At 58.9% G+C, this 104592-nt stretch overlaps 2 protein-coding genes and 1 long non-coding RNA gene across 9 annotated transcripts; 1 reads left to right on the top strand and 2 right to left on the bottom strand.

Moving 5' to 3' along the window:
• The first annotated feature begins 4870 nt into the window (after window positions 1-4870).
• LOC133354112 (uncharacterized) lies at window positions 4871-19118 on the top strand. Its single transcript, XR_009756540.1, has 4 exons — window positions 4871-5101; window positions 5415-5518; window positions 5935-6011; window positions 18345-19118. It is a non-coding gene; the product is annotated as an uncharacterized LOC133354112 (long non-coding RNA).
• A 3752-nt stretch (window positions 19119-22870) lies between these two features.
• Window positions 22871-66474, bottom strand: LOC133354086 (CDC42 small effector protein 2-like). Of its 5 annotated transcripts, none has more exons than XM_061570653.1 (5): window positions 65705-66474; window positions 34167-34610; window positions 31618-31722; window positions 29822-30023; window positions 22871-26170 (listed from the first exon to the last, which is right to left on the bottom strand). In XM_061570653.1, exons 2-4 carry the CDS (start codon window positions 34218-34220, stop codon window positions 29916-29918), a joined length of 267 nt encoding a protein of 88 aa, XP_061426637.1. In that variant the 5' UTR covers window positions 34221-34610; window positions 65705-66474; the 3' UTR covers window positions 22871-26170; window positions 29822-29915. The 5 variants fall into 5 exon arrangements, with proteins under 5 accessions (XP_061426637.1, XP_061426641.1, XP_061426640.1 ...); XM_061570657.1 differs by lacking the exon at window positions 65705-66474 and adding an exon at window positions 45035-45125; XM_061570656.1 differs by lacking the exon at window positions 65705-66474 and adding an exon at window positions 44822-45002.
• Window positions 66475-67865: 1391 nt separating this feature from the next.
• On the bottom strand, window positions 67866-88886 carry LOC133354081 (aldehyde dehydrogenase 1A1-like). 3 transcript variants are annotated; one of them, XR_009756538.1, is made up of 15 exons: window positions 88744-88886; window positions 83041-83189; window positions 78927-79031; window positions 78511-78651; window positions 77733-77862; window positions 77190-77251; window positions 75892-76020; window positions 74472-74585; window positions 73782-73884; window positions 72882-73066; window positions 71605-71772; window positions 71182-71339; window positions 70755-70829; window positions 68908-69795; window positions 67866-68005 (listed from the first exon to the last, which is right to left on the bottom strand). XR_009756538.1 is itself a non-coding variant. In XM_061570642.1 (14 exons), exons 1-14 carry the CDS (start codon window positions 88814-88816, stop codon window positions 69723-69725), a joined length of 1665 nt encoding a protein of 554 aa, XP_061426626.1. In that variant the 5' UTR covers window positions 88817-88886; the 3' UTR covers window positions 68836-69722. The 3 variants fall into 3 exon arrangements, 2 of the variants coding, with proteins under 2 accessions (XP_061426626.1, XP_061426627.1); XM_061570642.1 differs by lacking the exon at window positions 67866-68005 and having other exon boundaries at window positions 68836-69795; XM_061570643.1 differs by lacking the exons at window positions 67866-68005; window positions 88744-88886 and adding an exon at window positions 83972-84242 and having other exon boundaries at window positions 68837-69795.
• Window positions 88887-104592: the final 15706 nt, after the last annotated feature.

Raw genomic sequence — 104592 nt, 5'->3', positions numbered from 1 at the left:
GCCTGCTCGGTGATGGCCCAGCAGAAACGGCTCTGCCGATACCTGGGCACTGATGGACGGCACGGGGAGCACGGGGGGGGGGAGTGGGTGGGGGGTGTCGGCCGTGGGCTGCTGTGTGCGGCACCGCGGTGGGAGGAGGGTCGCCTGGGTGGGTGGGGGGGTCGCGCTTTGTCGTGTCGCTGCTCGCAGTTACACCCACGGGGCCGGCCTACGCTGTTCTGTATAATTATTATCGTCCTGTGGAGTCCTGTGGAGTCCCGTAGAGCCACGTAGAGCTTGTAACGCGCTGCTTTTGGTGAGAGAGAGAGATATCGAGAATGATTCAGAGGGCGCGGCCAGAATCGGCGCTTAGCAAATTGCCCAAGCCCTGCGATCCTACATTTGGATGTTTGGCCAAACAATTCGTATGGTGCATTTGAAGGTAATTATCTCAAACGTTTTTTGGAAAATATAGGTTCTGTACGGACCAACGTGATGGACTGACGGGTAAACGCAGAACCGATAACGCCACCGTCGGATCTCGGATGATCAAGTCAGTTCGTCCGAGTTGGTCCGAACCATTTCTCCCTTGTATCCAGAAAGGTGGCCAAGCTGTCACGATCTGAATCGCGGTTCTAACTGGATGACACATGATGCCCATGTCAACGTGCCACTTTGTGATGACGCAAATGATTACACACACGTGATTCACGATAGATTTGTTTGTGTTTGGGTCAAATTTGCCACGTAATGTTGTGTGTCGTACACCCTCCTCCACCCGACACAGCCAAACCAATAACGTGGACAACTAATTACCGTTTCAGTAGCAACACCATCGCTTGTTCTGGAAAGCGATGCACACAACAATACATTGAACAAGTGGGTACGTGACAACTTCCTTTATCTGGCTGCGTCGGGTGGTGGAGGGTGCATCACACAACACTGGAGTTGTACCTGCGCGACCTGGACCCAACAGTGACTTGCGACTCGCGACACCGCGCTGGCCGCGATAGCCGAAAGCGTGTTCAACACCAGCCACGTCTGCCACGTGCCAGCCACGTCTGCCACGTGCCAGCCACGTCTGCCACGTGCCAGCCACGTCTGCCACGTGCCAGCCACGTCTGCCACGTGCCAGCCACGTCTGCCACGTGCCAGCCACGTCTGCCACGTGCCAGCCCCGTCTGCCACGTGGCAGCCACGTCTGCCACGTGGCCGAACGGCGCGACTGAATTTGTGGGACTGCCCCCGGACGGTGATGTCGAGGATGGAGCGATGACGCACAGATCCGGCGATCGACATCGACTCATCCGCGCATCGACCAATCGGTGATGCTCCTCGAGTCGCTCGGGGCTGTGCGGAGCGGGTTCCTGCGAGCCATGTGGCCAACACCGCAGGCACCAACCACTCACCGCCTCGGTTGGAACGTAACCGGTCGCGATTCGTGGATCGAATCCCGACTAGGAATCGTTTCAGTGTTCCATCCTCGTTACACACATCGCTTGGTGATGCTGCTGCTGCTGTTGTTTGTTGCTCATTGCACAATTCGTCAATAACACTGTGTGGCCTTAAAATACAAAAGTGAATAATAGGCGACGTTTCAGGCAATGGACCTTCTGCATTGCAACATAAATCCAAACTGTTGTTCCATCCGCACTGCGACTGCGCGATTTCCTCTCTCTCACCTCTCAATATCCGCATGGCAAATTGTTCTCACTTTATATTGGGTAGAATATAATTGTGGTTAAGTTGTATAATTAGAGTTGGTATAATAATAACAACAATAATGCAAACTTCAGCAGAATTCCGGATTGAACTAAATTTGGTCAAATAACGACGCCCACTCCATGGATCGATGAAGGCGCTTGTCCATAAACACGCATTGAGCCAGCCCACGTGACATGTCCAACTGCCGTTCCAACGTTGGCATGTGATTGGTTGCTACGGTTGGGACCAACGTTCCATATTTACCGGGTTGGCCTCGAATCGACCTTTTGGGAGACTCACGAGTTCCAACAAGAACGCAGGCCGCATTTATCAACGTTGCCCTGTCGTCATCTGCAACCTTGTGTTCGCGAACCCGCGTGGATCAATAAATGGATCTGGATGAGCCGGTGTCAGTCGCCAGTGAACACATCGGTCGACGTTGCACCAGCGCTGGCGTGGTGACATCACCTGGGCCATCAAGTCCCGGCGATGACATTTCAGATCCAACATTTTGATTAAACCATCTCCAGCAAATGTCGTCACTATCTTTGCCATCAGTGTGGCGCTTTTCTTGCCAAAAGTCCGTGTTTGTTGGGTGGCGTCCCTGTCGTCAGCACAGACACCGTTGTGTGTGTGCACACAATCACCCCTTGCACCCGTGGCACAGCAACAACAACCGCCATTCGACACTAAGTGGCGGTGACGTCACCACGACGCTCGTGCCAGGCCATGTGCACCTTGAGGCCATGTGAAGTGTCGAACGCCCGCTGGGAGGTCACGGGGCAGACCCAGGTGCCACGGGTCGACTGACTGAGATGACTAGCTGATGCACCACCTGTGCCCCCTACTGTACCAACTTGCTGTGCTTTATCCACCCGGCGCTCCGCTCATTATTGTGAGCGTCGCTCCTCCGCCCCCCGTTGTTGAGGGCGACTGCCTCCAACTGTCCAGTAGCGTCCTTCACGAGCCTCCTCCACAGAGGTCGATCTTGACACCGCTGGTACCAGTCATCGGCAAGTCCACTCAGCTCCACGTCCTCCTGTACCACATCACTCCATCTCTTCTCTAGCCCGTGTCGCGCCCGTTTAGCCCCCTCGATCCGGCCGAACAAAAGCTGTTTAGGCATGCGGTGGCTGGGCATGCGGGCTTCATGACCCAGCCAACGCAACCTTGCCTGCCGGAGGAGCTCACCGATGGGACTTTGCCCAGATCGTTCAGGGATTTGTGAGCTCCTCACACAATCCAGCCTGGTTAAACCCAGGATGGATCGTAGGCAGGCCAGCCTAAATGTTTCTAACCGGCGAACATGCTCCATTAGGGGGGTCCACGTTTCGCAAGCGTAGAGAAGGGAGGGAATGACTGTGGCCGAGAAGACCTGAAGCTTCGTGCGGAGCGACAGACCAGGTAGCTTCCACACAGCGTTACGCAACCGATGCAAAGATAATGCCGCTCGACTGATTCGGAGTGGCACAGCACAACCTCACACACACAGCTATGGGCTACGCCCGCATTGACACACAGCTCAACATCGTCAGATTGCACACTCTTCACCCTGGCTGTTGTTATCATGTTGCATGTTCTATTCGTATGTTGAACTTCTTTCGCGCCGTACGTAGCCAACCGTGCTCATCCGTCGTGGGGGGGGGGGGGGACAACACGTGTTGCCACCGTCGGCCAATGATGATGAGTATAGAGTATGATGCGATGCTGCTGCTGCGTGATACCCAGTTCGGTAACTTCCTAGCGGTGATGTTTTCATCATTGCGATACCACTTACAAACTAAACACTTGGACAATTTGGGCGGAGAGACGACTAAGGTTAGTACGTCAATTTTCTTTGCAAGCGAAAAAAATATTTGTTGAATTCCTCAGTTTGTATTTTATGTATAGCACAGTAAGACTCAAGGCAGTGGGAGGAATTCAATTCCTAGAAAATTCACTTCCTAGAGAATTCACTTAGAGAATTCACTTCCTAGAGAATTCACTTCCTAGAGAATTCACTTCATAGAGAGTTCACTTCTTAGATAATTCACTTCCTAGAGAATTCACTTCTTAGAGAATTCACTTCAGTTTAACACGTAGGCTTTCGCGACCAATGTTATTCATAATCAACGTTTTTGGGTTTAGATCGCGTTATTTATAAATGTGTCGTAACCCTCCACCACCCGACATGGCCAATCAGTAAAAAAGTGTCACGTTGACAAAAGACAATTAGTTCACTGATTGGCCGTGTCGGGTGGTGGAGGGTTACGACACATTTATAAAAACGCGATCTAAATCCAAAAACGTTGATTATGAAGAATTCACTTCCTAGAAAGTTCACTTCTTAGAGGAAAAAAAAATGACAGAAAATGTGGCTAATTGTCAAAAAACGACACAAGTTACGTCGATTTATTTTCGCACGCAATTTTTTGTTTGTTAAATCTCACAGTGTTTTTATGTTATATATAGCATAGTACCACTAAAGACAACGGTGGAATTCACTTCTCAATGGAATAGGGCACTTTGAATATTTGCCCACGAGCAGAGGGAACCCGCGGGCACCCCCTCGCCCTCACGGCTCGTGGAAGCGAGGGGGGGGGGTCGACCTTGGAGAAGGTCCGTGAGAGGCGCTCACACGCGACCACTCCACTGCCCTCGTGTGAATCCGTGAGCCGGAGTCGAACCCACGCGTCTGGGATCGTCGTCTCACCGAGAGAGACAAAGACAGAGATCCCCCGCAGAGCCTCAGCAAGTGCTGCTAGCGAACACACACCGCACCAGGTACTCATTTGAGGCTGAGTCGACCTAGGGGAGGATCAGGACCGGTTTAGATAATCGTCACCGGTGTTGGCCGTGAGCGAGAATCGAACTCGGGTCGTCAGGTTCGTAGCGCAGCGTAGCGCTGACCGCTACACTACCGCTCCCCACCACCGAGAGAGAGACACAAACTTTTTTTTGTTGAAGACCACGTGGTACACGCGAACCCCGGCTGACGTCATGACGGCGCACGTGTCAGGCCGGGTGCACGCGACACACACGACGGACCCCCCCCCCCTCTTCCCTACCGGTACCTGTCGGCTGCCTCCAGCATTGGCCGCTATTTGAGAGACGGTGACTCGACGGGGAGACGCGGCGAGAGAGGCCGCCCTGACTTTAAAATGACTTTCAAGGTCCCCCCACCCCCGCATCTCCTCACTGGTGGGGAGCGGGTGGCGTCTGTGATTGGCTACTGGGGACGGCAAAGGTGAGCGGGCGGCGCCCAGGTGGCTTGACTCAAGCGGTGTCTCGGCTGCGGTGTCTCACAAGGAGGCGTGGGTCTCGGGTGAGCTGTCTCGGGTGAGTTTGGTGTCTCGGGTGAGTTGCTCACCAGTTTCGGCCGACCAGGAGGAGCGGGTGAAGGTGCCGCCATGAGGGTGAAGGTGCACGTGGAGTATTGGTGAGTGTACACCTGCACGGGCACGACGCACATACTGCACCACGTGCGCGCTCACCTGGCTATTCACATGGCCACTCATCCGATCATTGACCTCGCAGTTCACCTGCTTTCTTATCCGTTCACTCACCTGGTTAATGGCCTGTCTCTTTACCTAGCCACTCACCCGCTCATTTAGCCGGCTACTCACCTAGCCACGAATCTAGTCACTCTCTGGTCCCATCACCAAGTCACTCACCTCGTCACTTGCCTAGTCACCTGGCTACTCACCTGAGTACCCCCCCCCCCCCCCGCCGCTGACCTTCCCTGTGCACAGCGGGGGATGAGGTAACGGCCACCAGAGCCGCTTCTGGGGGCTCGAGTCCCGGGTCCAAGCGGAGCTCCCGGGGGTGGAGATCGTCGGCGTTACGGGGAGGAAAAGTAAGTGGGGCAAACAGGGCCTTGGACTCACCTGTACCTACCCTGGCCCGATGCAGACTCACACAGACTCGCACAGACTCACACATACTCACACAGACTCACAAGAAACCCGAGATCACCAGGACAGAATTTGTATCCACCTGGGCCCACCGGGTCCCAATGTGGAAGCAACCCAAAACATGACCACACTTACTTAGGGGGACTCGCAGAGACACCTGGACCCACCGCGTAAGAACACAGCGGACTCAGATTACAACGTCCTCAACCACATACACACACCTGTGCCCCTCACATGTACACCCCTCACCTGTAAAGCTCACCTGTACACCCCTCACCTGTACAGCCTTCACCTGTACACCCATCACCTGTACACCCACCACTATCACACACCTCACCTGTACACCCCTCACCTGCAGACAGCTTCGAGGTGAAGGTGAACGGCAAGCTGGTCTACTCCAAGCTGGAGCTGGGAGGGCTCCCCGAGCTGGACGACGTGAGTTCGCTCCCCGGCACCGACTCGACCCCCGTCACCGACTCGACCCCCACCACCACGCCGCCACTGCTGCTGAGCCCACCCTCACTCGCCACCGGTGGTGGTTACACGCGTGGCTGCCTGTGACCCAGCACTGTGGAGGCAGCAGCAGCAGTAGCAGCGAGGATTGGTGGATCACACACAGATGTTGGGAACGCCCTTCCCCCGTGGGCGTCGATGCGTAGCCGTACCCTGGCTCGCCAGGAGACGGCGGTACGGCAAACGAGAACTCCACCTGTACACGTCTGTACGGGGATAGCGTCTTGCCCCATCGCATGCGTGGGTATCTCGGGGTGCTCCGGTTCCCTGCCACGTACAGACACCTCGTGAATTCGGTCGATAACGCCTTCACGCGCAGAGGACCACAGAGCTTGGAGGAGTGGAATTTGGCGTTGGCTCAACGCGTCGCTACTGCTGCTGCTACTGCCGCTGCTGCTCCTGCTGCTGCTATTGCTGCTGCTACTGTTGCTACTGCTGCTACTGCTTCTGCTACTGCTGCTACTGCTCCTACTGCTGCTGCTACTGCTCCTGCTACTGCTGCTGCTACTGTTGCTACTGCTGCTCCTACTGCTCCTACTGCTGCTACTGCTGCCGCCTCGACCGCTCGCCTGCAGCTCCTCTCTCTGAGAACGACGGAGCGGATATCCTGTGGCGACTGCGCCTTACAGAAATAATAATTAAAATTAAGTAATGATTCCAAATAATAACTAATTATAATAATACATTATAATAACTAATGATAAGCAAGCACCGGCAAACACATTTTTTGAAAAAAATCTAACTAAATCAGAGTTATTAAACATTATCATTATTAATTATTTTTTATAATTTAATCGACGCCCCTCCACCCCCGCTAGCAATAACGCTGCTCAGCTGCACGCAGCCAGGGCAAGGCGAGGTCCGCACGCAGCACGACGAGCCCCCCCCCCCCCCCCAGGGCTGGGGGAGGCGGGGGGGGGGGGGCTCACGGCGTCGGCCGCGAGGTGGCAGAGCGGACGCGCCGTGGGCTGCTTGCTGCAAGCCCCCTGGTGGGGGGGCCAGTCAGTCTCCCCCTGGTGGGGGGGCCAGTCAGTCTCCCCCTGGTGGGGGGGCCAGTCAGTCTCCCCCTGGTGGGGGGGCCAGTCAGTCTCCCCCTGGTGGGGGGGCCAGTCAGTCTCCCCCTGGTGGGGGCCAGTCAGTCTCCCCCTGGTGGGGGCCAGTCAGTCTCCCCCTGGTGGGGGCCAGTCAGTCTCCCCCTGGTGGGGGCCAGTCAGTCTCCCCCTGGTGGGGGCCAGTCAGTCTCCCCCTGGTGGGGGCCAGTCAGTCTCCCCCTGGTGGGGGCCAGTCAGTCTCCCCCTGGTGGGGGCCAGTCAGTCTCCCCCTGGTGGGGGGCCAGTCAGTCTCCCCCTGGTGAGGGCCAGTCAGTCTCCCCCTGGTGAGGGCCAGTCAGTCTCCCCCTGGTGAGGGCCAGTCAGTCTCCCCCTGGTGAGGGCCAGTCAGTCTCCCCCTGGTGAGGGCCAGTCAGTCTCCCCCTGGTGAGGGCCAGTCAGTCTCCCCCTGGTGGGGGCCAGTCAGTCTCCCCCTGGTGGGGGCCAGTCAGTCTCCCCCTGGTGGGGGGCCAGTCAGTCTCCCCCTGGTGGGGGCCAGTCAGTCTCCCCCTGGTGGGGGCCAGTCAGTCTCCCCCTGGTGGGGGGGCCAGTCAGTCTCCCCCTGGTGGGGGCCAGTCAGTCTCCCCCTGGTGGGGGCCAGTCAGTCTCCCCCTGGTGGGGGGGCCAGTCAGTCTCCCCCTGGTGGGGGCCAGTCAGTCCTCCCCCTGGTGGGGGGCCAGTCAGTCTCCCCTGGTGGGGGCCAGTCCAGTCTCCCCTGGTGGGGGCCAGTCAGTCTCCCCCTGGTGGGGGCCAGTCAGTCTCCCCCTGGTGGGGGCCAGTCAGTCTCCCCTGGTGGGGGCCAGTCAGTCTCCCCTGGTGGGGGCCAGTCAGTCTCCCCCTGGTGGGGGCCAGTCAGTCTCCCCCTGGTGGGGGCCAGTCAGTCTCCCCCTGGTGGGGGCCAGTCAGTCTCCCCCTGGTGGGGGCCAGTCAGTCTCCCCCTGGTGGGGGCCAGTCAGTCTCCCCCTGGTGGGGGCCAGTCAGTCTCCCCCTGGTGGGGGCCAGTCAGTCTCCCCTGGTGGGGCCAGTCAGTCTCCCCCTGGTGGGGGCCAGTCAGTCTCCCCCTGGTGAGGGCCAGTCAGTCTCCCCCTGGTGGGGGCCAGTCAGTCTCCCCCTGGTGAGGGCCAGTCAGTCTCCCCCTGGTGGAGGGCCAGTCAGTCTCCCCCTGGTGAGGGCCAGTCAGTCTCCCCCTGGTGAGGGCCAGTCAGTCTCCCCTGGTGGGGGCCAGTCAGTCTCCCCCTGGTGGGGGGCCAGTCAGTCTCCCCCTGGTGGGGCCAGTCAGTCTCCCCCTGGTGAGGGCCAGTCAGTCTCCCCCTGGTGAGGGGCCAGTCAGTCTCCCCCTGGTGGGGGCCAGTCAGTCTCCCCCTGGTGGGCCATCCCCCTGGTGGGGGCCAGTCAGTCTCCCCCTGGTGGGGGCCAGTCAGTCTCCCCCTGGTGGGGGCCAGTCAGTCTCCCCCTGGTGGGGGCCAGTCAGTCTCCCCTGGTGGGGGCCAGTCAGTCTCCCCCTGGTGGGGGCCAGTCAGTCTCCCCCTGGTGGGGGGCCAGTCATCTCCCCCTGGTGGGGGCCAGTCAGTCTCCCCCTGGTGGGGGCCAGTCAGTCTCCCCCTGGTGGGGGCCCAGTCAGTCTCCCCCTGGTGGGGGCCAGTCAGTCTCCCCCTGGTGGGGGCCAGTCAGTCTCCCCCTGGGTGGGGGCCAGTCAGTCTCCCCCCTGGTGGGGGCCAGTCAGTCTCCCCCTGTGGGGGCCAGTCAGTCCTCCCCTGGTGGGTCCAGTCAGTCTCCCCCTGGTGGGGCCAGTCAGTCTCCCCCTGGTGGGGGCCAGTCAGTCTCCCCCTGGTGGGGGCCAGTCAGTCTCCCCCTGGTGGGGGCCAGTCATTCTCCCCCCTGGTGGGGCCAGTCAGTCCTCCCCCTGGTGGGGGCCAGTCAGTCCTCCCCCCTGGTGGGGGCCAGTCAGTCTCCCCCTGGTGTGGGCCAGTCAGTCTCCCCCTGGTGGGGGCCAGTCAGTCTCCCCCTGGTGGGGGCCAGTCAGTCTCCCCTGGTGGGGGCCAGTCAGCTCCCCCTGGTGGGGGCCAGTCAGTCTCCCCTGGTGGGGGCCAGTCTCTCCCCCTGGTGGGGGCCAGTCAGTCTCCCCTGGTGGGGGCCAGTCAGTCTCCCCCTGGTGGGGGCCAGTCAGTCTCCCCCTGGTGGGGGCCAGTCAGTCTCCCCTGGTGGGGGCCAGTCAGTCTCCCCCTGGTGGGGGCCAGTCAGTCTCCCCCTGGTGGGGGCCAGTCAGTCTCCCCCTGGTGGGGGCCAGTCAGTCTCCCCCTGGTGGGGGCCAGTCAGTCTCCCCCTGGTGGGGGCCAGTCAGTCTCCCCCTGGTGGGGGCCAGTCAGTCTCCCCCTGGTGGGGGCCAGTCAGTCTCCCCCTGGTGGGGGCCAGTCAGTCTCCCCCTGGTGGGGGCCAGTCAGTCTCCCCCTGGTGGGGGCCAGTCAGTCTCCCCCTGGTGGGGGGCCAGTCAGTCTCCCCCTGGTGGGGGCCAGTCAGTCTCCCCCTGGTGGGGGCCAGTCAGTCTCCCCCTGGTGGGGGCCAGTCAGTCCTCCCCCTGGTGGGGGCCAGTCAGTCTCCCCCTGGTGGGGGCCAGTCAGTCTCCCCCTGGTGGGCCAGTCAGTCTCCCCCTGGTGGGGCCAGTCAGTCTCCCCCTGTGGGGGCCAGTCAGTCTCCCCCTGGGGGGCCAGTCAGTCTCCCCCTGGGGGGGCCAGTCAGTCTCCCCTGGTGGGGGCCAGTCAGTCTCCCCTGGTGGGGGCCAGTCAGTCTCCCCCTGGTGGGGGCCAGTCAGTCTCCCCCTGGTGGGGGCCAGTCAGTCCCCCTGGTGGGGGCCAGTCAGTCTCCCTGGTGGGGGCCAGTCAGTCTCCCCTGGTGGGGCCAGTCAGTCTCCCCCTGGTGGGGGCCAGTCAGTCCCCCTGGTGGGGCCAGTCAGTCCCCCTGGTGGGGGCCAGTCAGTCTCCCCCTGGGGGGGCCAGTCAGTCTCCCCTGGTGGGGGCCAGTCAGTAGTCCCCCTGGTGGGGGCCAGTCAGTCTCCCCCTGGTGGGGGCCAGTCAGTCTCCCCCTGGTGGGGGCCAGTCAGTCTCCCCTGGTGGGGCCAGTCAGCTCCCCCTGGGGCCAGTCAGTCTCCCCCTGGTGGGGCCAGTCCAGTCTCCCCCTGGTGGGGGCCAGTCAGTCTCCCCCTGTTGGGGGCCAGTCAGTCCTCCCCCTGGTGGGGGCCATCATCTCCCCCTGGTGGGGGCCAGTCAGTCTCCCCCTGGTGGGGGCCAGTCAGTCTCCCCCTGGTGGGGGCCAGTCAGTCTCCCCTGGTGGGGGCCAGTCAGTCTCCCCCTGGTGGGGGCCAGTCAGTCTCCCCCTGGTGGGGCCAGTCAGTCTCCCCCTGGTGGGGGCCAGTCAGTCTCCCCCTGGTGGGGGCCAGTCAGTCTCCCCCTGGTGGGGGCCAGTCAGTCTCCCCCTGGTGGGGGCCAGTCAGTCCCTCCCCCCTGGTGGGGGCCATCAGTCTCCCCTGGTGGGGGCCAGTCAGTCTCCCCCTGTTGGGGGCCAGTCATCTCCCCCTGGTGGGGGCCAGTCAGTCTCCCCCTGTTGGGGGCCATCAGTCTCCCCCTGGTGGGGGCCAGTCAGTCTCCCCCTGGTGGGGCCAGTCAGTCCTCCCCTGGTGGGGGCCAGTCATTCTCCCCCTGGTGGGGGCCAGTCAGTCCCCCCTGGTGGGGGGCCAGTCATTCTCCCCCTGGTGGGGGCCAGTCAGTCTCCTCCCTGGTGGGGCCAGTCAGTCTCCCCCTGGTGGGGGCCAGTCTCCCCCTGGTGGGGGCCAGTCAGTCCTCCCCCTGGTGGGGGCCAGTCAGTCTCCCCCTGGTGGGGGCCAGTCAGTCTCCCCCTGGTGGGGGCCAGTCAGTCTCCCCCTGTGGGGGCCAGTCAGTCTCCCCCTGGTGGGGGCCAGTCAGTCTCCCCCTGGTGGGGGCCAGTCAGTCTCCCCCTGGTGGGGGCCAGTCAGTCTCCCCCTGGTGGGGGCCAGTCAGTCTTCCCCCTGGTGGGGGCCAGTCAGTCTCCCCCTGGTGGGGCCAGTCAGTCTCCCCCTGGTGGGGGCCAGTCAGTCCTCCCCCTGTGGGGGGCCAGTCAGTCTCCCCCTGGTGGTGGCCAGTCAGTCTCCCCCTGGTGGGGGCCAGTCAGTCTCCCCCTGGTGGGGCCAGTCAGTCTCCCCCTGGTGGGGAGCCAGTCCATTCTCCCCTGGTGGGGAGGCCAGTCAGTCTCCCCCTGGTGGGGGCCAGTCAGTCTCCCCTGGGGTGGGCCAGTCAGTCTCCCCCTGGTGGGGGCCAGTCAGTCTCCCCCCTGTGGGGGCCATTCAGTCTCCCCTGGTGGGGGGCCAGTCAGTCTCCCCTGGTGGGGGGGCCAGTCAGTCTCCCCCTGGTGGGGGCCAGTCAGTCTCCCCCTGGTGGGGGCCAGTCAGTCTCCCCCTGGTGGGGCCAGTCAGTCTCCCCCTGGTGGGGGCCAGTCAGTCTCCCCCTGGTGGGGGCCAGTCAGTCTCCCCTGGTGGGGCCAGTCAGTCTCCCCCTGGTGGGGGCCAGTCAGTCTCCCCTGGTGGGGGCCAGTCAGTCTCCCCCTGGTGGGGAGGCCAGTCAGTCTCCCCCTGGTGGGGGGCCAGTCAGTCTCCCCCTGGTGGGGGCCAGTCAGTCCTCCCCTGGTGGGGGGCCAGTCAGTCTCCCCCTGGTGGGGGCCAGTCAGTCTCCCCCTGGTGGGGGCCAGTCAGTCTCCCCCTGGTGGGGGCCAGTCAGTCTCCCCCTGGTGGGAGGCCAGTCATCTCCCCCTGGGTGGGGGCCAGTCAGTCTCCCCCTGGTGGGGGCCAGTCAGTCTCCCCCTGGTGGGGGCCAGTCAGTCTCCCCCTGGTGGGGGCCAGTCAGTCTCCCCTGGTGGGGGCCAGTCAGTCTCCCCCTGGTGGGGGACACGTCAGTCTCCCCCCTGGTGGGGGCCAGTCAGTCTCCCCCTGGTGGGGGCCAGTCAGTCTCCCCCTGGTGGGGAGGCCAGTCAGTCTCCCCCTGGTGGGGGCCAGTCAGTCTCCCCCTGGTGGGGGGCCAGTCAGTCTCCCCCTGGTGGGGGCCAGTCAGTCTCCCCCTGGTGGGGGCCAGTCAGTCTCCCCCTGGTGGGGGCCAGTCAGTCTCCCCCCTGGTGGGGGCCAGTCAGTCTCCCCCTGGTGGGGGCCAGTCAGTCCTCCCCCTGGTGGGGCCAGTCAGTCTCCCCCTGGTGGGGGCCAGTCAGTCTCCCCCTGGTGGGGGCCAGTCAGTCTCCCCCTGGTGGGGGCAGTCAGTCTCCCCCTGTGGGGGCCAGTCAGTCTCCCCCTGGGTGGGGCAGTCAGTCTCCCCCTGGTGGGGGCCAGTCAGTCTCCCCCTGGGGGGGCCAGTCAGTCTCCCCCTGGTGGGGGCCAGTCAGTCTCCCTCCCCTGGTGGGGGCCAGTCAGTCTCCCATGGTGGGGGCCAGTCAGTCTCCCCCTGGTGGGGGCCAGTCAGTCCCCCCTGGTGGGGAGGCCAGTCAGTCTCCCCCTGGGGGGGCCAGTCAGTCTCCCCCTGGTGGGGGGCCAGTCAGTCCTCCCCTGGTGGGGGCAGTCAGTCTTCCCCCTGGTGGGGGCCAGTCAGTCTCCCCCTGGTGGGGGCCAGTCAGTCTCCACCTGGTGGGGGCCAGTCAGTCTCCCCTGGTGGGGGGCCAGTCAGTCTCCCCCTGTGGGGGGCCAGTCAGTCTCCCCCTGGTGGGGGGCCAGTCAGTCTCCCCCTGGTGGGGGCCAGTCAGTCTCCCCCTGGTGGGGGCCAGTCAGTCTCCCCCTGGTGGGGGCCAGTCAGTCTCCCCTGGTGGGGGCCAGTTCAGTCTCCCCTGGTGGGGGCCAGTCAGTCTCCCCCTGGTGGGGAGGCCAGTCAGTCTCCCCCTGGTGGGGAGGCCAGTCAGTCTCCCCCTGGTGGGGGCCAGTCAGTCTCCCCCTGGTGGGGGCCAGTCAGTCTCCCCCTGGTGGGGGCCAGTCAGTCTCCCCCTGGTGGGGGCCAGTCAGTCCTCCCCCTGGTGGGGGCCAGTCAGTCTCCCCCTGGTGGGGGCCAGTCAGTCTCCCCCTGGTGGGGGCCAGTCAGTCTCCCCCTGGTGGGGGCCAGTCAGTCTCCCCCTGGTGGGGGCCAGTCAGTCTCCCCCTGGTGGGGGCCAGTCAGTCTCCCCCTGGTGGGGGCCAGTCAGTCTCCCCCTGGTGGGGAGGCCAGTCAGTCTCCCCCTGGTGGGGGCCAGTCAGTCTCCCCCTGGTGGGGGCCAGTCAGTCTCCCCCTGGTGGGGGCCATTCAGTCTCCCCCTGGTGGGGGCCAGTCAGTCTCCCCCTGGTGGGGGCCAGTCAGTCTCCCCCTGGTGGGGGCCAGTCAGTCTCCCCCTGGTGGGGGGCCAGTCAGTCTCCCCCTGGTGGGGAGGCCAGTCAGTCTCCCCCTGGTGGGGGCCAGTCAGTCTCCCCCTGGTGGGGGCCAGTCAGTCTCCCCCTGGTGGGGGCCAGTCAGTCTCCCCCTGGGGGGGCCAGTCAGTCTCCCCCTGGTGGGGGCCAGTCAGTCTCCCCTGGTGGGGGCCAGTCAGTCTCCCCCTGGTGGGGGCCAGTCAGTCTCCCCTGGTGGGGGCCAGTCAGTCTCCCCCTGGTGGGGGCCAGTCAGTCTCCCCCTGGTGGGGGCCAGTCAGTCTCCCCCTGGTGGGGAGGCCAGTCAGTCTCCCCCTGGTGGGGAGGCCAGTCAGTCTCCCCCTGGTGGGGGCCAGTCAGTCTCCCCTGGGGGGCCAGTCAGTCTCCCCTGGTGGGGGCCAGTCAGTCTCCCCCTGGTGGGGGCCAGTCAGTCTCCCCCTGGTGGGGGCCAGTCAGTCTCCCCCTGGTGGGGGCCAGTCAGTCTCCCCCGGTGGGGGCCAGTCAGTCCCCCTGGTGGGGGCCAGTCAGTCCCCCTGGTGGGGGCCAGTCAGTCTCCCCCTGGTGGGGGCCAGTCAGTCTCCCCCTGGTGGGGGCCAGTCAGTCTCCCCCTGGTGGGGGCCAGTCAGTCTCCCCCTGGTGGGGGCCAGTCAGTCTCCCCTGGTGGGGGCCAGTCAGTCTCCCCCTGGTGGGGGCCAGTCAGTCTCCCCTGGTGGGGAGGCCAGTCAGTCTCCCCCTGGTGGGGAGGCCAGTCAGTCTCCCCTGGTGGGGGCCAGTCAGTCTCCCCCTGGTGGGGGCCAGTCAGTCCCCCCTGGTGGGGGCCAGTCAGTCTCCCCCTGGTGGGGGCCAGTCAGTCTCCCCCTGGTGGGGGCCAGTCAGTCTCCCCCTGGTGGGGGCCAGTCAGTCTCCCCCTGGTGGGGAGGCCAGTCAGTCTCCCCCTGGTGGGGAGGCCAGTCAGTCTCCCCCTGGTGGGGGCCAGTCAGTCTCCCCCTGGTGGGGGCCAGTCAGTCTCCCCCTGGTGGGGGCCAGTCAGTCTCCCCCTGGTGGGGGCCAGTCAGTCTCCCCCTGGTGGGGGCCAGTCAGTCTCCCCCTGGTGGGGGCCAGTCAGTCTCCCCCTGGTGGGGGCCAGTCAGTCTCCCCCTGGTGGGGGCCAGTCAGTCTCCCCCTGGTGGGGGCCAGTCAGTCTCCCCCTGGTGGGGGCCAGTCAGTCTCCCCCTGGTGGGGGGCCAGTCAGTCTCCCCCTGGTGGGGGCCAGTCAGTCTCCCCCTGGTGGGGGGCCAGTCAGTCTCCCCCTGGTGGGGGCCAGTCAGTCTCCCCCTGGTGGGGGCCAGTCAGTCTCCCCCTGGTGGGGGCCAGTCAGTCTCCCCCTGGTGGGGGCCAGTCAGTCTCCCCCTGGTGGGGGCCAGTCAGTCTCCCCCTGGTGGGGGCCAGTCAGTCTCCCCCTGGTGGGGGCCAGTCAGTCTCCCCCTGGTGGGGGCCAGTCAGTCTCCCCCTGGTGGGGGCCAGTCAGTCTCCCCCTGGTGGGAGGCCAGTCAGTCTCCCCCTGGTGGGGAGGCCAGTCAGTCTCCCCCTGGTGGGGGCCAGTCAGTCTCCCCCTGGTGGGGGCCAGTCAGTCTCCCCCTGGTGGGGGCCAGTCAGTCTCCCCCTGGTGGGGGCCAGTCAGTCTCCCCCTGGTGGGGGCCAGTCAGTCTCCCCTGGTGGGGAGGCAGTCAGTCTCCCCCTGGTGGGGAGGCCAGTCAGTCTCCCCCTGGTGGGGGCCAGTCAGTCTCCCCCTGGTGGGGGCCAGTCAGTCTCCCCCTGGTGGGGGCCAGCCAGTCTCCCCTGGTGGGGGGCCAGTCAGTCTCCCCCTGGTGGGGGCCAGTCAGTCTCCCCCTGGTGGGGGCCAGTCAGTCTCCCCCTGGTGGGGGCAGTCAGTCTCCCCCTGGTGGGGGCCAGGTCAGTCTCCCCCTGGTGGGGGCCAGTCAGTCTCCCCCTGGTAGGGGCCAGTCAGTCTCCCCCTGGTGGGGGCCAGTCAGTCTCCCCCTGGTGGGGGCCAGTCAGTCTCCCCCTGGTGGGGGCCAGTCAGTCTCCCCCTGGTGGGGGCCAGTCAGTCTCCCCCTGGTGGGGGCCAGTCAGTCTCCCCCTGGTGGGGGCCAGTCAGTCTCCCCCTGGTGGGGGCCAGTCAGTCTCCCCCTGGTGGGGGCCAGTCAGTCTCCCCCTGGTGGGGGCCAGTCAGTCTCCCCCTGGTGGGGGCCAGTCAGTCTCCCCCTGGTGGGGGCCAGTCAGTCTCCCCCTGGTGGGGAGGCCAGTCAGTCTCCCCCTGGTGGGGGCCAGTCAGTCTCCCCTGGTGGGGGCCAGTCAGTCTCCCCCTGGTGGGGGCCAGTCAGTCTCCCCCTGGTGGGGGCCAGTCAGTCTCCCCCTGGTGGGGGCCAGTCAGTCTCCCCCTGGTGGGGGCCAGTCAGTCTCCCCCTGGTGGGGGCCAGTCAGTCTCCCCCTGGTGGGGGCCAGTCAGTCTCCCCCTGGTGGGGGCCAGTCAGTCTCCCCCTGGTGGGGGCCAGTCAGTCTCCCCCTGGTGGGGGCCAGTCAGTCTCCCCCTGGTGGGGGCCAGTCAGTCTCCCCCTGGTGGGGGCCAGTCAGTCTCCCCCTGGTGGGGGCCAGTCAGTCTCCCCCTGGTGGGGGCCAGTCAGTCTCCCCCTGGTGGGGGCCAGTCAGTCTCCCCCTGGTGGGGGCCAGTCAGTCTCCCCCTGGTGGGGGCCAGTCAGTCTCCCCCTGGTGGGGGCCAGTCAGTCTCCCCCTGGTGGGGGCCAGTCAGTCTCCCCCTGGTGGGGGCCAGTCAGTCTCCCCCTGGTGGGGGCCAGTCAGTCTCCCCCTGGTGGGGGCCAGTCAGTCTCCCCCTGGTGGGGGCCAGTCAGTCTCCCCCTGGTGGGGGCCAGTCAGTCTCCCCCTGGTGGGGGCCAGTCAGTCTCCCCCTGGTGGGGGCCAGTCAGTCTCCCCCTGGTGGGGGCCAGTCAGTCTCCCCCTGGTGGGGGCCAGTCAGTCTCCCCCTGGTGGGGGCCAGTCAGTCTCCCCCTGGTGGGGGCCAGTCAGTCTCCCCCTGGTGGGGGCCAGTCAGTCTCCCCCTGGTGGGGGCCAGTCAGTCTCCCCCTGGTGGGGGCCAGTCAGTCTCCCCCTGGTGGGGGCCAGTCAGTCTCCCCCTGGTGGGGGCCAGTCAGTCTCCCCCTGGTGGGGGCCAGTCAGTCTCCCCCTGGTGGGGGCCAGTCAGTCTCCCCCTGGTGGGGGCCAGTCAGTCTCCCCCTGGTGGGGGCCAGTCAGTCTCGGAGACAAGGGCATGTATTAATCAGCGCATGTGAGTTTGCATGTTCACCACAAAGTAGCGCGTGTGGTGAATGCAGAACTTGATTCCTTGCAAAAAGGTTTCCATTTGGTGTTTGAACATCTTAACACCACTCTTGTATTGGCAGAAAGGGTAAAACCTATTCTTTAAAAAAAAGTTCTGTTTAACACGTAGGAGGTTTTTTGCCTAATGATGCTCGTTGTGATTACTGGCGAAACGTCGTACTCGGATTTGTCCATGTTGCAGTGGGTTTACTCTCTCACACACGACCGGTGCTGCTGCTGCACTCGTCTTGTGTCACGTGATACAACACTCGTAATCGTCTGTGTCGAGGGGTGGCGGGTTTAACGACCAAAACAACCGATATTATGGACTACACACAAATATACACTGTACATGTTGATGACATAGGTGTCACATACACAGAGAGAGAGGAGTGGTAAGGATTGAAAGACGAAGTGAATCTCCGCACACAAACTCCAGGAACTGCATGGCGAGACGGTGTCTCTCTCTCATTCACGTGCACTTTGTGTTTGAATTTTCAAGCCAAGTCGAAAGAAAAAAGCAAATGTCTCTGCTTCTTACTTATTGTTGGGGTTGGCGACCGCTGCACCTAGAGGGCTGTAGCCGTGGTCGTGACGACGTCTCCAGAGAGAAAAGTCACACGCAGCACAGATGGAAGTGGGAGCGATTCAGAGTGCGGGGGGGGGGGGTGTCCACACGTGATTTAGGGGTGTCCACACGTGATTTAGGGGGAGCCTTGGAGCTGACGCAGCTTGACAGATGGACGCGCCGTGTGTGAACCGAACGCAATTGCGCGAGCACCACTGTGGATGTACGCACGTTGAGCCTTCCTTCGCACCGTACGTAGCCAACCGTGCCCATGGGAGGTGCGGGCGGAGGGGTGGACGGAACAGCAAACTGAGCGCACCCAAAGCAGTTCTTGGAGCAATGAGTCTGGGAGCCATGAGTCTTGGAGCCATGAGTCTTGCAGCAATGAGTCTTGGAGCAATGAGTCTTGCAGCAATGAGTCTTGGAGCCATGAGTCTTGGAGCCATGAGTCTTGGAGCCATGAGTCTTGGAGCCATGAGTCTTGCAGCAATGAGTCTTGGAGCAATGAGTCTTGCAGCAATGAGTCTTGGAGCCATGAGTCTTGCAGCAATGAGTCTTGGAGCCATGAGTCTTGGAGCCATGAGTCTTGCAGCAATGAGTCTTGGAGCCATGAGTCTTGGAGCCATGAGTCTTGGAGCAATGAGTCTTGGAGCAATGAGTTTTCACTCCGTCAGCGGTTGCGTCTCTCGCGAGCAGCCGGCTCTGAAGGGCACCCCCCCCCCCCCACACACACACAGCGGATGAACGCAGATGCCTCTGTTCGGAGCGCGCGCTCTCTCACGACACCGCGCGCGCGAACTGACCCAGCACGCGCGCCGTGACCTCCGCAGGTGATAGCCGTGATCCGCTGCGCCGTGCAGGGAGAAGACGTGCAGAAGATCAGCCGCACCCAGCGCCAGTGCAGCATCGTGTAGCGGCGTGCAGGCGGCGAGGCTCAACCCTCCGCCACCATCATCATCACCACCATCACCACGACCCTCACCATCATCACCATCACCTGCTCGGTGACGGCTCAGCGCAAAGGGGCACGGCCCACAAGCTGGGCGCTGATGGACGCAGCGTGGATGGACGGGTGACGTGGTGGTGGTGGTGGTGGAGTTGGAGTCGATGGTGTAGGAGGAGGTGTGGTGGTGGTGGTTAACATAGTGGTGATGGTGGTCGTGGTGGTGGTGAAGGTGGTGGAAATGTTTGAAGAGGTGGTTGTTGGTTGTGGAATTGGGAGTCGATAATGATGTTGGTGGTGATGACGGTGGTGGTTGAAGTTGTGCGGCAGGAGGAGAAAGCGATGGTGGTCAAGGTGGTGGTGGTGATGGAAGTTGGTGGTGGAGGATTTCTGTGCGTGCGGGCGGTGAACGACACCATCATTATCCGCGACGAGTCCACTGATGGATCCCGCGATGCGGCGATCCATCAGAGGCCCCCGACACTCGGCTGGGCTCGCCGGCTCCATCTCCGCGGTGGCGACCGTCCCTACGGGAGGGTGGCGGTGCCATCCCCTTCGCGAGAAGTTTGACACGAGCGACGTCCATTCGTGACGGAAGTTGTCCCACTAACTTGGCATGGTGTTCAATAAATGCGGAGAAAAAACTGATGAAAAAATACAACACGTGTGTGTATGTGTAATTGTCTGAGGTACTCGCTAACAGCACTTGCCCCTACAGTATGTCACAGGCTACACGGGGGATCTTTGTCTTTTGTAATTGTCTGACAAAACAACCCCCTACCTCCTCGTTGGTGCCGGACGGCACCGCTGTGGTGAGCAGTGCCATGGGGGGAGGACAAACTTAGATTGTCCATTCCCCTCATGGTGTTTGTAGCCACCACCGCGGCCAAAGGGGGCTCTGGACGGGTGTGAGGGGCTGGTGACCCCTCCCCACCTTCAATGCAAGTACCACGAAACCACGGAATAAACATCGAATGAAGCTTGTGCCGGAGGCCCCGGGGGGGACAGGCGTCCATGACGTCTCCTGGCCAAACCCCATTTGGGATTGGAAGGCACGGGCCATATCAGCTCAATAACAACAGTAGGAGGCTGCTACATGTTTGTGCAGCCCATGGGCTTGTAATTACGAACACGCTGTTCCGGCATCGGCACATCCACACAAAATCATGGATGCATGCTGGGTCCAAGCAAGAACAGCTGCTGGACTACATAGTTACAGACCAGCGGATGCGGCCCATGTCCTTGACACCAGGACCTTCCGTGGAGCTGATCTGCCCACTGACCATCGACTTGTCATCTGTAAGATGCGCCTGCCATTCTTCCACTCCGGTGGTAGGTGTTCACCCAGGACCCAATTCAAACCCATAGTGATATGGTCTCAGCGAGCTGATGAAAGTAACAAGCGAGAATTTCATCATCACTTCCAGCTGGGGTTGGCATCGTCCCCTACTCCTCCTGATATCGAGGGGAAATGGGCGAGGTTTAGGATTGTGGGTCATGTAGCTGCAACGGGCTGCCTTGGGTACACGGTCCAGACCTCCCCAGAGACCCTGGCTGACAGAGGAGGTGTTCAGGCTGGCTGAGAAAAAGCGACAGGCCCACTCTCATCGTCTACATCATCCCGTCAGAGAATGAGGAGGCTTACTGCAGCCTTCTCTCGGAGGTTTGGAGAGCTGAGGTGCTGCAAAGATGGGTGGTGGTCGCGGGTTGCTGAGAAGATGGAATCTGCCTCAGTGGCCCGCGATCACAAATCGCCCTTTAATTCCATCAAATAAGTAACCTACAGTGTCACACCTTTCACCAACAACGAGCGGAGCGCCGGATGGCTAAAGCACAGCAAGTTGGCACAGTAGGGGGCACAGGTGGTGCATCAGCCAGTCATCTCGGTCATCTCAGTCAGCTGACCCGTGGCACCTGGGTCTACCCCGTAACCTGCCAGCGGGCGTTCGACACTTCACGTGGCCTCAACGTGCACATAGCCTGGCACAAGCGCCGTGGTGATGTCACTGCCACTTCGTGGCGAAAGACGGTTGTTGTGTGTAATTGGTGAGAACACTTTATAGGTGCTACTCGCTAACATTACTTGCCCCAACAGTATGTTAAGGCTATATGGGGGATCTTTATCTTTTTTGAAAAGCGGTGACGTAGCGGTTAGCGCACTGCGCTACGAATCCGGTGGCTCGAGTTCGATTCCCGCTCACGTCCAACACCAGTGACAATTATCTATCCGGTCCTGGGCCCCCCCCCCCTAGGTCGACTCAGCCTCAAATGAGTACCTGGCGCGATGTGTAAAAAATTGCCACTTGGGAGGCAAAGACGACCGGGCGTGGTACTGGCCACCCACCCCCTCGTGTGCCACAGTGCCGGCCTTCATAGGTGCTGCTCGCTAACAGCACTTACCCAAAAGTCTGTTAAGGCGACACGGGGGATCTTAGTTTTGTGTGTGTGCTGAACGTCTTCTGCACCGTACGTAGCCAACCGCGTGAGGACAACGCCGCGTCGTGCCGTTGTCCACGCCGCCGGGTTCGCTCCCCGGCCTGCGACCGTCACGATGCAGCCGCCGCGTAGACTGGGGGGGGGGGGGGGGCAGATGTCGCCGGAGGGGCCAGGGCGTCTCAGACGGGTCGCTTCGCGATGTGTCCGCTTGTGGTGGGGGGCCGCGCTCTGCCGAGGGTTCCCACAGGACTCTCCCCGACTCTCTCCCGAGAGCGGCACGACCTGGGGGGGGGTGGTGGGGGGGACTCGACTCAACGATTGGTGAGAAAAAAAAATTTGACAACAAAAACTTCAAGTCACCGACACTGGGAGACGGCGTTTAATGGATTTAATTTGGTATTCATTAAACAACAAAGAAGATGTCTCACCATCACACCTCCACGGCAGACAAGTCAACGACTTCCCCCTTTCACTCCGTAGCTCCGGGCTAGGTGTCTCAGCTCATCCGTTGTCCCAAACTCTTTGGTTGTTTCGGTAAAGCCACGTAGGTAGAAAATAAAATAAATCACGACGTTTCGATTGCAACACAAGCAATCATCATCAGGTGGGAAAACCACAGCAAGAACATTTCTTTGCTTGTGTTGCAATCGAAACGTTGTGATCTATTAATTTTCTAACCTACGCGACTTCACCGAGAGAAGCAAAGAGTTTGGATTCCTGCAGTCACGAAAGCTTCAAATCGAGATTCATCCCTCGTCAAGCCGCACGTGGCCGCAGTCACCTTCAAGCGCGTCTCCGCGCAATTCCTACGCCGCGGTCCGAGGGTGAAAACGACGTCGGGGACGTTTTTGAAATGTCGCTCTTTGCTCGTCGTATAAATAAAATAAAAAGTGTGGGGGGGGGGGGGGGTGCCGCCAAAGATTCTGCTACCTTGGGTCCGGTACTGATCTCGGCCCCGAGGTCGGTACTGGGGTGGGTCCCAAGGCCGGTTCGATTCCAGTGCCAAGTTCGCTCCACGGCCCAATTGCGGCGACGGCGACGGCGACACTTTTGCCCAAATCGTTGCAACGATCGAAGCCCCCCCCCCCCCCCCCCACTTTCCACGCGTAATGAATAATTTTTTTCTTCCGTTGCTTAAAAAAAATACAAATCGGTAAAATAGAAATCTATGAACGGGGTAAGAACAATGATAACCAATGGAATTGCTTCGTTGGCGGTGGGGGAGGGAGGGAGGGTTGGGGGGGAACACGTTCAAGAGAATCGACACCGACGGGTCGTTCCCACACCTCCTGGAATTGTTTCTTTCCACGCGCTTTGTTAGCGAGCACCTCTTAGGGAGCTTGGCACGGCTCCCAAGAGGGGGCGGTGTGGCCAGCGGCCCCCACCGTGGGGTTGGGGGGGGGGGCGGCCTTTGAGGCAGAGCGGGACCCGGCGGGAGGGTCCCAGGGCCCGGGGCGAGAGGATCGGGACCCCGACACGCGCACAGACCCCCCGTGTCCCCCGTGTCGCCTCGAGGGGCTGTTGGGGCTGACACGAGGGTGTGGGTGGCCATCACCCCCGTGTCCCCCTGTTGGGGCTGACGCGAGGGTGTGGGTGGCCATCACCCCCGTGTCCCCCTGTTGGGGCACACGAGGGTGTGGGTGGCCATCACCCCGTGTCCCCCTGTTGGGGCTGACACGAGGGTGTGGGTGGCCATCACCCCCGTGTCCCATCACCCTCGTGTCCTCCTGTTGGGGCTGACACGAGGGTGTGGGTGGCCATCACCGCGCACGGCCGCATTTGCCTCCGCAGTGGCGACGTTCGCACGCCCGGGACTGGTCCAGACAATCGTCACACGGGTGTTGCCCCGTGAGCGGAAATCGAACTTGGGTAGCCAGGTTCGTAGCGCAGCGTAGCGCTAACCGCGACACTGCCACTCCCCACACACACACACGCACTCACGTACGCACGCACAGACACACGGAGTTTCATGCGACATCAGTGCAAAATAATCATTTTGAGAGCGCATACACCACTCAAATAATCTTACGACAGCAACAATAATAAACAAACAACAATAATAATACTTGATTCGTCATCATTAAGACAACGTTTCCCCAGACCACGAGAATTAAGACGCGTGAGTGGCGCTGGGTTGTGATCGCACCGGCGTGGCGTCCAGCCACTCACCTGGGTGGGGGTGGTGGTTGTGATGGGGTGAGGGTCGAGGGTGGGGGTGATGGTGGTGGAGATGGGGTGAGGGTCGGGGGTGAGGGTGGTGGTGGAGATGGGGTGAGGGTCGGGGGTGGGAATTGGTTGTTCCCCGAGCCATCGCGTGGCTCAACGAGCCCTCGCGACGGCCACCGGGGTGCATTGAAGTCACCGCGTGCGTCGCGCGGCGCGAGTACTCCCCGGGCGAGCGTGCGACATGGGGAGACCGAGCGACGATGGGGCCCCGCACACGTGGTCCACGCGCGGGCGACGTGGACGAAACGCACCGCAACTGGCCCGCTGCCGATAAAGTGTACACAGTGCGTCGACTTGAATTGCCTTTTATGGGCCATTACCGGAATGTGTCCGCCCGACCTGGTAAATATCTATCGTAAACTGAGGAGGGCTTTTTTTGAGAGCCCAGGTTAGTCACTTGTATGGGTGGACTGCCTGCACCGAGGAGGCTTGCGAGGTGTCGTAGGCGTGCAGCGGCGAGCGTCTCCCGCTCGCGGTGTTCGTTCCGGGGTCTCCTCCCGGCACGATGCCAAGCGCTCATCATCAATGGGATTCATGGCCAAGCATCTCAATGAAGAAGCCCCGCTGAAGGGACGGTGAGGATTGCCCTCTGGGTAAATGAGCGGTGATGCTCTGCACCGCCGAGCGTCGATCGTACATGGCTGGAATGGCCGCGGTTGAGCCCCCAGGGGGCTCTCTCTCCATGTCTGAGGTCACGAGTTAAAATCCCAGCCGAGGTTACAATCATTACCATCACCGTCGTCGTCGTCCAGGGTCGGTAAAACGAGCACCGCTGACCAGCGGCTGCACCACTGAAGAGCGACGTCAACGGCCGTTGTCCTACGGGGAGACGGGTCCCTGCCACGGCACCGTGGAATTTACACCAGTCTCGGCACACACCAAATCTTGTACCGACCGCTGTCCACCACTCGTCCCCAGCGAGCGGGGCCACCCAGAGGGGCCGCCTGCGCCAGAGTGGCAGTGACGCACACACACACACGCGTCGTTGTGTGTATGTGTCCGCGTGTCTTTGTCACAGTACCCCGTGACGTGCGATGATGAAGACGCACACGCGAGCATGTGGCAGGCGCAAATACGCTATGGGGGCAGTAGGGGATGGTGACTTTTCAGTGAATGAGCTATATAATGAATGAATACGTTCCAACATCGGTGGAGAAATCGGTTTGCAAAAACAAGACGGAGAAAATTCCAAGTGACTGCCGTGCCGCGGGGTTAAACCGACCGCCTCGGGGTTAAACCGACCGCAGCGCGGCCCAGAAACGGACCAGACGCGGCCTGCCGCTTCATCTCACACGGTAGCCCACGGCCACACGAGGCCTCCCACCGCCACCGTCGCTCGGGAGGCCCACAAACGATGTTTGTCCACCCCTGCCAGGGAGCCTCTGAGCCACGCTGATCGTGGACTAGAGGGGAGGATATTTTTTTACGTGGCGACAACGCGCCGAGTCGCGGATGAAACCCGACTGTACTCTGGACGGTTTGTGAAAGTAATTCGGGCCGTGCCAATTTTCGTGACTGGAAAATGTATTTATAATGCGATGTTCATCGTGTTCGCGTGACTGTTTGTTGATTTCGTCTGTAGCGCAGTTGCTTGTGCTCCGATTTATATTTTGTTTGTTTTTGCTCCGAAGCCTATTTGCTTCATTGTTCTGCCAAGTTTTTGAATGTTATTGCTTTTGTGATTTCAGAGACCCGGCTCAGTCACTCACTCTTGCTAATTGAGACATGTACCCTGGTCCCTTGAGTTCTCAACCCGGTTCAACAAAATCAACTTGATTCTTGAAACTTCTGTCTCCGCAGGGGCCTCCCGCAGCGATAGAAGTGGCCAGAGTGTTAAACGTGTGGCCCACCAATTGTAATTTGTCCTATTCGGCCCTCAGCGAGTATGAGGTTCCCCACCTCCTGGTCTACAGACACGCGCACGGATGAATGGATGGACACGCACGTCCACAAGCGCACAGCAGGACACGGTCACCGCCCGCCGACGAGAGCGCGACCCCGTCAGTCCAATCTCTGTCTGCGGCGTCCGAATCTCCGGGCGAGGGCCGGCGGCGACGTCACGACCGGGCGTCCAGGGGCGGCGCAGAGCCGAGCTCGATCGTCCGTCCATCCCATCGCCCCGTCGATTTTGTTCGTTGGCGCGCTCGCCAGTCCTTGAACGGCCGGGCGGAGCGCGCGGCGCGGCACCGCTCGCCCGCCGCTTGTGCGTCCCCACTTTGTGTGCGTCTCGTCGCCGCCATCGCCGAGGTTTTGTTTTGATCGATGTCGGCCGACTCGTGGGGGCCGCCCTCGTGGCGGCGCGCACGCGGCAGGAGACGACGCGGACAGAAAGCGCCGTGCGGTGGCAGCAGCGTGCGCCGAGTTGATCGCCGCGAGCGGGCAGGCGGGCGAGCAGATCCGGAGAGAGCAGCTGCCCCCGAGCGCGTGTCACAGCCAAGGCCCCCAAAATCCTGGCTTCGACTCCACGGCCTCTCACTGCCTCCCTCCGCGGAACAACCTCAAAGCAATAACTTTAATTTACAAAGTAAGAAAAATAAGCTTTTATTCTTGGTTCGGACTTTTGTTCTCGCTTCGTGCGCCGTCGGTTGAATGAGCGACGGCGCCCGCTAGTCGTTGTGCTCTTCCCCGGCACCGTTCTACCGGCCACCTCCGGCAGAACGGTGCCGGCTTCAATTCGGTGGCATCGGCGCTGTGTGGCGAGCCGCCCGGCCTGCGCCGCCCGCAGGATCGTGGTGCCGTGTCAGTGGCGGTGGGGGGTGGCGCTGGCTCGTCCGTCGCGTGTTGCCGATCGTAACCGTCGGGCGGGCGCTCGCTCTCGTCTTCGTCCGTTCCCTCTCTCCGTCCTCTGCCTCTTCGTCCCGAGACAGCCAAGGGGAGAGCGGCGCCGGCGCTCACTCCGCACCGCCACTGCTGACGATCCCTCCGAGTGCGATCTCGTCCATTGCCCATTGCCGGCGAGTCCGGAGGGGCCCGAGTCGGCGCAGCGCAGGGAAGGGCGCGTGCACGGACAAGCGGACACGCGGACACGTCCACACGAGCTAAACGGGGAACCTGCGAGAGAGATGTAGCAAGAGAAGTGCGTTCAACCACCAGACAACAACTTACCCACTCACTCACCCACTCACCCACTCACTCACCTACCCACCCACGCACCCACTCACCCACTCACCCACCCACCCACTCACCCACCCACCCACTCACCCACCCACTCACCCACCCACCCACCTAACCACCACACTGCAGGTCACCTCACTTCTCCCACCACGACCCCAAAGCTCTCTTAACGGCAAAAACCTTGCTCGCTTCAACTCACGCGTCCATCCACTCCTATCTATTAGAACGGCGGTGCTGCTCGTTGCTGGCCACTTGACGTTTTCGGTCTTTGGGGCCTGCGCCCACCAACTGCGCTGAACAAATGCGCAAATCTCTATGTGACCACCGCCACCAGGGCTTGCCAGGTGTTGTAGTCGGTGTGGGGCTTGCCAGGTGTTGTAGTCGAGTGTCCCCCCTGAGCCCCGCCCCCCCCCGCACCCCCCCCCCCCCTTGCTTGCACGTTGGGTTTCGTCTGGAGTCTCCGATATTGGGGGGTACAACGGTGGCTGGGAGATGTTAACTTCCTCGCCTGGTATACGAGAGGTCGTGGGATCGATCCCGAACCTGATGCCTGCTGTATATCCGGAGTTTGCGTGTCCTCCCCGTGGTTACATGGATTTCTGTCGGGGTTCTCCGGTTTTTACCTCCACATTTAGAATCAACATCATGGCGTTCAGAGTATTTGGCTGCATTAAATGTCCACTTGATGATGATGATGCTAATCCACTTCGTTGAGCTCTCATTTGTGATAGACAGGTCGCTTCTGAAGAAGAGCTACACAGCTCAGTGGGGCATTTACTGGCAAAATAATGAAAAAAATCGTGTAAATAGTTCAGTTTCAATTTCGATTTAAAGCTTCCGTGACTGCAGGGATTCATATGTTTGGTTCTTTCGTTAAAGTCAGGTAGAAGGGAAATAATAAAAATAAAACAATAAAATTCTCGCGACGTTTCGATTGCAACACAAGCAATCATCATCACGACCCTTCGTGCAGGAGGACGGCCCCGCGGAAGTGGACATCACAGAGCTGCCTCCGAGGTCCCTTCTCCGTGCTGAAACTTCGCTCCGCACACAGTAGGGGACAGCACCGGCCCCCGCGATGAGAGGAATGTTCGTCGCGTGGCACCCGCGTCTCTTTCATTCTCCGAGCTGGCATTTAGACAAATGTCACTGGCGACCGGGCTGGGACCATGAACTCGCTTGAGGACCGCCGTTTAACCAAGGGCAGTGGCTGGATCCTGGATTTGAACTCAGGCTCTCGGTGGTGCCGGCTCCGTGCTCGGGCTCGCCGCCACGAGCTGCTCAGGATGCTGCGCATCTCTGTCTCTGTGTGTCTCTGCATCTCTGTGTGTCTCTGTGCGTCTCTGTGTGTCTCTGTGCATCTGTGTGTCTCTGTGCGTCTCTGTGGGTCTCTGTGCATCTCTGTATCTCTGTGTGTCTCTGTGCGTCTCTGTGTCTCCCTGTGTGTCTCTGCACATCTCTGCATCTATCTGTGGGTCTCTGTGCGTCTCTACACATCTCTGCATCTCTGCACATCTCTGCGCGTCTCTGCATCTCGCTGTGCATCTCTGTGTGTCTCTGCATCTCTGTGCGTCTCTGCACATCTCTGCACGTCTCTGTACGTCTCTGCACGTCTCTGCGCAACTCTACGCGTAATCCTGGTGGCTGGGCGCAGTGTTGGCCCCACTTCTGTTTTCCCTTTCGGGGGGGGGGGGCTGCCTGGGCTGTTTTGCCGTCACGCTGCGGTTACATTCTCCGCATGACGATTCCACGCGCGAAGCTAAACGGGGTCCCCCTCCCCAAACGGCAGAAAATTTAAATTATTAAAGCGATTATTATTAAGAGCGTCACGAGTGGTTGTTTGTGTCGAGATTGTTCAGGCACAGCAAGAGCGCTTCAGCAATATAGCAACCCTCGCTCACTCGCCCTCTCACTTGCTCTGTCACTCGCCCTCTCACTTGCTCTGTCACTCGCACGGTCTCTCTTTCTCTCTCTTGCGTCTCTCTCTCTGTGAGCCACTCTCTCTCTCTCTCTCCCTAGTCTCTCTCTCTGAGTCGGGCCTGACTGGGGTGAGAGGGGAGTAGTTGTTGTTGTGGTGGGGGGGCTGGTGTGTTTCGGGGGGGGGGACTAGGGGGGGTTGGTTTATTAGTTGTTGTGGTGGTGGCGGCGCGGGGGGGTCACGGGGGCGGCAGGCCGTGGCGTTGTTGTGTAACGACGGCACGGCTCGCGGCGATCGCGACGCCGCATGGCTGCTGCGACTGCGATCTAATCCGAACGCGTGGCAGCGCAGGCAAGCGTATGGAGCAAGTCAATAAATAAGCAACATTGTTCCAGCCTGGTTTTTTTTTTTGGGGGGGGGGGGGGGGGGTTTGGTTCAAAATAAAAAAAATATATCTCCCATAAATACAATTAATTAATTAACTACATTATGGCACTCCCAGAAGGCCGTGGGGGCACCGATGCGTTGCGCGAGAAATACTTTTGCACTTTAGCCGCGAGGACGGACGGCGCAGCGAGAGGGAGACGAATCATCCGGCTTATTTACTTTGTGGTCGGTAGCGCCGCACCCCCCCGCTCCCCCCCCCCCCCGATTCATGCGCGCCCGTCTCGACCAACTCTGAAAGGGGCGCCCCTGGCGGCAGCTGCCCCCCCCCCCCCGCGCCGTAAGGTGACTCGGGCACCTGGCCTGCAATCGGGCGTCAAGTCTGCGAGCAGGGGGCAATGACCGCTGGCCACGTGTAACTCTCACGAAATAATCGTGGGGGGGGGGGGGCAAGGGGGGTAATGTTTCGGCATCGCACGGTTGGCTACACACCTCCGATTAGTGCCGGGTGGCTACGTACGGCGCGACATAAGTTCACCGTATATACGTACATACAATGGGGGACGTTTGGCCAATACCCGTTGCATGATATGGGGTCTCTTTTAGCTACGGGAAGAAACCGGAGAAGGCCGAGAAAATCCATGCAGAATTGCGGGGGAGAGAGAGAACACACAGACTCCACGGAGAAAGGGGCCCGAGTCAGGAATGGGGCCCAGGCACAAGCGCTAGGACGGCGCTGCCACCCCGGCCTCGCCTGCAGGGCCATGGGCGACGGCTCTGCCACGTCGGAGCGCCGAGCCTGGGCCACCGGCACGAGCCAGGGGACCGTGCAGAGTGAGTCAGGGGACGTGCGGAGCGAGTCAGGGGACCGTGCGGAGTGAGTCAGGGGACCGTGCGGAGCGAGTCAGGGGACCGTGCGGAGCGAGCCACTGGCGACGTCACGGCGCCACTCGCCAGCTCGCCCACACCGACCTCGCCGAGCTCACCGAGGAGGAACGTGACGATGATGACAACGACGATGATAGCGATGATAAGAGGTGATAATCATGATTATGGTGACAATAATGACAATGATGGCAATACACTTATGATAACGATGAAAATGATGATAATGATAACAATGATAGGGACGATGATGATGGTGATAACAATGAACATTATGATGATCATAGCATTAGCAACGATGATGATGCCGATGGTATTGATGACGATACTAATGACGACGACGATGGTCAACGGGGACAGCGATGACGACGCCGCAGGTGGCGGTTGCGTGCGATACTCACTCCGCGGGGGGACGCGGCTCGCGGAGACCCAGCGGGTGGGGGGGGGGGGCTGCCGCTGGGTCCAGTGGGGGGGGGGGGGGGGCGGTGGCGACCGCTATCCCGCCTTGGTGTCGACGAGCGGGGGCCCTGAGGGGGGGTCACTCGCCGGCCGCCCGTTCCCGTAGCCGCCCTTGGACTGCATCTGCTGCTGGATCATCCCGCCCTGAGGGGGGCCACGCGAGGGGGGGCAAAGGTCAACATCCTCAGTGAGGCATTGTGGGAGAGTACCAATGATGCAGTGAAGCATTATGGGAGAGTACCCACGATGCAGTGAAGCATTATGGGAGAGTACCCACGATGCAGTGAAGCATTATGGGAGAGTACCAATGATGCAATGAAGCATTATGGGAGAGTACCCACGATGCAGTGAAGCATTATGGGAGAGTACCCACGATGCAGTGAAGCATTATGGGAGAGTACCCACGATGCAGTGGAGCATTATGGGAGAGTACCCATGATGCAGTGCTGCTTGAAACGGGTTCGAGTCCCTATAGTCCGCCCCGCATATCGGACTGAGAGTATCGTACAAGGCGCAGTCCTGCGAGAGCTTGCTAATAATGCCACTGCTGGCAGAACGGACTCCACTGAGCGGGAGGAGTGGATGCGGTTGTTGAGAGAGAGTGGGTTGTGGACTTTGCTCCTCTGGGTGAGGGCGCAGTCGAACTTTGCATTCATTAACACTTTGCCAAACGACTGCAGGGTGGAGTTTGTAATTTTGAGAAATGTGGTTACGCGCGCGTTAAACATTCCAACAGTCACAGTCAAGGTTTGCAGCGTGTGTGTGTGTGTACAGATGTGTGTCCACGCGTGTGTAGGTATGTATCTAGGGGGAGTGGTAGTGCGGCGGCGGTTAGTGCCATGCGCTATAAACCCGACGGGCTGAAGTTCTATTCCCGCTCGTGACCAAATCACCGAGACAAAGGCGGCCGGGCGTGGTGGCGGCCACGCCATCGCCCCGCGTGCCGTGCCGGCCTAAATGAGTGCTACTCGCTAACAGCGCTTGTCCCAACCACCTGTGTAGGCTATATGGGCGGGGGGGGGGGGGGGACTTGATCTTTGTGTGTGTTTGAGAATGATTAAATGCTGGTGTGTGGACAAGTCCATGCAGGTGCATGCTTGCGTGGCAGTGCGACATCTGGGACTTCCCGAGCTCGCATCAGCCGTAAATGTAGCGCCTGTCGTGGGGTGTTAAACACCCCACGCCACTGGGGAGACAAAGGCGGCCGGGCGTGGTGCTGGCCGGCCACCCCCTCGTGTGCCATGCCAGCCTCCACAGGTACTCAGTAACAGCCCTGTCCAAACGTGCACAGCTACCGGCGACCCGAGTTCGATTCCCGCTCACAGCCAACATCAGCGACGATTATATCTGAACTGGTCATGGGCCTCCCCTAGGTCGACTCAGCGTCAAATGAGTACCTGGTGTAGTGTGTAAACATCGCCACTGGGGAGACAAAGGCGGCCGGGCGTGGTGCTGGCCACCCACCCCCTCGTGTGCAGTGCCGGCCTTAATAGGTACTCGCAAACAGCATTTGCCCCAACAGTCTGTTAAGGCTATACGGGGGTTCTTTGTCTTTTGTGCATTTGCATACGTGCATGTCCATATGTGTGTGCGTGTGGGTACGTGCGTGCGTGTGGGTGCCCGTGTGGGTGCGTGTGTGTGCGTGTGTGTGCGTGCGTGTGTGTGCGTGTGTGTGGGTGCGTGTGTGTGCCCGTGTACGTGCGTGTGTGCGTGTGCGTGCGTGTGTGTGCGTGCGTACCGAGGTGTTGCCCCCGTTGTACATGTCCCCCGAGCCCACGTGCGCCGTGTGCACGAAGTTGGTCGGCTCGCCGATCATGGAGCGGTCGATTCGCCGCCGCCGCTTCTGCGCGCCGCCGAATGAAAACACAAAGCGACGGCGAGCGTCACGACGCGGAGACAAAGAACGCGAGAGCGGCACCGCCGGTGGAACCACCGGCCACGGCTCGTAGCTCACCTGCCAACTAACCCACTCAATCACCCACTCATACGCTCACCCACTCGTCCACCCTCCCGGTCACTCACTCACCCGCCTGCTCGCTCACCCACTCAGCCATTCACATCGTCGGCCTGTCCCTCGGAACGTCCTGCGAGTGCCACCAAGGTGCGAGAGCTCAGAACGTGCCTTGGCCGAGCACATCCCACCTACGCGAGATGTCCTAAACTCATCATCATTATCATCACTACTCAACGGGTGTTCAATCTCCAATTTCCACTGCCACGCTCGTGTAGTTTCTCGTTTATTCTGTCCCCGTGCGCCCTGCTGCCGCGCACGCTCGACCACCGCGCACGTCACGGGGATGTACGGATCGCAGATATCGCCAGCCGTCGGTCGTCGCGCAAACTCTTCCGACGCGAGAATCGCGATCGTGGGAATCGCAGGAATCGCGATCGATGGACCGGCGGTGACGCGGCCCGGCAGGTAACAGCATTTCCACCGCGTGTTACGGCACACAGCGTACGAGGTTCGCGGTTCGATTCCGGTCGGCCGCCCTGGTTAATACGGCGGTGCAGACTCGCTACAGATACGCGACTGGCCACTTCGCAGTGGACGCTAAAGGGTACCCTTCAAATGCTTGAGAAGAAATGGGATGGACGGCGCTTAAGAGTTGCCGAGGCATTTTAGCAAGTGTTGCCGTGTGAATGCAAATATTATTACGATGGGATTATTCTATAATCATTATTATTATTTCGAATTTGCAAGCTCCAATACCGGCGCAAAACCTCGCTGGAGCTCTACAGCCCTGCGGGTTCGCGACACAACGGACGGACACGGAATCCCTCGCGGGGAGGAGCGGTCAACACGGAGCGCCGCAGGGAAGGCTCGGCGCTGGGCCTCGCCCGGCGCAGCGTCCCAGCGACCAGGGAACGGGGAGAGAGAGTGGGGGGGGGTCTACAACGAAGAAACCACGTTCACGGCGTTCGTGGGCGTTGCGGAATTCACGCCCGGGAGGATCTATCGTCGTTACGTTGGCAGGCAGAACGAAAAAAAACACAAAGAATTCAAAATTCTCGCCGGAGGACACGGCAGACGCAACGCAGGGCCGGGCGGGTTGGCTGCGGCCGCTCGTGCCGGGGCGGTGACGCGGCCGGGGGTCCGCGGTTGGCGCCCCCGCGGCCGCCCTGGTTAACACTTCGGTGGCGGCGCTCTCATCTTAGACTGTTTTCCGTCCCGGTCCGCGGCGTTCGTCGGAAGCTCTGGTGGCGTTATTGCGCGCCGGTGTCGCGGTTCGAATTTGGCACGAAATTGGAGGTCAAACCACGTGGCAACGTCGCTCCCCCCCCCCCACCGCGATAGCGGGGCGGGCGAAAGGCGCGCGGTGAGAATCCATCGCGCACAACCCTCGTTACCGCTCGGACGGCTCTCGACGCCATCGAGCAAGCGCCGCGAGCGAGCAGATGATCCCTGCCGCCCCGGGGGGCACGGGGCAGGCTAACACACAAATCGCTTCTGGTCGCGTGCATCGGACTCTGAGTCGGGTCCAAAGGTTTGTAATCGAATATCCCGACCGCTGCGCCACCACTCCCACCAACGCCAACACACGCACAAGACAAAGATCGCCCGTATAGCCTTAGAGCCAGCCACAGAGTTGGGGAAAGTTCCTGCGCACCTATTAACGCCGGGTTGACTCACGAAGGGGTCATGTTACCAACGGCACGGTGAGCCGATGTTTTTAAACAAGGCACCGGGTAATCATTTGAGGCCGAGTCGACCTAGGGGGAGGCACAGGACCGGTTCAAGTGTTCGTCACCGATGTTGGTCGCGGCTCGGTGCCGGGTCCATAGAGCAGTGCGCTAACCGCTGCGCCACCGCTCCCCCACACACACAGTGCGCTAACCACTGCGCCACCGCTCCCCACACACACACAGTGCGCTAACCACTGCGCCACCACTCCCCACACTACACACAAATACAACAAATCCCCCGTATAGCTTGACCAGACTGTTGGGGAAAGCGCTGCTAGTGAACACTTACACTCGCACACACGGAGTGCTAACCACTACAACACCACTCCTCCACACCGTACACACCACACAGACACACACACAGGCACACACACACACACCACATAGATACACACAAACACACAGAGAAGCACACAGACACACACAGACACAGAGACACACAAAGACACAAACAAACACACAGACACACACACACAAAAACAAAGACACACACAGCCACACAAAGACGCACAGACACACACACAGACACACACACACACATACACACGCAGACACTCGCTCGCATCAACGATCCACGCGGTGTACTCGTGACGAGTAACTCACCGGCTGCGGCTGCTCCGCCACGCAGCAGTTGAAGCAGAGCCAGAACTCACTCATCGTCGTGCCGGGCTGGGGGGCACGCAGGCAGGGGAGGGGGGGCAGGGGAGGGCGGGCGGGCGATGTTGCGGAGGCCGAACGCGGCAGGGGAGACGCTGGCGGCAGGCGCTGCCCCAAGCCGCCCGCGCAGGTTAAAGAGAGGGCCGGGTCAAAGGGCAGCGCTGGGAGGCCGCCGGCGTGCGTGGCCACCGGCCGGGTCTCTCTCGGTCCGTCCTTGAGAGCCGCCGATCACCGAACCGCCGCCACCGCCGCCACCGCCGCCACCGCCGTTACTGCCGCCGCTACCGCCGCACCCTCGTGCGGTGACGGATGCTTCAGGCGGCACCGAGGAGGTTTTTTGAGTTCCAGGCCGGTGACGGCCGCACCCACCGCGGTGTGAAAGAGATGGCCCTGGGGAGAGAGCAGAGCAAATACAAATCAGAGGAGAAGAAGCAAATATTTATATATATACACACGTTGTGTGTGTGTGTCTTCTAAAATCACAGTTGCTGAACACAGGCACCAAGGGAGCGACACTTCAAACGGCCAGCCACAAACAGCACCATCATTGTTGTAATAGACAGGGACGATAGAGGCGGTGATGATGATGGGAGCAGGCAGTTCCACAGTGGAGCAGTGGCCGGCAGTGTGGCGATTCAGCGAGTGAGCGTATGAGCGAGTGTGTGAGTAGGTGAGTGTGTGAGTGTGTGAGTAGGTGAGTGTGTGAGTCGGTGAGTGTGTGAGTGTGTGAGTCGGTGAGTGTGTGAGTGTGTGAGTCGGTGAGTGTGTGAGTGTGTGAGTAGGTGAGTGTGCGAGTGTGTGAGTCGGTGAGTGAGCGAGTGTGTGAGTGTGTGAGTAGGTGAGTGTGTGAGTAGGTGAGTGACCGAGTGTGTGAGTAGGTGAGTGAGCGAGTGTGTGAGTAGGTGAGTGTGTGAGTGTGTGAGTAGGTGAGTGTGTGAGTCGGTGAGTGTGTGAGTGTGTGAGTCGGTGAGTGTGTGAGTGTGTGAGTCGGTGAGTGTGTGAGTGTGTGAGTAGGTGAGTGTGCGAGTGTGTGAGTCGTTGAGTGAGCGAGTGTGTGAGTAGGTGAGTGAGCGAGTGTGTGAGTTGGTGAGTGAGCGAGCGAGCGAGTTGTTGTGACTTGCAGTGTCGACTGAACGCGGTGCGGTGGACGCAGCGTGGATGTGACAGTCAGTGGCTGGAGTCCTCAACATGGGCGGAGGACTGAGCGCGTGAGGCTCACACAAGCACACACACACACACGGAGGGCGTGTTTGTGGTGAGAGACAAATATAGCCGCGTCTAGCCTTACACACTACAGGGACGAGTGCTGTTAGTGAGCACCTATTAAGGCTGCCGCGGGTGGCCAGAGCCATACCCGGCCCTCTTTGTCTCCCCAGCGGTGTTGTCTGCGTACTGTACAAGCTACGCATTTAATGTTGAGTCGACCTAGGGGAGGCCCGTGACAGGTTTAGATATTATATTCCGCTCATGCTGTAAACAAACTACAACGTACAGCCACTCGCTGACTCACAGACACATCCGTGATGACATTTGTCGCGAAAGCCTTCGTGTTAAACTCGCAGACGCATGCTTACAGAACGAAGACAAAGATCCCCCAAACAGCCTTAACAGGCTGTAGGGGCAAGTGCTGTTGGCGAGCACCGATGATGGTCGGCGCGCACATGAGGGAGGGGGGGGGGCAAAATTACACCGAGCCGCCTTTGTCTTCCCAGCGCTGTTATTTACACAATGCACCGAATATATTCATTTAACGCCGAGTCGACCTAGGGGAGGCCCACTACCGGTCCAGATAATCGTCACCGGTGTTGACCGTGAGCGGGAATCGAACTCGGCTCGTCGGGTTGGTAGCGGGGCGCAGCGCTAACCGCTCCCCCACCGCTCCCCCACAAACGCAGTGTCCCACACACCACAGACTCGTCACTACCAAGCCCGTCAATTTTACACGACGGGACGGAACTATAAAAGCGACCATTTGTCTGGCCAGTTAAGCCGTTTATGGAGATCTTATCTTCAACTTCAGTTGATATAGCGCATGCAATAAGGCTCTGAACAGAGAATTAACTATTTTTAGAGCAAGTATAGTGCGGTGGGATGAGACGAGCTGATGAGGATTGCAGCGTGTGATGAATACGTTGATGATACGTGAAATAAACGATGACGAACGTGACAGTGAGCTGTTAATGATGGGCAAGCGTGATGATGAATGGGCCGGGTAGTCGGGAAGAGTTCGTGACGGGGAAGGGAGGGGGGGCGAGAAGGGGATTTGGAGTCATCGAGGGATAATAATCGGGGAGTTGTTTTGGGCGAGGTGGCCGCGAGTCGTTGCCCCGTGCCCCGACTGGACATCTGTGAAAAAGAGATTTGTAGCTCACTCTGATTCTGTTACTAAACACGGGGGGGGGGGGGGGGGGGGGGGAGAGTGGCGTGTCGTCTCGGAGGGTCTGTGGAGCGAGTACCGCTCGGAGCTGCGGGCGCTCGAAGCGCTCAGTCTCACCACGCGGCCCGGGGGCGACAATAAATACACAAAGTGCACGGGCAGCAAGGGCCACGCATTGCTTAACAACCTGAAGGCTCGAGGTAGAAACCGCAGGCAGCGATGAAATGCGAACGCATTGCCAAGATCCTGATGCGGGGGGGGGGGGAGCGATGGCCCCGTGAGACAGCGTTGGGTGAGCGCCGATAGCGCAGAGGGACGCGCGGGAGAGGGGGGCCGAGGCCGATCGACCGTCACCAAACACAGAGACAGAATGTCCCGCAAAAGGCACGTTTCACTGCCACAGTGGCGCCAAACACGCAGGTGGGTGGGTGTCGGTGAGTGTGGGTGGGTATTGTTGGGTATGGGTAGTTATGGTGGTAGGTGGGTATGGGTGTGAGTATGGGTGGGTGGGTATGGGTGGATGTGGGTGGGTGGGTGTGAGTATGGGTGGGTGTGTGGGTATGGGTGGGTGGGTATGGGTGGGTGTGTGGGTATGGGTGGGTGGGTATGGGTGGGTGTGTGGGTATGGGTGGGTGTGTGGGTATGGGTGGGTGGGTATGGGTGGGTGTGTGGGTGTGTGGGTATGGGTGTGTGGGTGGGTGTGTGGGTATGGGTGGGTGTGTGGGTATGGGTGGGTGGGTATGGGTGGGTGGGTGGGTGTGTGGGTGTGTGGGTATGGGTGGGTGTGTGGGTGGGTATGGGTGGGTGTGTGGGTATGGGTGGGTGTGTGGGTATGGGTGGGTGGGTATGGGTGGGTGTGTGGGTGTGTGGGTATGGGTGTGTGGGTGGGTGTGTGGGTGGATGCAATTCAAATCCCTTCTGCGGTCTGTCCGGTAAATCAGCATCAGCCATGATCAATCCACTGCTGGATGAAGCATCCACCCCCCCCCCCACCTCCAGAAGGAGCCGCTGTTGGTGGGCGGTGCGGCGGAGTTCGCGCCGGATGAGACGAACACCGAAATCTCGCAGTGACCCCGGTGACCCTGTGGGACGGGGCCGCGGATCGGCGGCGGCGGCGATACGGCCGCGGCGTGCCGTGACCCACGCCCCTCGTCTAGCGAGCTGCTGGCCACTGCCGCCGCAGTTCAGAGGTCAGGCCGCCCGAGCCGCCACCGCCGAGGTCCCGGTTGCGACTCCGGGTTTCGGCCAGCGGGCGCCAACGAGTTCGAACGAGCGGCGGGCGGGTCGATCGTCCCGGGCCCGGCCACCAATTTGGTTTTGCCACGTAAGTCGGTGAAACATGAATGGTGATGATGATGACGTCAAATTGTAACGCTGCCACCGCCGCAGTACTCGACTCGCTCCTGGCTCTCCACGGGGTTCAGAGGCGCGACGAGGAACCGCAGGTGAGCGAGAAGGCGGCAACTCCAAGGGTGAATCGGCGCTACCGACGATTGTCCAAGTTCTGCGATCCTCTACATACGAAGGTGTTATCGGCCAAATCAATGAGCGCTTACATTGTGGGAGGAGAACGGAGCGGCCAGAGAAAACCCCACGCGTGCGAGGGGGCAACACTCGATCTCGTCCAGACGGAACAGGTGGAGGAGCTCACAGCTGTGCTGTGCCGCCTTCTCCTGGCGAGCCAGGGAACGGCTCCACCTCGACGCCCACGGTGAAGGGATTTCACAACATCGTTGCGGTGATCCACCGACCCCTCGCTGCTGCTGCTGCTGCCTCCACGGTGCTGGGTTACAGGGAGCCACGTGCAGAGCAGCCGAGCCACCGCCACCACAACCCCCCAGCTAAACAAAACCCCTATAAACCACCAGCGCTATGAATTACAAATCTTTGGTGCGAGTGCCATGCGGTGTGGACCTGTCTGCCTAGCAGAGCGCGTGCGAGAGCGCTGCTCCTGGCTCACAGAGTCGCAGAGTCACAGAGTCAAAGTCACAGGGTCACGGGGTCACGTGGTCACGGGGTCACAGAGTCACGGGGTCACAAAGTGACAGAGTTACGGAGTCACGGGGTCACAGAGGGAGGTTTCAGAAGTAGTTTTGCGACGCCGTTCCCCGCGGGCCCGTCTCTAAGACGCGCCTCGTGACACGACTGCCGACAGCACGGTCGGGAGTGAAGTTGAGAAATGAGAAAAAGAATGTATCTTTAAAAAAATAAAAATATGACAAAGCAAATTGCAGTCGCTCGAGGCAGGGTTACATTTAGACGCCATACAAATCCAAATTATGACGCAAATTCTGCTGCCGATTGTTTGGCCGATAAGCGACACGCGAACGCAACGGCGACCTTTAAGTCTCGGCAGTCACCAAAGAGGAGGCCCTGCCCCGTCGACACTTTACCCTGACCCCGAACCCTCAACCCTGGACACGGTCCGTCTCAGTAGCTGCTGCTGCTGCTGCAAAACCTCTTGACTGCTTGCTCAGCAGTGCGGCTACACCAGCGTCGGCACGCCGCGAAATCACACAGACTCGCGGGCAGCCGACGCATTCATCAATAATAATCATAATGATGATACTACTACTACTATGGTAATAACAATGCTCTTTAATTACACGCGCAAGCCTTTCCGAGTCTCGACACTCTTTCTCAGGAGGGTCCCGCTACACCTCCCATTTGCACGGTTGGCTACGTACGGTGTGAAAGAAGTTCAATGTACTGTACATACGTTTTGGCCGTGAATTCCATCGGTTTGGTTCCGTTTAGAGAGGAGACGCGGAGAAAACCCGGCGCTGTACACGAGGCGGTGACACTCCAAAGCTCGGCACAGATGGACACAAGAATCCACGGCTGCGCTGCAAAATCGTGGACACGTTTCAAACCAGCGGTCGCCGCACGGCGTCTGCGTCGCAGCGGACGGAGGTCACCGCTCAACGCGCGACGCCGGAGCGAGCGATAGCGGGTTCCGAGCACTGCTCCCGCGTCCGTGTCGCTCGCGAGTCACGAGGCACCGGGAGTGGCGAGCGGCTCACTGACCGTCCTCATGAAGCATCCAACTCGCTGCCCGAGCGACTCACTCGCTTACCGATCCACCGCCCGATTTGACCGACTCACGCAACGAGCGAGCGACTCTTTGACCGACCGACTCGATGATCGATCGACTGACAGACGGCAGCAACAATGAGACTCCCCCCGCCCCCACCCGGGCACAGACGGGGAGGGGGGGAGGCGAGGGGGGAGCTGCGAGGAGAGGCGGAGGAGCGCTGCGTGACGAGGTCTAACCAGAGGGGGTCGAGCGACGCACAGCGAGCGATTAGGGGCTGGAGCTGCGACAGGCCCATGCGAGACGCGGCCCGCGTGGGCCTGTCCCCCGCGAGCGAGCGGGCGAGCGGGCGGGCGAACAATGCCCCCGACACCGCGGGGACAATGGGGCATTGTTCCTCACCACCCACCCGCTGCCCCCTCCGTGAACCCCCCTCGGCATTTTCAAATGTGACCGACGGCAGCCACAGCCACCTTTCTCCGCCCCACCCCACCCCCTCCCACCCCTGTTTTTATTTGCCGCGTACCGCCCAATACGTCCATACGCAATGGTCTTGTTACCCAGGGAGGACGGCCAAGGGGGGTCCTAGCGCTGCTTGTCACAAGGGGTCACGAGGGGTCACGCGCCCGGGTGTTTGCCCGATTCCACTCGACGGCGTCTCGGCACTTGCAAGGTGATCCGAGCAGCTGGACAACAAAAACCCAGCACACATGAGACGACAGGTAACAGCCACACCTCCGCACTGATGGATTACACGAATCCAGTGTTGAATTTCCGTCAGGTGGATAAACTTGATGGAAGGAACTGAAAGTGGATTGTAAGATGTTTAAATCGCGTGACCGCAAGCAGCCGATCGCTGGTCTGCTCCCGACATCGCCATCATCACCACCACCACCACGGGCGAAGGTCTACCCCCTGCAGGATCAAGTCCTCTCCACCCGCCGCCATCCATCACGGCGCTGCGATGTGACGATCCGTCTCGACGCGACTCCGTTGCCCGTTTCCAAACGTTTGGCTTCCTGCAGTGCTGTAATTTTTAAAAGGTCAAAGTAATTTCCTTGCCCGCACTCGCCTTGCCTGGCACTGTTCACCGCCCCCGCCACCGAGCCAACTTTGGAACTTCCACGTTTCTATGGCGAGAACGTGCAGCTGACGGCAACCCACCGATGACTCCCACGAAGCGGAACTTAATAATTTATCGGCCATGGAGGAGACGATTGCTCAAACCAAACAACCAACCGAGTTCACACGCTTCCCACTGTACGGCGAAAGCGCCGCACGGATAGAATTGACAAACGCGAAGAAAAAATTCGCAAGAGTTTAAGAGTCCTTCAGTCAATCCACCCGTGGATGCAGGCCTTCCCGCACCGAGACGGTCATCGGGGTTGTTTGACCATACTTCACCACGCTGGCGAGTGTGGGACGGTTCAGAAACCACTCGCCACCCGATGCGAAACGTGGCCGGGAATTTAACTCGGGGGAGGCAGGCTTCCCGTGCGGCACGCCGACTGTTGCGCCACCACTCGCTGCGTCCTCTCTGTAACACGTGTCGTTGGCAGGACACGGTATTTACCAAACAACTCTCTCAGCAGAGCCGTGCGGAGCTGGTTCCGTAAATCCACACACGAGACTGGAGGAGACATCTCAAGCCCCATTCCAGGGGGTTACGGTGAGGCCACGGACGATTACTTTGCGTTCCGCGTTCGAGAATGCCGCACTTAACGAGCGCCCATATCTTTAAAACAAGAAACGAGGCGCGTCCTTCCCCGTGTACCATCTGGCAGTGTACCAGAATCAATTCAAGCGCCGCCTGACCCCACCGATGTTGAGACACTGCGTGTCGAAACCCGTGGGGAGGTTTCGCTTGCGTTGAACCAACGCCGATGAAATGGTGCACTCCCAGAAAGCCGTTGGGCTGATGTGGTTGCGCAAGAAGAAGTTGTATTCGTCGCGGCGGAGGGAGGGCTCCGTGAAGGTGACTTTGCTGACGCAGCACAGCGGGGCCACCCCCCCACCCAGCGCCCTCTCCCTCCTCACCCTCTGCCCACCACCTCACCCTCCCCCCGCCCCCTGGGGACAATGCCACAACTTTGTCGAGATTCCACATCGCGGTTCCATTCTAGAATCGCTTCCTTGCATTGCCGCCGGCCCGGTGGCCGAAGGGGTCGGTGCAGGGGAGCGGTGGTGCAGCGGTGGACGCACCGCGCTACGAAACCGGCGGCCCGCGTTTAATTCCCGCACGGCGGCAGCCAAGATTTGGCACCGGGCGGGGGGGGGGGGCACGTCGGGGGGGGGGCCACGTCGGGGGGGGGGGCACGTCGGGGAGGGCACGTCGGGGCCGCCCCGCGTCTCCGCTGCCGCGTCCCGCACCGTTTGGCCGCCGCGTGGTCACCGCAGACCACGCGGCGACCGCGGCGAGGGGGGAGGAGGGACGGGGGGAGGAAGGGGGAGGGTTATCGACGACCCTGAGGATTATCGGCACAGCCAGCTGCGTTCAGGCGAGACGACGGGGGGGTGGGGGTGGAGGAGGTGGGGGGGGGTTCGACGGCCTTTGCCCAGAGGAGGGGCAACCGCTCCGCAGTGGCCGCCGCGGCCCCCCAAGCCGCGGCCCCCGGAGCCGGCGGCCCCCCGAGCCGGCGGCCCCCGGAGCCGGCGGCCCTCCGAGCCGGCGGCCCCCGGAGCCGGCACGCTCAAGGAGCATCGCCGCGGCCGCGCCAGGACTGCAGAACGTCGCTGGCAAACGTGGGCGCAGCGGGACACAGCGGGACCGAGTGTTTCCCTCTGGCAGTTTGGCCCTGGTGGGTATTATCCATCGCTCGGCAGAAGCCTTCTTAATAACAGCATAGCGGAACATGTCTTAATTACCCAGAAAGCCTCTTGTGACCATTTTTCTCAAGAGGGTCCTGCTACGTTGGGACGTTTGGCCAATTCGATGAATGACTAATAACCAACAACAAACCTCAACACGCTCCCTGTCAATACCACTGGGTTGTGGACTTCAAATGAACGCGTGACGTTTCGGGCAACGGCCCTGTGGGAGGAAACCGGAGAACGCGGGGGGGGGGGGACCCGGCCACATATGGCAACAGCTCTCCATAGTACAGCACAGGCGGGGTTCGAGAAAGCGCGTGTGTGCTGCCACCATCATCACCGCTCCTTCCGTTACAACCCGAACCTACAAACAACTCCCAGGCAGTGTCCCTTCCCACGGGGGTATTGACCAGAATCTAACACCGCCGGCCTCTAACACCGCAAGGCTCTAACACCGCCGGCCTCTAACGCCGAGTCCTGGGCAGTGGCAAGGAGACCGCGACTCGAACTCGCGACCCCTTCGCGTTGGGAGATCGTGAGAAGGGGTCAAAGGGCAGCTTCCTCGAGCCGCAGGGCAATGCGGCAGTGAGGTCGCTGTGCTGAACCAATGCTGCTGATGAGACAGCGAATGTCGAAACCGATCCCGAGGTAAGCTCGTGTAGAAGAACCAAGAACCAGCACTGCCGAAGCGATGTGCAACTCCCAGTGCGGCTCGCGGGAAGAAGTCAGAGGCGAGGCAGGAGATTGACGCGGGCGTGAGTGTCCGCCAGTGATGTGTCGCGGCTGCTGTGCGTCTCTGCTCACGATGCCGCTGCTGATGATATTGACGACGACGGTGGTGGTAATGGTGGTGGTGATGATGGTGATGATGGTGGTGATGGTGGTGGTGGTGATGATCGTGGTGGTGATGATGGTGATGATGGTGGTGATGGTGGTGGTGATGGTGATGATCGTGGTGGTGATGATGGTGATGGTGGTGGTGATGTTGGTGGTGATGTTGGTGATAGTGGTGGTTATGGTGGTGATGTTGGTGATGGTGGTGGTGGTGGTGATGATGGTGATGATGGTGGTGGTGATGATGATGGTGGTGGTGATGATGATGGTGGTGGTGATGGTGGTGGTGATGTTGGTGGTGGTGATGTTGGTGGTGGTGATGTTGGTGGTGGTGATGGTGATGTTGGTGATGGTGGTGGTGATGGTGGTGGTGATGGTGGTGGTTATGGTGGTGGTGGTGATGTTAGTGATGGTGGTGGTGATGTTGGTGATGGTGGTGATGTTGGTGGTGGTGATGGTGGTGATGGTGGTGATGTTGGTGATGGTGGTGATGTTGATGATGTTGGTGGTGATGGTGGTGGTGATGGTGGTGATGTTGGTGGTGGTGGTGATGTTGGTGATGGTGGTGGTGATGTTGGTGATGGTTATGGTGGTGATGTTGGTGATTGTGGTGATGGTGGTGGTGATGAGGATGGTGGTGGTGGTGGTGATGGTGGTGATGTTGGTGATGGTGATGTTGGTGATGATGGTGGTGATGGTGGTGGTGATGGTGGTGGTGATGTTGGTGGTGATGGTGATGATGATGGTGGTGGTGATGTTGGTGGTGATGGTGGTGATGGTGGTAATGGTGGTGGTGATGGTAATGGTGATGGTGGTGATGGTGGTGGTGATGATGGTGGTGATGGTGGTGATGGGTGGTGATGGTGGTGATGATGGTGGTGATGCTGATGGTGGTGATGGTGGTGATGGTGATGATGATGGTGGTGATGATGATGGTGGTGGTGGTGATGGTGTTGGTGGTGATGGTGGTGATGCTGATGGTGATAGTGGTGATGGTGGTGATGATAGTGGTGATGGTGGTGATGGTGGTGATGATGGTGGTGATGATGGTGGTGATGGTGGTGGTAATGGTGGTGGTAATGGTGATGGTGGTGATGGTGGTGATGGTGGTGATGGTGGTGATGGTGGTGGTGATGGTGGTGATGCTGATGGTGGTGATGATGGTGGTGATGATGGTGGTGATGGTGATGATGTTGGTGATGGTGGTGGTGATGGTGGTGATGATGGTGGCCGTCTCGGAGTCTCCTCGACCCCCCCCTACCCCAGGCATCTCAACCAGCACCACGATCCGAGCCCTCGCACACGACGACTGTGCCACCTCGCACTGTACTCACGGGACTGGAGAAGGAAGCTCGCGAGCTTGCAGTCTGCGAGGAATGGCGAGGAGGGAGGAGGGAGTGTGGTGGTGGTGATGGTGGTGATGGTGGTGGTGGCGATGGTGGTGGTGGCGATGGTGGTGATGGTGATGATGTGGAGGACGGTGGCGCCAAAGATGCTGATCGTTGTCGCGGTAACTCAAACGAGAACATAAAAACACAAAACTACCTCTATCCCTCCGGTTGGTCTTGAGTCCAGCCACAGTCCCACACACACACACAGCCACACACACAGCCACACACACAGCCACACACACACAGCCACACACACACAGCCACACACACACACAGCCACACACACACAGCCACACACACACAGCCACACACAGTCCCGCACACAGCGCCGTACACACACGCGGCGTGGCACAGCGAGTTATTGAACCTGTGAAGGCGTGTTGCTGCTGTTGTTGCTGCTGTTGTTGCTGTTGTTGCCCAAGACACGACGGGTCTGTGTTGACACTTCCGTGCGAGTGTGGATTGGGGCGACTCCCTCTCCTCCCTCACCCACCACCCCTCGCTCTCGCTCCCCCCTCTCACCCCTCCCCCTCTCACCCCCTCCCTCCTCCCCTCCCACGGCTTACAAAACCCAGCAGCAGAATCATCCAAAAAGGGCCCCCCTCCTCCCTCTCTCTCTACCCACCCACCCACTCGCCTCCCCCTCCTCGTGTCTCCGGCAAACTCCACTTTCCTTTCCGCTCACCCACACACACACACGTTCAAACGTGCACTCACCCACACACATACTCAAACATGCGCTCACCCACACACACACACGTTCAAACGTGCACTCACCCACCCACACACGCTCAAACATGCACTCACCCATACACACACTCAAACATGCACTCACCCACACACACACTCAAACATGCACTCACCACAGCCGTGTCACCCACCCACTACCACTGATCCAGAATGGAACTTCCCAAACGCGAATCGACGGCGAAGCCGGTGGTGCCGCTGAGCGCGTGCCGGGGCCGGGGCCGCCGGCAAGCGGCGCAGGCCACGGGGTGGGGGGTGTCAAAGGCGGACGAGGGAGGAGGAGGGAGGGAGGAGGAGGGAGGGAGGGAGGAGGAGGGAGGGAGGAGGGAGGAGGGAGGAGGGAGGGAGGAGGGAGGAGGAGGAGGGAGGAGGAGGGGGGAGAGAGGGAGGAGGAGGGAGGGAGGAGGAGGGGGGAGAGAGGGAGAAGGTAGGAGGAGGAGGGAGGGAGGAGGGAGGGAGGAGGAGGAGGGAGGAGGAGGGGGGAGAGAGGGAGGAGGAGGGAGGGAGGAGGAGGGAGGGAGGAGGGAGGGAGGAGGAGGGAGGAGGGGGGAGAGAGGGAGGAGGAGGGAGGGAGGAGGGAGGGAGGAGGAGGAGGAGGGGGTAGAGAGGGAGGAGGAGGGGGGAGAGAGGGAGGAGGAGGGAGGGAGGAGGAGGGAGGGAGGAGGGAGGGAGGAGGAGGGAGGGAGGAGGGAGGAGGAGGGAGGGAGGAGGGAGGAGGAGGAGGGAGGAGGAGGGGGAAGGGGGGAGAGAGGGAGGAGGAGGGAGGGAGGAGGGAGGAGGGAGGAGGAGGAGGGAGGGAGGAGGGGGGAGAGAGGGAGGAGGAGGGAGGGAGGAGGGAGGGAGGAGGGAGGGAGGGAGGAGGGAGGGAGGAGGAGGGGGGGAGAGAGGGAAAGGTAGGAGGAGGAGGGAGGGAGGGAGGAGGAGGAGGGAGGAGGAGGGGGGGAGAGAGGGAGGAGGAGGGAGGGAGGAGGAGGGAGGGAGGAGGGAGGGAGGAGGAGGGGGAAGAGAGGGAGGAGGAGGGAGGGAGGAGGGAGGGAGGAGGAGGGAGGGAGGAGGGAGGGAGGAGGAGGGAGGAGGGAGGAGGAGGAGGGAGGGAGGACGGAGGAGGAGGAGGGAGGGAGGAGGGAGGAGGAGGAGGGAGGAGGAGGGGGGAGAGAGGGAGAAGGTAGGAGGAGGAGGGAGGGAGGAGGGAGGGAGGAGGAGGGAGGGAGGAGGAGGAGGGAGGGAGGAGGAGGGAGGGAGGAGGAGGGAGGGAGGAGGAGGGAGGGAGGAGGGAGGAGGGAGGAGGAGGAGGGAGGGAGGAGGGAGGAGGAGGGGGGAGAGAGGGAGGAGGAGGGAGGGAGGAGGAGGGGGGAGAGAGGGAGAAGGTAGGAGGAGGAGGGAGGGAGGAGGGAGGGAGGAGGAGGAGGGAGGAGGAGGGGGGAGAGAGGGAGGAGGAGGGAGGGAGGAGGAGGGAGGGAGGAGGGAGGGAGGAGGAGGGAGGGAGGAGGAGGGGGGAGGAGGGAGGGAGGAGCAGCTAAAACATAGCCCGGCGTGCGGTGTGTGTGGTGTGTGAGTGTGTGTGGTGTGTGTGGGTTAGCGGGTGTGTGAGTGGGTGTGGGTTAGTGTGTGGTGTGTGTGTAGGTTAGTGGGTGTGTAAGTGTGCGGGGCGTGTGTGGGTTAGTGTGTGTGTGGTGTATGTGTGGTGTGTGTGGGTTAGCGGGTGTGTGAGTGGGTGTGGGTTAGTGGGTGTGTAAGTGTGCGTGGGTTAGTGGGCGTGTGAGTGCGTATACTGTGTGGGTTAGTGTGTGTGAGTGTGTGTGGGTTAGTGGGTGTGTGAGTGTGGTGTGTGTGGGTTAGTGGGTGTGTGGTGTGTGTGGGTTAGTGTGTGTGTGTGTGGGTTAGTGTATGTGTCACTACTTTGGGCTCGCCTTCCCATCAACCGGAGGCGAGGAGTGGTGATCGTGGTTACTTATGCCCCCACCGAAGATGAACATCCGTGGAGGGATGCAGGCAAAGCCGATGAGTCAGATGCCTTCTATGACCTCCTGTCACAGGTGCATTGGAAGCCATGGGCCAGATCAGCTCAATAACAATGATAGGAAGTTGCTAGACTTGTGTGCAGCCTATGGGCTTGTAATTACCAACATGCTGTTCCGGCATCGGCGCATCCACACATCATGGATGCATGCTGGGTCCAAGCAAGAACATCTGCTGGACTATATAGTGACGGAACAGCAGATGCGGGACCATGTCCTTGACACCAGGACCTACCGTGGAGCTGATCTGTCCACCGACCATCGACTTGTCATCTGTAAGATACGCCTGCCATTCTTCCACTCCGGTGGTGGATGTACACCCAGGACCCGGATGTACTCTGGCTCCCACATTATTTAACTATTTCGACCACGTAGTTTGTGAAGCCTTTGATGGTTGTACCGGAGGAATTGCCATCTGGTACAGATACAATGGGAGGCTGATCGATACCCGGGTGTGGTCAAGGGATGGCTCCCTATTGGTTAACCATGTTATGTATGCCGATGATCTGGTAATTGCTGCTCACTCAGAGGAGGAACCTGGAGCGTGCCACTAAGAGGTGGGGCCTTACCATCAGCCTCACCATAACTAAGCACCTGCCTGGGTATTTTGTACCATCAGACACACCACCCTACAATTCCCAGTTGGTGATAGGGAAGTTGTGGAGAGAGTGTAGAGTTTCCCATACGTGGGCAGTGTGCTCATGACCGGCTCCGGTTTGACAGCAGAGGTCTCACCCCGAATCAGTCGAGCGGCATTATCTTTTCATCGGTTGCGTAACGCTGTGTGGAAGCTACCTGGCCTGTCACTCCACACGAAGCTTCAGGTCTTCTCGACCACAGTCATACCTTCCCTTCTCTATGCTTGCGAAACGTGGACCCTCCTCATGGAACATCTTCGCCAGCTAGAAACATTTAAGTTGGCCTGCCTACAATCCATCCTGGGTTTAACCAGGCTGGATTGTGTGAGCTCACAAATCCTTGAAAGATCTGGACAAAGTCCCATCGGTGAGCTCCTCCAGCAGGCAAGGCTGTGTTCGCTAGGTCATGAAGCCCACATGTCCAGCCACCGAATGCCTAAACAGCTTTTGTTCGGCCGGATAGAGGGGGCTAAACTGATACGAGCGGTGTCGAGATCGGCCTCTGTGAAGGAGGCTCGTGAAGGACGCTACTGGGCAGTTGGAGGCAGTCACCCTCCAACAACAATGGAGAGCGGAGGAACAACGTTCGTTGTTGTGAGCGGAGCGCCGGGTGGCTAAAGCAAGTTGGCACAGTAGGGGGCAAAGGTGGTGCATCGGCCACTCATCTCATTCAGTCGACCCATGACACCTGGATCTGCTCCGTGACCTCCTGCCAGCGGGCATTCGACACTTCACATGGCCTCAACATGCACCTAGCCTGGCACAAGCGTCGTGGTGACGTCACCGCCACTTAATGGCGGATGTTGTTGTGTGTTAGTGTGGGGAGCGGTAGTGTAGCGGTTAGCACGCTGCGCTATAAACCCGGCGACCCGGGTTCGATTCCTGCTCACGGCCAACACCGGTGACGATTATCTGAACTGGTCCTGGGCCTCCCCCTAGGTTGACTCAGCCTCAAATTAGTCCGTACCTGGTGCAGTGTGTAGTGCAATGGTGAGACGAAGGCAGCCGGGCAGGCGCGCTGTTGGCCACACCACCCCCTGCGTGTGCCCCAGTGCCGGCCTTCATGGGGTATCTCGCTAACAGCACTTGCCCCAGCAGCCTGTGAAGGCCACTATGTGGCGGTGACGTCACCACGACGCTTGTGCCAGGCTAAGTGCATGTGGTGGTGGTGGTGGTGGGGAGCAGGCGGAGTTCTGTGGGTTGGCTCGGCGTGTGGAGCGAGAGAGAGAGATTTGCGTGTGCGGAGAGCGAGGGAGTGATCGGGGAGGATGGATGGAGCGAGGGAGGGGGCCGGTGTGACGTGGGATTTGGGAAGAGCCGTGAAGAGAGCATGGACGCGTGACATACGCGCGCACGCGGGGCGCACGCGGAATGCGACCCAATTCCTCAACCAGCCACCCCCCTATTGTCAACCCGTTGCCGGTCGTGGAGGCAGTGTGACCATACCTCACTGTGCTGCTGCTGCTCTGTCAGTGTGGGGGGCATGGGGGGGGGGTGGAGGCGATCGTTCTCCGCATGAGCCCCCGAAAATCGGTTTTTGATTGATATTCACCGGAGAAAGACATTGGATGATTTTGTTATTATTAATGTTGGGGGGGCAGGGGGGGGGTACCGAGACTGGTTCAGAGACCACTCGCCACTGACGTTAGCCGGGTGGCCTGGAATCCGGGATCATGGCGCGATGTGCTAACCACTGCGCCACCGCTCCGACGTCGTTACGTAATAGCACTGGGCATGTGTATATGGGCGTGTGTATATGGGTGTGTGTATATGGGCATGTGTATATGGGTGTGTGTATATGGGCATGTGTATATGGTCATGTGTATATGGGTGTGTGTATATGGGCGTGTGCATATGGGCATGTGTATATGGGCGTGTGTATATGGGCATGTGTATATGGGCGTGTGTATATGGGTGTGTGTATATGGGCATGTGTATATGGGTGTGTGTATATGGGTGTGTGTATATGGGCATGTGTATATGGGTGTGTGTATATGGGCGTGTGTATATGGGCACGTGTATATGGGCATGTGTATATGGGCACGTGTATATGGGTTTGTGTATATGGGTTTGTGTATATGTGCATGCGTATACGGGCATGTGTATATGGGTTTGTGTATATCGGAACGTGTATATGGGTTTGAAGGTGTTTGTTGTGGTGTTTAGAGAGCAGTCGTGGTAACTTACGGGGAGGGGTGCGAGATGCCTTTTCTGGGGGGGGGGGGGGGGGGTAGCGAGATTTTGTTTCGAAGGTAAAATTCAGCACGGGGCACACGTCAGTACAGCTGCTTTGTGACGTCAACAGCCCACGTGTCTATGGACATTCTCCATCTTTGTGACGTCACCAACCCACGTGTGTATGGACATTCTACATCTTTGTGATGTCACCAACCCACGTGTCTATGGACATTCTCCATCTTTGTGACGTCACCAACCCACGTGTGTATGGACATTCTACATCTTTGTGACGTCACCAACCCACGTGTCTATGGACATTCTCCATCTTTGTGATGTCACCAACCCACGTGTCTATGGACATTCTCCATCTTTGTGACGTCACCAACCCACGTGTGTATGGACATTCTACATCTTTGTGACGTCACCAACCCACGTGTCTATGGACATTCTCCATCTTTGTGATGTCACCAACCCACGTGTCTATGGACATTCTACATCTTTGTTACGTCACCAACCCATGTGTCTATGGACATTCTCCATCTTTGTGATGTCACAAACCCACGTGTCTATGGACATTCTCCATCTTTGTGACGTCACCAACCCACGTGTGTATGGACATTCTACATCTTTGTGACGTCAGCAACCGATGTGTTTATGAACATTCTACATATTTGTAACGGCGGAGAGCCAAAGGGGTGCAAGGCTGCAGTGAAGGGGAGGAAGTGCTGAGTCCCGAGTCGAGAGAGGCACAGGCGCAGTCTGTTTGCGAGTGCATGTTCAGGCCGGCATTGACGCACGTTGTGGCCGGGTGTAGCCGATACTTATTTAAGGCCGAGTCGACCTAGAGGAGGTTCAACGCAGGTTCATATACCACCCGGGTTGCCAGTGCCTTTGCTCAGTGTGCTAACCACTGCGCCACCGCTCTATAAATACACACTTATACAAACACATGTATTGATGTGGCGCTACTTGCATAACTATGCACAACCATACGTAGACATTTATATGAATACACACGACTACACTTAAAATACATACATATACATATATGAGAAGATGTTACATACGGCGTATACAGACACACGCTACGTACACTGAAAAGCTACGAACCAATGTGCATAGGGGTGAGGCATTCACGTCGCCTGCTGTGACATCTATTACCGTAGATCTAAATCAGCTCAAGCCTTCTTCAGTACACCACGTGGCTTCTGCGTGGCCACCCCCACTCTGAACCCCCCTCTCCCTGCCGCTGCCCACTGTGAAAACAGACGCTGCTCCTCCAGCGTCGACGGCCTCACGCAGCCTCCTCCTCCTCCATCTCCTCGTCCCCCCACCACCACCACATCCGATGAGCACGGTTGGCTACGTACGGTGCCACAGAAGTACGGACGAAGCCCATCGCTCCTGACCCTCTGCGTGGCCAGACGTTTTGTTTAGTCAATAAACAGCGAGATGCCGGCATCTCGCGCCTCCACCCGCCCGTGTTGTGCCAACTCGGCGGTCCCTGTGGTGCGTCACCGACACCCGCCGGGTTTCGGCCGCGACCGGCCTGGGCCACGGCACGCGCCTCCTCAGGGGGCTCCTCAGGGAGCTCCGCCCCGCGAGGTCACGCGCTCGCCCAGGTGCTCAGGGCGTCCCTGCAGCTCGCGGTCCGATCGTCCTGTACGACGTAGCAACAGCTGCAGCTGCAGCAGCTGATGATGATGAGTCAGCTGTAGGCGACGTACCGGCACTTGTTTGCGTCACATCCCAAGTCGACTACCGCCTCCGTGGAGTTTCCAAGTTCCTCGTCTCGAACAATCCACAATACCGCCATACCACGTGTCTCCACCCCCCTTGCCGTGTCTCCCTCCCCCTCCACGTGTCTCCCCCTTCCCCGTGTCTTCACCCCCCCCCCCCGTGTCTCCCTCCTCCCCGTGTCTCCCTCCTCCTCCCGGATCCCTCCATCGGCTTCCAATTCTGGCAATTACAAGATCGTACTCACTGTCTCCAAGACCTCCCATAGAGCTCACCCCCTCTTAGTCTGTCTCTGTGTCCGTGGCTTCTCTCTCTGCGTTCTCTGCCAGTCTCCCTGTCTCTCTTTCTCAACGCCATCGTTGTAGATTTCACAACAGGAACATTTGCGCTGCTCAAAAACGATAGGCAGGCAGGACTCCCATCCATACGCCTTGTAATGCGACCACCGCATCGCTTGTAAGATGCTCTCAGCCTTGTCTAGACCTCCAGTTCGGAAGAACTGAACGTGTGGACGAATTATTATTTGTCCACATCCTCAATGGACTCGCCTGAGACCTTCCCCCCCCCACTCCGCTACAGCACCCGAGGCATGTTGTCAAAGTCCCACAGTCATTCTCCACCCGGGCAGAATTTATGAACGATCTCTCTTTCTCTGCAACTTCCAATGTCTGGAATCCCCTCCCTCGGGCCCCACAGTGCACGCATGCCTCTGTCTCCCATCCTGTCTATGCAGCGTCTTCGTTCGCACCGCAAGTTTCGAGGCATCTCATGGGTGCCTCTCTGCCGTCGAGTAATTCCAGCGCGGCATTCCTCGCCCCCTAAGCACAAAAAGAGAAAAAAAATACATCCTAAAAACTAATCCCTCTCATTTAGAAGTATCTCCCTCTCTCTCTCCGTATCGGTGTCTACCCCCCCCCCCCCTTTTCCCCCCAGTGCGCGCGACGTCTTGAGATGAGCCCCCCCCCCCCTGCGGGCTGCTCTGTGCCCCCCCCCCCACTCTCTGTGCCACCGCCACCCAGGCGCTGTATGTTGTTTGAGGGCGCTGCGAGCGAGCGAGCGGCTGGCGGCACTCGCCCCCCACGCTCTGGGAGGAGTCGCAGCCTGAGAGACGGCGAGAGGAGCACGCGCGTCGTGGTTGGAGAAAATCTTCGGGTGGTTGGAGACGAGTAACGCCAACTCGCACGCGTGCGTCAATATCGCTGCACGTGTGTGTGTGTATGTGCGTGTGTGTGCGTGCGTGTGTGTATGTGCGTGTGTATGTGTGTGTGGCTACACGGGTGATCTTTGTCTTTGCCTCTCCACTGGATGCCAACACAGCCAGGAGGAGTCTCAGCAGCCAGCGGGCTCCAAGGGGCTCGCGACATTGGCAGGGGCGAGTCGAGTCATGCGGGCAGCACGAGGGGGTGAGAGTGGTGGTGGTGGTGGGTGGGGGGGGCAGCTATGCATGCGATGGCTCGGGTCTGCCACAGAGACGCACACTGTTCTGATTAAAGCCGGCGCTCCTGTGTGTGCGTAGGGCATTCGTTCTCTCTCTCTCTGTGAGTGGAAAAATAAATGACATTAAATTGGTCAGCGACGAGAAGGGCGAGCTGACGTGGCGTGGATGTGTGTCCCGTGATGGGAAGGGGTGGTGGGTGAGTCCCTCCGGCGTGCTGATGATCTCGAACGCAAGACGCTGGGTCAAGAAGCCCCCTCCACCCCCATCGGTTTGGGGTCTTCACCGCTCACCTGGCGGTGGCCGACAAAAGCAACGGAGAGATTTGGAGCCGAGTGCAGTAGAGGCAGATTGAGTCGCAGGACTCGCTGCCAGGAGGGTCCTGACGCCGCTACACTCGGGGGGTCAGGGGGGGGGTTGTTTATTTGTAAGATGTTTTTTTTTGTCCAGCCCCAATTAGTGGCGAGTCGTGTTTATTATTCACGTGGGAGGAGGGAAGCTGGAGCGCCGAGCAAAAACCCACTAGGCCTCGCGCGAGGGGACAACACTCTATCCCCCCTCTCCCCCGTACAGATGGAAACCGATGGGGATTAGACCACTTGCTGTACCAGGGTACGGCACCTCCTTGACGCCCACCCAACGGGAAGGGATTCTCACACCCCAACCGTGCGGTGATCCACCAACCCTAGCTGTTGCCTTCACAGCGCTGGATCACCGGCATCAGCCGATCGGCCTTGGAGACAGCAGTATTTGATGAAGGCGAGCACATTCTGTAACCGGTTTCGATCCACGGAGTCTCATCAGCAGGCTCGGGCTACAAATACTGCTGGCTTCTTAGATGCGATGAGGGACAGCCCTCCTTCTAAACAATTGGCCCCCTGTCAGTACATACTAAAACTATCTAAAAGCCAGCTCAAGCCTCCCGTACATCACGTGACTCCTGCTGTGGCCACCGCCCACTCTGAACCCCTCCCCTCTCCCCGTCCACTCCGCCCACTGTGAAAACAGACGCCGCTCCGACAGCGTCGACGGCCTCACACAGCCTCCCCCCTCCCTCTCCTCATCTCTCGTGACTGACACCTCCCCCGTGCTCGCGTTTCTCTGCTGCTTCTCCTTCCCTCCCCATCCTCCGATGCCCCGATTCTTTATCTTCTCTCTACCCTTTGATCTTCCTGGTTATTTTCCCATTCGTCACATCGTCGTGTGACACAGGTAAAACAGTTGCTCGTTTCGTAGAAATAAAAAATAAATATTATTTCGTTTATGTTTTTTTTACAAGCTGGGAGGATACATAGGTGGGAGGGGGGCTTATGACACTAAATCTAAATGTTTGACCCAAACCCCAACATTTGTAAATGATCGGGAAACGAGTCAAGCAACGTTGTACAAATGACAACGATCGCTCCCTGCGTGGCCACAGTGGCCGAGATAGGAGCCCACGTGGAACCGCACTGAACCCACGTGAACCGTAATCGGCCGAAGAATCAATTTTACATTTCTCACGGGAACCTCCGCAGCAAATTGTCCCGCAGCCCTTTCGCCGGAGAGATCTCCATCTCAACCGCCAGTCATCCCGAACCGCGAGTCATCTCAGCCGCGAGCCGCCGCCGCTGCCTCCTCCCCATCCATCATCAGCCCATGCCATCTCATGTTGGAGATGGTATCGCCGGATGATGTCAGCCGTGCCACTTTGCATTCATCCAGGGTGTCAAACTAGTTCACCTCGCGTGTGCTGTCCCCTCGGCCACAGCTCCTCCACGCGGCCAATGCTGACCTCGTGTTCTTATCTCGCTCAATATTTGCGGTGTCGCCACAGTTCCTTGTGGCCCCCACCACCACCACCCCCACGAACCCCACCAACCCTTCCCTCCTCCGTCTTTACATCACTCGGCTCCCGTCTCCCGCTTGCGAAATGCGGGTAACGCCCTTGAGAGTGTGAATGGAACTGTGAGGAGAAGGGAGGAAAGGGAGGGGGGAGAGTCGGGGGTGGTGGAAGTGAGGGGGTCCCTGAAGACTCCTGTACTCTTCGCCACACATCCCCCCCAACACTCCCGCTCCGCCGAGAGCCCCTGGGTGTGGTCGACCACTGGAAACTTGGAATGTGTCAGCGCGTTCCGTGCAGCAGAGTGCATACTTCCCCGCACACACAGACACACACGCAGACAAAGATCCCCGTGTCGCCCGTTGGGAACGAGTGCTGTTGGCGAGCGCCTATGGCGGCCGACACGGCACACGAGACTGGGGGGGGGGGGGTGGCCAGCACCACGCCCGGCCACCTTCGTCTCACCGAGTGCCCTTGCTTTATTAGCCGCCGCCGGCGACGTGTACTCGTTTTAAGGCTGAGTCGACTTAGGGGAGGCTCAGGAGCCACGCCGTCCTTCGGGACCTGCAGCGAATGAGCCGCCGATAGAGCGAGGGAGGATGAGAGTGATGAGTCGACATGCGGGGCAATGACGATCACAGCAATGCGGATCTCGCCTGGGCTCGGGTGAGGGTCACGTACCCCGGCCATCAGCTACGGTCGCTGGGCTCCAGCCTAGGTTACTGACGAAGGTATACTTATGTAATATCATCATTATTATAATTATTTATTTAAAACAAAAACTCAACACATTACTAAATAACAGTGTGACCTTTAAAGTACGAAATACATAATAGGCGACGTTTCGGGGAAATTGTACTTTTTCATAGCACATTCATCACAGGATACAAGAAAGGCCATTGCCCGAAACGTCGCCTACTATTTCCGTGTTTTTCTTTGAAAGCCACATGCGCAGTGTCAGTGACTAACGTGTTGAGTTGTTGTCGCTGTTATTGTTATTGTCTGTGCACCACGACCAAACGGAGCAGCAGCAGCATCACGAAATGACAATATTTATTCTATCGTTAGTACGGTAGGACAAATAAGAATAGGTTTGAACCTTTTCCGGCATAACAACACGAGGTGGTGAGATGTTCAAACCCCAAATAGAAACCTTTTGCATTGAATCAAGTTGCTGCATTCACCACACGCACTTGTGGCGAACATGCATACAAGCATGCTCTGATAACAAACATTCTCTGATTTATTATTTCGAAAGCCTCATTGAGTCTCAAGACTCTTGTTCAAGAGGGTCCTGCCAAGTCTTTGCAGTAGGTGAGGGGGGGGCGATGTTGCTCTATCGGGGACCCTTCCTGCCGTGTGCCACGCCTGGTGACACCGCCGTCGCCAAGCTGCACTCGCTGGAAGAACGCTGTGCGGCAGATGAGACGTGTACAAACTAAAGACGTCATTATTATTATTACGACGTGGACAGACAGATATGGGAAGAAGACGTATTGGCTGTCTCTTTGTTGTTGTCCATTATTGTGACTCGTCTCCAGCCATAGCAACGTGGAATTTCCACCACCGGCTCAGGACTCCAGCAGTGGAGTTGAGTTTCGTACCTCCCGTTCGCACGGATGGCGACGTGCGGTGCGCAAGAGGCCCAACGTCCACACTGGAGTTGAGTCGCGAGGTGTTGGGACGTCCAGCACCACGCTCGCTCGCTGCTGACTCATGGGCGGAAGTGTCGGGCGAGATTTGGGGGGGGAGGACGGTGGCATGGGGGGGGGGGGGGCAATTCCTGATGCAGGGGTCCCCGTGTGGAGGCGATGAGAAGTCGGGTGAGAGAGCCGTGGTGCTGACGTCAGGCAGGCGATGACGAGCGGCAGTTCTATTTGTGAACTCGCAAGCGGCACTTGAAACGGAACGGAGAGGCGCGCGCGTCTCTGCGGTTAATTAATTATGGGAGGAGCGGTGGCGCAGCGGTTAGCGCGCCGAGGCTACGAATCCGGCGATAGCGGCGGCGGATATTTGAACCGGTCCTGGACACTTCGCTAGGTCGACTCGGCCTTAAATGGGTACCCGGTGCGGTGTGTAAACATCAGCACTGGGGAGACAGACGCGGCATGGTGGCGGCCGTGCTCCGTGCACGCCTTAATAGGCGCTCGCTAACAACCCCCTAGAGTCTTATTCTTAGGTTTTTTCGGATCTCGCCCTCAGCGCGGGACGAACGGGGCGCCGTGCGGCACAAGGGGGCCACCCGGCCTGCGGATGGTCATCGGTCTGCCAGCAGAGGCGCCATCATCGCTGCTGCTGGTGCTGCTGCTGGTGCTGCTGCTGTGCAATCCCAATTTAGTCATTCGTGGGTGTCATTTGTACACCGTGAGTTGAGATGATGATACTATTATCCACGTTATTGCTGCTGCTGCTGTTGTTGTGCATGCAGCAGCTCTTAAGGCTGCTCTCTCTCTCTGTGTCACAGGCTGCTCTCAATGCGTGTTGGTGTGCGTGTGTGGGGAGCGGTGGCGCAGCGGTTAGCGCTACGAACCCGGCTATGACCCGAGTTGGATTCCCGCTCACGGCCACCAACACCGGTGACGATTCTCTGAACCGGTCCGGGGCCTCCCTTCGGCCGAGTCAGCCTCAAATGAGCACCCGGTGCGGTGTGTAAGCATCAGCACTTTGGGAGACAAAGGCGGCCGGCCGTGGCGACGGCCACCCACGCCCTCTCGCGTGGCGTGCCGACCTTTATAGGTGCAGCTCGCTATCAGCACTCGCCCCAACAGCCTGCTAGAGGCTACACGGGCGTTCTTTGTGTGTGTGTGTGCGCGTGGTTTTGTGTGTGCGTGACTGATTGTGTGAGGTCGCCCGAGGCTTTATCTGCGAGCCACAGGCAGCTGCCCTGGCACCACTTCCCCTCGCCGTGACCTCCACCCACCCCCCACCCTTGCCAGACCATTTATTTTGAACGCGCCATACAAATGAGCAAGCACACGACTGACACGTGTGTGTGTGTGAGAGAGAATGAGAGAGAGAGACAACAATTAATTCATAATTAGCGACCGCAGTGGCAAGCCACCGGCCTGGGCACACAAAAGCACCGGCACGTAACGATCCGGATGGACACGTGACAATCCGGATGGACACGTGACGATCCGCAGATATATCGCATTAATAACGCAATTACAAGATGGTCACTCCTTTCAAATCGCAATGCGACACCGCCACGCAGACGCAGAGAGAGAGAGAGGGGACGACTCAGGCGCCAGGAGGAGGAACCACAGACAAACAGCAGCAGCAGCAGCCAATCGGTGAGGATCCAGCGCGACCAACAGTTCCTCGAGCTCTGCAGACCTCTATATATCGCTAATGTAATGAGTATTTAGAGGTGTGGGAGGAAACCGCAGCACCTGGAGAAAAAAACCACTCGAGCGAGCGGGGGGAGGTGGGGGGGAGACACTCTATCCCACAGAGACGGCACACGGGAGGAGTCAACAATTCTGCTGTAGCGCCCTCTCCTGGCGAGCCAGGGAAGGGGAGTGTCACATCATTGTGCGCAGTGACCCACTGACCCCCCTCGCTGCTGCTGCTGCCTCCGCGGAGTTGCTGGAGTCGAGGCAGCAGCCACGTGCAGTGTAGCCGCCAACGCCCGGAGAGGAAAGAGTCACAGAGTCCCATGGCATTTCTTTTCAGGAGGGTCCTGCCAAGTTTCCGAAGTAGGGGTGGCGACAATTGCCTTGTATTGTATGCAGTCAGACTCTCGATTATCTGCGGCAAACGGCGGGGAGGACGGCCGCGGACAATAAAAAATCGCAGATAATCCCCAAAGATATTCACGTTCGAAGATCTCTATGCCAAAAACTAACGATCGACAGATCGATGGATGCGCGTGCTCAGTGATGACACTTTCCTGCTCCCGCACAGAAGAGTCCGCCCACTAAGTGGAACAGCTGCAGAGCCACGCCAATCAAAATGAAACTCCGCCCACTGTTGTAAATATATTCCAACTACTGTACTGTAGAGGCAATCGCGTGGATTTCCGATTAACCAGAGCAACATATTTGTCCGGTTAAGCACGTGTGACTTGTAACAAACATTTACACGAATAACAATGTGTATAACTGTTTTAGATGATTAATTTGGGCGTGACGGAAATGCACACGTTATTGTTTACAGCATTAGAGTAATTTGTAGTGTTTGGATGTGTAATTTTAGCAAAGTGTAATATGAGTAATGTGGCCGGTTTGGACCACGAGAAATGGCAAATGTGGATCGTGAATTTGCCCCCCCGCCCCCCCCGCCTCGCGTGGATATCACGAGCAGCGGATCTCTGCGGATGTGCGCGGACAATCGGATGGACGCGTTGTGCCGATGGAGTTGCCATACGCGAGCACGCGGTGGGAATCAGAGATGAGCGTCACTGGCAGGTTTGAAACAAACGCAGACAATAGCGGAGGGGGCGGGGGTGGGGGTGGTGGTGTCGGGGGGGGGGGGGACAACCCGGGGTCACGCGCCGCAGTGGTCAGACGGGAAGAGGGCATGACACAAAGATAAAGACCCCCCCTTTTGTAGCCTTTAACAGACTGTTGGGGCAAGTGCTGTTAGCGAGTAGCGATGGAAGCACACTGGGGGCTGGGTGGCCAGCACCACCGCCACCCGGTCGCTCAGTGCTGATGGGGGTTTCTTTTTACACATCGCACCAGGTACTCATTTAAGGCTGAGTCGACCTAGGGGATGGCCCGGGACCGGTTCAGATAATCGTTACTGGTGTTGGCCGAGAGCGGGAATCGAACTCGGTTCGTCGGCTTCATGTAACACTAACCACCGCCGATATAGCCTCGACAGATTGTTGGGGCAAGTGCGGTTAGCCAGCACCAACAACAGCCGCCATTCGCCACTAAGTGGCGGTGACGTCACCATTTGTGCCAGGCCATGTGCACCTATTACACACACATTGGCCTTTACCCCATAGTTCTGGCCGTGTTGCCCTGGTTCTGTGTACAGTATTTCCTGCTTTGCATTCACGGCACGCATGGGGATCTACGGATGAAATGTGCCTCACAAATTCGAAGTTATCATGATAACGCCTCTCCTCTCCATATGTATCTCTCCGCATTGAAAACAAAACGAGTATATTTGACACAGGTCACCCGTTGCATGGCCTCCTGGGAGTTGCGTCTCACCAGCAGCGTTGCTTCAGCACAGCCACCTCACTGCTGGATTGCCCTGCGGTTTGTGGAAAATGTGGACGCGTGAATAAATACTTTAACGTTTCATGTCGAGTGACGACGGGTGTGTGTGTGGTGAGTGAACTTGCGACTGTCCTCTCTGTGTGTTTCACTGTGGGGAACGGTGGCGCAGTGGTTAGCGCCGCACTGCCTCACGAACCCGGGCGAGCCGAGTTCGATTCCCACTCGCAACCAATAACAGTGGCAGCGAATATTTGAACCGAGGTGCTGGGCCCTCCCCTAGGTCGACGAGGCCTCGATTGAGTGCCGTGTGTGTGCTAAACATCGCCACTGCAGACGAGCAAACTGTGGGCCGCTTTCCGCACCACTTCCGCGTTATTTAATGTTGAACGCGGCGTTTGAAGGTCGCGAGCAACGAGATTCCTACTGCCCGTGGCTCCTCGCTTGGGGGTTACGTAACGAGGGCAGGGCGTTTAGCGATTCGCGGATGTCAACCGCGAACCCGTCACACTCACACACGCGCACACATCACGCAGATGAGCGCTGGAGTTTCTAGCAAGCCGCCGAAACCGGCCCAATAACGGAGGCTCGGGTCAAAGTCACGCAAACACAAAGACCCCCCCCGCACCCCCCCCCCCCGTGTCGCCTCAACAGACTGTTGGGGCACAAGTGCTGGTTAGCGAGCACTGAGGGTGACCAGCACCACGCGCGACCGCCTCCGTCTCCCCCAGTGGCGATGTTTGCACAGCACGCGTCAGCACAACATCGAAGGGTGCATTTACCCCCCCCCCCCGCCCCCTTTTCCACACGGAGCTACACCCGGGCAGGTGTCTGAGTGGGCTCGAGGTCTCCTACCAGAGAGCCGTGCTGCAGTGTCCCTTGGGATGGAGTTCAACGCAATAGCGGCACCAGACCTCGGCGAGGTTGAACCCTTGACGCCCGAGCACAGAGGCCCGTCCCTGGACCCTTCGCGAGAGTTGGCAACCAAGGGTGGATAGATGGACGAGTGGGTGAGTGAGTGGGTGAGTGAGTGGTTGAATTAATGAGTGACTTGGTAAAGGGCTGAGTGAATTAATTAACGAGTGGGTGGTTGGTTGAGTGTTTGGGTGAGTGGGTGAGTGGGTGAGTAGATGAGTGGGTGAGTAGATGAGTGAGTGGTTGAGTGGGTGAGTAGATGAGTGAGTGGTTGAGTGGGTGAGAAGATGAGTGAGTGGGTGAGGGGTTGCCACCTTTTCGTCCCTTGCGCGTACAAAACAAAATAAACACCCCACTTATTCACCGGGAGTGAGAGAGAGAGTGCGAGTGAGAGAGAGTGAGAGAGGAAAGGAATACGAATCGATACCCGGGGTCGGCAGTGGGATGGCGACGTGGGTGGGATGTGTGCGTGTGTTCTTTGTTGTTATTCGCTGTTATTGTTGTTGTTGTGTGCATGTAGCTGGTGCATCTGTCAGTCATCTCCATCAGTCAACCCATTGCACCGAGCTGGGTCTGTGACCTCCTGCCGGCAACGAGCCCTCGACACTTCACGCGTTGGCCTCAAAGCGCACCTAGCCTGGCACAAGCGCCGCCGTGACGTCGTCGTTGTTGTTGTTGTGCGTGTCGTGTGGGCGAGCGGTGGTGCAGCGGTTAGCCGCTACGCTACACACCCGGCGACCCGGTACGGTTCCCGCTCACGGCCAACACTAATGACGATTACCCGAACCGGTCCTGAGTCTCCCCTAGGTTGACTCAGCCTTAAATGAGTACATGGTGTGGTGTGTAAAAACATCGCCACTGGGAAGACAAAGACGCCCAACCCGGCATGGTGTCGGCCACCCACCTACAGCACTTGCCCCGACAGTCTGTTAACGGATACACGGGGGATCTTTGCCTTTGTGTGTGTGCGCGCGATCGCTCTTACATAAGCGCACTGCACGCGGAGCGTGTGATTAGCATGCAGCGGTCGTGCCCACACTGATTCCACCCCGCACGTGCCGGCTGCTGCCGCTGCTGCTGCTGCTGCTCCGCTAGGTGGGTGCTACTGCTGCTGGTGGTCGTGGTGGTCGTGGTGGTGGTCGGTCAGAGGAGCGACGCTCACAACAACGACGCGGAGCGCCGGGCGGATAAAGCGCACCAAGTGGGCACAGTGGGGAGCACGGCTGGTGCATCTGCCAGTCGTCTCGGTCAGCCCAACCCACTTCACCTGGGTCTGTCACGTGACCTCTTGTCAGCCAGCGACATTTCACGTGGTATACGAGTGCACCTAGCCTGGCACAAGCGCCGTGGCGAGGTCACCGCCACCTAGTGGCGTTTGGTGGCTGTTGTTGTCGTTGATTTGCGGGTCCGCGCTCAGCTGCTGCCTTTGTCTCTCTGCTGGCGAGCGTGCTCACCGAGCTGCACTCAGCTGCGGCGTCCCCACGACCACCGCGCGGCAGAGCCGTGCCGGGCCGTGCCGAGCCGTGCTGGGCCGTGCCGAGCCCTGCCAAGCCGTGCTGGGCCGTGCTGGGCCATGCCGAGCCGTGCCGAGCCGTGTTGGGCCGTGCCAGCTGCCAGCACGCTCCTTGGCCCAGTGGCTCTGCAAAGCTTCGCTCTTGGCCCAGGACCGCAGCTGCTATCGAGTGCGCAGGCGGTGCAACTGCACCGGGGCCCACGGGCAGGAGAGTCTTCATTCCCCGCACCGGGGTCCAGTTCCACCCACACTCCCGCAGCCGGCTCACCCCCCACCTATCACCCCGCACCCCCACCTCCACCATCTCTCCCTTCCTCCATGGCAGAAGGGAATGAATTGTATTGTCGGTGCTCATGACGATTTAGGCTCGCTTGGGTTCAGTGACTCCGTTTCAGTTCCACGCTATCCCAGCTGAAGGCCCCCCCCCCACTCGCACGCGAAGCACGTGGCTCACGGCGTTGGCCACAGCAATTGGCACCAAGCGGCGGGGGTCGTCTCTCGTCCACGCCGGCCCCCCGCGCGGCCTGCGGTGACCGCGGCTCCCGCAGCGGCCTGCGGTGACCGCGCGGCAAGCCGAGCACTGGGAGCGACTGCGAGGCTCGCGCTGCGGCCCGGACCCTGTGCTTGGAGCGCCGTCCCCTCGCAGCGCCTGGGGGTTCTCCGGGCGCTCCGGTTTCCTCCCACGTGTATAATAAACACCCGTCAATTGGCCGATAAACACCTTAACGTATAGAGGACCGCAGAGCTTGGAGCATTTGGTAGCCCCGGCTCCCGCTCGCCTGTGGTTCCTCCTCCTCCTGTCGCCTCTGAGTCGTTCTCGATCTTTTTTTTTGAGAGCGAGCGAATACCGTGCACACTAGAAGTTGAACATATTATAACTGTGAAGAAGCTACAGCCGGCAAACTACCATGAGCCATGAAGCTAGTCAGCTGTGAAGACACAAGCGATGAAGAATCTGGAAACCTGCCGGTGCATCGGCCGAGCAGCACACAGCGGCATCCAGTCCCTGGTGGCTACGCTGCTGCACGTGGCTGCCTGTAATTCAGCACTGTGGAGGCATCAGCGGAGGTTGGCGGATCACACAGAGATGATGTGAAACTCCCATCCCATAGTTATCGAGAAGGTGCCGTACCCTGGCTCGCCCAGAGAACGCTGTACAGCAACAACAAAAACTACACAAACTCCACCTGTTCCGTCTGTATGGGCTAGAGCGTTTCCCCCTTGCTCGCAAGTGCAAAGTTTCCTCCCACGTGTATAATAAAGACTCACGAATTGGCCAATAACACCTTGCTATGTCAAAAGCCGCAATTGTTGGTAGCGCCGGGCGAGGGGGAACACTGCGTGGCGGCGGTGCGTTACAAGTTGACGTCAATATCATATCGCTGCTGCGTGTACCGCCCAGTACGGTGTCGGTTCCTTCGTGTGCAATGTTTCCAAAAAGATCCCCGTGCACACGCTGAGCGCGAGCTGCCTCCAGGGTGACCGCCTGCTCCACACACAGAACAGAACCGGGACGGATTGCTGGGTCCAAATCAATTCCTGCCACCCGACTACGGATGCCAATTTCCCCCAATTGTCCCGGTGGGTACCCGGAACAGTTGGCAACCCCGAGGGAGAGGATGTGTGATCGCGTGAGTGGATGAGTTACCGAGTGACGAACGAGTGAATGCGATTAATGGGTGAGGGTGTGAGTCGTTGAGTGAGCGAATATTCATATCTACTCATTTATTGGGGAAGGCCACGCTGAGTCACAAATATCTCGGTACAAATTAATTCCTGCCACACAAATAACCACAGATGCCAATTCCCAGGCAGGTGGCGACGCTAGCGTGGGTGGGTGAGTGATTGAGTGGGTGAGTGGCTGAGTTACTGAGTGACTTGGCAAACGAACGATTGAATTAATGAACGGGTGAGTGGGTGAGTGATTGAGTGGTACGGGGGAGGGTTGGCACCTTCTTCACACAGCACAAATCCGGACACTTCTCGTAGTCAGCCCAGGTTGATGCAAACTGTGCAGTCTGTGCAGCAGTACATTTTAACACAACGCCGTCACCAGATCTCGGTGCAAAGCAATTCCTGCCACCCAAACACAAACACCGATTTCTCCAACCTGTCCCGGGTCATCCCGGGACAGGTGGTAACCTGACTGCTGCAACCACCACACGTCCGATACAAACACAATGCAAGCAACGCTCCCGTGCAATAATACAAAGCAACGCATACGACACAATAATACAAAACTCCAGTGCAACACGACGATTTGTATGGAGGGTAAACGCGACCGCATCAACAGACATTGCACAGAATACTGCTCTGTGGCTTACATGCGTGTTGTAACATGCGTGTTGTAACATGTGACGCACACACACAAAGACCCCCCGTATAGCCTTCAACAGTCTTGGAGGCAAGTGCTGTGAGCGAGCGACCTATGACGGCGGCACGAGGGGGGTGGGTGGCCAGCACCACGCCTGCCCCCCCCCCCGCCGTCTTTGTCTCTCCAGCGAGAATGTGTTAGCGGCGCACGCGGCGCCCTAACCACTGCGCCACCGCTCTCCACACGCGCACAGCCACTTCGTGTCACTCCACTGCTGGATGAGGACCTCTCCGCACACGGTGCCGGGTCGCAGGGGTTACTTTGACCATACTTCACCAATCTGGTCACTGTGAGTTGGTGAAAGCGGCGAGCCACAGAGGCGGGTGCAGAGAAGTGCCGTGCAGCAGCTGGGCCTGCTGCACCGCACTTTCTGCTGCGTCCCTGCCACGGCAGCAGCAGGAGCAGCCTATAGCACCTGCTATGCCGGTGCTGTGCGAGAGGCAGTGGGTGCGTCGTCGTGGAGACAGCGCACACCCACGGGGTACTCACAGCGCTCTCCACGTGGGTGTCTCCACGTGTCTCCACGTGGGTGTCTCCACGTGTCTGTCTCCAGGGGTCCGGGTGTCTCCGCCTGTCTTCTTTTGTCCGTCTGCTAGCAACCGGCTCTGTGTGCGTGTCTCCAAGTGCCTGTCTCCCTGTCTCTACGGAGATTGCTTGGCCACGCGTTAGCCCCCCACCCCCCCCCCCCCTATGTCTCTCTGCGTCACTCTGTGTCCCTGTCTCCCCGTGTCTCCGTTTCTATGGCGACCGTCTCCTCGTGTGTATCGCTGTCTCTATGGAGACCCTGTCTCCCCGTGTGTCTCCCCGTGTGTCTCCCTGTGTGTCTCTCTATCTCCCCCCGTGTGTATCGCTGTCTCTATGGAGACCCCCGTGTCTCCTCGTGTGTCTCGCTGTCTCTATGGAGACCCTGTCCCCCTGTGTGTCTCCCTGTGTGTCTCTCTGTCTCTATGGAGACCCCCGTGTGTCTCCCTGTGTGTCTCTCTATGCCCCCGTGTGTCTCCCCGTGTGTCTATGTCCCCGTGTGTCTCTATGTCCCCGTGTCTCTCTATGTCCCCGTGTGTCTCCCCGTGTCTCTCTATGTCCCGTGTCTCTCTATGTCCCCGTGTCTCTCTATGTCCCCGTGTCTCTCTATGTCCCCGTGTGTCTCCCCGTGTCTCTCCCTCTCTCCCCGTGTGTCTCGCTGTCTCCGCGCTGGCCTCTTTGATCGTGACGCTCCACTCGGGTCCAGAACGCTCCTCCCGGGCGCGACCATTCCGCACTCGGCGTTCAATTCCCACATTTTTACTCAACCCCCGAATTACAACTCAGTTATCTAAGTGGAACACACGCACTCATGCGATCTTTAGTCTCCTAAATGAGCTTTGCCTCTTAAACGTTTTAAATATTTTAGGTGGAAAACAAAAACCCCCCCACCCACTCCTGCCACTTTGGTTTAACCCGCCGGGAATCTGTGCAAGGGGCGTGACGTCACGTCAAAGCACACGACCGGTGACGTCACGTCGAAGCACACGACCAGTGACGTCACGCACAAACAGTCTCCACGGCAACCGTTGACGTCACGGGCGGGAACCTCACAACCCCCAAGCGGGGCATGCGACTCCAAGCGGTCGAATGACGGAACAACTCGCGGCTGACGTCACGGATGATGCCCACACACTCACGACACCAATGACGTCAAATATAAAAAAAAACTAAACAGATTGTGTTGGTGGTGATGCTGCTGTTTGGGCAGTCGTAGGCAACTACCATTAACAACAGCTCATACAACAAATACACACATACAGACAGACCCCGGGTTACGAAAGGGTTAGGTTCCCGAGAACGATCCGTAGCCCGAATTTTCCGTGTGTAGGAAACGGAACAATTTCCCCTAAAAAATCAAGAAAAATTCCATTCACCTCGACCCGAATGAACCTCGAGTGAGGAGGCGTAAGGCTGCCCGCCTTACGGTATTCATCCGCGCCGCACTACTTGCGCTGACGTAACCAACGCGAAACATCTCCGCGTGTTGAACGTGTCGGACGTGATTTACGGGAGCATTTCCGTGAGGTCGGAGTTCCGTAAGTTGGGACTTCCGCAACCCGGGGACTGTCTATAAACTAGGCGACGTTTCGTGCTATGAAGTAGGCACATTGCCCGAAACGTTTCCTTTCACACCTTCGATTGGCGCGTTTGACGTACGGTGTGAAAGAAGTTTTACATCGATTGAAAAAATGTTTTTCTCGTTGTAGACCACACGGCGTGATTGGCACGTGCTGGTGAGACGAGGCGATGAAGAAGGCTGCTGTCCCTGGTGAAGGCCAATCAGTTTAAAAAAAACAACCCCATAGATCACAATTATCAGAGCACAAGTCCCGTGTGTGTGGTTAATGCAGACTTGATTCCTTGCGGAGGGTATCTACTTTGGTGTTTGAACATCTCAACGCCTGTTCTATTGCCAGAAAGGGTCAAACCTATTCTTCTTTTTCTCACTTTGACATTGGCAGATAGGTCCCCATGATGATAGGTGCCGAGTGGACTTGTTAGTGGTGGCCAGAGGCTGGACACCACAGCCAACGCAGCAGCAGTAGCAAACTCCGTCGATGTGCTTATCTCAAGGTCCGATACATATTTGTTTTTGTTTAAAAAAAGTGAACTCACAGACGCCGCGTAAAATCTAAGCGTTTATTAACATTTGTCAATCGGCACAAATGGTGACCGCAAAACGTTTCAAATCAGCGACCCTCTGCGTTGCCTCGACCGAGACGTCCCTGGATCCAGGCCGCGTCCAACTTCACACGGCACCACCGCCTCCACCACAGGGCACCACCGCCTCCACCACACGGCACCACCGCCTCCACCACACGGCACCACCGCCTCCACCACACGACACCACCACCTCCACCACACGGCACCACCACCTCCACCACACGGCACCACCACCTCCACCACACGACACCACCGCCTCCACCACACGGCACCACCACCTCCACCACACGGCACCACCACCTCCACCACACGGCACCACCACCTCCACCACACGGCACCACCACCTCCACCACACGACACCACCGCCTCCACCACACGGCACCACCACCTCCACCACACGGCACCACCACCTCCACCACACGGCACCACCGCCTCCACCACACGGCACCACCACCTCCACCACACGGCACCACCGCCTCCACCCCACGGCACCACCGCCTCCACCACACGACACCACCGCCTCCACCACACGGCACCACCGCCTCCACCACACGGCACCACCACCTCCACCACACGGCACCACCACCTCCACCACACGGCACCACCACCTCCACCACACGGCACCACCACCTCCACCACACGGCACCACCGCCTCCACCACACGGCACCACCGCCTCCACCACACGGCACCACCGCCTCCACCACACGGCACCACCACCTCCACCACACGGCACCACCACCTCCACCACACGGCACCACCACCTCCACCACACGGCACCACCACCTCCACCACACGGCACCACCACCTCCACCACACGGCACCACCACCTCCACCACACGGCACCACCACCTCCACCACACGGCACCACCGCCTCCACCACACGGCACCACCGCCTCCACCACACGGCACCACCACCTCCACCACACGGCACCACCACCTCCACCACACGGCACCACCACCTCCACCACACGGCACCACCACCTCCACCACACGGCACCACCACCTCCACCACACGGCACCACCGCCTCCACCACACGGCACCACCACGCGACTACTTTTATCTCCTTGCCGACCCACATCAGGAAGCACCTTCACTCGCGATCCGAGTTCCTGTTGACAACCTGAGGATGCTGGATGTAGTCCACGCAAATGTTGCGAGACTCAACAACAACAACAACGCCCCTGCTGGTGCTGCTGCTGCTGAAGCAGCGATACATCGGGCCACGTGTCTATTCACGTGGGCACTTTTATTCGTTGGCTGCGTCGGGTGGCAGAAGGTTTATGACGCAACATTTTATTTACACGACAACAGAACTTTAAACCAATTATTAATCAGAACATCCCGCCGTAGAATTTAGAACGTCAACAAAAACGTTGCCGATTTTGCCCAAAGTTTAGCTGGAGGTTACATCCAGCATCATCAGGTTGCTAGCGGGCGCTCAGCTCTCGCGACAGGCGCAATCTCCAGTGAAACGTCGGACGAAACATTTCAAAAGTCTCGCCTGGGCTGTTCCACGTTCTGCCTCGTCAGCGTCCGTGTTTTGTTGGAAAACCCAAAATCAGTTGGCACGTTGCCCACCCCGTGACTGGCACCGCCGTCGGGCGGTGGCGGGCTAGCTTAAAAACATCTAACCCAAAACAGAAACAAAACTAATTATGAAACTTGCTAAAGTTGGGCCAACGTCCGTACGGGGCTGTAACCGTTGGCCCAACCTTAGCCCGACGTCGGCTCGACATTGCACGATTTCTGGGCCAGCGGGTATCGCCCCCCTCCCCCGCCACCTCCTCCACCGTGCGGCAGCCCGCGGCCTCGAGTGTTTAGGAGCTCTTCGTCGGGACCCTGATGGTCACCGTCTTCACCTCCGTGTACTCCTGCAGCCCGTACTCGCCCCTGCGCGAGACGGGAGGGAACAGAGGGAAGCGGGCGGAGGTGAGCAGTGGCAGCAGTGGCAGCAGCAGGGGGGAGGAGGAGGAGGTGGTGGTGGCGGCGGCGGCGGTGACGGTGGCCATGGGAAGGTGAGCGGCCGTGCTGGGCCACGCGGCCCGTAGCCCAGAAGCGAGGGCTGGTGGATCACGGATGGCGCACGTTCGAGAAAAGCCCTCCCCACGTACCCGCGGGCGTCGAGGTCGCCGTCCCTCCCGACTTGCCGGGGTGCGGGAGTACAGCAAGCGGGTTCACTTACGGCTGTACGGGGACTGAGCGTTACCTCCCCCTCGCCCAGCGTGGGTTTTGTTTCGGGTTGTCATGAACGGAGCCGGTCAAACATCCCAATTACAGCGCCGCTGAGCCTGGCCAATGGTAGGTGGCGCTGGTTCGAGCTGCCTTCCCACTCGTGCGCGGTTTCTCACACCTCTGTGATAAATCTGCGCACTTTACAAATTCTAGAGCGCTTTGAAGGTATATTCATCGTAAATACGTCAAGTTGTAATGTGCCGTGCAGCTTTAGCTCAGTCTTGACGGGAGAGAACGACCCGCGACGAGCAACCACAGACGAGCGGGAAGGGCAGCAGCCACGCGGTGAGCCCAGGCTGCCAATGGTTGCCCAAGCTCTGCGGTCCTCTATATATATGAAGGTCTTATTGGCCAAGTTAATAGATCTTTACATGTGGGAGGAAACCCGAGCAGCACCCGGAGAAACCCCACGCGAGCGAGCGAGCGAGCGAGCGGGAAACGCTCGAGCCCATCCAGACGCAGCAGGTGCAGTCCACACTGCTGCTGCGCCGCCCTCTCGTGGCGAGCCTGGGTTACGGCTCCTCCGCGACGCCCGCGGGAAGGGGGCGGTGGGAGCCACCACACAACTCCTCCACCGCTGCTAGCGCGACGCAAAGTGAGCGTGGGCGGCTACTCACATCTCCCGGCCGTTTCCCGACATCTTGAATCCGCCGAAGGCGGTCTGCGCCTGGATCACGTTGTAGCAGTTCACCCTGCAGACCGACACAGCAGGCGGTTGTGAACAACAGCAGCGCGCTGTGCACAACGGTTGGCGTGCGGGTGTCAGTGGGTATGCGAGTGTGTGGGTGTGTGCTTGAGTGGGTGTGCGAGTGTGTGTGTGAGTGTGCTTATGGCTAGCTCTGATTTGACAGCAGAGGTCTCACTCCAAATCTGTCGGGCGACATTATCTTTTCATTGACTGTGTAATGCTATGTGGATGCTACCTGGCCTGTCGCTCCACACGAAGCTTCGGTTCTTCTCAGCCACAGTCATGCCCTCCCTTCTCTATGCTTGTATGTGCCTGAGTGCGTGCGTCAGAGCGTGAGCGCGTGCGTGCCTGCTCACCAGACGGTGCCGGCCTGCAGCCCCGCGGCGAGCGTGAGGGCCGTGTCGAGGTCGCGGGTGAAGACGGCTGCGGCGAGGCCATACCTCGTGTTGTTAGCCCGCTCCAGCACCTCCTCCACCGTATCGAACTTGAGGATCATCTGCACCGGCCCGAAGATCTGTTCGCACGCACGCACGCACAATGTCCAGAGGCCTCCAGGCTCCGCGGGGGTTAAATCAAGAGGCGTTGCGACGCGCTCACGGCGGTGGCTGACCCCAAGCCGGCGATCAAATGTCTACGTGTCTCTGGAAGGGTCCGGTCTCAAAAGAAGACCATTAATGCAGACTCTGAAGTTTCCACAGTTGGCTCTGCGGGGGCTGTAAGCGAGAGGTGAGCAGCAGGAAATCGTAGCGAGGACAACTCGGGGCAGGGCTGTGCCTTGCCTCCTCCGTGACGATGCGCATGTGGTCCTGCACGTCGGTGAAGACGGTGGGCTGGATGAAGAGCGCCCCAGCCGCGGTGTCCGCGCCGCCCCCGCACGCCACGCGCGCCCCCTCCGTCTTGCCGCTCTCCACCAGCTCCAGCACCTTGTCGAACTGCGTCTGGTCCACCTGCGGGGTCACGCGGCGGGGGTCACGCGAGGTCACGCGGTGGGGTCACGCGGTGGGGGTCACGTGACAGAGTCACGAGAGGTCACACAAGGTCACGTGGGGGTGCAGGGAGAGGCACGGTACCACCCGTTGTATTTGTCCGCTGTCCGTGTTGTCCGTTCACACAATACTCACCCTGAAGCTATTTTGCCGTTTCTGCAAATTCATTTCACAATTACAGGAATACCGCCCCCCCCCCCCCCCCCCCCGCTATACATGAGGGATGCGTTCCTAGGAAATGCTGCTTAAAATCAGGGGTTGCGTTCCGGGCGGGAATTCGTGACTAAATGTCATGAAGCGTACGGAAATACATACGATTAGAAGTTAGCACCCCCTCCCCTCTCCCTCCTCTCACACGGAGGAGTCATTGCTTTGCGCGGAACTATTTAAACTACGAAACTAAACTATTTAAGCTACTATTTTTTTTTTAATTTTACCAGGTAAGGCCCACTGAGCTATGTAGCTCTTGTTTCAGAAGGGACCCGGCTATCACAAATGATAGCTCAACGAAGTGGGCTCATCGTCATCATCATCATCATCACGTGGACATTTATAGCAGCAAAATACTCGAAACGCCGTGATGTTTATTTTAAATGTGGAGGGGAGAACCGGAGGGCTCGGAGGAAAATCCACACGAGCCCAGAGAGAGATGCAGACTCCAAATATACAGCAGCAGGCGTCAGGGTCGGCATCGAACCCACGACCTCCTGCACACCAGGCGAGGCAGTCAACATCTCCTAGTCACCGTGGTGATGATGATGATGAGAGACACGTGAACTCCAAATACAGCAGCAGCAGGCGTCAGGGTCGGCATCGAACCCACGACCTCCTGCACACCAGGCGAGGTAGTCAACATCTACTAGTCACCGTGGTGATGATGATGAGAGACACGCAAACTCCAAATACAGCAGCAGCAGGCGTCAGGGTCGGCATCGAACCAACGACCTCCTGCACACCAGGCGAGGTAGTCAACATCTCCCAGCCACCAAACGTCAACTTGACGGCCGTGAGCGGCGGTGGGGGGGGGGGGGGGGGGGGGCTGCAGGCGACCGCCACCGCGTGGTCCTCACCTGCGGGCCCTGATCGGTGCCGGGCCGGAGGGGGTCTCCGAGGGCGCGGCGCCGCGCGCGCTCCACCGTGCGGCGCACGAACTCGTCGTAAACGGGGGCCTGCACGAAGACGCGCGAGCCCGCCGTGCAGCACTGGCCCTGGTTGAAGAAGGAGCCCTGGTGGGCCTGCTCCACCGCCAGGTCCACTGCCGGGGCCGGGGAGGCGACAACAAAAACCGACGCTTCTGCGTTGTGTTCGCGTAACGCGTGGCCGCGTTTTCGCGACGGGATCCTGTGCCGGGCCCCGTAAGGACGCGGCCAAAATTCAAGGGACGTCAAGGAGCCCTCGAAACGAGTCAAACTATCGAGTGGCGTGTGGGCGTTATTAACGATGCGGCGCTAATTGCGATCGTTTCGGGCTCGCTCGCCGGTTACGTTGAAGAACGACAACTCTGACAAACCGGAGTCAGCTCAGTTCGATCAACGCGACGTTCGGTTTGAAACTGCGTCGAGCGCCCTCGGGATGGAGATCCAGGAAGCGAGGGCAACGGCCCAGGAAGTCGGACTCATTTCTGTTGCTGTGAACCTTGGAGGGTGACCGTGGGCCCAGACCTCCACCTCGTTACCTGGAGTTGAACCCCGGCCTCCTGCCCTGGGAGTGCTCGGCGCTCTGCCACCTGACCCACCCGCCCTCGTTTTGAGGGCCTCATTTCTCACCGAATAATTATTCGAGATTTTTTCGCGCGACCGTCTGTGGCCGCGGCCATAGCGACGAGAAGATACACTCGACGTGGTGTGCCGGGCGCGGTGCCACCGGCCGACCGAGAGAGGAGTCTCGGCCGCTATGAATCTCCGGCGACTTTGGGAGTCCGTGGGCCGTGTGAACCGCGGCTCGTCGGGCCGCCGCCCCGGGGCACTCACGGTCCGCGTCGGCAAACACGATGTTGGGGCTCTTCCCGCCCAGCTCCAGGGTCACGCGCTTGAGGTTGCTGGCGCCCGCAGCCTGCTGGATCAGCTTCCCCACCTAGGGCCACGCACACCGGCGGCTCGACTCAGAACTCAGCCGCCGCAGACGCCCGGGCAGCTTCCCCCCAACGTTGGCACGTTGTTGAAGGCTGTTGGACTGACGTTGGTCCAACGTTGGTCCAACGTCAGCCCAACGTTCCATGTTTACGGGGATGAGGCGATGGATCGTTATGAGCCCAGGGGCATCCTTCATCGTGGTATAGAATGTTTTTGTGATAGAAACCGCCCTCCTTAACGCTGGCGGTGCCTCAATGGCGCTGTTACACGTGATGAGCATGAGTGCGCGCACACACACGGACAGCGGGGAGCGGTAGCGTCGTGGTTAGCGCACCGCATTACGAACCCGGTGAACTAAGCGCGATTCTCGCTCACGGCCAACACCGGTGGCGGCAAATCTGAACCGGTCATGGGCCTCCCCGGGGTCGACTCGGTCTTAAGTGAGTGCACGGTGGGGTGTGGAACCATCAGCGCCTGGCTTGCCGAAGTCAGCAGGGGCAGGCGTGGTGCAGTGCCACCCACCCGCCCGCGCGCCCCGACAGCCCGCTGCGGGCTACACGGCGGGACCCTTGTGATGTGTGCGCTCACCTCGGTGGAGCCGGTGAAGGCCACTTTGTCCACGTCCATGTGCCGAGCGATCGCGGCGCCGGCAGTCGGCCCGAACCCCGGCAGCATGTTGACGACGCCCGGCGGGAACCCAGCCTGGCAGGGGGCACGGGTGGCATGGATGCAAAGACAAAGATCCCCCACGTAGCCTTAAAAGACTGTTGGGGCAAGTGCTGTTAGCGAGTAGAGGCACCTGTGAAGGCCGGCGCGGCACACAGGGGGTGGGTGGCCAACACCACGCTCGGCCGCCTTTGTCTCCCCCAGTGGCGATGTTCACACACCGCACCAGGTACTCGTTTTAGGCCGAGTTGACCTAGGGGAGGCCCAGGACCGGTTCAGATAACCGTCACTGGTGTTGGCCGTGAGCGGAAATCTAACCCGGGTCGCCGGATTCGTAGCGCACGAATGCACACACACACACAGTCTCCAGATTTCAGTCTAAATCAGCTCGAGCCTCCTCCCGTACACACCACGTGACTTCTGCGTGGCCACCCCCACCCCGAGCCCCTCCCCTCTCCCCGTCCCCGCCCATTGTGGAAACAGACGCCGCTCCTCCTCCTCCATGCAGCAGCAGCAGCGGCGAGGCCCTCACGCAGCCTCCTCCTCCCTCTCCTCGTCTCTCCTGACCCATCCCTTTCCTCTGATTCCCCGTTCCTTTCTCTTTCTTCACACATTGTACCCTCGATTCGATCCTTCTTCCCGCCGTGTATCCACGCGTAGGACGTTGCTTGTATTTATAAAATAAAACAAGTATAACCCGTAAAAACAAAGTTTTTCACTATAAATCCTTTATATGCGTGGCGGCTAGAGTCCTCTCGTCCTCTGGCTTGAGATGGCTGCCACCTATGGGTCAGATGATTGCATGGCAGCATTAAGCAATTGGTAATTAAATATAATGTATTTTTGTCCTAAAAAGTGTAACATTTTGGAACATTAATTGTCACGTACAACGAGTCTGTGTGGAAAATGTCAGCTCGATTGGATCACGGGAAGTGGGTTAAAAAACGACCGAAAGATTTGCACGGTCCTAAGCAAGCAAGCAAGTGAACTTAATATAAAGGATTTAATAAAAAAAAGACACTCAAGAAAGACACGCACACGCGTGTATCATCATCAGCCACGAGCGCAGCCGGGTGAAGGGCCTCCCCGCGCCTGCAGCACAACGATCCATATATCGCCTTCGTCCGGTCGCACCGTCTCCGCTCCGTCTCGACAGCGGAGCCGCACTCTGCGGCGCCGAGTCGACACCAAAGCTCCCGCGGCACGGGCGGCCACGCCCGTGCCGCGGGGGCGCGCGCATGTGGAGCATCGGAACCGTCGGACATTTTCGCGCTGAACGACGCGCAGCGGCGATGCGAACGCGCGTCAAAGCGGCGCTGGCGGGTATTGGCGGCGCTGTCACCTCGAGGACGAGCGAGCACACGTGGAGGGCGCTCAGCGGGGTCTGCTCGGCCGGCTTGACGACCACGGTGTTGCCGCAGCACAGAGCCGGGGCCAGCTTCCAGGCCAGCATCAGCAGAGGAAAGTTCCACTGCGCACGCAGACATGGGGGGGGGAGGCGAGGGGAAGGGGGGGGGCCGGGATGACGGACTCGCTCACTCTCGCCCGTGTTTCGCCCGTCTCTACCGTGCAGCAGCGGCGGCGGCAGCAGCCGCGGGTTTCTGGCGGAGGGCGTCGAGGTGCAGCGGTGACGACGATGGCCGCGCCGCGAGCCACCGTCAACCCTTCCCACGTGCCGTGCCCGCTATCGTCACACCGGCCGATGCTGTGCAGCCCCCGTCAACCCTCCTTCCCATGCAACGGAGCGACAATTTGACCTTGGGGGCGGTGTCGCGCACCAGCAGAGGTGCAGGGCGCTCGCCCCGCTCGGTTTGGACGGTTCGCGGTTCGACACGGCGGGGGCCCACCCCAGTTAACGTCGCGGCGCGTCCGCCAGCGGCTAGAAACGCGACCACGGGCGGGCCGTCCGCTGCGCTCAAGAAACGGTGGACATTGAAGAACCCCGTGAGGTCACTCGAAGGAGCAGGCCATCGTGTGGCCGGCGTCGCGGTCCAATCGGACCCCTTTCCCTGCTTATGCATTTCATGCAGTGTACGCGTGTTGAACTTATTTTCGCACCGTGCGTAGGCAACCGCGCGCTAACTGGGGAATGCACAGCGATCGTCGCCCCCTATTGCGCACGCACTCGGCAGGACCCTCCTGAATGAGAGTCTTGAGACTTGGCGAAGCTTTGCTGAGTAAACAAGTGAAATAAGAAATAATGATACAATTACAACGGATGATAATCCTGATATGTCTTTGAATGGCAGAAAAAAACTGAACACATTCATTAATGGCCTTAAGAGGAAACATCTCCTCTAGGCAACGTTTCAGGCAATAGCCCTTCTGCATAGCATATCTTTCCAATGGATGAGAAACTGCCTGCGAATACGCACGCGTGGTATAGACTCTGACTACGCGGTGGCCGGGAGATGACAGTAAAGCGATGGATGGATGAACAAACGAATGAATGACTGGATGGTTGGATGTATGAATGAATTATGGAATGACTGGTTGAATGATTAATTATTTGATGACTGAATGGATTATTGAATGTATGTACAGATGAATGAATGATTGTATGAATGAACGAATTACTGCAGGTATGTATGGATGAATGATTGATGGAATGACAGAATGAATGGAGATTTTCGCGCTCACCGGGATGATCTGCCCACAGACTCCGATGGGCTCGTGCCGCGTGTACGAAATGAAGTCTCCGTCTGCCATCACGGAGACAACACAACAACGACAATGAAACAACAACACCACCATGATACAGCAACACGACAGAACACCGCAACTACACAACGACACAATTACGTAACACAACACAATAACACGGCGACATAACACGACACGATAACACAACGTGGCGTGTGCTGTGTCTGTGTGTTCGCGCTACGGTGGCGAGCGAGTGGGTTAGGGGGAGTGAGTGAGTGGGTAAGTCAGTGAGTGAGTGGGTTAGGAGGAGTGAGTGAGTGAGTGGGGTAGGGGGAGTGAGTGAGTGGGTGAGTGAGTGGGTGAGTGAGTGGGTGAGTGAGTGAGTGAGTGGGTGAGTGGGGGAGTGAGTGAGTGGGTGAGTGGGGGAGTGAGTGAGTAAGTGAGTGGGTGAGTGAGTGGGTGAGTGAGTGAGTGGGTGAGTGGGGGAGTGGGTGAGTGGGGGAATGAGTGAGTGAGTGGGTGAGTGAGTGGGTTACGCACCAACGGGCACCGTACGTCCCTGCACTTTGTCCGCCCAGCCTGCGTAGTAGCGCAGCGTCCTGATGGCCCCGTCCAAGTCGACAGAGTAGGTCGTGAGGAACGGCTTCCCCGCGTCCAGGCACTCCAGCGTCTAGCGGGAGTGCCATCATCATCACCATCATCATCATCACCATCATCATCGCCATCATTATCACCATCAACACCTCCAGCATCATCATAATCAAAATCGCCATCATTACCATCACCACTCCAGCCGGGATTTCCCGCTGCAGACGCAATGGAGGTTGGGGTGGTGACGCGGCGGCCCAGCGGGGGCCCAGCAGGGGCGCAATCGCAGCTCGAACCGGGCGGGCGGCCCCGGTGAATACCGGAGGTACTCGAGTACAGTACGATAACAAAAAACATTTGGGTATCCACGCCATTTGCCCGGCGCCAGGCTGCCACCAGGCGCGCGGCGCCGTCTGTCGCAGACACCGAACGCCCTTCGACATAGCGGGCAACGTGCTGCGTGGCTCTGCCCATCCAGTAACCCGCGAGTCGGCGTCACGTCTGGAGCCGCAATGGCCTCTCGCTCCGGCGGCCTGGCAGGATCCTCCACGTCCACCGCCGCCTGCGGTGCGCGTTGACCGGGGCGGCCCGCGGGGTTTGGAACGGGAGAAAACCCTTCGCGAACCGAGATAACCCGGGACAAAGGACCGGCGAAACGCCGCGGCGGCGTGAGCCGGGGGGCGCGGAGTGGCCACGAGCCGGTGGGCGCGGAGTGGCGTGGAGGAGTCACCGCGAGCAGGGCGCGGTCGCGCTCCACCAGGTCGGCGAGGCGAGCGAGGAGCCGGCCCCGCGCCGACGCGTCCATGCGGCGCCACGGCGAGCCCAGGCGGAACGCGGCCCGCGCCGCCCGCACCGCGCGGTCCACGTCCTCCTGCGCACACCATCCCCGGCATCACCGGCATCACCATCGTCATTATCTGCATCACCATCGTCATCATCGTCATCACCATTGTCATCATCGGCATCATCGTCATCATCGTCATCACCATCGTCATCACCGACATCACCATCGTCACCATCGTCATCACCGGCATCATACTGTCACGGTTCCCTCTCTCTCTCTCGACCAGCTCAAGCTTCCCGTACGTCACGTGACTTCTGCGTGTCCACCCCCACAGGGGGGAGGAGGTGGTGGAGGTGGCTCACCTCGTCGGCCTCCGAGACAGAGCACAGGAGCTGTCCAGTGCTGGGGTTGATGACGTCGAATTTCCGACCGCTCGCGGCTTCCTGCCACTCGTTGTTGATGAACAACTGGGGGGGGGGGGGGGGGTAGAGGGGCGGTGGTGGTTATGGTGGGGTTGGTTATGGTGGTAGAGAGACGGTGGTGATGGTGGTGTCGTGGTTGTGGTGGTAGAGGGATGGTGGTGGTTGTGGTGGGGGTGGTTGTGGTAGTTGTGGTGGTGGTGTGAAGGCAACAGCGTAGTGAAATGGAGTCACACACTACTGCTGCAGTCCTGTGAGGCACCAATCCACCCAGAGCGCCTCGTCTCATTCCGTTACTCCGTCTCCGTTTCAAACGCAGAACGAGAAGCTACGTCCCGTCTCATCCACCACCACCATAATGCAGGTCACAGACACACACACTTACTCACCCACTCACTCACCCACTCACCCACCCACTCACTCACCCACCCAATCACTCACTCACCCACCCACACACTCACCCACCCACCCACCCACCCACTCACTCTTCCACTCAATCATTCACTCACCCACCCGCTCACCACACTGCAGCTCACCTCGCTTTCTCTCTCTGCCTCTCCCTCAGTGCCGGATTAAGCTAGTGCTGGGCCTGTGATGTGTGTGTGTGTGAGTCGATGTGTGTGTGTAAATCCATGTGTGTGTGTAAAGTCGACCGATGTCTGTGTGTGTGAGTCCATATGTGTGTGTGTAAGTCGATGTATGTGTGTGCGTAGATGTCTGTGTGTGTGTCTGCTGGGTCATGTAGCCCGCATGCCCAGCCACCGCATGCCTAAACAGCTTTTGTTCGGCCGGATCGAGGGGGCTAGACGGGCGCGGCACGGGCTGGAGAAGAGATGGAGTGATGTGGTACAGGAGGACGTGTAGCTGAGTGGACTTGCCGATGACTGGTACCAGCGGTGTCAAGATCGGCCTCAGTGGAGGAGGCTCGTGAAGGACGCTACTGGGCAGTTGGAGGCAGTCGCCCTCCAACAACAACGGAGGGCGGAGGAGCGACGCTCACAACAACGAGCGGAGCGCCGGGTGGCTAAAGCACAGCAAGTCGGCACAGTAGGGGGCACAGGTGGTGCATCAGCCAGTCATCTCGGTCATCTCGGTCAGTCGACCCGTGGCACCTGGGTCTGCCCCGTGACCTCCTGCCAGCGGGCTTTCGACACTTCACGTGGCCTCAAGGTGCACTTGGCCTGGCACAAGCATCGTGGTGACGTCACCGCCACTTAGTGGCGAATGGCGGTTGTTGTTGTTGTTGTTGTGTGTGTGTACGTCGATGTGTGTGTCTTTTTCGCCCGGGCAACGCCGGATACTTCCCGCTAGTATGTTATAAAGGGGCCCTAAATAAAAAAAAAACACTTAAATATTAAAACACGAATGTTTTACTTGCATAGTAAAGTAATAGTATTTTTCATTTGCGATACGGCGAGATAATACGACAAATCGCTTAACCTTAAACACCCAGTCGTCCATAAAAGTTGAAGGCGGTATAGTACTATAGTAATAGAGCAAGTGCAGAATCATTGAACTGGAATTGATAGCTAGTGCAGGCCCCGGTGTTGTGGGGAGAGCAGTTTCAGGGTTGTGCCTCTGCCTGGACACTCTTATCGACTGCGCCCAGCTTGAGGGGGGGGGGGGGGGTTGGGGGACTTTTGGCTCTGTGGTCGGCAACGATCATTGCACAACAACAAAAAAGACAACAAAAACACAACACAAAAAAAGATCCCCCGTGCAGGCTGTGACGGACTGTCGGGGCAAGTGCCTGTTAGCGGGCAGGTGTAAAGGCCGAGGGGCTGGGTGGCCAGCACCACACCCGGCCGCCTTTGTCTCCCTCGAGGCGATGTTTACACACCGCACCAGGTACTAATTTGAGGCCGAGTCCACCTAGGGAAGGCCCAGGACCGGTTCAGATAATCATCGCCGGTGTTGGCCGTGAGCGGGAATAAGAACTCGTGTCGCCGGGTTCGTAGCGCAGCGTAGCGCTAACCGCCACACTACCGCTCCCCACACAATCACACACAGACACACACACACGTGTACACAGACACGTGTACACACACACGTGTACACACACACACCCGTGTACACACACGTGTACACACACACACGTGTACACACACACACCAGTCAGAAGCACTCACTAACGCACAACAACCGCCAGTGGCCGTGACGGGGGTGTCTCGACAATAGACGAACGGCGCACGACCCGAGTCGTAAACAACAACATTATTTATTTCTCTTGCTGACCAAGCGAAGGGTCACCGCTATGGGCTCTGGGTTCGGCTCGGCGACGTCGATGCCACCGTTGGCCGCGTCACGATGGGCGTGGCTTGCCGGGGGTTTCCCGCCTTCAGCGGGACGTGCGTGGCAGCGGCGGCGGCAGCTGCGCAGCGGTTCCCGGGGTGACCGCGAGCGGCACCGCCGCTGTCGACGGCGGCGGTGCCGCTCGGACTCGACGCGTCTCCATCGCTCCCTCGGGGGGGGGGGGGGGGGTCGCGAAGCCGCGCCGGTTCCAACCCCTCTCGCCATCTCCCCTCTCCCCCCACCACCCACGACCCTGTGGACTCCGACACGCGCGGCGACCTTCGACTCGCGATAGCGACGCCGCCCGCCTCCTCCGGGGTGCCCCCCCCCCACGAGCTGTCCCCAGCTGCCCTCGGTGCCGCTCGACCTCCGACCCCGGCGAATGAGGTCACTCGCGATCGGCCGATCGCGAGTGACCTACACCCCCCCCCCCCCCGCGGCACGTGACGTTCGCGAGCCCTCGTCACGGCCGGCGCGGTGCGCGAGTGGGGAGCGGTGGCGCAGCGGTTAGCGCGCTGCGCTCCGAACCCGCGACCCGGTTTCGACTCCTGCCCGCGGCCGCCAAGAGCGGTGACGATGATCGATCTGAAGCGGCGCTGGGCCGCATCGCCGCTGAAATGACGCATCTCCCAGAAGGCCGCGCCGCCGATGGGCTGCGGACGCAACGCTGTAATTTATGAGGCGGGCAGATGGATTAATTATCGATAGAGAGGGAGACATCGTCCGATCATTTACTCTGTTAGTCGAGGGGGGGAGGGGAGGAGACGTTATTTATAAAAGCTGAGGGGGGGGGGTGCGACCCGCGTTCGTCGCTGCAGGTCGACCACTCCAGTCACCCCCCACAGCCACGGCCACCGCAGAGGCTCCTGGGGGTCGAGATCAGAGGGCCACGTGGTGCCCCCCCCCCCCTGGGGGGGGGGGGGGTGTAACTGAATCCCGAATGGAACGAGCTGCTGAGTAATTCAAAACATTTCGCAAAACGTGTGGACCCAGACGCCCCCCGGCACGAGTGGCTCTCCTCTCGGACGGCTTCACGCCACCTCTGAACGTCCGCGTCGTCGTATTGTACGGTTAACAAAGACAAAGATCCCCCGTATAGCCTTAACAGACTGAAGGGTCAAGTGCTGTTAGCGAGCACCTATGAAGGCCGGCACGGCACACGAGGGGGTGGGTGGCCAGCACCACGCCCGGCCGAGTCGACCTAGGGGAGGCCCAGCGCCGGTTCAGATAATCGCCACCGGTGTTGGCCGTGAGCGGGAATTGAACCCGGGTGGCCAGGTATTAAGTCCGGCACGACACACGACGGTGCGGGTGGACAGCACCACGCAGGGCCGCCTTTGTCTCCCCAGTGGCGATGTTTACAGACCGCACCAGGGACTCGTTTAAGGCTGAGTCGAGCTAGGGGTGGCCCAGGACCGATACAGATAATCGTCACCGGTGTTGGTGGCCGTGAGCGGGAATCGAACTCGGGTGTTGGGGTTCGTAGCGCAGCGTAGCGCTAACCGTTGCACTACCGCTCCCTACAGATACACTGCACACACACACAAATACACAGACAAAGACCCCCCGTATAGCCTGAACAGACTGTTGGGACAAGTGCTGTTAGCGAGCACCTATGAAGGCCGGCACCGCACACGAGGGGGTGGGTGGCCAACACCGCGCCCGGCTGCCTTTGTCTCTCTCGTGGCGATGTTTACACACCGCACCAGGAACTCTAACACGCACACGTTGACGCGCCGCCAGAGTCCCCACGCGCCCGCCGTACCTGCGTGTACTTCATCTGGGGGTCAGCCACGGGCGTGGGGATCGGGCCCCCGACTCCCGCCGCCACCTGCCCCCCGGCCCCCTCGCCCCCTCTGCCCGCTCCGTCGCCCCTCTGCGCCATGGCCAGCGTCAGCGTGCGTCCCGACGAGTCTGCGACGAGTGGGGGGGGGGTCCGAGTGGGGGTCCGAGTGGGGGGCAGAAAGATCCGATGAGCGTGCGAGCGTGCAAGTGTTGTGCTGCGTGTGCGCGGTGTGTGACCATCGCCACTGGGGAGACAAAGGCGGCCGGGCGTGGTTGCTGGCCACCCAACCCATCGTGTGCCGTGCCGGCCTTCATAGGTGTTCGCTAACAGCACTTGCCCCAACAGTTTGTTAAGGCTATACGGGGGGTCTTTGCCTATAGCATAACTTTCCCAACATAAACTATACGAGGTGGGGTGGGGGGTGGAATTGTTTTGCCTTTGTCGGCAGCGAGCCGTCGACGCTTCCCGTGGCCTCAAAGTGTACCTAGCCTGGCACGAGCGCTGCGGTGATAACAACACCTTTTAGCAGCGAATGTGGTTGTTGTTGTGAAAGTGTAGGTGCGCGCGCGTGTGTGTATGTGGGGAGCGGTGGTGTAGCGGTTAGCGCGCTGCGCTACGAACCTGGCGACCCGAGTTCGATTCCCGCTCACGGCCAAAATTAGTGACGATTATCTGAACAGGTCCTGGGCCTCCTCCCCTAGGTCGACTCAGCCTCAAATGAGTACCTGCTGCGGTGTGTAAACCACCACTGGGGCGTGGTGCTGGCCACCCACCCCCTCGTTTGCCGTGCCGGACTTCAAAGGTGCTCGCTAGCAGCACTTGCCCCGACAGTCTTTGTGTGTGTACGTGGGAAGCGGGCGGGCGGTAGTGTTGAGGGTGTTACCGACTGGCGCGATGCGACCATACGAACCTGCCTCTGCGGTGCTGAGCCGGGGAGAGGGAGGAAGGACGGGTTGGGACACACCGAGAGAGAGAGCGAGAGTGGTTACACCACAGAGCTTTTCAACTATAAAGTTGAAGGGCAGCGACGGTGGGAGGAGAGTGGGTGGGCCATCGTGACCTTGCGTTTCTACTCGGGTCTATTCGCGTTAATGATCAGTCAGCCCTCCAGCCGATAATACACAAAAACATAAAATCTCAGAGTCAAAGGTTGGCCCCGAGCTTGGACCTTGTTTTTCGGCCGCTGTCACGGAGTCGATGGCGTCGCGCAGAGTAAAAACTCTCTCGACGCTCTCCCCTCGACAAGACGCTGTCGCCTTCTCAGGTTCACGGCGCTCGTTTCGCCGAATCGGGGATCTCGGGGGGACTTCACGCCGCCGCCGCCGCTGCGTTGGCGGTAGCCGTGGCGGCACCAGCGCAGATACCAACAGCGGCAAGGCACTCACGCCGCCAGGTGTCCGTCACAGCGGCCAGCAATAAACAGCGCGATTAAAGTTGTGACCACAATCTGCCGGGTGACTCAGGGGTGGAGTGAGCAGCTTGCAATCGGGAAGGTCGAGGGGTTGACGCGGGGTTGTGCTATGGATAGACTTTCCCCACGCCTTACAAATGTGGAATTACCATCACAGGCCCAGAGCTGTAACGAGAGACCGTAGAGAGAGGCACGCCCCCATCTACATCGACGGGACCGCGGTGGGGAGGGTCAAAAACTTCACATTTCCTGGGTGCGCGCACCGCTGAGGACCTCACGTGGCACCATCACATCGACGCCGCGGTGAAGAAAGCGCAACAGCGCCTCTTGACCCTCAGGCGACTGAAGAAATCCGGCATGGCCCCTACGACCCTCATGGACTTCTGCAGGTGCACCCTTGAGAGCATTCTGCCAGGTTGCCGCCTGCAACGGCGACTCAAACCGCCCTGCAGAGGGTGGTGCCGGGGCCACGCGCCGCCTGCCCCTCAGGACATTTGCCCCGCTTGGTGTGGCAGGAAGGCCGGCACGATCAGTGAGGACCTCAGCCACCCAAGCCACTGACTGTTCACTCTGCTACCGTCTGGTAGGCGGTACAGGAACATCGCGTCTAGCACCAGCAGACTCCGAGACAGCTCCTACCACCAGGCCGTCAGACTGTTGAAGAGCCATCACCGTCGATGGCTACCTGCCTTGTACTCTGACCTGCACCTTAGAGACCTTTTTCTACACACACACCCACACACTCACACACAAAAACACACAAACACACACCCACACACCCACACACACACGCTCACTCACAGACACACACATACGCTCACTCACAGACACACAGACACACGCACGTTCACACACACACAGACACACGCTCTCTCACAGACACACAGACACACACGCTCACTCACAGACACACACACGTTCACACACACACAGACACACGCTCACTCACAGACACACAGACACACACGCTCACTCACAGACACATACACTCTCACTCACAGACACACACACACACACGCTCACTCAGACACACACGCTCACTCACAGACACACACACACCCGCTCACTCACAGACACACACGCTCACTCACAGACACACACACGCTCACTCACAGACACACACACACCCGCTCACTCACAAACACACAGACACACACGCTCACTCACAGACACACACACGCTCACTCACAGACACACACACACACACGCTCACTCAGACACACACGCTCACTCACAGACAGACACACACGCTCACTCACAGACACACACACACTCACAGACATACACACACACACGTTCACTCACAGACACACGCTCACTCACAGACACACACACACGCTCACTTACATACACACAGACACACACGCTCACTCACACACAGACACACACGCTCACTCACAGACACACACACGCTCACTCACAGACACACACACACACGCTCACTCAGACACACACGCTCACTCACAGACAGACACACACGCTCACTCACAGACACACACACACTCACAGACATACACACACACACGTTCACTCACAGACACACGCTCACTCACAGACACACACACACGCTCACTCACATACACACAGACACACACGCTCACTCACAGACACAAACACACGCTCACTCACAGACACACAGGCACACAAACGCTCACTCACAGACACACACACGCTCACTCACAGACACACAATGTTACTCTATAGGCAATGTTAGTCTATGGGCAATGTTAGTCTGTGGGCAATGTGAGTCTATGGGCAATGTTAGTCTATGGGCAATGTTAGTCTATGGGCAATGTGAGTCTATGGGCAATGTTAGTCTGTGGGCAATGTGAGTCTATGGGCAATGTTAGTCTATGGGCAATGTTAGTCTATGGGCAATGTTAGTCTATGGGCAATGTTAGTCTATGGGCAATGTTAGACTGTGGGCAATGTTAGTCTATGGGCAATGTTAGTCTGTGGGCAATGTTAGTCTATGGGCAATGTTAGTCTATGGGCAATGTTAGTCTATGGGCAATGTTAGTCTATGGGCAATGTTAGTCTATGGGCAATGTGAGTCTGTGGGGAATGTTAGTCTAAGGTGAATGTTAGTCTGTGGGCAATGTTAGTCTATGGTGAATGTTAGTCTGTGGGCAATGTTAGTCTAAGGTGAATGTTAGTCTATGGGCAATGTTAGTCTAAGGTGAATGTTAGTCTATGGGCAATGTGAGTCTATGGGCAATGTTAGTCTGTGAGCAATGTGAGTCTATGGGCAATGTTAGTCTGTGGGCAATGTTAGTCTATGGGCAATGTTAGTCTATGGGCAATGTTAGTCTGTGGGCAATGTGAGTCTATGGGCAATGTTAGTCTATAGGCAATGTTAGTCTGTGGGCAATGTGAGTCTATGGGCAATGTTAGTCTATGGGCAATGTTAGTCTATGGGCAATGTTAGTCTATGGGCAATGTTAGTCTGTGGGCAATGTTAGTCTATGGGCAATGTTAGTCTATGGGCAATGTTAGTCTATGGGCAATGTGAGTCTATGAGCAGTGTTAGTCTATGGGCAATGTTAGTCTATGGGCAATGTTAGTCTAAGGTGAATGTTAGTCTATGGGCAATGTTAGTCTAAGGTGAATGTTAGTCTATGGGCAATGTTAGTCTGTGGGCAATGTTAGTCTGTGAGCAATGTGAGTCTATGGGCAATGTTAGTCTGTGGGCAATGTTAGTCTATGGGCAATGTTAGTCTATGGGCAATGTTAGTCTATAGGCAATGTTAGTCTGTGGGCAATGTGAGTCTATGGGCAATGTTAGTCTATAGGCAATGTTAGTCTGTGGGCAATGTGAGTCTATGGGCAATGTTAGTCTATGGGCAATGTTAGTCTATGGGCAATGTTAGTCTATGGGCAATGTTAGTCTGTGGGCAATGTTAGTCTATGGGCAATGTTAGTCTATGGGCAATGTGAGTCTATGAGCAGTGTTAGTCTGTGGGCAATGTTAGTCTATGGGCAATGTTAGTCTATGGGCAATGTTAGTCTGTGGGCAATGTTAGTCTAAGGTGAATGTTAGTCTATGGGCAATGTAAGTCTATGGGCAATGTTAGTCTGTGGGCAATGTTAGTCTGTGGGCAATGTTAGTCTGTGGGCAATGTTAGACTGTGGGCAATGTTAGTCTATGGGCAATGTCAGTCTATGGGCAATGTTAGTCTATGGGCAATGTTAGTATGTGGGCAATGTGAGTCTATGGGCAATGTGAGTCTATGGGCAATGTCAGTCTATGGGCAATGTTAGTCTATGGGCAATGTTAGTCTATGGGCAATGTTAGTCTATGGGCAATGTTAGTCTATGCCATAGACTAACATTGCCCATAGACTAACATTGCCCATAGACTCTATGGGCAATGTTAGTCTGTGGGCAATGTTAGACTGTGGGCAATGTTAGTCTGTGGGCAATGTTAGTCTGTGGGCAATGTTAGACTGTGGGCAATGTTAGTCTATGGGCAATGTTAGTCTATGGGCAATGTTAGTCTATGGGCAATGTTAGTCTATGGGCAATGTTAGTCTATGGGCAATGTTAGACTGTGGGCAATGTTAGTCTATGGGCAATGTTAGTCTGTGGGCAATGTTAGTCTGTGGGCAATCTTAGTCTATGGGCAATGTTAGTCTAAGGTGAATGTTAGTCTATGGGCAATGTTAGTCTGTGGGCAATGTTAGTCTGTGGGCAATGTTAGTCTAAGGTGAATGTTAGTCTGTGGGCAATGTTAGTCTATGGTGAATATTAGTCTGTGGGCAATGTTAGTCTAAGGTGAATGTTAGTCTATGGGCAATGTTAGTCTGTGGGCAATGTTAGTCTGTGAGCAATGTGAGTCTATGGGCAATGTTAGTCTGTGGGCAATGTTAGTCTAAGGTGAATGTTAGTCTATGGGCAATGTTAGTCTGTGGGCAATGTTTGTCTGTGAGCAATGTTAGTCTATGGGCAATGTGAGTCTATGAGCAGTGTTAGTCTATGGGCAATGTTAGTCTATGGGCAATGTTAGTCTATGGGCAATGTGAGTCTATGGGCAATGTGAGTCTATGTGCAATGTTAGTCTATGGGCAATGTTAGTCTACGGTGACGATAGTACGAATCTGTACAGAGACAAGGATGCACGAGAGTGAGATGCGACTCCAAGTGAAGTTGTAAAGAATGGACAGCGACGCGTGGGATTGCGATGTAGTGGTGGAGCACAGGGGGATGGTGAGGGGGAGGACGACGCGGGGAGGGTGACGCGAGGAGGACGACGACCGGGATCGAGGAGGCACCTGGCGGGGAGTGGCGGTGCGTTGGGGCTCCACCACGGGCTGGGCACGGCTCGGGGAGCTCCGATGCAAGCATGGCCACCTCCTCCTCGGCTCCACCACACTCGCACCTCCACCACGCTCGCACCTCCACCACACTCGCACCTCCACCACTCCTCCACTCCACTCCTCGACTCTTCTCTTGGACTCGGCACCGCGAGGCTCACAGACGCGCTGTGGTGCAGACGCCACACCAGAGAGCGGCACTTGATAGCGGGTGGAGGAGGTGCTGGTTGTGCTGGTGGTGCTGGTGGTGGTGCTGGTGGTGCTGGTGGTGGTGCTGGTGGTGGTGCTGCTGGTGGTGCTGGTGGTGGTGGTGCTGCTGCTGGTGCTGGTGCTGGGTGGTGGTGGTGGCGGTGGCGTCAAATGTGGCGGTGGTGTTGGTGGTGGCGGTGGTGGTGGCAGTGGTGGTGGTGGTGGCGATGGCGGCAGCGTTAACCTCCAGCCGGCCAAACATTCGTCACCTCGTCACCTCCTCCTGCCGCTGCTGCTGCCCAGCCTCCTCGCTCCGCACTCACAGGGGCAGCCGCACCAGCCAGCCCCTCTTACCCCCGGGAAGCCGAGGTGGGGGGGGGGCAACTGGTGGGGTAGGGGGGCTAGGGGGGGTAGGTGGCGGTAGGGGGGCAGGGGGGTAGGGGGGGTGGGGGGATCTGCACCCCCCCTTCCTTCCCGCCGCTGCCACCTGCAGCGTGAACAGCGCCGCGTCGCTCCCTCAACAACGTCACCGTCACCCCCCTGTCGCCTCTCGCCGCTGACCGAATCGGTGGGGGGGAGGGGGTGTGAGGGGGGGGTGAGGGGGGGGTGTGAGGGGGGTGTGTGAGTGGGGAGGTGTGTGAAGGGGGGTGTGAGGGGGGTGTGAGGGGGGGGGTGAGGGGGGGTGTGAGGGGGGGGTGTGAGGGGGGGGGGCTGCACGTGTGCGGGGCCCTGCCACGTCCGCGCGCTTTGTCCGGCGCCGTCACGCGGCCGAGCGAGTGATGCGGAGCGACGCTCCACGCGGCGGCGGCGGCGGGGGGGGAGGTGTGGTGGGGTCATCGTGGTGGGGTCATCGTGGTGGGGTCATCGTGGTGGGGTCATCTCGCCAGTCGGGATGACCCCCACCACGGCTTCCTCCTTCATTCCACGGTGGCGAGGAGATGTTAACGGCCTCGCCCGGTCTGCAGGAGGCCGTGGGTTCGATCCCGACCCTGACGCCTGCTGTAGATTTGGAGTTTGTGGTGTCTCTCCGCGGTTGCGTGGATTTTTCTCCGGGCCCTCCGAGTTTTTTCCCTCCACATTGAGAATCAACATCACGGCGTTTACAATATCTGGCTGTGGCTGCTAGAAATTTCCACACGATGATAAGTCCACTTCGTTGAGCCATCACTTTTGGCAAGCCAGGTCGCTTCAGAAACACTGCTAAGTACCTCAGTGGACTTTACCTGGAAAAGATAAAAATGACAGTGTTTATTTAAATATTTACTCGGCTGGGCGGGGAGAGGGACTGGAAAGCGAGAGATGGGAGAGAGAGAACGTGGAGAGAGACGCAAGAGAGACTTTTGACTTTTAAACAAATTTTATTGCCGCCAGCAGCAACAGCACTGGAGGCGATTCCGACACGAAATACACGAAGTCACCAGCAAACAAATAAACAAACGCTATAAATCCACGCGCTGTGCCGCTAAATGCACCGCGCACAACACGAAAGAAAAGTCACGTGGTGGTTGTGGTGGTCATCGCACACGCCACGGTGACGAGCGAGCGCTTCAGAAGGTGAACACGAGGGTGCCGTCCACGCTGGTACAGAGGGGGGCTTTTCTGGCTCCCCAGCGTTCGAAGAAGACGTGCACATCACCGACATGTGTGTGGTACGCGTGCTCCAGCCGGAGCCGCGCCTTGAGCAGGCCCCTGAACACTGGAAGCACAGAGCAGCCGTCAGTGTCACCTTGCAGCATCTTTTCCTCGTTCTGTCCACCGCCATCTTCGCCTGAGCACAGGCGAAGTTGGCGAGGTCATGGCGCTTGTTAGCCAGGTAAGGCACCCATATACGAAGCTGCTGTTGTAGAAGGGAACCCCCAGTTTCCTGAAGATGTCCCCCAAAAGGCGGTACATTGGTTTGAGCCGCTGGCAGCGTAAGTACTGGTGGGGCAGATCCTTCCTGGCACCGCAGGAAATGCACAAGTCTGTTACCCGTGGCGAGATTCGGCTGAGCCACACGGCCGATGGCAACGTGCAGTGTGCCAATCTCCACTGGAGGTCACCGCAGCGTTTGGCTACGGGAGACTTGCACATTTGTTTCCACTGAGGGGCGGCCGCAATGAGGGGAGAGAAATGGTCTCTCCATTTTGTGTCCGGTAGGTCGGCCAGAGAGAGAGAGAGCATTGTTGTGAGACGTGAATGCCGCGTGTCAGCTAAGGCGGAGATAATTGGATTATTGACGTCGAACTTTGTTCGTACGAGTTTGGTCAAATGTTGCCGCGTGTCCAAAACCCCCTCCCACTCCCCGAGCGAGCAAGCCATGGACATCTCTGGGCAAAGAGCTTCACAGCTCATCGGGTTTCTCCAGGATAAACAAAGATTCCGATTGTAATTCCGTCTCCCGTGCCACGAAAGGACGTTCCGTCTCAGCGGGCTTTCATCATCATCATCGTCATCATCACCTTCATCATCATCGTCGTCAGTCATGGGCCAATCCACTGCTGGATGAAGGCCTCCCCCATGCCCCGCCGCCACCGTCATCTCTCCCGATCCCACGACGGACAGATCCTCCACCCAGCAACTGCACACTTCGTGGATGTTGTCGCTCCATCCCGTTGCCTGACCGTCAAAACCAGTAATGGCTTTTTTAAATATATCTTCATTCATATCGAGGCGATGTGCGCGCCCGATACGTCGCGTCGTGACGCACGAGTACAAGGCGCCGTCAACGTGAGCCGAACCGGTTATAAAAAGCAAGGGGGGTGGAAAGATGGGGAACGGCCTCACTGCCCCCAAGCCATGCAGGGTCCCACCGACAGAGGAAATGGTGATTTTTGTTTTTAAAGGGGGGAAGGGATGACAAGGAGAGAGGGGTAGAACCGAAACACAGCTGACGTCAAGAAAATAAAAACACAAGAGGCGGCCGTCAAATCTGCGGGGGTTCTGCCCCTAAACCTCGTTCCCTGTCTCCCGACCCTCCATCCTGCTAACTTACTTTGGGTGTTGTGTGTGAAGGGGGGGGGGCATCTGGCCTCGAATTCCCCCTCCACTGCCCTTGAGCTCATGGCTCAGGTGGTCCATTCCAGGAGAGCGCATTGGTTGTCTTTAGTTTTTTACGTGGTTGTTTAGTTACTGCAGCTACATACTATTAACATTCCTTCCCTTTATTAATACTACCCCTATCCCCTGCCTTTGATGCTGCTAATCCTGCATAATTCACGGGTATAATATGACTTTGAAACCCCCCCGCCCACCTCCTACGCATTTCACAAGTAGTACTAATCACATACCTGCATTTCCCATAAATATGCTAAATTCCTCTTGATATGCAAATTATTTTGTCAAGGCGCCCTCCCCCCCTTCCAACCCAGCTTAAATAGACGCTCCAAGCGTGGTGCTGTTTCATTCATACGCTGTCTCCCCGACAGACCTGGTCTTCACCTGAGGACAGCTGCTTGCGTTGTGGCTGAAACGTCGTGAGAATTATTTTATTATGTTTTATTTTTATTATTTTATTATTTCCCTTCTACGTGACTTTACCAAAAGAACCAAGAAGAAGACTCTTGGCTATTCCTTACTTCTGCGTGTCAAACCAGCCTTTCGTAGTAGTCGTATTCCCAGAAGCATCGTTGATATTTTTGGTCCTGGTACGGGGGGGGGTAATTTATTTTACGTCAGAGTTGTTGTTTGCTGGATTTAACCATTCTCGCTAATAATTCTGTGATGGCTGGGGAGGGGTCGTCGAAGGGAATCCTGGCTATTTATGTAACCTTCTCGTCTGATCGTTGATCAGTTTATTAAGTTCTAGTATCGTCCCATCCACTGATTTGATCATTGCAGCTGATTGCGTGGCTTTAAACGTCTCGTGTAGCTTAGCGAGGGTATCCTCCAGTTGCCGTTGTTTTTCCCGGGGTTCTTTAAGCCTCTGCGCTCACTTCTCCCTCGGAGAACCTCTGATTCATTCGCTTTAAGTGTGTCCCATAGTATTTGAGTAGAGGGAGGCGGGGGATGAAGCAAAATCCAAATACATTCCTCAGCTTTCTCTCTCATTTGACCAGTTGATGGGTCCTCGAAGAGTCGACGGTCTAGGGACCGATAATTAATGATTAGTCGTGGTACCTTCGGTCTAGGGACCGATAATTAATGATTAGTCGTGGTACCTTCGGTCTAGGGACCGATAATTAATGATTAGTCGTGGTACCTTCGGTCTAGGGACCGATAATTAATGATTAGTCGTGGTACCTTTGGTCTAGGGACCGATAATTAATGATTAGTCGTGGTACCTTCGGTCTAGGGACCGATAATTAATGATTAGTCGTGGTACCTTCGGTCTAGGGACCGATAATTAATGATTAGTCGTGGTATCTTCGGTCTAGGGACCGATAATTAATGATTAGTCGTGGCATCTTTGGGGTCTTGGATGAATGGGATTGGTACCGGAGCAAATGGTGGCACAGTTGCATATCCGGGTTCTCTGCTTTGGTGAGGTGCGTTAAATTATCTCAGAGAAGGACGTTAGTGAACTGGAACGCAGAGTGAAATTTCGAGTCAATCTTCATTGTGTGGCTATCAGTGACCAGGGACTGAGACCATCGACTCACTGCAAGTTGAGAACCCGGTCCGCACACGGGCAGCGGCCCGTGACCCTGGAGTCGAACCCAGACCCTCAGCCGTGCCTCCGGCTCGACGCCCAACGTAGGCGGAGATCCCCTCGACTCACCCACAAGGAGCTCGCGACGAAACGTTCTCGAGAAGGCGCGGCCGTGGCCCCCACCAATCGTCGCCGGCGCGCAAAGTTTGAACGCGCCGAGTAAAGCGACACGGTTCATTCCCCATCGCCGCCGCGCGTCACAGGCGGCGCGTCACGTGTGGAGCGTCACGTGTGGCGCGTCACGTGCGGCGCGCGCCCTCGCCACCTGGTGCCTAAAAGGGCCGAGCGAAGGCGCGGCGGCCACTTCCGACGAGTCTAAGAAAAGGGCCTCGAAATAAAAAGGACCCGAGGCCCTCCCCTCCCTCCCCCCGCCGGCTCCCCCCCACCACCATCCCACCACCACCCACCACAAAGCGCGTGCGCGCGTCCACCGGGCGCGTTCCGCGTGCGCCCCGCTCGCGCGCGCGGCTCCTCCTCCTCCTCTTTCTCCGTCTAGACACGGCGCCTTTGTTCGCGATCACAAATCCGGCCCGACAGCTCCCGACAGCTCCCAACAGCGAACCGCCAATCGCCGCGCTCGCAGGGGGCCCCACTCCTCCTGCAGCGCGAGTCACCGCCGCCACCACCGCCGCCCCCACCACCGCTACCACCGCTACCACCACCACCACCACCGCTACCAGCACCACCACCACCGTTACCAGCACCACCACCGCCCCCGCTACCACCGCTACCAGCACCACCACCACCGCTACCAGCACCACCACCACCGCCGCCCCCACCACCGCTACCAGCACCACCACCACCACCGCCCCCACCACCGCTACCAGCACCACCACCACCGCTACCAGCACCACCACCACCGCTACCAGCACCACCGCCGCCCCCACCACCACCACCGCCGCCCCCACCACCGCTACCAGCACCACCACCACCGCTACCAGCACCACCACCACCGCTACCAGCACCACCGCCGCCCCCACCACCACCACCGCTACCAGCACCACCACCACCGCTACCAGCACCACCGCCGCCCCCACCACCACCACCGCTACCAGCACCACCACCACCGCTACCAGCCCCGCCATCACCATTCCTGGGTTCTGCCCCCCCCCCCCCCCCCAAGACGCTTGACGCACGAAGCTCGCTCAGAAAGTGAAATGCCTCCGACAGTTTCTTTTACACCGCAACCGCACGACGCTGACGAGGAGGCGCTGTCCAGCATCGGTGGACACGAAGCTACTTTTCAATCCGGTCCCCATTCATGCCAACGGTGACCCCCCCCCCCCCCCCACGTATCTGAACCTCTCCAGCCCTGTGGATGTTCATGGCCGCCTCTACCAAGCCGCTCGCTTGGCAAAGTGCGGGCAACGGTTTGACTTGTAAACGGTTTGACTTGTAAACGTCAGTAGCACAAGTAGCTACATATGCTACGGGCCCCGCGCGAAATGCTTTCAAGCTCTCAATTCCGGTTCAGTGATTCTGCACTTGCTCTATTGCTATAGTACTATACCGCCTTCAACTTTTATGAACGACTGGGTGTTAAAGGTGAGCGATTTGCCGTATTATCTCGCCGTATAGCAAATGAAAAAAATCAATGACTTTACTATGCAAGTTGAACATTAGTGTTTTAATATTTATGATTTCTTTATTTAGTGCCCCTTCATGACATCTGCTGCAGGCCCCGCGCGAGCTTGACCCGGCACTGACCACGCATCTCTCGGCTTGACCGGCGAGCGAGTGGAAGAGCGATGCTTGGCGCCTCGTCAAACACTTTGCTGCGCGCCACGTGGGCGTCGGATTGGCTTGGCCGCGGTCGGGTGGCGGAGGACTTCACGGACGACCGAGTTTGTCGGATCGTCACGTGACCTATCCTGGAAAATAAACGTGCGAATCTTGACATTGGTGGTGAAAAGCGAGGCGTTCACGATCAACCGGTGGCACCATCACCGCCACCACCACCATCACAACTACCACCACCGCCACAACCACAGCCGCTACCACCAGCACCGTCGCCGCACACATTTGTTTTGAAGCATCCCTGGGGCGTGGTGACATTGCCGGGGCTGTGAGGGAGTCAATGGGGAGGGCTGATGGGTGGTGGTGGTGGTGTCAGCGATGGGGGTGGTGGTGTCAGCGATGGGGGTGGTGGAGGTTCCCCGGGCCTGCGACGAGAGTGAACCGGGGTGTGTTTCGTCCGCTCGGCCTGGTTGAATGCAGGGCGCTTGAGAGGCGATTTTAATGTCGTACCTGAAGGGCGACGGTGGCGATGATAATGATGGTAACATTGCTCGTGGCGACGATGATAACACGATGTGTGCGTCGCTTTGATGGGAGCGATGATGTCAGTGAAGATAATGGTGGTGGTGATGATAATGGTGGTGGTGATGATGGTGGTGGTGGTGATGGTGGTGATAGTGGTGGTGATAATGGTGGTGGTGATGATAATGGTGGTGGTGGTGATGATAATGGTGGTGGTGATGATAATGGTGGTAGTGATGATAATGGTGGTGGTGGTGATGATAATGGTGGTGGTGATGATGATGGTGGTGGTGATGATAATGCAGCTGTTGCTGCTGCTTCTGCTGTGAATGAGCCTCGTGGTGATCATGATGATGATGGTGTAGGCTTGATCATTCCCGTGTGTACAAATTAATAGAATAATCCCAGATAGGCGAGTATCACACCGATATGGATACTCGCCTATTGCAGATCCTAAAGAGCTGAATAGCATTGTGAGACTTGCCTATGTGAATATGAGATCCCATATAGGCGGGAATCAATGTGATGCTCGCCTGCGTGAATCGGATATCCCATGTAGGGATCTCTGCTTTTCATTCCACCGCCTTTATTTTGTTTACGGGATTCACGGCGATAGCGACGGCTGTGCGAGAGTTCGCAGCGATCGGTCCGTGAGGCTGACGCGGTTGGGGGGGCGGGGGTGTTAGGACCTCTACCGAACATCGAACTCCGCACCACGCCAAGTCCCTGGAACTCCGCACGCAAAGTCCCTCGGCGGCCGGGAGAGGCGACGGAGCGCGGCCCGGTCGCCACGGCGCGGGGCTCACGGCGAGCCGAGCGCCTCTCGGGTTGCGAATGGAACGCGATCGCCGCGCAGCTGGTGCCCGCACCGTGCCGGGCGGTCGCCCCGGACCACGCTGAATATTTCATGGGGGCGGCGTCGGCGTCACGGGGACGAGGGTTCCCTGGCGCTCCGCGCCACCGTCGTTGGTCGCGAGTCTGGACGGGCGGGCGGGCGAGCGGGCAGAGAGAGAGAGAGAGAGACGGGGGCAGGGGGGTGCCATGGCCCAGGTCACCCCTGGAGGTCGGCGGGAGCGAGGGCGTTTGATGTCGCCGCTCTGCGACTGCTCCGCGTCGCCGTGACCACCGCGCGCTGCCGCTCGTCCCCAATCGTTTGCGGCGACGCTGCCGAGTACAGAACGGACGGTCCGTCCCTCGTCCAGTGTCACCCGGCGTGTCACGGCGCGTTGCGTGAGCGCGCGTCCAGCGTCCAGGCAGACCGCTCCGTCAGTCTATTGTCCAGAGGGCCCCATCAGACGCGGACCTGTCAGGCCACCGTCTAAGGGGGACAGGGAGCGCGCTTCGTCAATCGGCAGCCGGCGCGTCTCGCGTCTGGAGCCCTCGGCGCCGCAGAGGGCGACCGCCGGGTGAAGAGGCCTCGCCGCCCGGGGAGGGTGGGGGACGCGGGGGAGGAGCGGCCACGCGGCCATGGGCCCCGGCGACGAGGCCGGCCGGGGTGTCTCCGGGCGGCCGAGGGACGGGGGCCGTCGCGGGCCCCGGGAGCTCGACGTGAGGGGCCTGGACGCCGAGTCCCGGACGGAGGCGGCGGCGGCGGGACGCGGCCTGGGCTTCTGGGACGGGGTGGCCCCCACGTCGAAGCTGCGCAGGTGCCAGCTGTGGATCAACCGCATGTACAGCAGCCAGGTGAGGCGGGCCGCGACCCTCGCCGTCGTCGTGCACGCGGGACGCTGCCGTCGCGCGGTGGAGTCGAGGTTTATCAAGCGGTCGTGAGATGGAAGGCAGTGGCCAAGCGGGCGAGTCGCCCAAGCTCTGCGGTTCTCTATATATATGAAGATGTGTTCAGCGATTTAATGAGTGTTTATACACGTGGGAGGAAACCGGAGCACCCGGAAGAAGCCCCGCTCGTGCGAGGGGGCAACGCTCTATCCCCGTACAGATGGAGCGGATGTGTGTGAGTCCGCACTTTTGTGTAGCGCCGTCTCCTGGCGAGCCAGGGTACGGCTCCGCCTTGCCGCCCACGGGAATGGAGTTTCACACCATCTGTGTGCGACCCACCGACCCTCGCTGCTGCCTCCACGGCGCAGGATTGCAGGCCGCCACGTGGTGCGTAGCCACCACCACCACTGTCCAGCTCATCCACGCAGCATCATGCTGAGCGCACTGGACTTGTAATCCAGAGGTCCGCCGGTTCGACTCCATTCACATACAGAACCACTCACATAAGAGAAGCAAATATTTAACAGAGATCTATAGATTCACAATGAGACACATACTCACACAGACACCCTTAGATTCACACAGATCTATAGATTCACATTACGACCCATAGACTCACATAGAGACCCAACGACTCACAGATATCTCTACATTTATACTGAGACCATAGACTCACACAGAGATCCACAGATTCACATACAGAACCATACACTGACAGAGACCCACAGACTCACATAGAGACTCACACAGAGCCATAAATTCACGCAGAGACCCAGGCACAAAGATGTAAATGAAGGAGGCATCACATAAGTGCACCACCACTCTGCTACTCTTGACACAATCCTCTGGCTCATTAACCACCGCAATGTGAAGTTGTTTCTGATGCCCGAGATCAACAACAGCCGTCCGAAGATTGTTAACCATCTTGTTCCAGCCCACGCCATTGACACGCTGCACCCACGTCCCCTCAAGGCCCCGAACATCTGGGCATGATGCAGATCTTCTCTCTTCATTCCCAGGTCGACGTTTCGGTCCATGGGTGACCGAGTATTTCCCCGTGTAGCCCCCAGGCCAAGGAACGCTTTTCCACAAGACATCAGAGGGATCTCGGAGTCTGTGGACATTTAAAAATGCGCCTTTAAACCTATTTATACGTTTCTACTCATTCGTAAATTATTCTTTAAATTTATTTCTAATATTATCTCTACGCCGAGTGTCTGCTGCTACTGTGTCCAGTACAGCGCTTCAAGATCCTTGATGTAAAGCCACGATATAAATGTAATTATTATTATTATAATTATCGTCGTAAGCCATGGCCAACTGAGTAAAACATAGAACGTTGATCCAACGTTGTGCCGATGAGTCCACTTGTAGTGCCGCCGTCTCCTGGCGGGCTAGGGTATGGCACCTCCACGCCCACGGGAAGAGAGTTTCACAGGATCCGCGTGTGATCCACAACCCTCGCCGCTGCCTCCCACTGCAGTGAAGCACCCAGAGCAGTCCGTGTCACTGCTGTTGGGCCGTTCGCCGGACTCGAGCTCAGCTCGCCGGACTCGAGCTCAGCTCGCCGGACTCGTAACGCGGTGCGGCGACTCCCGCGCGACACTCACGCACGGAGTCGGCTCGCGAATTGTTGAGCCGCACGGTACAGGATGAGAAAAACAAAGTTTTGCTGGCTGGCTGGCTGGCTGTTAAGTCCGGAGGGACGGAGGAACGGATCCCGTCCATAGGAAGTGTTTGCTTCACCTACATCGTAAACACGTGCGTCTCATAATCAGAGACCCCCCCCCCCCCCCAATAACTGGTACGGTGCCGTACGTGGTTCCAGGACCACCTGAGCTGGGACCGGTGGGAGGGGGACCACCGGGGCTTGCTGCCTGGGCCCCCCGCCGGGGACCCCAAACTAGCGCACGTCGCTACGGCCGGTGAGGACAGCCCGCACCACGCCAACACTGACGCACCACTCTACCCCCCCCCCTTCAACCCCCCCCCCCCCATCAACCCCAATACTTTGCTACTGGCAAAAAGGTCCCATTTTGTAGATGCTCATCGCGAGCTATGAATGCTCTGATGGTGCGTCATCGCCTTTGTGCTGTTCGCCTTTTGGCGTTCTCTGCTCTGACACTGGTGGGACTGGGCCATAAAGTCGGCTGCTGTCTCTGAAGCAGGACAATCGGTTTTAAATTCAATGCATACATGAACAGAGCACGTGTTGTTTGCATGTTTTACCACAAGTACCGTGTGGTTAGTGCAGACTTGATGCCTTGCAGAAGGCGTCTATTTGGTGTTTGAACATATTGACGCTCGTGTTTTATTGCCATTGGGTAAAACCTTTTATTATGTTTTTCCATAATTTTGTAACTGGAAAAGCGGTCCCATAGATATGCAACTACACACGGCTTGTCGTGCCACAAATGCACCACGATACCACCTCGCTGATCTCGTCAAGGAGCATAAAACATCGCGCGAACTCCGGTGCTCATCCTCACAGCAGCGGCGTTTGGCTGCTGGCCATCGAACAAAGGCGCTCGCTCACTCGCTCGCTCGTGAGCGCTGTCGGATGCGCTTCTGTGGCCGTCTGGAACCCTCTTCCTTGCGCTATTAGGCAGCCATTGGGAGCTATGCACATTTAAATCGTCGAGATCGACAAAGTCGCTTCTCCAAAGCTGCCTTTGTGTTTGATTTGTCGTCCTTCGCACCTCCGATTATCGCGACTGGCGGCTACGGACGGAGCGAAAGGAGCCCGACGAACATTGCGGTGACCACCACCCTGGCCACGTGTCTGCTGCTCCTGCGTTCGCTCACCAGGTCCCCACGACCACCACCAGCACCAGCAGCAGCACTGCCCCGGAGTGCACGCGCCTCCCCTCAAGAGGAACCCGCTGTACCGCGCGGACGCCGCGAGCGGGGGGGCCACGGCCCCCCACGCCGCGGTGGATGCGCTGTCCCCCCTCGCCCGCGTGCCCCCCCGCAGCCAGGCCGCGTGGACCCTGGAGGAGTTCAGCCGCAGGGCCGTGGCCCCCGGGGCTCGACCCACACCTGCGATGCAGGTGACCGACGGTGGGGGGGGGGGGTCACTCCGGGGTCGCGTGGGGATGCAGGTGACCAACGGTGGGGGGAGGGGTCACTCCGGGGTCGCGTGGGGATGCAGGTGACCGGCGGTGGGGGGAGGGGTCACTCCGGGGTCGCGTGGGGATGCAGGTGACCGGCGGTGGGGAGTGGGGGGGGGGTCACTCCGGGGTCGTTTCTCCATTCGGGGTCAGCGCGCCACGTGGCCACAGCCCTAGCCACAGGCGCACTAGATGCGAGATCAAAAAATACATTTTCCAGGTCAAGTGACCAGGAGAACAGAGCCAGTCGGGCTGAAACGCAGCCCTGAATGCCAAGTGCGGCGCTGTTGACGATGGCCATGCTGCTATTGTTGTTGCTGCTCGCAACAATGCCATGCTGTACCCATGCTGTACCCCATGCAGCACCCATGCTGTACCCCATGCAGCGCCCATGCTGTACCCATGCAGTGCCCATTCTTTAACCATACCGTGCCCCCCCCCCCCCCCCCGCAGCGCGCGCTGCGAGCGTCGCAGCCGGAGCGTCTGGAGTTCTGGCTGGAGGACGTGACCACGCCGGGCTACGAGGCCCTGCTGAGGCGCAAGGAGCAGCAGGAGCGGCGCTGGCGCTCGCTGCGCTGCGCCGCGCTGACCCTCGCCACGCTCGCCGCGCTGGCGCTGCTCGCCGGACTCGCGGTGGTGGCCGTCAAGTTCTGGGTCAAGTTGTGACGCCCTCCAGCACGCGTCTGCTGCTTGTCGCAGAGGCTCGCGGTTCGAGAGCGGTGGCCGCCACGGTTAATCGTCGTCGTCGTCGGCCATGGTCAATCCACTGCTGGACGAAGGCCTCCCCACGTCGCCGCCACCTCTCGCAATCTTGCGATGCCACGAACCATCCGGCGCCCGTACCCAAGCCGATTCCATTGCTCCATCTCCCAGGTGGACGTCCACTCGGACGCCGTGCCAATTCCTTCGCTGCCGCTTCCGTTGTTATTGTTCCTGACCGTCGTCCGTCGCTCCTCCACTGCGCTTCGTCTCATCCACAATGTTCAACCACCACCACCACGACACTGCAGGTCACAATAACACGCTCACCCACTCGCATCATTCACTTACCCACCCAACCACTCACCCACCCACCGACTCACCCACCCACCGACTCCCCCACCCACCCAACCACTCACCCACCCACCCACCCAACCACTCACCCACCGACTCACCCACCCACCGACTCCCCCACCCACCCAACCACTCACCCACCCACCCAACCACTCACCCACCCACCCACCGACTCACCCACCCACCGACTCACCCACCCACCGACTCACCCACCCACCCACCGACTCCCCCACCCACCCAACCACTCACCCACCCACCCAACCACTCACCCACCCACCGACTCACCCACCCACCGACTCACCTACCCACCCACCGACTCCCCCACCCACCCAACCACTCACCCACCCACCCAACCACTCACCCACCCACCCACCCAACCACCCACCCACCCACCCACCCACCCACTCACCCACCCACCCACCGACTCCCCCACCCACCCAACCACTCACCCACCCACCCAACCACTCACCCACCCACCCACCCAACCACCCACCCACCCACCCACCGACTCACCCACCCACCCACCGACTCACCGCACTCCGCTGCTCCCCTCGCACTGCTTCCACTTGGGAATTCTCTTCCGTGGTCACTCACTCTGCGCTCGATTTCAAGGGACACGTTCCCTCTTTATCACACAACTTGAATTTCAGACGCTGTCTTTCCGACAGACCTGTTCTTCACCTGAGGACGGCTGCTTGCCGTTGTGGCCGAAACGTCGTGAGAATTGTATTTTATTATGTTTTATTTTTATTAATTTATTATTTCCCTTCTACGTGACTTTACCGAAAGAACCAAGAAGGTTTAAAAGTGCTGTTTGTTGCTGGCCACTTTTGGCATGTGATCAGCAACCGCGTGAACAACAAAAGCATAGAAATGGATTGCCGCGTAAATGATTCAATCCACGAATCCATTTAATCATTGATGGATCGACGAGTCATCACTGCCGTTCCCAAATTTTAAAAATTACACCGCAAATTTGTCCGTAGAAATCTACATCGCAGTCATTCAGAGCTACCTTTGGGTTAGATCACGGTGTAGGTAGAATGTACATGTTTTATCCGAACCCTCCACCACCCGACAGAGCCAATCAAACCAAGTTGTCGCGTGATGGGTCGATACGCCAATTGATTTGTTTACTTTCACATGCCAGGGAATCCTCCACGCAAGAGACACATTTACGAACCCTCACGTCGGTCGCGAAAACCTCGGTGTCAATATCGAGATCACGACTACCCCCCCCCCCCCCCTTCCTTACTGCCAAAACTGGGCAAGACCCTCCTGAGAACGAGTCGCGAGACCTCGGCGAGCGAGGCTTTCCTTGGGTAAAGAAGCCGAATCGTCACAATAAAGATAATGGCGGCAGAGGGCGCTGTAGGTCCACCTTCAAGTCCATGAGCTCGGAAGCCACGGGGCCCTGAACCAGCAGCCGCTGAGACCCTCGGTTCGCATCTGGGTTCGCATCTGGGTTCGCATCTGGGTTCGCATCTGGGTTCGAGCCAAATTGGATTTGTTTTATTTTATCACCGGTGCCCAAAAACGCCAAGCGGCCAGCGATAGATGAGAGTGGTGTGCACGAGTGGTGTACACGAGCGGTGTACACGGGTGGTGTATACGACCTTTCTGGAATTGAGCAAATGTAACGTTACAAGAGCTTGGCGGTAGAGAGATGATGGGAGACGTTTACAACTGTGGCTGTCGCCTGGCGATGCTCGTTGTAATTACCGGCAGAACGTCGTCCTCGAATTGTAAATGCTGCGGGTTTATACTCTCCGACACACACCCGGTGTGCTGTAGTTACTAATTGGCATGCGTGTTTACGTGACAACCTTACTAATCGGCTATGTCGGGTGGTGGCGGGTTTAACGACGCATTTCTATTTTTGCGATCTCACCCACAAACCTCTATCATGGGTAACGTTGGTCGACGCCTGCGGACGACGGAGATTCCATCAGTCGCGCAGTGGGAGGGGAGAGGCAGAATAGAATTGCGACCTGCAGTTTGGTGGGTGGGTGGGTGGGTGAGTGAGTGGGTGAGTGAGTGATGGGTGAGTTGGCAGATTAGGGGGTTGGTGGGTGGGTGGGTGAGTGAGTCAGTGGGTGAGTGGGTGAGTGATGGGTGAGTTGGCAGATTAGGGGGTTGGTGGGTGGGTGAGTGAGTGAGTCAGTGGGTGTGTGGGTGAGTGATGGGTGAGTTGGCAGATTAGGGGGTTGGTGGGTGGGTGGGTGGGTGAGTGAATGAGTCAGTGGGTGTGTGGGTGAGTGATGGGTGAGTTGGCAGATTAGGGGGTTGGTGGGTGGGTGGGTGGGTGAGTGAATGAGTCAGTGGGTGTGTGGGTAAGTGATGGGTGAGTTGGCAAATTAGGGGGTTGGTGGGTGGGTGAGTCGGTGAACGAGTGAGCGGCACGATGGATGGGTGGGTGTGTAGGGTGGGTGTGTAGGGTGGGTGTGTAGGGTGGGGTGTGTAGGGTGGGTGTGTAGGGTGGGTGTGTAGGGTGGGTGTGTAGGGTGCGTGTGCAGGGTGGGTGTGTAGGGTGGGTGTGTAGGGTGGGTGTGTAGGGTGGGTGTGTAGGGTGGGTGTGTAGGGTGGGGTGTGTTGTTGTGACTGACAGTGTCGTGGTTGAACACTGTGGATGAGACAGTCCTCGTCCGGTAGAACCAACATGGGTGGCGACATCAACCAGTGACGGTCACGGGAACGGTGACCATCGCAGTAGGAGCAATAGCAGAGTGATAAGGAGATGACTGATCACTGGTGAGCGAGTGGCTGGAGTAATTGCAAGTGCTGGATCATCGATCAATTTGGTGACCGAAGTCACTCCCTGCTAACGAGCCCCTATCCTGGGTCGCTTGA

Source organism: Lethenteron reissneri, chromosome 46 (genome assembly GCF_015708825.2).
Source record: "Lethenteron reissneri isolate LAM-NWPU_2019-01 chromosome 46, ASM1570882v1, whole genome shotgun sequence".
NCBI classification, from domain to species: domain Eukaryota; kingdom Metazoa; phylum Chordata; class Hyperoartia; order Petromyzontiformes; family Petromyzontidae; genus Lethenteron; species Lethenteron reissneri.
This window is presented reverse-complemented; position numbering and strand designations above follow the sequence as displayed.

What these genes read in the sequence shown, in the direction of transcription:
- LOC133354086 (XM_061570653.1), bottom strand. Translation starts at nt 34,220, where the DNA reads ATGAGTGAGTTCTGGCTCTGCTTCAACTGCTGCGTGGCGGAGCAGCCG. An exon ending in TGGCGGAGCAGCCGCAGCCG is followed by an intron (nt 31,723 to 34,166) that starts GTGAGTTACTCG and finishes GGCGGCGCGCAG; the next exon opens with AAGCGGCGGCGGCGAATCGA. An exon ending in ACAACGGGGGCAACACCTCG is followed by an intron (nt 30,024 to 31,617) that starts GTACGCACGCAC and finishes GGCCCCCCTCAG; the next exon opens with GGCGGGATGATCCAGCAGCA.
- LOC133354081 (XM_061570642.1), bottom strand. Translation starts at nt 88,816, where the DNA reads ATGCTTGCATCGGAGCTCCCCGAGCCGTGCCCAGCCCGTGGTGGAGCC. An exon ending in CTGTCTCGGAGGCCGACGAG is followed by an intron (nt 78,652 to 78,926) that starts GTGAGCCACCTC and finishes TGGTGTGCGCAG; the next exon opens with GAGGACGTGGACCGCGCGGT. An exon ending in GGGACGTACGGTGCCCGTTG is followed by an intron (nt 77,252 to 77,732) that starts GTGCGTAACCCA and finishes CCGTGATGGCAG; the next exon opens with ACGGAGACTTCATTTCGTAC.